General features: G+C 40.6%; 1 protein-coding gene across 1 annotated transcript; it reads right to left on the bottom strand.

Moving 5' to 3' along the window:
- Window positions 1-49,686: 49,686 nt before the first annotated feature.
- On the bottom strand, window positions 49,687-114,403 carry LOC150013353 (phospholipid-transporting ATPase FetA-like). The gene is made up of 27 exons (XM_090275241.1): window positions 114,019-114,403; window positions 112,450-112,508; window positions 108,171-108,284; window positions 107,259-107,357; window positions 105,083-105,144; window positions 100,868-100,940; window positions 100,452-100,522; window positions 99,302-99,384; window positions 98,379-98,537; window positions 94,160-94,248; window positions 82,058-82,254; window positions 79,712-79,920; window positions 77,711-77,754; window positions 71,675-71,840; window positions 69,670-69,858; window positions 68,858-68,973; window positions 61,884-62,048; window positions 59,516-59,627; window positions 58,188-58,293; window positions 57,650-57,797; window positions 56,945-57,128; window positions 55,322-55,545; window positions 53,291-53,374; window positions 51,711-51,956; window positions 51,408-51,546; window positions 50,528-50,658; window positions 49,687-50,428 (listed from the first exon to the last, which is right to left on the bottom strand). Exons 1-27 carry the CDS (start codon window positions 114,401-114,403, stop codon window positions 50,240-50,242), a joined length of 3,843 nt encoding a protein of 1,280 aa, XP_090131367.1. The 3' UTR covers window positions 49,687-50,239.
- Between the last annotated feature and the right edge of the window lie 2,773 nt (window positions 114,404-117,176).

Genomic DNA, 117,176 nt, shown 5'->3' with positions numbered 1-117,176 from the left:
GTCCAATTCAGATCCCTGGATCTTCAGAGGGTCTGCTAATGCAATTGGAGTAGAACCTTCCGTTCTTGCCTATGTCAGTTAAAAAAGTTTTTATTTATTTATTAATTTTTTTAGAGAGAGGGGAAGGGAGAGAGGAAGAGAAGGAGAGAGACATGGGTTGCCTCTTACATGCTCCCAACTGGGGACCTGGTGCAACCCAGGCATGTGCCCTAATCAGGAATCAAATCAGTGACCTTTCAGTTGGCAAGCTGGTGCTCAACCCACTGAGCCACACCAGCCAGGGGTCAATATCAGTTTTTGGATAGTGCTGCGTAGGGTCTGTAGGGAGGCAGAATCCATTTGGGCAGGCCCAGGGAGTGGGAGGACTTTTCTAGGGAAGGGAAGGCTAAGGAAAGGAAAGCTAGACCAGAAAAAACAAATCTGTTCTGCCTGTAGACCTACAGAACCCTCCACCCCATCCCTGCTTCACCCTCTTCAGGTCCTGGGCTAGTTTTGCGGGAATCAGTAAACAGCGGAGAAGCCACAGCCAGAGCCAATTGCACAGTAAGTAGCAGCATGTCTCTGTCCACTTCATGCCAATGCCTACTGCAGCCACCCTCGAACACAGAGATGGTCTCAAGCCGGGCATGGCCCCTAAGCACTAGCCCTGCCTAAGGCTCCTCTCAGTGTTGACTGCTATCTGGACTCCAAAGCTAAGCCCTTTGATTTCAGGTCCCTAGAAAGAAGGCTTGGGTCCACTGGCCAGGAACATAGCAGCCACAACCGCACAGGATCCAGAAGAAATAGTTTCTTTCCCTTTATTGCTTCTCCTGTTCCCTATGAGACTCACATGCCCACTGATGCCACACTGAAATGAGCAGAATTATAGAGAGAAGAACAGAAGTGGCTAAGATGCCAAATCTATCTCCAACTTTGACTTGTTTGTGGAGCCATGAACCCTTGATCCTACAAAACAGGAAACAACGAGGAAGGGAAGGAGAGAGGGAAGTTGCTTTTCATAAAACTAATCATTAGTGATCCTCGCAGGGAAAGTAAAGGAGCAGAAATGGCGTCACTGTACTTCCTTCTCCCCTAGTTCATAAAGACCTCAAGGGGTTTGGATAAGCGGCTGTAGATTAGGGCAAAGCCAATTTCCATGACCAAGTGCTTGGGGTGCTAGCTTCTTATTGTAAGAGCTCGGGGCCCAGGGTCTTTGTCCCTGAAATTTCTGTGAGGCTAAGCCATGCATTGCCCTGGGGAGCCACTACTTATGAAATGTTTTCAGTTCCTTATATGGAAGGTGGCAGCTCTCGTGTTTCCAGTGCTTGGCTTACTTCACTGCATCATAGGCCAGACCCTCACCGACTTCCCAGCCACTACTGCCCAAGAGCTAATTTGATGAAAGATCAAATTATTTCCTGGCTAGAAACCAAATACAAATACTGTCATGTTATAAACTTCAGCTACCTCTTAACTGGTCTTCTCACCCGCATTTTACCTTCTAGTACTACCAGATACATCTCCCTAAAGCACCTTCTTTCTTCAATACAGTATGTTACTCCTCCTGCCCTTTTAATGGCTTCTCATTACCCAGAGAATCAAGTTCAAACTCCTCGTTTTGGCTTTCAAGGTCCTCCATCTCGGTTCTCTACTCCCTCTCTACCCAAACTTACATCCCACCCTCCATTATGTAGTGCTTCAAACCTGTTTCATGAGCTCACTTCCACTCTGCTGCCTTTGTTCAGATTCTCCTGCCTGTTATACTTGGCTATACTCAGAATTATCCAAAACCTGCAAGGCTCAGATCAACTCCTCTATCAAATCTTCACTGATCACCCCAGAGCCAGAAATTATCTGTCTTGTGAACCCAAGGCTGCAGGTTGTTGATTTTACAGACAAGAAAAAAATCCCACAAAACCCAGGGGGTCAATACAGAATTGCCAACTTCTTATATTGCCCAGTAGCATCATTAAAAAAAAAACAAACCCACCTTACATCACCTATCAACATTTCATAAAAGAAACCAGACTGTCATTTTTCTCATTTCATTGTATTCTGATGCAAACCTCATCAGAAACTAACATCAGTCCCTGATAGGTTTAAGGATTAAGTAAATCATTTCTCACTCAACATGGTTATTGTTCTTTTTTGCATATCCGCCTTAATGTCTCTTCTAGACTGCACATTCTGAGTTCATTCACCTTTGTATCCCAAATATTCAGTGCACAGCACAGTATAATTTTCATTTTGTGTTTCCCATAAAACCTAGCACAGTGTTTGGCATATATAAGGTGGTTTGGTCAGAGCCTGGTTCAATACGAGCAGTCCAAAATGAGTGTAAATGAGTGAGTGGTGGGCAGATCTGACTCAAAAGGCTTGGAAGAGAAGACACCTGCTGTTCATATAAAAAAAAAAAAAGGTCTATTAAAAGGTAACTTAGAGGAAAAAAAGAATAACTTTTCATGACCTTGAGTTAGGCAATGCATTCTTAGACATGATACCAAAAGTACAAGTGACAAAATAAAAAATAGGTAAGATGAACTTCAAAAAAATTTTCAAGTTTTATGCTTCAATGGACACAATCAAGATAGTGAAAAGATAACCCACAGAATGGAAGGAAATATTTGCAAATCACAAATCTGATAAGGAACTTCTATCTAGAATATATAAAAAACTCTTATAACTCATCAATAAAAAGACATAGAACCCAATTAAAATATGGGCAAAGGATTTTTAATAGGCATTTCTCCAAAGAAAACACACAAATGGTCAACAGCACATTAAAAGAATCTCAGTATCATTAGTTACTAGGGAAGTGCAAATCAAAACTAAAATGAGGTACCACCTTACCTTACTCAACCAGCTAAAATAAAAAAGACAATAACAAGTGTAGATGGTGACGCAGAGAAACTGGAACCCTCATACATTGCTGGGAGGATTTCAAAATGGTGCAATCACTTTGTCTTTTATCTTAGCCATCACTGGCCTCTCAACCCAGGGACCTCAGACAATTCCCCCTTTCTTTCTTTCTTTTCTTTCTTTCTTTATTTTCTTTTCTTCTTTCTTTTCTTTTCTCCTTCCTTCCTTCCTTCCTTCCTTCCTTCCTTCCTTCCTTCCTTCCTTCCTTCCTTCCTTTCTCTTTCTTTCTTTCTCTTCCTTCCTTCCTTCCTTCCTTTCCTCCTTCTTTCTTTCTTTTTTCAACACCAAAATTCTTAAAAGAATGAACTATGTTAACTCTTCTTTTACCAACACCATTTCTGAAGTACCAGAAGTCTGTCTTCTTGTAATACCCGAACTGTCTGAAGTAGTTATAATTCTTAAACTTATAATATTTAAATTGACACTTAGCCATCCTCTCCTATTGAAACCGTTTTTCCCCACTTTGGCTTTGCCAATATCATCCTCCTAGTTCTACTACTTAGATCATTCTTTCTTCATTGTTTAATAAAACAATTCCTGGCCTATGTTTAAATGTAGATTTACAACAAAGCTCAGAAGTGAGTCTTCAATCTGAGAAGTGTTTAGCCCTCCCCATTATGCTGTTGATTTCCAAATCTTACATTCTTCCTGAATCAAATCTCCAATAGCCTATTAGATACTTCTTAATATTACCTCAAATTCAACACATCTTAAAGTCAACTTGATTTTTCCATTTGAAATCAACTTTCTTAAGACTATTAGTAACGCAAGCTTGAAAATGTTAAGAGTCATCTGAAGTCTTCACATTCAGACAATCACCAAGTCATGCTGAGTCTTCCTTCCAATGTTGTAGGCACTGATCTAATAATTTATTGTGCTTTTACTATATTCCAGCTATTAGGCTAAGCACTTACTTACATTATCTCATATAATCCATATAGAGCCACTCTCCAAGCTAAGTATTATCTCTTATCTTATGGATGAGAAATCTAAGGCTCAGTGATATCAAATAATCTTTCTAAGGTAACTCAGTCAGTAAATGTTTGATCTAGGATTCAGATACACATCTGTCTGATTCCAAAGTCAGTGTTCTTAACCCTTGTTATATTACCTTTCAAGTTCCCATCACTAATTCCTATCATCCTAATTCAGACCTGCATTACCTCTCTGAATTGTTATATAGTTTTCTAATTAGTTTTCTTGCTTTCCTTCTGAATCTTTCCTCTCAGCTATCCCATGTACTGATAAGAGATTAATTTCCCAAAATATGGCCTTCAATATGTCACCTGGCTACTAAAAAGCTTCCAGTGGTTCCCAACTGCCTACAGGATAATCCAAGTTCCTTAATGTGGTGTTCAAAGTTCCGTCCTACTTATCCAACTATGTTCCATTGCAAGCCAAATTTATTTATTTTTTCAAATAGTTTATTTTTTATTGTATTTTTTTCCATTACTATTTATTCCCCTTATACCTTCTTCCACCTTCACCTACTACCCTCCCTCCCACAATCACCACACTGTTTGTCCATGTCCATGAGTTCTTTCTCTTTTTTTGCCAAATCGATTTCTAATTCTGTTATCGTGGAAGTCTTCCTTCTGACCTTCTTCAATACCAATTGTCTGTATAGCTCATTTGGTACCAAGCCTTGGCCATTTTATTTTGTTATTTAGCTCCTGATGACAGCACACTTTTGGAGTGTGGGATTGTGTCTTATATTTTGATAAGTAATTCTGGACACAGAGCCTTGGTACTTAGTAGGGCAACACCCATGTTTGTTTGATAAAGCTACTGGATGACAAGCTCAGCAGGGCTAGCTGAACCTGAGTCAGTTTTCAGAAGGTTAGTTTTGCCTGAGAATAGCATATTTGATGAGAAGGAGGAGAGGAAGAAAACCAAAAACCAAAAAGCTGAGCCTTAGCAAAGTGTTTAGGAAATAAATCTTCAATGCTGAGATAAATTCTTTTCCCTCACTTGTCTCTATTTTCATACTGAGGATGGAAGGATGACTGAATGGCCGTGTCTTCGGTCACTACTTCCCTGTCATTTATTCTCTTAGTCATACATACGAAAAAGGTTGCAAAGTAACAGTCTGGCAATCACATATTGTGTGTCAATAGGTTTTATGTAGCTTGAATAAAATGCCACCATAAAAATTTGAATATTTCTAAAACATAATCTGAATTTCCAGGATGTCTTGCTTGAAAAATGAGAGGAGTTGACCATACTAGGCCTCCATTCCTAGATGGTAACGATCACCTCGATTCGAGAAGTGGTTACCTGCATAAAATGGGCACGTGCACTTCAGTTTGACATATTCCCATCACTGTCTATGGTCTTTTACACCTAGCCAGCTTCACTGGTTCACTTTACTCATTTGCATTATTTGCCTGGATTTTATAAAGCATTTGACTTTACAACCCTTACCCAGAGAAACAGCTATGCTTTTTCTTTATATCCACCCCCACCCCAATTTACCTCACATTACCATAATAATGTTCACTGCGGTATTGCTTGCAATGGCAAAAAATTGAAAATATTCTAAATATCCAACAGAAAAATGGACAATTACACAGTGGTCTAGCAATGCAATAGAATATAATGGAACCATAGAGGCACCGATAAACAGCTTGGATGGTGTTATTGTGTAGCTTAGCAAAGAAAAAGATCTGCATTTCCCATAATCAAGACACTGAGTAGTTTTGAAAACCATGCAGGCTAACTTTTAGTGAAAGCAAGCAGTACTAAAAAATACATAATACTACATGATCTTAGTTGACCTCTGACCCTAGTCTTTCCTAATAATCACTCTGCTTACCTTTCACCTCAGGACATTCTTTGGAAGTCAACAGGAAGTACTTTTGCTCAGTGTTGACCTAGTCAGGTATTCTCTACACCAACAACAACCTATGTTAGGTAACTCCTTTTAGCCACGTTTTCAACTCAGACTGCATGATTGACTCCAACAGGAAAAGTCAGAAGTGCTCAAATCATAACAAATCAAAATAAACTATGATACACTATATACTCTTCTCTGATCTAGAAGCATCCCACACCATTGATTACAATCATCTCAGGAGTCAATCAATCAGCCAAATATGCAATCAAGCCACAGCATCCACTGTCCTACTGTGTATAAAGCAAATGATGGATATTCACAGTTAAGTGCCCAACTTGAGTGGCATAAAATTTTGTTAAAATCATTGCCAACATGCCTCTGGAGAGGGCTAGGGCAACAAGAAAGGTGTTTCCAGATGTGAGATAAGGGTTAGTGCGGTGGTTTCAAACGTTTTCAGCCCCAGTACATAAAATAGAACTACTCTGGTTGAAGCAGGGGAGACCTAAAGGCTCATATACTCCAACTCTCTCTCTCCTCTCTCCACTTTGGGCGCTCAAAGTCACCTCCAGGGGACCCTAGGGCTCAGAGGACAAATTTCTGAAAACCTCTGGGCAAAGGCAAGACTGAGCATGGTTTGTTGGGGCTGAAAGAATTAGGACTGAAACAAATGATTAACTGATAAAAAGCATCTCTTCTCTTCCTGGCTTTCAAATCAAGTATGTTTGGAAAATGATGTTGATTAATTGCACTAATAACAGTGTTACTTCTGAGCACAGAAATGAACTGGACTGAGCTGCAAGGAGAGAATAAACAAGCTGTTAGATGCCTGAGAGCACCTGACTACGGCATCAGGAGTCTGGTTCTACAAATGGAATAGCAGCCAACCTCCAGGAGTTCATCTGTCTTTCCTCTGGGTTGTGTGTAGCTGCTCCTAGCTAAGGAGGCCACTGTTTTGAACCGGTGTTGTTATTTTGTACTCCAATGAGGCCAGCCAGAGTGCTGGGAGTGTGTGGAGGAGACCTAGCCTGAAGCGCTGTCCAGACACACCCAGCTGCTTCCTTATCAGGTCTCTCTAATACAGAGTCCTCTTTCCAAGCACAGAGCTTGCTTTGCTCTTGGCTTCTCAACAATGTAACAGAAAAGTTCAGCTAAAAGTCCACTGCTAAAGGTCAAATAAAAACACTCTAGAAGAGGTCTGGCTTTAAAGTAGAATGGGTTCTTTTCCCCAAGTCTATCTCCTCCCTTATGAACTGGAAATTTGCAAGCACCTTTAATGTAATGAAAACCACCAACAGAGCCCTGGCTGGGTCGCTCAGTTGCCTGGGGTGTCATCCTGTGGACCAAAAGGTTCCAAGTTTGATCCCTGGTCAGGGCACATACCTAGTTTGCAGGTTCAATTTCCGCTCTAGGCACATGCGACAGGCAACCAATGAATGTTTCTATCACATCGATGTCTCTCTCTCTCTCTCCCTCAAATCAATAAAAATATCCACAGGTGAGGACTTTTTTTAAAAAAACCACCAACGAATATCCTGGGGAGAAACCCCAAACAGGTTCCAAGCCTCTCATCTCTCAGGCTCAGCTGTACCTGAAGCTCGGAAGGCCCCAACTCAATGAGTGGAGACTGAAGCACTGGGAACTGTACCCAGGGAAAGAAAAAGCTAGAAGCCACTGACCCTCACTGAGTTGTAAAGGGTTGCTTTGCTTTATTCCATAAGAACCTGATAATAAACTCATCTTTGTCCAAGGGCCTCTCTCTGCTCAAAAGGGATTATACCTGGAAAAAACTTCTTCTCTTCCACTGATCTAGCCAGCAACTGTATGTATGCCTTTCCCCATTAGGTCAACCATTTGACTTCCTCCTTAGTTCAACACACAGTACCTGTTTGGAGGCAGAAGGCTTAATCAGATGACCTCCTAAGGTCCCTTTAAACTCTAATTACAAACCAAGCCAGGTTAAAACCTGCAGCCCAAGGGAAGGTTCTTATGCAGGGTGCTAATAAATGTTCTCCCTCTCACCCGCCTGCCTTTCAACATAAATACATAACACACACACACACCTATATTTCCAGGTGCTTGGCTTCTAACTGCTACAGTTGTAAGTCTCTAGAGATGGAGAATTTGCTGTAAATCCTATCTCTTTTAGGATGTAGGTTAGGAAGACCGAGGAAGACTATAGAGACTTAGGAAAGATTTAGTTCCTACCTTGACAGCTCTTCAAATGAGAAGATGGAGGAAGCAGCAGTGAATGAGGCCCATGGGATAAAGAGATGGAGAGATAAAGCCTCCTAATGCTAGGTGTAGTGAGCAGCAAGAGAGCAGGAAAACCAAGACCAGAGATAATTACCAGGAGTAGGGGCGGAAAGGCCCACGGTTGGCTGCTGTGCTTGGATGTAGCTCTCAAGTGTGAATTTGCAGGAGCAAGGTAGCTGGGACAAAAAAGGCCCTTAGGCTTCTCCTTGATTGTTCAGAGTGGTCAGCCCCCTGCTTTTCCTTTGGTTATTCCTTTTGGTTCCAGGGCTCCAGGAAGCAAGGCCAGAGTGTTCTTTGCTTCCCCTACCCCTGGCACTGGCCTGAGGCGTGCAGATTGGTAAGCTGCTATCCAATCAGCCTGTCAAAAGCTGTAAATAAAAGGCCACATATGCACAGTGAAGTAGGGTATGAGAAGAGTCTAGATTGAATTACACATGCCAGTTGTGGAGATAGGGTGGGGGAGGTAGGAGAAAGAAGAGCAAAGCCTAGCTGCCCTTCAAGGAAATTTTTTCATTCAAGCACACTCCTCTTGCAGCGGAATCACTAGAAACCACCAGAGCCTGGCTCCCCTAGGTTCCTGTCTGGACTTTTTCTCAGCAGAAGTGTCATAGTCCCTGAGACTCCTCAGAGTCAAAACCTTTCCCAGAGGTGACTTATTTTCCAATAGACTTTAGACGACAGTCTTCACGTCCCGTTCACTGCACTTGGTAAGAGAACTGGGACTACTTCACTAGCAGGAGGCAGCAAAGACCATTCCTGTGTACGAGTTATTTGATATTTACCTTAGTTATAGGACTAAGGTAAGAGTAAACTGATGTTTACTTAAGCAGAGAAATTTTAAAGCATGTGGCTGGAGTCTGGCGTGGGTCCTGAGTATTCAGGAACCTGGGTTCTGTATGATTTTGAGCATGTATTTTGGTGTGGACAGATCTGGGTTCAAATTTTACACACTGCTTGTCAGCAGTGGACTCTGGGAAGTTACTCAACTTCACTAAACTTCCGCTTCCTCGCTTGTAAAACTGTCATGGTATTTCCCCCCAAAGCTTGAAATATAGTTAAATAAGATATTGTATGTAAAGTGCCTGACATAAGGTAAGTGCTCAGATATGGTCACTATTATTATTATATCTTTGGCAGAGAACAAATGGAGTTCTTTCCTTTCTGCTTTCTCAATTTCCCAGAAAACATAAAGGCTTTGGGTCCAGGGAACCAGCAGGCACAAAATCTCTTTAAAAGAGCCAAAGGAAATGGGAAGAGTCATGTTGCTTTTTTCCCTTCCCAGCACCAGGACTGAATTAGTCATCCTGTGTCAATTATACTCTGGACTGGCAGGCTGGCTCTGGGAACCTAAGGCTCTCCCACACGAAGATACTAATTCATCTCTAGTATCCCTGTTGTGGGGCATGCTCCCAGACTGATGTTGCTTTGCCAGGGGCCGCAGATCAGATCCCAGTAGGTGTAGGAAAGAAACAGTCTGATCCCAAGCTGGCAGGATAGCTCTGTCCAAGCTGTTGTCTGCCCATCACAGCTGCCTATGAGGCCTATGGGTTAATAATAGCAACTCTGATGCCAATGGATTAAGACAGCACTGTAGGAGGTGTTTATTTTTACACTCCGGCGTCAGTATCAAGTTCTACTGGTTACTGCCCAAATCTAGGGCAGCTTCCTGCTATAGGAGTGGCCTCAGGTGTCTTCAGGATGCTAAGTCGGACTCTGGAGGAAGCAAGCCTTGCTGAGTACAGTTCACTATTAACAGGGACAGGGAAAGGGAACGGAGCTGTCATATGTCCAGCTATCTGGTCCCAAGGAACCAGGTGGACCTCAAATGAGAGCTGTTGTTTATAGCATTCTCCTGAGTTAGGTAGGCCCTGGAGAAGAAACCTAATACATTGTTTTGGGATGGTGTGCACACACATGCACACACGCACACAAGCACATACATTGGGCTGCAGGGAAATTATGTGAATAAAATCAAGGGAAGACTGTCACTCAATCTTCCAGAAGCTCAGCCTTGTCAATCGCAAGTCCCAGATTAGTGCAGTGAATGCTGACATTATTAAGAAAAAGAAAAAACACTCACCTGGGAGGGTTTTATAAGATATTTAAAATAAAGGAAGGTTAGGCTGATCTTCAACTGATTTGTATAGTTTTTACCAGGTATATATAAAAGCCCTTGAAAATTTATTTGGCCAGAGCCTCTTTCATAGACATGACACAATAGGATAGAAACACCAAAAAGCTAGGTCCCATCTGGTCAGGAGCCAGTGCCCAGAAACTTTTTCTCAAGAGCCTCTTTATCCCAAGTCCTAGAGACTGGGGTCCCAGGGAAGTTACACTCTGATCACAGCATCTGGAACTCTGTGAATATCCCGCTCATCCCTGAAAGGCAGCCCCTGACAGATTTCATCTCGTCCCATTAGGCAGACGGGTGTAAGGAGGCTGACAGCTGGACAGCTGATGTAAATAGATGTAGACTGGCCTGCTGAGGCGCCATGTGCACAGCAGACTGCTACGGAATGACAAAAATGTACCACACACCAGGTAGGAATGCTGAAGTACAAAGAAAGCAGCCACGCAGCCGAGGGCACAGTACCAATGACTCCATCATCTTCCTGCCTGTGGCTGATTCATAACCATTGGCGATGGCACACATATACATTTCTTGAGGAGCCAGGGTGCTGGCAGGAAGGTAGGCTGGTGAACCACTCATTCAATACATTCTTCTCCTGTCATTCAAGGCTTATCCACCCAGTCATCAGGACAACAATACAGCTTCAGAAACAACCAGATTTGATCACTAGAGATAAGGGGTTTGATCTCAGCTCTCTTTGGAAGCTACCCATGCCTAGGATAGTGGCAGGATGCCCAAGGATAGGAACACTGCTTTCATTCTTGGCTTTTTCTCTGACTCGCTAGGTCATCTGGGGGCAGGTACTTGTCCTCTCAAAGCTCTAAGTTTACCATCAGAAAAGGGGCTAATTGTATCGACTTTCTGGTATTGTGGCAAGGAAAAAAACTGAACAATTAAAATAACAGGTAGCAAGAAATGTAAATGCTGCAAATTCTTTGGACCAAAGTATTTCAGAAATATGACGGTTATTCATGCATATAGGTAGATAGCCAGTGGCCTTCAGAGTTTTTCCTTCTAGGCCACACGGGTCATGCTGGGAAGTGAACCTGGTCTGTACCTGGAGGTGCAGTTCCTGTCTTTCAGGGCTATAATTCCCGCCTATAGTCTGAGGAACAGTTGAAACAGTTAGGAATCTGCTTCCCTAGATATAAGGTGTTAATTTCCACTAATGTGTAATGGAGAACGTAGAAATATGCAAACAAAAAGAAACACCTCTACTCACACACTTACTACATTTACAAAATGAATTCTCCTCTATGACAGGGATCGGAGGCTTGTATCCCATTGATATAGCATTCAGCAGCATATTTACAAACTGGTCTTAGCCTAAAGGCCAGAGAAAGCAACATTAATGAAAGGATGCATTCCACTGCTCATTAAAACAAAGGCAATACTGTATTCTAAACCCAACAAAAGCCTTCACTCTTTCTAGCCCAGCAATCCCTCAGTATGGGGTTGGTTTGCCAGGTCTCCAAAGCTCTTGGGAAGGAGGAATAGTAATCTATTCTTTGTTGATGCTGATGCCTCTTTTTCTACAAGGGCCTACCTGGGATTCAAAACAGATGTTCTGACATCCTGCAGCCTCTGGTGAGACCCACCTCCTTTCAGGAAACTTTACTTGTAATGGGCTAGATAGTAAATATGTAAATGGACAGGTAGTGAATATTGAATCTTTGTGGGCCACATAGTTCTGCCATATACATATAATATATAATATAAATATAAAAAATATATGTAAACAACTCTTTAAAAAATGTAAGAACTATTCTCCGTTTGTGGGCTGTATAAAAATCACCGTGGCATGGGTCGTAACTGACTGACCTCCACACTACAGCTTAAAGGCCTATCTATTCAAAGTCTACAACTCAAAATTCTGACTCTGCTGAGCCTGCCTAGAGATCTCTTTCCTCTTCCTGAAGGGCTGATGCATGTATTTCAGAGGCAGCTCCCCTCTAAGGAGCCACTGAGGAATGTGAAGGAGGAGTTCTGAAGTTATTTGTATTGGAGCTGACAGACTGGCTAATTCCCCTCACATAAAGCGCTTCAAAAACATCTGTGGAATTTAGTTTATTGCATTAGCATTCTGGAGTGCAGACTGAGCCATAAACAGTCTTTATTTTTCCTATTTCTGCTTAATAACATTATCTCCTGTCTCTACCAGTCCCCCCCTTTTTTCCCAAAACCCACGGTTGAATTGGCTCTGGTCCCAAATCCATCTCTCCTCCCCACCCCTCCCACTTCTATATGTGGTATTGTTGGGGATAGCAAGGGAAACTGTCAACAGTCAGATGGGTTTGGACACAGTAAACAGAGATGAAAGACCTGAGGGTAGGGGTGAGCTCATTTTGAGCAAAGGCTTAGGGCTGACTGTGAATGTAGAATTTATCACAGTTACAGGCCTTGTAAACAGGAATCAAACTGCTATAGAAGCAACCTAAGAACATTTGTGCAAAGGGTCAGGAATTGCTGTAGTTATACCTCCCCACACACCACAAACTAGAAGGAAATACAGGAGTCCCTCACTTATCGAGGGTATTACGTTCTAGACGCTCCCCCCTGCGATAGGTGAAAATCCGCGAAGTGGGAACCTTACATTTATTTTAGTATTTACACATATTTTAAGGCTTTACAAACCCTTCCCACACACTTATAAACCATTCCCAGTCCCTTATTAACCTTTCCCATTCCCTCACTAACCTTTTCCACACTTTTATAAACACTACTTATGTTCTTAAACATATTCTACTCTTAAACCTATGTAACTTTAACAACATATGTATACAGTCCCGCAAAATCCCACGATATAGCGAAAAACCCGCGATAAATGATTAAATATAATATTTTTAAAAATCGCACGATACAGTGAGGCCGCAATAAGTGAACCGCGATATAGAGGGACTGCTGTACTGTAAATGACTTACAGCTAAAGACTACTACTTATGATAATAATAACAGCTATTGCTTATTATCTACTATGCTACCCACTGTGTTACATGTTTGTTATAAATGCATTTCTACACAATAACCCTGCAAAATAGATACTATTATCCCTATTTCGCAATTGAGGAAAATGAGGACCTTGCAGAGGTGACCTGATCCAAGATCACAGAGCTAGAAAGTAAGGGAGTTGGGCTTGTCTGACCCACTCCAAAGCCCTTGCTGTTTCCACAATAATATACTGCTAATATCTGTGGTGGAGAAGAACAACAAGCAAATGCCTTAATTTAGGTCCTATTTAAACTTTGTCCTAAATAGTAACAATCTTTGGGTCTTCTCTTTTCTATGGTCTGAATACTAATGAATGACAAGGTGCTTAAAATCATAAGCACGACAATTTTGCATGATAGTGATTCAGATCAAATCAATACAGCTACCTGTACATTTAAGCTGGGGCCTTTTTTGAGCTAACACTTGTTTATTCTTTACAACAACAATAAATAGAAATTTAATATGCTAAATCTTTGCCTAGTAGCCAAAAAGTCTCTTTTCAATAGAAGTACATGTAATTTTTGTGTAATCAATGTTATCTTGTAAACAATTTGGCTGAATTGTATTTTCCCAGGCCCCAGATTGTTAGTTGCCAAATATCCATTCTCTTTCAATTGAATAGAACTCTGATATTCAGCTGGATACAATGATGCATAACTAAAATTCTGAACTTCTTGGAGGTAGGTGTGGCCATTTGACTAAGTTATGGCAGAAGTGACACTTCTGGGTAATTTCTCTAAGATAAACAGGTTGCATCCTTCTTCCTCTGTCCTGATGCTAGGAAGGCAGGTGTCATGGCTAGAGCTGCAGTAGCCATCTTGGACTGGAGAGATGGCCCAGGTATAACAGTGCAAAAAACTGGAAAGGGCCAGGGTTTCTAATGACCGTGGAGCGGCCATTCCAGCCCAGGACTGTCTGCCTCTGGAGTTTTGTTAGGAAAGAAATCAGTTTTGATGTATTATAGAAATATACACCTGAAACCTATATAATTTTACTAACCAGTGTCACCCCAATGAAGTCGATTAAGACAAAAGAAAGAAATAAATTTCCATCTTATTTAAGTTACCAGTTTTGGGTTTCTTTTACTTATATTTATTTCCACTTCATACATCCTACCACATCCCAATAACCACAGTCTTATTAATTCTGTCTGCCCTTCTCCATCCCCAATACTATTATCCAAGACCAAATTATCCTTACCACCTGTCTGAACTACATCAGCCTCTAACCTCATCTCCCTTCCCAGAGCCATCCTTTCAAAATGAAAGGGTTTAAAAACCCTTCAAAGTCTTTCTATAAAATCCAAACTCCTTAAAGGTGTACTCTGCCCTTCATACCCTCTCTAATCTTTTGCCACTCCTATCTTGCCCTACAGTCACACCATCACGTCTATGCCGACTGGAACATGGCCCCAACATTCGTCTAATCCTTTTTTAAGTTAGAAAACCACTTTACTTTTATTCTTTATTTTATTTATTTTTAAAACATTTTTACTGAAATTATTGGGGTGACATTGGTTAATAAAATTATATAGGTTTCAGGTTGTCTGACTAATTCTTAATCACTCTTCAGGTTTTAAGCTAAAACTCCCAGGTTCAATGGCTCTTCCTAGACCATGGCCACATTATATGCCCTGGTTATATGCTCCCAAAGCACCTTGCATTTCCCTGTAACTTGTTTTATAATTGTTTGTTTAGTTCTAATGCTGGAAAGCAAGCTCCATGGGGCAGGAACGCTATCTATCATTATTTACTATTATATCCCCAGAACCTAGCACAATGTCTGGTATGCATAGTAGATTAATATTTTTGAATGAATGAAACTTTCAAGAAGGCAGCAATGCAATATGTATCGGTATTTGAAATAAATATACTCTTTCTTTAGTCTACTTCTAGGAAATATGTTTAAAAGAAAGAACATGATAAAAGTACACAAAGATACATATATAAAAATATTCACTAAGTACCATTTATAAAAGCAAAAATTAGATTACCGTACATCAAGTGCAAAGGACTATAAAGCAAGGAAATGTATTAAAATCATTTATATACATTTTCTCTTCCTTCCTCGGTTCCATGTTAAGGATAGAGACTGTCTTGTTCATCTTTGAGGTCGTTTAACCTAGCCTAGAGCCTGCACATAGCTTAAAATGTTCAATGAGTTGAACTAAGGAGAAAATGAATCTTCATCAAATTAAACTGGAAAAATTTCTTTCTCCAGAGCATAATATGACTCATTATAGCTGTGGACATGCTTACATACACTTAGTTGCAGTCCTCCTTATCAGGGTGCTGAAAGGATAAATGGTTGGCTTCTGGAAGGTGCAGGGCAAGTGTGTGCCCAGGTACAACTACTCTCCTGGAGTTCCCTTCACTCCCTCTACTGCTACTGGGAGCCACAGCATGAGAATCAGAACAGCACGTTCCAGCCAGAATGACAGACGTCCTCTCTCCCTCTTTGTTTACGTCTCCCCCCTTAACGTCACCAGTCTTCAACTCTGCCCTGTTAGCTGCTTCCAGTGAAGTATCTAGGAAAGAATGCAGGATGTCTCCCAAAAGTCCAGCCCTCGCTCAGAAACAGTTTGTTCTTTTCCTAAAGTTACATAAGACTCAGCTCTCCTCACTGGGAGCTTTTCCAACTCCAGCTGGAGATTCCTCAAGCTGCTTAGAGTTTCAGGAAAAGGGTTTGGAATTTCCTGATTAGCGAACCTCTATTGGAGCATCTCTGGGTAGATTCCAGCAGAGAAAGCAGTAACTCTGTGCTCCCATTGCCCCCTCAGTTGTGGCCCCACTGGGCTCCCCTGAGGACAGGAAATAGCATGATCTATTTATCTTTAAAATCTCAGAACAAGGACAAGCCCCCCTGCCCAAACCAAAGCCATCTAAAGTAGGCACGATTTGGGGAATCTAAAAGCCCAACCTAGAAGCACACCAACAGGGGTCTGGAAGGGCATCCTTCCCTGCTTAGGCACATGTATGGAGGAATTAGTGGCCCTGAGAACATCAGATACCAATGTCTTGCCCAAGGACTAGATGAACCAGTCAACAAACATTAACTGAGCACCTACAAAGTGCTAGGCACTGCACTATGTGAACAAAACAGAACTGGCGCCTGCCTTTGTGGAGATTACAGTTCACCTGGGGAGACTAAACAATTAACTGATTATACAAACTATAAAGTAGGCTTTGAAATGGGCTGCATTCAAAGGAAAGAGAGTTAACTCATAAAAGCCAGCTCTGTCCAGAGAGGCTAGTTAGCATATTTATTAATCAGGGACCAGCTTATACTGAATTGGCACCTGAAATTATCTGTATTTGAACTGACCCTTGGAGTCCCTAGAATCTATCAGTTAATTCCCTGGCTCTCAGTTGAGTCCCATTTTTATTCTCATTCATTTTGCTGGAGTTCTGTCCCTATCCACATTGTACTCTTTCAGTTAAGGCACTGAAATTCACTTCAGCTAACAAATTACTGTCCATTATTATACAACGAAGAAATAGAACCCTGATTTGCTCTTCCCAGTTTCAGGCCATTCACTGTTGTTTCTTTCTGGCCAACAGAAAGGGCTAAGAAAAGGTTGGTATATAGCTCTGCTCTTAAGGAGTAATTCTGTAGTGTTGGGCAAGTTATTTGATCCCCCTGAGCCTGGGCTTCTTCAGCTGTAAAATGGGGATAATACTACCTCTTTTACAGGGTGGTGGTGGGAGTTAGATGACCAAGAAAACATTTAGTACACTGACTAGTGTTCGCTGATGCCTCAGTAAATGGAAACTATATAATAAATATGAAACAGGAATTTCTTCTTTTCTTGAACTCCTCTTGCCTTTTTGAGACTGCACTACTGTTCAATTTACCAATTTACAACAGGAAATCTTGTCACTGTCACACCCAGTGCTTTTTTATTTTTCAATAAGTATACCACTTCAGATTCTTTAACCTTCATAGCTCTGTTCTTTGTCCTCCTATAAATTGTAAAGTGCTTTATCCCTGGCTGGTTTGGCTCAGTGGATTGAGCGTCGGCCTGCGAGCTAAGTGTCGCTGGTTCGATCTTCCAGTCAGGGCACATCAGAGAAGGAAAACTCTGACTCCAAAAAACCTCCGCTGCCTTGCGGCATACCTCTTCAGGGGAAAGGCTAAGAGAGTAAACCCCGACAGAAAATCCGGAGCCGGAGTCCCTAAGGCGGTTTGACGTTGTAGTCAACACCGGCAACTCCTGCGGCGCACCTGAAGCCAAGCTGTATTGACTCCGTCTTTCCCTTGGACCCTTCAGCTGCGAAGAGAGGGGGGGTCTGCTGCATGGGCAACAGCAGACCCTCCATATCACCCTGCCCAGGCTCTGTAGCTTCAGCTTCACTGGAGAGGACACTCCAGCGTCATCGCAAGATGTCGATTCAACACGGGAGGAGACAGATACCGTGTCACTCCCGAGTCGGACTGCACAGCCATTCTCGGCGGTGCAGATAGACTCTTAAGAAGCTACACCATCGTCTCTCGAGACAGACGGCTGCCAACGAGTTATCCCAGGAAAATTCCCAAGGGAATACATAAAAAGGTCAGAGAAAACTTGCAAGTTATCTAGGAATCAAGAATTTCCCACCCAGTGAACACAGTGAATTAAGGTACACAACTACCTGAACGGCTCACTGGCTGCAGAACACACTGAAAGTGAGTCCTCCCCATAAACATTCTCCTTAAAAGGCCTCATAAGATGGAGAAACAAGATGGCGGAGGAGTAAGTGGAAGCTACACTAACTTCCTCCCAGAACTAGTCTGGATTTACAACGTAATTTTGGAGAAATCATCTGGAATAACCAACCGAACACCAGCTGGAGAGAAGTCTTATAACCACGGAGAGACAGAAAAGGCCGCTACATCACAACGTGACCGGTAGGGAGTGCGGAGACGCGGAAGGGCTGGCTGGGCTCACACGGGTGGCAGCTGAAGGGACTGAGAAACAGCTCAGCAGCCGGGGATTCCCCCTGAGAAGCGCAGGGTCCATACCCCCAGCTGAGCTTCCCAGCCTACAGCAACAGGGTGGAAAGTAAAATAGTATCAGCTGAGAAAAGTGAAAAGCCACAGGGTTTCTTGCTAGCCGGAGAGAAACAGCTGGAGAAAAAGAGCTCTTAAGCGGATCACATATGAAAATATTCTGCCCCCACTTACCCTGGGCACAAGCAGAGGGAAGACAGAGAGGACTGGGGACGCTTGGGGAGAGTTTGGTGTGGTGGCTTTGAGGGGAGAGCTGGGGAAGCGGCCGGCTGGGTCCCAGTGCTGACTCATCCCCACACTGCAGGCAGACCATTCACGGTCAAGTGGCATCAGCCTGAGGGGAAGCAAAAGCCCTGCCTACAGGAATTAAGCTGCCATATCCACGGTCCTTAAGCCTGACGGCTAATCACAGATTGAATAGATTAACAACTAAAGGAGTCAGACAAAGGCAATAGATCCCTGAAAGTCTCCAATGGGCTGCCTAGGCCCAGACTGGTACAGGATCTGACGCCACCAGAGGCAGATCCAGGAAGTGCAGATCATTCTAAGAAGCACCAACAAACAATAGGAGTCACAAAAATGGGGAGACAGAGAAACAACCCCCCATCAAAAGGAAAGGTAGAGTCCCCAGAAAGAGTGCTAAATGAAATAGAGGGGAGCAAACTATCAGATATGGAACTGAAAGCATGGATTATGGAGAAGTTCAATGAGCTCAGCGGAAACTACAAAGAACTCTAGAAAAACTACAGTGAACTCCAGAAGAACTATAAGGAACTTACTGAGAATTATACCAGCATCAAAAAGGACATGGAAGCTTTCAATAAGAGCCAGGAGGAAATGAAGAATACGATCTCTGAATTGAAGAACACAGTAGAAGGAATTAAAAACAGGCTAGAGGAAGCAGAAGATCGGATCAGCGAGCTGGAGGACAATGTAGACAAAAACTCACAGACAGTGCAACGAAACGAAAAAAGACTGAACAAGACAGAAGAGGTTCTAAGAGCTGCAGGACAACATGAAACGTAATAATATCCGTATCATAGGAATTCCAGAAGGAGAAGAAGAAGAGCAAGGAATAGAAAACCTCTTTGAAAAACTAATGACAGAAAACTTCCCTAACATGAGGAGAGAAAGAATCATGCAAGTCCAGGAAGCACAGAGGGTCCCAATGAAGATGAACCCCAACAGGCCCACTTCAAGACACATCATAATTAAAATGCCAACATTCAAAGACAAAGAGAGAATCCTAAAAGCAGCAAGAGAGAAACAACTAATAACATACAAGGGAGCTCCAATAAGGCTATCATCAGATTTCTCAGCAGAAACATTACAAGCCAGAAGGGAATGGCAAAATATATTCCAAGTAATGAAAAACAAAGGCCTACAACCAAGAATACTCTACCCAGCAAGGCTCTCATTCAAAATGGAAGGTGAAATGAGTTTCCAAGACAAAAGAAGGTTAAAAGAATACATCTCCACCAAACCAGCATTGCAAGAGATGCTAAAGGATCTGCTTTAAGAAGATGAAGAAACAGAGACAGAGAGGAACACGAGTACAAAGGGGGAAAATGACAATGAATAAGTACTGAAAGAAAGAAGGAACTTCTACCATTTGCAACAACATGATTGGAACTAGAGAGAATTATGCTTAGCGAAATAAGCCAGGCAACAAAAGAAAATTACCTTATGCTATCACCTGTTACAGGAAAGTAATGAACAACACAAACAAATGAGCAAAATTGAACCAGAGGTATGTAAACAAGGAATAAACTAACAGTAACAAAGGGGGAGATGGGAGGGAGAGAAAGGGTAAGAAGGGGAAGGGTCTAGTCAAAGAACATGTATAAATGACCCATGGACATGGACAACTGGGTGGGGACTGAATGTGGAAGAAGGGTGGGGGCAGGGTGCAGGGAAGCAAGAGGGGGAAAAAAGTGAGACAACTGTAATGGAAAAACAAACAAACAGAAAAATTTTTAGTGGGGGGAAAAAAATAAAAATATAAAGAATAGAAATGCAAGTTCAGTGAATATTAGAAGGACAAGGATTTTCCTTCACACTGTATATTTTTCTCCCTATCTGATCCTTCCAGAATTTGGCATTCTAAAGAAGTTAGTAATGACCTAAGTTTCTTTGCATAAAACTAATAAGACCAGTTGTTAATAGAGGTTTTGTTTTTTTTTTTTCTTTTTTAACTAAGACTTTGAATAGAATGTCATGCCTAAAGGAGACATGCTTGGGCTTTGGTTGTTACCAAAAAGCCCTGAGCAACTGGGACTGACTTTCAAAGGTAATAAAAGTCCATGAGATAAAAGGCCTAGTACCTTGGATGGATAAGTGGTCCATAGCAATCTTTCCAGGGAAGGAATGAAGGTTGTTTTCCTGAAAGATGGCTAGAAGGGACCTTAAGGCACAATGGAAAACCAGGAGGACCTGGAAAAGACAGGTGTGTACAGGCAAGGCTGAATGCCAGGTATGTGGATCTGCTTCTGTGCCTTGAAGGGGAGACTGAAGGTCACCCTAAATGTTCCTTGCGTAAGTTCCAGCAAAGCAGAACTAAAGATCATAAGTGATCATTTGCTGCTCTTGTTGTGTTTATGCAAATGAACAGGATAAATTAAAAATGGACTTAATGCAGTCCCTTTAATGACAAGGAGGGTAATCTTAGGGAGAAAAATGACGATTCAAGGAAGATCACAATGCCCAGTGGTAGACTATAAAGTAGTGTAGCTAACCGTCTTTAAAGTTTCTTTTCATTTAAAATTTGTTTTCATTTGAAAGTTAAACTATGTCTGGCATTATCAAAGATGTTTAATTTACAGGCAAGAAGAATGTCAAATGCCTTGCAACTGGATGTCTTTCCGATAAGACAGTCCTACAGATTTAGAGACTTGTATGTGGGTTATGTTACATAAATTAACATGTGTTTTCTGTTTTCAAAGGGCATAAGCCTACGATCTCATTACCTGAGTGATTGTCTGTACGTATAGGCCTCACTTAATCCTGTCTGCATTGCTGCCTCCTGAGACTCAATGGTTTGGCTGAACTAAGTGGCTGGGTTGGTGAAGAACGGGGTGGTCTGTGGGCTTCACTTTAAAACTGGTTTCTCTTTTCTATCCTAATGGCTTGGACAGAAAGAGCCCAGAGGCCTGAGAGGGGGGAAACCTAAAATATTTCCCTCAGTCCAAACTAAGTATAATGGGCAAAAGGGTTTTGGACAGGTGAGATGTACCTGGCATACCTTCCTCCAAAGAAGCCCTTCTTTTCCCTAATGTGGGACATTGAAAAATTAATACCTGTCTTTTGTCATCTAGTGGTTACGGATTGAATGATGTCCTTTAACCCTGTTGCCCCCAGAATACAACAAGGATGCCAGCATATTAAACCAAGCATGCCGTTGTCCAGAGACAGCCAACCAACCTGGAGTCTGCACGATCCTTCCCCATGTGGGAAGGCCACCCTCCCCTCCACACCCCCACTATTATTAGGGTTTTCTTGACCCAAGGGTAGGTAGGACAACGACCATGCCCAGCTTGAAGCAGCTAGAGGAGCTTGAGACCTTCATCCATTGTCCTTTATAAGATTGTAAAGGGTCTTAAGTCTGAGAGGGAGGGATTGTTATTCTTTATTGTTAAAATATTTAACTAACTAATTATTTTTTTAAAAAAGAAGAAGAATATATGAAAGGGTGAGAAAGGAGAGCTTGTATGTACGACCCATGGGCATGGACTTGGGGAGGGGATTGTTGGGGAAGGGGGTGCTGGGCGGAGGGGAGCAAAAGGGAAAAAATTGGAACTATTGTAACAATATAATCAATAAAATATACTTAAAAAAAAAGAAAAAGAAAAAAAAAGGCCTCATAAAATTCTCCTTAAAACGTCTAATAATTTCCAGACATGTGCACCATGTGCCCCTCCCCAAGTTCATAGCCTCTGCTTTTGAAAAGTCTTTCTAGTCTATCTTTTCTTCTAATTTCTACACTCAGTGCTCTAATTCCAGGCCCTCCTTCAGCACCTCTTTCAAGGGCTATCAATTCAATCTTTAGGTAAAGATTTCTATGGGCTGGAAACTGAGACTATTGCTAGGATTCCAGTAGTGAACAAAATAGATGTTATCCCTTCCCTCATGGAGTTTACAATCTAGCAGAGGAAGGAGATAATCACACAACGAAAAATATAATTACAAAGTTTGATAAATACCATGAAAAAAAAAAAAAGTACAGGGTATTGAGAGGACCTAATTAAGACTGATTAAGGACTTGATTAAGAGGTCAGGGAAGTCCTCTTTTGGTAAAATGTTTAAATTGAGCCTTGAAAGGCAATTTGAAAGGAAGTTAAACAGGTGAAGAGTGGGGAAAACAGTCTAGGCAAAGGGAAGGACATGTTTGAAAGTCCTGAAGCAGGAAAGTAGTTGGTATCTTAGAGAAACTAAAAGAAAGTCAGTGTGGCACTGGCTGGTGTGGCTCCATGGGTTGAGTGCCAGCCTGAGAACCAAAAGGTTGCCGGTTTGATTCCTGGTTAGGGCAGAGCCTGTGTTGTGGGCCAGGTCCCCAACTGGGGGCATGTGGGAGGCAACAGGTTGATGTTTCTTACATCAATGTTTCTCTTCCTTTCTTTCTCCCTCCCTTCCCATCTCTCTAAAATAAATACAAAATCTTAAAAACAAATAAGAAAGTCAGCGTGGCTGAAAGTGGCTATCATATTTGACAACTGGGAGTTCATTGGTGATCCTGACATAAGCGATTTCAGGGGAGTGGTAGGAAATGAAGTTAGACAGGAGAGTATACAAAAGTGAATGTTGACTTGAATAGACAGCATGGTGGCCAGTGAAGGCTGGCTGTTAGAATAGAGAAATGTGACAGCACATAGAGGTTGATATAGTGTCAGGGGACTTATATTTAACTTAATATTCACTTTATCAAATTAATATGTGCATGTAGTTACAAAGTTAAATAGTACTATAAAGTTTATGATGAAAAATAACAATCCCCAGTTCCATCCCTTTCCACCTGTGTTGTTCTCCAGAGACCATTACATTCAAATCTTTTACCTGTCTCATCTGGCACTTAATGTCCATGATTATAAATAATATGCTTATTTAATTATTTATTGACTTTAAACATTCTTTTGACTTCCTAATATGGAAGACAGAAAATTAGCATTTTTACACCTACCTTCTACAATTTCTGATAGAAGTAATATCCAGTTTTTACTATGGTTTGGTAGTCTGCAGATCTTTATTATTACTATATAATTTATAATACAATTTTTAATACTTGGCTCTCTTTTGGTTTGTTTAGTTTTCTATGTATTTGTCCCAGTTCCTCCCAAATTCTCTAGCAGAACTATAAAAATCCCTCTCATTATAATTTTCCAAATGGTCAAACAGTTCCTCCCCCTCCAAGCCCTTCATCCGCAAAAGATCTTCTTGCTAGAACTTTCTGTTCCCCTGATACATTCTGAACTCACTACTCCTCTCTTGGCTTACAATACTACTAACATGCTGGAATTCTCTTTATCATCAGCTTAGGAATTTCCTTTGCTTTTTAAAAAAGTGTATTTTATTGATTATGCTGTTACAGTTGTACCAATATCTTTTCTCTTTGCTCCCCTTCCCTCCAGCAATCCCACCCCCCCTTAGTTCATGACCATGGTTTGTGCAAGTTAAGTTCTTTGGCTTTACCCTTTCCTGTACTATTCTTAACTTCCTCTTGTCTATTTTGTACCTACCAATTATGCTTCTTAATCCCTGTACTATTTCCCAATTTCTCTCCCTTTCCCCTCCCAGCTGATACTCCTCCAAATAATCCCCATACCTATGATTCTGTTCCTATTCTGGTTGTTTGCTTAGTTTGTTTTGTTTTTATTTTTTATATTCAGTTGTTGATAGTTGTGAGTTTGTTGTCATTTTTGTGTTTAGAGTGTTGATCCTTTTTTCTTAAATAAGTCCCTTTAACATTTCATATAATTACGTCTTGGTGATGATGAACTCCTTTAGCTTTACCTTGTCTGGAAAGCACTTAATCTGCCCTTCCATTCTAAATGATAGCTTTGCTGGATAGAGTAATCTTGGTTGTAGGTCCTTGCTTTTCATCACTTTGAATACTTCTTGCCAGTCCCTTCTTGCCTGCAAAGTTTCTATTGAGAAATCAGCTGATAGTCTTATAGGGACCCCTTTGTAGGTAACTCTCTTCTTTTTCTTTTTTTAAAAAATATATTTTTATTTACTTATTTATAGAGAGAGGGGAAGGGAGGGAGATAGAGATGGAGAGAAACATCAGTGTGTGAGAGATACACTGATCAGTTGCCTCTTGCATGTCCCCAACTGGGGACCTGGCCTACAACCCAGGCATGTGCCCTGACTGGAAATTGAAACTGTGACCTTTTGGTTTGGTTTATAGGCAAGTGTTCAATCCACTGAGGCACACCAGCCAGAGCAACTCTCTTCTTTTCTCTTGCTGCTTTTAATATTCTCTATCTTTATCCTTTGGTTTTTTAATTATGATGTGTCTTGGTGTGGTCCTCTTTGGGTCTAGCTTGTTTGGGACTCTCTGTGCTTCCTGTACTTGTATGTCTCTTTCCTTCACCAAATTTGGGAAGTTTTCCTTCATTATTTTTCTTTACGTAAGTTTCCAATTTCTTGTTCCTCCTCTTCTCCTTCTGGCAACCCTATGATCCAGATGTTGGCACGTTTAAAGTTGTCCCAGAAGTTCCTAAGCTACTCATTTTTTTTGAATTCTTGTTTCCTCCTTCTGTACTGGTTGACTGTTTATTTCATCCTTATGTTCCAATTCGTTGATTTGAATCCTGGTTTCCTTCCCTTCACCACTGGTTTTGTGTGGGTTTTCCTTTGTTTTACTTAGTATAGCCTTCATTTCTTCCCTTAGGTACTTAATCTTGTTTGTCAAGTCTGTGAGCGTCATTATCACCAATGTTTTGAACTCTTCATCTGTTAGGTTGCCTGTTTCCTTGTCACTCAGTTCTTGCATTGGAACCTTGATCTGCCCTCCTTTTTGAGCGATACTTCTGTCTCCTCAACTTGACAACTTTCTGTGTTTGCCTCTGTGTCTTAGGTAGAGCTATTGCACCTGTTATGTTGTAAAAGGCAGAGCCTTAGGTATTCATCAGTGTGGTGCTTTATGTGGGGGAGGAATATGAGAGGGAACAATGACACTTGTCCAGCACTTACACCGGTTCCAGGAACTCCTCTAGCTGTTGTTTGGTGATGTTTCCTAAAGTGGGTGGGTTTATGGATGTGCTAGGACAAGGGGGCCCTCTAAACAAGCTGACTCTGCTGAGAGACTGGCAGTTTATTCCTATGCCCCAACCCCCACTGGTATTCACAGTCAGAAGCAATGTGGCTTTATTTTCCCCGGTGCTGGAAGTGTGTGCTGTGCAATCTGGTCTGGAACTGGGATGGCTTCCCAGGTTTCCCTCCCTACTTTAAAAATGTATGACTGTGTTTTCTGCCATGGCCACAGCCACTACTGTGCTGCTGCCGCCGCCACACCATCCCTTCTACCTGCCTGGATGAGTATTTCTTCTTTATTTCTGTGTTTGTTGGACTCTCATGCAGTTTGATTTTCTGGAACTTCTGGGTTTTTTTTTTTTTTTTTAGTTTTGAGATAGTTGTAATACCTTCTTAGTTGTGAGAGAGATGCAGCATGTTTATCTATGCCTCTACCTTGTCTGGAAGTCTAGAATTTCCTTTGCTTTTCTCCTGTATTAGATGCTTTGGTCCTAGATCCCATGATTTCTTTTTGTTTACTCTCTCATTTTGCTGGAGCATATCCCATAGTAGCTTCTTAAGAAAGGATACACAAAAAGAACAATTTTTAAATGAATGTCTGAAAATATATTTAAAATTTTTCCACAGTAGATAATTTGGCTGTGTATAAAATCATAGGCTAGAGATTAATTCCTTTCAGAAATTTGAAAGCATTGCTGATTAATTAGATTCCATTATTGTTAAGTCCAATGCCGTTCTGGTTCCTGATATTTATATATAACTTTATTTATTTTAACAAGAATTTTGAAATTTCTCCATATCTACTGTTTCAATTTCCATGATGAGTTACCTTGGGGTAGGTTATTTTTATTTGTTGTACTTGGCCTTTTCAATTTGGAGATTTGTGTTCTTTGGTTCTGGAAAATGAACTTGTATTCCTTCTTTCTTTGATAATTGCCCCAATGATGTTGAAGATTTAGAAAAGAGAGAGATTAAATGATGGAGCAACATCACTGAGAAATAGTAGTGGCTCCAGAATTTCTATATAGGTTGAACCTAGAATCAGCAAACAGATCAAAAGGCATGGGTAAGAGTTGGGTGGCATCAGGGAATTATCTTGAAATTTCATTTCTATAGCAATCACAGTGTTTTTACTCAGAATATAGATTTATTTGGGGTATCTTTAAAGTGTATCAGTTAGGTAGATGCTTTGCTGTATGGACATAAAAAACAACCTCAAAACAGTTTAAATAACAGAGGAAATGTATTAGTCATACATAACAAAAAGACCAGAGGTGAGGTTACTGCAGGGTTAGTTAATTCTGAGGCTCAACATGTCATTCAGATTTTCTATCCTCTGGTGACAGGATGGCTGTTATAATCTCAACCATTACATCCAGATATGTTAACATTCAAAGGCTAGTGGGGAGGAAGGTGGATACCTAAATAAACTCTGTTCTGTTTCAATGGGGAAATAGTTGTGGGGTAGGCAACCAATTGTGTATATTTTAGGCCACTACCATGGCTGAAAAGATTAAGTAGAAAGGTATGCAATCCAGCGTACCAAGAAGGGATTAGCCTTTTTTGGGAGCTAGCACTAACGAAGAGAGAATGGGTATATTTCTGGGTGCTCTATTCTGTTCCATTGATCTATGTGTCTGTTTTTATGCTAGTACCATGCTGTTTTGTTTACTATGGCCTTGTAGTATAGTTTGATATCAGGTATTGTGAATCCTCCAAATTATTCTTCTTTCGTAAGATTGTTGTGACTATTCAGGGTCTTTTGTGATTCCATATAAATTTTTGGAATATTTATTCTAGTTCTGTGAAATACGCCATTGGTATCTTGATAGGAATTGTATTGCATCTATAGATTGCTTTGGGTAGTATGGACATTTTAATGATAATGATTCTTCCTATCCATGAACATGGTATATGTTTTCCACTTATTTGTATTTTCTTTAATTTCTTTCTTTAGTGTCTTATAATTTTCTAAGTTTAGGTCTTTTACACCATTGGTGCATGATCTTTTTAATGTGTTGCTAGATCTAGTTGCTAATATTCTGTTGAGGATTTTAGCATCTATGTTTACCAGGAATAATTATCGCTATAATTATCTTTTTTCATAGTTTCTTTATCTGGTTTTAGAATTAGAATAATGCTGACCTCACAAAATGAGCTTGGGAGTCTTTCCTCCACTTGAATTTTTTGTAGCAATTTGAGAAGGACAGGTGTTAGTTCTTCTTTGAATGTTTTGTAAAATTTACCTATGAAGTCATCTGGTCCAGGCCTTTTGTTTGTCAGGAGTTTTTGATTACTGCTTCAATATAATTATTTGTAATTGGTCTATTCAGATTTTCTGATTCTTTTAGATTCAGGTTTGGAAGATTGTATGTTTCTAGAAATTTATTCATTTCATCCAGATTGTCCAATTTGTTAGCATATAGTTGTTTGTAATATTTTCATACAATCCCTTCTATTTCTATGGAGTCAGTTGTCACTTCTCTTTCATTTATGATTTTATTTATTTGGGTCCTCTCTCTTTTTTCTTGATAAGTAAAGTTAAAGGTTTGTTAATCCTATGTATCTTTTCAAAAACCAGCTCTTGGTTTCATAGATATTTTGTATTTTTTTAGACTCTATTTTGTTTATTTCTGCTCTAATCTTTATTATTTCCTTTCTTCTATTCACTTTGGGCTTTGTTTGTTGTTCTTTTCTAGGTTCTTTAAGTTTAAAGTTAGATTGTTTATTTTTTATTTTAAAAAATATTTTATTTTCTTATTTTTAGAGAAAGGGGAAGGGAGGGAGAAACAGAGAGGGAGAGAAGCATCAATATGAGACAGAAACATCAATCAGTTGCCTACTGTAGGTGTCCCATCCAGGGACGTAAGTGCCCTGTCCAGGGACTGAACCTGCAACCCTGGCATGTGATTTCACTGGGAATTGAACTGGCAACCTTTTGTTTTGGGGGACAATGCCCAACCAACTGAGCCACACAGGTCGGGGCTGGATTGTTTATATGAAATTTTTTTGTTTTGGGGGTAGGCCTGTAATGTTATGAATTTGCATCTTAAGACTGCTTTCACTATGTTACATAATTTTGAGTTGTTGTGTTCTCATTTTCATTTGTTTCAAGGTATCCTTTGATTTCTTCCTTGATCTCATTGTTAACCCATTCACACGTAAGTAACACGTTATTTAGCTTCCATGTCTTTGTGTGTTGTTTTTTTTCTTGTGATATCTAATTTCATATTATTGTGGTCAGAGAAGATGCTTGATATAATTTCAATCTTCTTAAATTTATTGAGACTTGTTTTGTGTCTTAATATGGTCTATTCTAAAAAATGTTCCATGCGCACTTGAAAAGAATGCATTTTCTGCTGCTTTGGAGTGAAATGCTCTAAAGGTATCAATTAAATCCATTTGATCTAGTGTTTCATTTAAGGTTTCCATTTCCTTGTTGATTTTCTGCCTGGAAGATCTATCCACTAATGTCAATGGGTGTTAAAATCCCCTACTTATGACTGTATTGTTGTTGATCTCTTCCTTTATGTCAATCAAGATTTGCTTTATATATTTAGGTGCTCCTGTGTTGGGTGCATCAATGTTTACAAGGGTTATAGCCTCTTGTTGGATTGCTCCCTTTATCATTATGTAGTGTCCTTTGTCTATTATAGTCTTTGTTTTAAAGTCTATTTTCCCAGAATTTTTTTGCCGTTTCCATTTGCATGAAATATCTTTTTCTATCCCTTTATGTTTAGTCTGTGTGTATCTTTCATTCTGAGGTGGGTCTCTTGTAGACAGCACATATATGGGTCTTGTTTTCTTATTCATTCAGTTACCCTATGTCTTTTGATTGAGCATTTAAGCCATTTCCATTTAAAATGATTATTGATAGGCATGTATTTATTGCCATTTTATATTTTATAACTATGTCCTCTTTCTTTTCTTCTTTTTAAAGAAAACACTTTAACATTTCTTGTAATACTGGTTTGGTAGTAATGAACTCCTTTAGCTTTTTCTTAGCTGGGAAGCTCTTTACTTCTCCTTCAATTTTAAATGATAGCCTTGCTGGGTAAAGTAGTCTTGGTTGTAGGTCTTTTGATCACTTTGCTTTTTATCACTTTGAATATTTCATGCCGATCCCTTCTGGCTTGAAATGTTTCTGTTGAGAAATCACCTGACAGTCAAGGGGAGCTCCCTTGTAGGTAACTAACTGTCTCTCTCTTGTAGCTTTTAAGATTCTCTCTTTATCTTTAACCTTTGCCATTTTAATGATGATGTCTGTAGGTGTGGGTCTCTTTGAATTCATCTTGTTTTGGACTCTCTGTGCTTCTTGGAGTTGTGTGTCCTTTTCCTTTACCAGGTTGGAGAAGTTTTCAATCATTTGTTCTTCAAATAAGTTCTGAATCCCTTTCTCTTTCTCTTCTTCTGGTACCCCTATGATGTGGATGCTGTTATGCTTCATATTGTCCCTAAGGTCCCTTAAACTATCCTCATTTTTTAAGATTCCTTTTCTTTTTGCTGCTCTGACTGGGTGGTTTCTGCTACCTTGTCTTCCAAATCACTGATTCAGTCCTCTGCTTCATCCAATCTACTGTTTATTCCTTCTAGTGTATTCTTCATTTCAGATATTGTATTCTTCATTTCTGACTGGTTCTCTTTTTATGGTTTTTGTGTCCTTTATTCATGCTGTTGTAGTTTTCACCAAGTTCTTTGAAAGTCTCACTAAGTTCGTTGAGCATCCTTATAACCATCTTTTTGAACTCTATATGTGGTAAATTTCTTGCCTCTTTTTCTGAATATTTCTCCTGTTCTTTCATTTGGGGCATGTTGCTTTGTCTCCCTATTCTGACTGCCACTTTGTGTTTGTTTCTATGTATTAGGTAGATATGCTATATCTCTCAGTCTTGGTAGGGTGGCTTTATTTATTTACTTGTTTTAAATTTTATTTATTCATTTTATTTTACTTTTAAAAATATATGTTTATTGGTCTCAGAGAGAGAGAGAATGAGAGCAAGAGCATGAAAGAGAGAGGAGGGAGGAGAGGGAGAGAGAGAGAGAGAGAGAGAGAGAGAGAGAGAGAGAGAGAGAGAGAGAGAGAGACATAGATCGGCTTCCTTCCCACACGCACCCCAACTGGGGATTGAATCTATAACCTAGGCATATGTCCTGATTGGAAATTGAACCTGTCACGTTTTGATCCATGGGATGACACTCCAACCAACTGAGCCCCACTGGCCAGGGCTTATCTATTGGTTTTAGAGAGAGAGAAGAAAGGAGTGAGAAAGGGAAACATCAATTTGTTTTTCCACTTACTTATGCATTCATCGGTTGCTTCTTGTATGTGCCCTGACTGGACATTGAACCTGCAACCTTGGCATATTGGGATGATGCTCTAACCAACTGAGCTTCCTGGCCAGGGCTGGTAGGGTGGCTTTATGAAGCAAGTGTTCTGGGGGATTCCGTGGCGCAGTCTCCTTGATCACCAGAGCTGGGTCCTCCAGGAATGTCCCTTTGTAGGATATGTGAGCTGTCCTGTTGCAATTAAGTCTTGATTGCTATTGGCCCATTCATGTGTGGGGTCAGTCCTCAGGCTGGCTGATTGTGAGGATTGACCCCAACCACAGTGTATGGGCTTCTGTGCAGGTGCTGACCATAAGAAGTGGAATTTGCCACAGCTGTGCCTGGTGCCTGCCAAGATCTCCCTTTGGATATGCTGCTTGCGAAGCTAATTGGATCCTTCTCTGAAGCTGGCCACTGGGTGTGTCTGTTCTGGGGCCTCTTGGGAGGGACTCTGGTGCAGTTCAATGTCAGACACTGCCTGTCACTGGCTGTGGGCAACCTGTTTGGAGCTACAAAATGATCCACAGTTTGTGGCTGCCTCTTCTGGGCCTGGGTGTACATGGAAAGGTCCAAGCTGTGCAATAAGACTGGTGTCCACCAGCACCGAGCCCAGGGGCAGGACAGCAAAAGGCCCACAGCACCCTGCGATCCTCTTCTGCCTGCCTCTGCTTGCTGGCTGACAGTTAGGCTAACCAAAAGAGTCTCTGTTGGTACTCAAATTGCATGAGGTAGATTCTCTCTGAGTCACCAGGTAGGGGCACATGGTGTTCACCAGATTGATACAGGTTCACATGCGCAGCCAGTGCTGTGTCTGCGGACACTCAGTAAAAGTCCCAGCATATACCAAGTCTAGCTACTGCCTGTAGGGTGCCCACAGACTTGTGGTGGGGCGGAATCTCAGGGAGTCATCAGGGTAAAGCTAGCAGAGTTTATCAGGCCCAAAAGACAAGATTTGGCCATGTGAAGGGAAAGCTCTGCACTGGTTAGGCGTGCAAGGGACATATGGCTCCTGGGCACACAGCTCAGTCAGTCCCAGATTCCTCTGGGAGTTTGAACTCAGCAGGGCGGGGCTTCCAGGAGCCCCGAGGGTAGGGTTAATGAATCTCCCATAGCTGGGGGAGGTACCACCATTCAGGTTCACACAACTTAGTCACTGACATCCCTTGAGTCTACCCGGAGCTCTCCACCCTGGCCCAGGCAGCTGACTACTCAGCAGGGCACCCGCTCTGCAGGGTTGGGGGACAGGGAATCCAGAGGGTGGTGTTATTGCATTCATCTAGACTGCTGCCATGTGAAGGTGAGTGCTCTACCCATGAAGGATGGCGTCTGTGGTGTGGGAGAAGGACTGAGCACAGGGATCCTGGCAGCTGTCCCTTCAGCTCTCTCCCCAGAACCATAAACGCCAGTATTTCCTCATACAAGTCTAGTCTGCTCCACCCTCACTCTGCTGGAGCCCAGGGTGAGTGACTGCAAATGAGATTTTGTGTGCTGGCCCTTTAAGAGGGCACCTATGTCTCTAGCAGATTCCTGTCTGTCTCTGGTGTACAGGCAGAATCCCCGCTACTTTTCAGAGCCAGATGTTATGTGGGTACCTCTTTCTCGCTCTGGGTGCTCTGGGATGGGAAGCCCAGCATGGGATTGAGACCCCTCACTCCTCAGGGGGAACCTTTGCAGCTGAGCTATCCCTCTGGAATCTCAGTTGTCACCCGTGGGAGCGGGGCCAGCCCTTTTCACATCTCCATGTTTTAGTTGTAATTCCAGATTGGTCTTGGGAGGAGGTGAGTGTAACTTCCACCTACTCCACTACCATCTCGGATCCCCAGTAAAGACAGTCATTTTTGTATTAAAACAAATTAATTTGTTAATGTAAATATCTAAAATATATGAAAATTATTACAATCGAGCTTTCAATTTCAATAATGTAGGTTACTGTGTTGAATGTCAGGCAAAGCACATTATGTAACTCAGCCTATAAATGGAAATAGTCACTACACTATCTAAAAAATAAACTATAGCTCTAAGTATTAAGAAAAGAGTATAATATTTTAAAGAAGTGGAATAGCTCTTGCACAACCAAATAAGAGACAGCCTCCAAAGTAGGGACCTTGGGAAACTTAATTTATTCCAATAGTGCTCCTATTCAAAATATTTCTAGACCTCTTTTGGAACTGCAAAAAAACCCACCTACCCAACTCACAAAACTGTAAGACATAATTAATCATTATTTTAAGTCACTAAGTTTTAGGGTGGTTTATTATACAGTAATGTATGTATATGTGAGACAGAAATGTTTAAATCACTATATTTTGAGGGATATTTAAAAGGAAATGATCAGCCTTACAGAACAACTCTAGCTATGCAGAACCCTCAGAGACTAAGTTAGTCTGGATAACAAAGTTTGGCTATATACCTAAATAAATCAAAAAATAAGGAAAGAATACTTGGGAAGAGAATAACTCCGAGATGAATGGGATCAGCCGTAGGTTCCCAACTTTCTCCACTTGAGCTTTTGCTTTTTGTTGTGTGGTCATCTATCTATACCCTATCTATACTAACTTTAGAAATATACTGCTCTCCTTTATCTGAGCATGAATAAAAATAACTTTCCACTTTTCCCTAAGTACAGTAAATATAAGGCTGTATTTTCTTTTTTAAAAGAATTGTATAAGAAAAGAAAGAAAGTACAAAAGTAAAAAATCAAATAAGTTAAATATAGATTTTAGGATACTAAGATAAACAAGTAAAGTATAAACTTTGGGTCCTAAGATAACTAAATCCTAGTCAGAAGTTGGCTGGCCATGTTTTTCTACCTAGTTATTAAGTCATTGTTCTTGCCTGCAGGACCTCACACAAAAAGTAAAAAACACAGCAGACATTTCAGAGCTCACTGTCTTACCTTCCTGGAGAAGATAAAAGACTATTTTATTAAACCAAGAATCATAGAGAATAGAGGTTTTCTTCTTTAATTAAAAAAAATAATTTTAAAAACTTTAGGTATTTTGGTAAACCTCTTTTAAAATGTACACTTTTGTTTATATCCTTTGTTTATATATACTTTTTACATACTTTTGTTTTATATATAATATATAGACTATCACAACTTTTTCTTGATGACTCACTACATGGTACGGCAAAAGTAGGTTTACAGTTGTGAATATGTGAAACAGTTTATTCTTGTATTATTACTTATTAATTATTGTATTATTTTCCACATGGACAACTGTAAATGGACTTATGCCCTACCCTGAATGAAAACTAATTAATATACGAGGCTAAAATACAGTTTTATTATCAATGTCTATTAAAGACTTACATACCAAATCTTTAAACCCATAAGACTGTGGTAAGAAGAAAAATGATTCACTATTGCTATTTCTATTCAACAAAGTACTGGAAGTCCTACCTACAGCAATTAGTCAAGTAAAAGAAATAAAATGCATCTGTATCTCTGTTTCAAATGACATGATCTTATAAGTAGAAAACTCTAAAAGTTCTCCCCCAAACTGTTAGGACTAATAAATGAATCTGGTAAAGTAACCAGACATGAAAATCAACTCATAAAAATCAATTGTGCCTCTATACACTAGCAATAAACAATCTGAAAAGAAAATTAAGAAAACAATTCCATTTACAATAACATTAAAAAGAATAAAATACTTAGGAATAAACTCAACCAAGAAAGTGAAAGACATACACTAAAAAACTACAAAATGTTGATGGAAAAATTAAAGAAGATACAAATAAATGGAAAGATAACTTGTATTCATGGATTGATTGTAAGACTTAATATTATTAAGATGTCTATGCAAAAACAGATGGACATTATGCTAGGTGAAATAAGCTAATCTCAGAAAGACAAATACTGCCTGATTCCATTTATATGAGGTATCTAAAATAGTCAAATTCATGAATCAAAGAGTGGAATGGTGGTTGCCAGGGAGAGAGAAGTAAGGAGTTGCTGTTCAACAAGTATAAAGTTTTATCAAGCAAAATGAATAAACTCTACAGATCTGCTGTATAGCAATGTAATTATGGTCAACAATATATTATACACTTAAAAATTCATTGATGGTAGATCTCATTATGTGTTCTTTTCACAGTAATAATTTTAAAAGATGCTAATGCTATCCAAAGCAATCTATGGATTTTATGCAATCCCTTTCAAAATCCTAATGACTTATTTTTTTTCCAGAAACAGAAAAATCCAACCCTTAAATTTATATGGAATGTCAAGGGATCCTAAATAGCCAAAACAACCTTGAAAAAGAAAACCAAAGTTGGAGGACTCACATTTCCTTATTTCTAATTTTTCTACAAAACTACACTAATCAAAAGTGTGTGGTACTGGCATGAAGACAGACATACAAGCCAATGGAAAACAACAGAAAGCCCAGAAATAAACTCTGACATATCTAGTTAAATGATTCTCAAGAAGAATGCCAGGTTTAGGCCCTGACTCGTGTGGCTCAGTTGGTTGGGCATCTCGCAGAGCAAAAGGTCATTGGTTCAATTCTCGGCCAGGGTACATGCCTGGGTTGTGGGTAGGGTCCCTAGATGGGTTGTAAGGAGAGGCAATGGATAGATGTTTCTCTCTCTCTTTTTCTCCCTCCATTTCCCTCTCCCTAACAAAAAATAAATAAATGAAAATCTTAAAAAAAAAAAAAAAAAAAGAGAATGCCAAGTTTATTTAATGGGAGAGGACAACCTTTTCAATGGTGTTGGGAAAACTGGTACCCACATGCAAAAGAATGAAGTTGGACCTTTATCCTATACTACATGTACAAATTAACTCAAAGTGGATCAAAGACCTAAGCAAAAGAGATAAAACAAACAAAAAACTTAGAAGAAAAGTAGAAAGAAAACTTCATGACACTAAATTTGGCAATGATTTCTTGGATAAAACACAAAAGCACAAGTAATAAAATTAAGAAATAGGTACATTTGACTTCATCAAAATTTAAAACTTTTGTGCATCAAAAGACTATCAAAAGAGTGAAAAGGCAACCCATGGAATGGAAGAACATATTTGCAAATCACGTATCTGAAAAACTTCTATCCAGAATATATAAAGAACTCTTACAACTCAACAATAGAAAGACATGCATGATCCAATTTAAAAATGTGCGAAGGACTTCAATAGACTTTCCTCCAAAGAATAAAAAAAAAAAAAAAGGCCAATAAGCACATGAAAATATGTTCAACATCACGAGTCACTAGAGAAATGCAAGTCAAAACCATAAGGAGATACCACTTCATAGCCATTAAGATGAGTATTGTTTAAAAAAGAAAAAGAAAATAAGTGTTGGCAAGGATGCAGAAAAATTGGAACATTTTACATTGTTAAGGAAATGTAAAATGGTACAGCCACTATAAAAAGTGGTATGGTAGTTTCTCAAAAAAGTAAATGTAGAATTACCATACAATCCAGCAATTCCATTTCTAGGTATATACCCAAAAGAACTGAAAGCAGGACTCAAACAGATATTTGCATACCCATGTTTATAGCAGCATTATTCACAATAGCTAAAAAGTGGAAGCAACACAAGTCTCCATGGATGGATGAATGGATACACAGAAGGTAGTATATATTATACATATGGTAAGTATTATTCAGCCTTAAAAAGGAAGGAAATTTGGATACAAGCTACAACATGGGAGAACCCTGAAGACATATTAACTGAAATAGGCCAGTCATAAAAAGACAAATATTGTATAATTTGACTTATGTGAAGTACCTAGGGTAGTCAAATTCATGGAGAAAGAAAGGAGCATAAATGATGGCTGCAGGGGCTTAGTGGGAGAGGGAATGAGGAATTATTGTTTAATGGGTATGGAGTTTCAGTTTGAGAAGATGAAAATGTTCTGGACTTCCAGTCAAGATGGAGCGGTAGGTAGGCATTCTGTGTCTCCCTCCACCACTAAGAAGGAATACAACTACTTCAAAACTAAAGACAACCAGAAGTTCCAGAAAATCGATCTGCATGGAAGTCCAACAAACAAAGATATGAAGAAGAAATACTCATCTAGACAGCTAGAAGCGGTGGAGCCGGGGTGGAACCAGGGTGGAGAGGATATGGTGTGGTGGCAGCGGTGGTATTGCAGCAGCAGCATAGCAGCAGCAGCAGCAGTAGTGGCTGTGACAGGCCAGCGGAAAGCGCAGTAACCCATTAAAAAAAGTAGGGAGGGACATCTGGGGAGCATTCCCAGCACCAGACCAGACTGTGCAGCTCATGGTTCCAGCACCGGGGAAAATAAAACCACACTACTACTGACTGTGAAAACCAGTGGGGGTTGGGGCAGAGGAAGAAACTGCCAGCCCCTCAGCAGAGTCCGTTTGTTTAGAGGGTCCCCATGGTCCTAGAATGTCCGCAGACCCACTCACTCTGGGAACCATGACCAGAGCAACAGCTAGAGAGGCACCAGTCCCATACGAGAAGTGGGGGACATGCCTGAAAAGGGGGTGAGTGGTGAGCAAGTGGCATTGTTCCTTCTCAGACTCCACCCCTACATACAGCACAACAACATGGTGAAACAGGTCACCCGTAGTGATGAATACCTAGGGCTCCACCCCTTATAATGTAACAGGTTGGACAGCTCTACCTAAGACACAGAGGCAAACAAACACAGGAGCCTATCAAGATGAGGAGACAGAGAAGTATGGTCCAAAACAAGGAATAGATCAAGGTTCCAGTGGGAGAACTAAGCAATGAGGAGATAGCCAACCTAACAAACGAGGAAGTAGCCAACCTAACAGACGCAGAGTTCAAAACACTGGTGATAAAGATGCTCACAGACTTGACAGATATGCTTAAGTATATCAAACACATAAGGGAAGAAGTGAACACTATGCGAAGTGAAATGAAGGAAAACCCACACAAAACCAGTGTTGAAGGGAAAGAAACCAGGATTCAAGTCAATGAATTGAAACACAGGATGAAATAAACAGTCAACCAGTACAAAAGGAGAAAACAAGAATTCAGAAAAAATGAGGAGAGGCTTAGGAACCTCTGGGACAGCTTTAAACATGCCAACATCCGAATCATAAAGGTCTCAGAAGAAGAGGAAGAGCAAGAAATTGAAAACTTATGTGAAAAAATAATGAAGGAAAACTTCCCAAGTTTGGCAAAGGAAATAGACTTGTATGCCCAGGAAGCACAGAGAGTCCTAAACAAGCTAGACCCAAAGAGGACCACACCAAGACACCCCATAATTAAAACTCCAGAGGTTCAAGATAAAGATAGAATCTTAAAAGCAGCAAGAGACAAGAAAAGTTACCTACAAAGGGGTCCCTTTAAGACTATCAGCTTATTTCTCAATAGAAACTCTGCAGGCAAGAAGGGACTGGCAAGAAGTATTCAAAGTGACGAAAAGCATGGGCCTAAAACCAAAATTGCTATCCAGCAAGGCTATAATTTAGAATGGAAGGGCAGATAAAGTGCTTCCCAGAGAAGGTAAAGCTAAATAAAGGAGTTCATCATCACCAAGCCATTATTATATGAAATGTTAAAGGGACTTATTTAGGAAAAATAAGGAACATTATACTGACAACAAACTCACATTATAATGACAACAAACTCACAACTATCAATAACACATCTAAAAAATAAAAACAAAAACAAACTAAGCAAATAATCAGAATAGGAACAGAATCATAGGTATGGGGATCCTTTGGAGGGTTATCGGATGGGAGGAGGAAGGGGGAGAAATGGTGCAGGGATTAAGAAGCATAATCGGTTTGTACAAAATAGACAGGGGGAAGTTAAGAATAATATAGGAAAAGGTGTAGCCAAAGAACTTACATGCATGACCCATGGACATGACCTAAGAGGGGTGGGATTGCTGGAGGGAAGGTGGGTACTGGGCAGAGGGGAGCAAAAAGAAAAGAAATTGGGACTAACGTAACAGCATAATCAATAAAATATACTTTAAAAAAAGAAATAAAATGGTCTGGATATGGACAATGGTGATGGACAATAATGTGAATGTACCAATGCCACTTAACTATACACTTGAGAATGATAAAAATTGTAAATTTTGTTATGTATATTTTACTATGCACACAAAAGTGTAAATGAAAGAGTCTGCTATAAGTTATACTTTTTCTTTAGAATCTACCTCTCATCCCACTCTGACCTACGGTTGTCTCTCTCAGAACAATGTTGGTATCTGACCACTCAAAATATGCTCATTTTGCATGACGAACTCATTTGACAGGAACTACAATATCATATGCCAATCTCTGTGTGGGTGTTTTCTGGATAGCCTCAACACAGACCAATCAAACTATCTCTACAGAGCCTGCCCTTAACCTAACATGGAGTGAGCCATCTCAGTCAAGTGACTTTTGATAGGGTGCTCAGTCACTATGTGTGAGTAAACAGGAGAAAAGGGTGAGTTATTGTCCTAAATTTGTAGAAAGAAATTAGAATACAAGCCTCCTCATGAACCAGGGTTGTCAGATTTAGAGATAAAATACAGGACACCCTGTTGTTTATCTGAAATTCAAATTTAACTTGGCACCCTGTGTTTTATCTGGCAATGCTTGTAAGTATTGAAGTTGAAGAGAAAATAAAGAAAATAGTCCAGAGTATTCTGGGGTTACCGAGGTCTTAACAGGGAGCCTAGACAGGAAAAAGTAGAAAAGCTCATTAAATATGTATTGATTGCCAAAAGAAAAGAAAAAAGGCATTGGTTTCCAGACACTGAGGCCATGCTTAATCCAGCTCAGGAGCCCCTCACTGCTTTGGGTTTCAATGATCCAAACCTTATAAAGATAGGTCAGAGGTGAGAGAAAGAGATAGTGAAGAGTGATAAATCAAAGCTACAAATGGGTGAGAACATATCCAGACTCCTGTTAGGCAGGTCTGCCCTCAGAAAGGGACCTTAAACACGTAACATAAAAATGAGAGGAAATCTGCCAGAGCCTGCCTGCCTTCTGTGTCCCTGAGGGTGTATTAATTTCCTTAACCCCAATAAAATCTTGCCATCACTTTTAAACTTAAAAAACAAACAAACAAACAAAAAACAGAGGACATCAGATTTTGAATTTGGCTCAAAGCAGAAGAGAAACAATGGTAATAAGGACCCTATGGCCATACAGCAGGAGGGGCACATGTAACAGAATAGCAGGGATAGTGGTGGGATCTTCCTTCCCGTAAGCCATACCACTGCCTCCTAAGAACTCCAATCAATATTTTTACCTACTAACTCTGAGCCCTAGTAATAATACCATTACTAGTCAGGCAACTATTTCTTAGCTTATTAGCTCCTACAACTTTCCAGGCATTGTTTCATCACTCAGCAATATTATCTACTTCCCCCATGGAACCTGAGCCCAAACTTAGGTGTCTGAATCCTGTCTTACCTCCCAGGAATCAATAAAAACAGGTTCCAGGCTGTCTGTTCTTGGAGAATTCCATCTTTAAAAGGCCCATGTTCTTGTTTATTACTGACCCTGTTCACATAGTGGTAATCCCTGTCTGACTCTGGTCTGCTGAGATATAAATGGCCCACATGGCCTGATTATGCGTCAGTAGTATTTAGGAGTCTTTGATATCTCTCTCTCATACTAGGCCTGCCTGGGATGTCTCTACTCTTCCAGTCTCTGAGGGGTGGGGGTGGGGTGGGGGTGCAGTTTGGGTATCCAGGAGCTAAAGGGTAAAATAACTGAGGTTCTTCTTTCCTCCAACCTGTCAAGAAGCAGGGCTGACCAGCTACACTGAGTCAGCTTTATAGGCTGGGGCTAGCCTCCAGAATTCTTCCCCAGAGGGAGGCTCTAGGCAAGAGGAGCAGTTCACCTGGGCACAGCTCTTCCAAGATTATTTCAGTAGCCTCTAAGGCACTCACTAATAAAAATTTCTGCAGCCCCAGCCCCAACTTTATTTTATTTTTGATAAACATAAGTGGGAAACAACTGATACATAGAAGCTCATATGTAAATAAAATTAGATGCATGAATTGAAAGACTGAATATATTCCGTTTTATGCTCCCAACATGAGCACCACAAGTAACCCCACCACCACCACCACCATGCTCTTCCTTTTTCACCCTTTCATGGACCTAGTGACACCTTTCCCACTAAAGTACTCTTCCTCACAGCCTCTGCATTGGGCTCATTCATTCATTCATCTACTCATCAAATATTTACGGAGAGTTACCAGGTGTCAGACACGGTCCGGGGCGCTGCGGATACAAATGGATAGTGTATGGTCTTTGCCTCCAGGGCAGTCCATCGAGCCAGGCTGGAGGTCCCAAGCCAGCCCCGGGCAACAGGATTACGGTGCCCTTCGAAGCAGGTAAGGGCAGCGGCAGGGGACTGGCAAACTGCCAGGCCAAAGGTTTGCTCAAGGTAAAACTGGATGCGCGCGAGAGATCCCAACCCGGCTCGGGTAGATACCCACTTGGGAAGCAGGCACCAAGGGGTGGAGGGCGCAGAGGACCCAGACTGGCTTTACTGCCGCAGTCGCGGTGCTGGATGCTTAGCCTCCGCGCTCCCCCAGGGCCGTCACAAGAGATGTGGGTACAACGATGACTAATGGACGCGAGTCAGCTGAGCGGGTGTCTCCGAAGGGACAGTTTGAGGAGACGGTCGGGGTGGATCGGGGGTGACGCCCAAAGGGATTGGTGATCACGGGTGTCTGCAGGTTCAGTGGAGGGTAAGAGTTGAAGGGTCAGGAGGAGGACTGAGGATGAGTCGGGTCCAGAGGGTCGGAGAGGATCGGGAATATGGGGCTGAGGGAACGACGGGAAGAGCTGAGGGGAAGGGCGAGGTGCTGAAGGCTGGGTAAGTGGGCAGACAGAGGGTCTTCTCCTAAGAGATCATTCGGAACGTGAGGGCAAAGGGTTTCCCGGACCCCGCTGGGCCGCGAAGAGGCGTCCCTACCTGGTCTCTCGCCTCAGCGTGTTCGGCCCTACAGCGGCGGCGGCTGCGGCGGCGTCTCGCGCCCTCCAGGGGCCGCGATGCAGCGGGAACAGGCCGGCGCCCCCCTCCTCTCCAGACGGGTTGGTAACGTCCAGTCCCCCCTGCAGCCTCAAGACCGATGGTCCAATCTGGGTTGCCCTCAAGCCGCCCCTCCGGACGGCGCGTTGGTTCGGCCCGCTGGGCTCGCCGGGCTCGCCCACCTCTCCGGTGCTGGTTGCGATGGGCGCAGCGAGTCACGCGTAGTGCTTTCCCGGGAGGGGAGAGGCGAGGCTGCGGCCGTGTCCCGCCTTCTGCGGCCCGCGCCCCGCCCCTTCGGGGTGGTGTCCGCGGAATCGCGGCTTGGGTGCGCTGGAACCTAGAACCCTGCGGTGCAGGCCTATTGGTTTCGAAGGCGGGTGTACTTGCTCACCCACCTCCGCGTCAGGTGGCGATGATCAGCCTTTACACCCCAGTAGAACCTCTTGGGCAAAACAGAAAAACAGCAAAACTAAGGCCTGGTCTCAGCCGACACTGACTGAATCGGAGACTCACTGGGGTGGTTCCCAGCCTCTGATATTTTTAAAGGCACCCCATGCATAACCAGGGTTAAGAAGCCCCGGTAAAATCCGGAGCTGACAAAGACTCTCTCTCCTTTGACCAAAACGTTAGTCAGGCTCCTTTGAGTCTTCTACTGACCTTGGGCTTCCTCTCTGGCTTTATAGAATCCATTTTGAGCAAGAATCCTAGTTAAGTCAGTTTAGTGAAAATTCCCCATCCTTGGTATTTGACCACCTTGGATATCTTATCACCCTGGGCTGGCGTCAGCAAGAATTCTATTGAGTCAGTCTAGCAAGACTCCCCCTTACTCCTGATGTTTCCTTAGTAATTGCCATGGTCTGATTGCTATGGTCTGTGTGAATACTATAGACCAAGTGCTATGATCCAAGAGTCATATGTCAAAATCCTAACATCCAAATGTGTTAGTATGGGTTGGCCAAAAAGTTCGTTTGGTTTTCCCCCCTAAGGTGGCTCTAGTACCTCTAAGTTGTCTTTGACTTTATTTGAAACAATTTTGTTAATTGTATTGTGACAGCTGTTAAATCAGCAGTGCGTTAACAACAACAAAAAATCAGAATTGGTGAATTTTTGTGTAGCCATTTTAACTTTGAAGATGGAAGAAAATATGTAACATTTTCAGCATATTATGCTTTGTTATTTCAAGAAAGATAAAACTGCAACCGAAACTCAAAAAAAGATTTGTGCAGTATATAGAGAAGGTGCTGTGACTGATCAAAAGTGTCAAAAGTTGTTTGCCAAGTGTCGTGCTGGACATTTCTCGCTGGATGATGCTCCATGTTCAGGTAGACCAGTTGAAGTTGATAGCGATCAAATTGAGACAGTAATTGAGAACAATCAATGTTATATCATGGGGGAGATAGCCGACATATTAAAAATATCCATTATCTATAAAGTTACTGGTGAAAATGAAAAATGTGTCTTTTATTTAACAAAATAACCCATATGGACCTTTGGCAGGTGATTAGTTATGAAGGTGGAGCTTGCATGAATAGGATTAGTGTCCAAGATCTTATAGAACTCCCTAGTCCAATCCTCCAGGTAAGGATACAAGAACTCTGCAACCCCGAAAAAAAAAATGCCCTACTCAGCACCCTGATTTTGGTCTTCCAGCTTCCAAAACTGAGAAATTTCTGTTGCTTATAAGCTACCCGGTCTGTGGGATTATAGCAGCCTGAACAGACTAAGACATGTAATTTTCCATCCACTGATCCTACTCCTGTTCCTTGGCTATAAACCCCAACTTGTCCTTGGGGTTTGAGCTGAGTTCAATCTCTCCCCCACTGCAAGACTTAAGTGGTCCTAAACTTATCATGGTAATCCCCCTTAAATAAAGTCTGCCTTACCATCTTTAACTAATGTCCTGAATAATATCTTCTTTAACAGACCTCTTGTGCTTCCCACTCCTTATGACAGGGTGTGTGTGAGACACTGAGGCCCTATTGTCTACTTCTAGCCAAAGCGGGTGGCAGTGGGGGCAGGTGGTCATTCAGCAAATAGTTATTAGAAGCCCACTAGAGTTCATGCTCCATGAGAGAGTTAGAGACTGAGACTTCTGCTCTAGCCATTCACAGGTTTCTTGGGTCACAGTCAAGGAAGCAGATAAATGTCACTTTGTGTAATGCATCTTCAGGCCTCACAGAAGTAGTGTGACCTGAGTTTTGAAGAATGAGTGGGAGATAAAGGATGTGGGAGAATCAGCATGTGCAAAAGAACAGAGGAGCAAAATAATTGATATGGTGGAGGTGCGGGATGCAATGAAGAGAGCACAGCAGAAATGGTCAGGGGTGCCTGGCTGGTGTGGCTCAATTGGTTGGAGCATTGTGCCATTACAGAAAGGTTGTGGGTTTGATCCCCTATCCAGGCATGTACAGGAGAGCAACCAAATCAATGCTTCTTTCTCATTCACATTGATATTTCTTTCTTTCCCTTCCTCTCTCTCGGAAAGCAATGGAAAAAAAAAAAAAAAAAGTCCTCGGGTGAGGATTAAAAAAGAAAAAAGTCCCTTCTGCAATCTGACTTCAATCTTTAAAAATATAAAAAAGAAATGCTCAGGGGTGAGATGATGAAGAGCCTCCTGTGGCATATTAAAGAGTTGAGACTCACCTGTAAGCAGTGCAGAAATGCTAAAGGGCTTTATGCCAATTATGGCAAATCAGGTACAAATTTTAGAAATAAAATTCTGAGAATGAAGCGGAGAGGGCTTGGATTACCAGCAAGACCAATGAAAAGTTACGTTTGTAAATTTAAATGATCCAGGGTAGGGACTTATCTCAAAGTAGGCCAGTTAGAATTCCTTCCCTGAGAATTTGAAATTAGGGGACAGAAAACTACACCCTTATTCATGGTTATACTTATAATGGAAACTTGAAAACAGTGAGTGACTTGCCAAATAACCTGAGTAGCAAAGAAAAGCAATTTGCTGAGAAGAATCAATCTGTTGCATAGAGAGGAACCCACTCTAGACAAAAAGAGATGAGTCCACAGGTTCTTGGGGCCTTCCAGCAGCTGGTTCTACTTCTTACTAAGGCCCAGCTTGATTCTTGTCCTGGGTTAATAACACATATTCTTCTATCCAGTCATACAGCCTCATTCAGCAAGTGTGGGTTACTGCCTGGTATTTGTGTTAAGGGATAACTTCCAAAAAGGTAAAATCATGAGTCGTATACAAATATAAGAACATATTAAACTCACTAATTAATGAGGGAACCAGTAAGACACTAAAACCAGTTCAAATGAGAATTTGACTTTCAGAAATATATGTTCTCTACCAGACAAAATTTATTTGCATAGTTGGGAACAGGAATCATTTGCATTGTTATGGGCAGAAACATTTGCATTATTACCGGTATTTGAACAGATTTGCACTTTGGAAATCTCAGTCTAGTTGGAGCATGAATATTGAATTAGAGGGGAAGGTAAAAAGATCAGTTAGGAGAATCTGTGGTAATTATGATCAGAAGTGAGAGGGTCTGAATTAGGGCAGTGGCTGAGGGGTTACATAAGAGGAGATAAAGTCAAGAGAGATGAGACTTTAATTAAATGTGTCATTGGGGGCAGGTTGAAGGGGTAGAGTAGAGTGAATAGTCTAGGATGAATCCCAGGATCCTCCAAATGCCAAGCCTTCTCCAAAAGTCTTTGCACATATCTTAGAAGATTTGAGGTTAGAATTGCAGGGAAATGTTGGGGCGAGGATACTGCTCCTTTGTTTCCCTGTTTCCCCCAGAAAAGTACTTAAAGAAAAAGGTACAGATGAACCAGATGGTCCTGTGACCTCTCCCTGTTCCTGAGAGGCTGTAGATGAGGAACAGATGTAAACCCAGCCTATGTAAACTGAAATTGCCTCTGTGTTTTTGCTACTGGCAGCTATTCAATCTAGCTCAAGTAAAAAGATTTCCTCACCCAACCCAACCTCAGAAAACCCTTCAGGACCTGTCTCCTGGAATAAAACTTCATTAACATGTCCAGACTAATAAAATAATTTTTAAATTTCAGACTTTAAAATTAAGGCTTTTCCTATTTCTCAGCTTGGCCCTATTGCAAATGGCCGTGTTCAGTGGGAAATGGGGGTGGCGCTTAGATGTCTATCTTTTCCCACTTCTCTTCTGTCTCCAGCTTGCTAACCCTCTTTCTCAAGGGTTTGAGCGTGGTGGAGGGAGAAGAGATGAGGATGGTTCTTAGTCAGCTAACACTATCACAAAATAATTTCAGTGCTTGGCAGCTATGTAAAGCTGACTTTCTCAAGGAGTCCTTTTGGAGGTTTTTCAGAGATTCCTTCCCTGTTGGTGGAGATTTCTCCTAAACCTAGTTACTTTAATGTGGGTGAATTTGTTTCCTTTAGTTGGTCACCTAGAACTCCTTTAGAAATATCCAGGCATTTAAAAAAATCAATTTTATTAAAACATAATTAACATACAATAAAATGCACAGATTTTAAGTGTATAGTTTGATAAGTTTTGACAAATGTATACACCCATGTAACCACCTTGTGCCCCCTCACAGGCAATCAATTCCACCCTCAGGCAATCTTACACCTAATTAGAAATCTGTAGGAATTTAACAGCATATCTCATGTTTCCTTCTGCTGAGGTCTCCTCAACCTCAGATAGTATCTCTGACAATATAAAGAAACCCTACTAGGTCCCTTACATGGCCCATATCTGGTCTATGGGGAGGATCCCTTGTCCTGAAAAACAATGAGAGCATAGTCCAGTCTCAGCACAGCCACCTTGTCTTGCTCTGCCAGAGAACAGATAGTTAATTGTTCTCTTGCTTTTTAGATTTTCCAGTTATAAGTCAGGCATGAGTTCTCAGTGTACCCCAATCACATTAATCAGATCAGTCTCTCTAAGTAATTTCTTTAAAACCCTCTCAATTTGAATTGAATTGGGGCAGGAACAGGGAGACTCAAAGTCTGCTAGCAATTTGGTCTATAGATCTTTTTCCAGTGTCTGAATTTCTGTCCCTTTTCTCAATGTTAGTGAGGTGATTAAGAGTTGCAAACTTGCTTTTCGTACCCTCTTTTTGTAAGTCTTGCACAGTCATCTCACACCTTGCTTTGGAATGGAGCATCTGCTGTCTTGGATTCTCAGCAAAGACTGAGATCAGATCTCCTGAGATGCATATAAACCATTAGGAGAGGATGCCAATTGTTTCGTGGGTTTGAGGGGATATTATTTGTCCAAATTGTATTTTCACAAATTCCTTAGATGGGAGACCATGAGTGAACATGTTATATAAAAAGAGGCCCCTAAAATAAAACTGGAAACTAGATACCAAAGGATAAGATTCATTTTGAAAAAACACGGTAGGAGACAAGTGTAGGGCAAATAAGAGGTGGTAGATTGATTCATTTACTGTACTCATTTATTGAAAAACATCAATAATCTAAGTGCTAGCAGTCTCCTGGGTGATAGGAATACAAAAAAATGACACAAAGTCCTTGTACTCAAAGAGATCATTATGGCCTAGCAGAGAAGACAGAGAAGTAAATCATAATTAAAATAGGCATGTGAGTGAAAATACGTTCAACTCTTGGGAACTAAAAATAAGAGAAATGTACAAGGTGGTCTATGCAAGGAAGAGGCACCCAACTCAAGAATAGGAGCTTTGGTGTCAGTGAAGTCTCCCAAAGGAGGCAACCAAAGTTGTGAGTGAAGGGCAGATAGACAGTTTAGCTAGATGAAGGAGGGAAGTCTATTTTAAGAGGACAAAACTGAAAGAGTGAAGGCATAAAGTCTTCTGAAGATAGTGAAGAATTTGAGGAACTGCTGATAGTTTGGTATGGCAGAAATGAAGGTATGAAGATGGAGAGGTAGGCAGCACCAAAGTATGGGAAGCTATGGTGAGTCACTAAATGATTTTCCACTGGCAAATGACATTATCTTTTTTTTTTTTTTTTTTTTTAATGATTTTATTTAAGGGAGGGAGAAAGAGAGGGAGAGAAACATCAATGTGTTGTTGCCTCTCATGCCCTTCCAAATGGGGACCTGGCCTGCAACCTAGGCATGTGCCCTGACTGGGAATCGAACCAGTGACCCTTTGGTTCGTAGGTCGGTACTCAATTCACTGAGGCACACCAGCCAGGGCGCAAATGACATGATCTTATTTGTACTTTTTTGAAAGATCGTTCTCTGTGGTGTGGAAAATGAATTGGAAAGAAGCAGGATCAGGGGCAGGGAAAACAAGAGAGGCAGATGTTACCATGATCTAGTCAAGAAATGATGACAGCAATGGGACTGGGGATGAATAAGAGGGAAATATTTAAAGACCTTTTTAAGAGGAAATGGAACTTAGTTAACAGAATGGATTGGATTAGAGGAACGGAAGGGAGGAGTCCAGAAAGAATTCCAGGTTTCTGCTTTGAGGTATTTATTGGGTGGTGATGCTCTTTAGGAAAACAAGAAAAATAGGTAGAGAAGCAGATTTCAGTTCTTTCATTTCATTTGTACATTCAACAGACATTATTAAAGGCCCATTATATGCTATGAATAGACAAGTAAATCAATGATTAAAATGCCCTATGAAAAGTGTCACTGTTAGAGGTATGCACAGGGGAACAATTGAATAAATATGACAGGTATATAAGTCACATTCAGGAATTAGGGGAAGCTCTTGAAGGAGACAATGCCTAATCTGAGTTTCTTTTAAAACAAAATCAAGGTAAAATTCACATACCATATAATTAACCATTTTACAGTATATAATTCAGTGGCATTTAGTACATACAAAGTATTGTTCAACTACCACCTCTATCTAGTTCCAACTATTCTGAGTTTCGAAGGGTGACTTGGATGAAGAAGGGGTGAGGGAAAGCATTTTGGGATATGAGAACAGCATGTTTGATGGCATGAAGACAAGAAATAACATGATTAGGGTGAATGAAGAAGGGGGAGTAGTGAAAGACAAGGCTAGAGAGGGCCCAATAATAAAATGTCCAAATTTTAACTTGATCCAGGAGACATGGGAAGCCCTTAAAGGATCCAAAGCTGGGGCCTGACATGATCAAGTTTGCCTTTCAGACAGATTATTCTGGTGATGCTTTGGATAGGAGGAAACTAAGAAGGTAAATTGGGAAATTTTGTGCAGTAATCCAGATGAGAGATGATCAAAGTCTAAACAAGGACAATGGTAGTAATAATGGAGGGAACTGAAAACAAGACATAGTAAAGATGCAGAATTTACATTACTTGATGACTTATTAGACATCAGACTAGAGGAAGACTATACGATGATTCCCACTATTCTGCCTTGGGTGACTGGGATGATGGCAGTCCATCCTGGGATGAAAATTTGTCGGAAAATGATAATTGCAGGTTGGTGGGTTGAGTGTGAGTTTCCTGAGATTCAACTAGTGAAGGTTCTCAGAGTCAGTTTAATAAATAGATATGAATTTCAGAAGAGAGATATTTGATAGAGCATTGAGAACTTTTTGTTGGTAAATCAAGTCATGAGCTTGGATGAAGTCACTCAGGAAAACTGTACAGAAAAGGATGAGCAGAGAACTTAGTACTGATCTTTCAGAATCAATATTTAAGGTGTGCTAAGAGGACAGAGCTATACTATTAAAAGATGTGGTCATATGGAGGTCAAATAGAGTTTAGCAGCAGGGGCAGAAAAGTTGCATGGAGTTTAAAAAGGAGACAAAAAGCAAGTAAGGGAAATACTGGTTTAATTTGAAGGGGGACGATGGGGGGTTCTGTGGTTCAATGATATTGCTTGGACTCTGCTATTGTCCCTGGGGCCCCAACATACCATACAAATCTCCACTCCAAAATAAGCAGTTTATTACTCCATCAACTTCTTACAATTTCCCAAGTACATACAATTTCTTCTCAAAATAATTTCATGGAATAAACGCAAATGTTCACCAATTATAGCTATGTCCCCTCAAGAAAAGATTTAACTCCCTGCAGTCTCCCCCTCTGAGTTTGGAGGCCTGAAAAGGTATCAGTTTTGGGGTCAAAGCCATCAAAGTGAGGGGAAAGAAGGCAAAATCTTTAGCTATCTTTAAGGCAAGAACCACCTCCTTATTATTATTATTATATTTTGTACAGAAACTCTCCTTCAGCTTCTTGTGACCAACTTTTCACAGATGTCTCCTCCTTTTGCTACCCAAGGCCAGCAAGACTCATTCTTAATCCTCCAGATAAACCCAAGAAGAGTGCCTGAATGGGACTATGTTTGTGTGGGGCCCTGGTGAGGTCAACGGTCGCTCTGGGTATGAAAACAGAGCCCAGAGTAAGGTCCTTCGGTTCTATTTTTTTTTCCTTTCTGCACACTGCCCCTCCTCACCCACTGCTTCCACAGTTGCTTGTCTGGACTAAAACTTGGAAGGGCTGGGAGAAGGGAGGCCTAAAGTTACTTTTTCTTGAAATGTTGCCATTCTTTCAGATAGCTGGGACCTCTTTTTATACTTTTCCTCACCTTACCTGGGCATAGCCTTCTAGGGAATGAAGAGGCTGAGCCCTGGAGTGAGAGTGAGAGAGCAGGTTTATGCTGCTTTCCCGGGACTCTAAGCCTTCCTTACTAAGTTAGATAAATACAAGGGAGGAAACACAATGACTGATTCTTTTGGGGTCTCCCTAAAGGCCTCTACTTTTTAAAAAGAGAGCTGGCTTTTTTTGCTCGTGTGTACTTCATAAACTTGCCAGAAGTGATGAGGGGCCCAAAGCCCTGTTTGTGGGAGAATGCATAAGCAGAACGTTGAGGGCTTGTATGTCTCTGTTTACTTCGGACTGAGCGTGGCGGCGGATGTCTCATGTGATGAATTCCATCAATAACCTATAGCCCAGAGCATAGGGAACAGGGTTTTTATCCACAGAGGCAAAGGCAAAGAAGGTAATGAATTATATATCTAGGTAGCTTCCCTGTTCCACTCACCTTATCCACACTGAAGGGCCATAATCGTGGTTTGAGAAACTGGTACCCAATGGCAGGCAGCATGCAGAGGACCATGCTGAGGACAATGCTCAGCCACAGTTGCAGCATGCTCAGAGTGTTCTTGGCCACGCCTGTAAACAATGAGCCAGGAGGGAAAAGGCTAAACTAGAGCCTAGAGGAAGGGGGCTGTCAGCCAGAACTTAGATACCTCTGCAGTCCAAAGAAGAAAGTATTGATTTGGAGACAGGTTAGTCTTCTGAGAAATAATATAAACGAAGAAGAATTGCAGTGAAGTCCTTTGCACAGCCAAAGTCACTGTGAATTCACATGCCTTTGCTTCCCTCTAAAGGCCGGGCAAGGCAAGAGAGGTGGGGGTAGATATTTCCTAGAACCTTGGCTTGGACCCAAAAATGGGATAGCGGACTTAGGAAGGAAAAAAATAAATGGCTTGATGAGAGGAGGGGGCCAGCTACATCTGCATATCTACTCTCTCTATATTTTGTCCTCATCAGAGTGGAGATGAGAGAGGGAAATTAATATGGGAGACAGTAAGGCAGAATGCCACAGTGGAAAGAATATTGAACTGGGAACCAGGAGACCTAGATTTATTTAAAATGGTGCTAATAATTCTTGCCCTGACTACCTCAGATGCTTGTAAAGATCAAATTAGTAAGAAATTAAAAAAAACATATCTTAAAACTCTATAAGGTAAAGTATTTCCCCTAGCTAGATTTTGAGTCCTTTTAGGGCAAAGACTACGTCTTATTTCTATCTATATCCTCAGAGCCTAGCAAATAGTAATATTTATTAAGCCAATATATTGGTTTACACTCCCCACCCCTACTTCCCACACCCTGCCACACACCGGGCAGAGCCTTACCTAGGAATTGGAAGACATTGGGGAACATTAGGCACAAGCCATCGCTGTACAGGAAGAATAATATGCAAAAGTAGAAACCCAGGCTACCCCAGGTGAACAAGTGGTTTATCATCGTCCAGTAGGTTGTCTCCAGGGCAATCTGAAAAACACCCTCTTATATGCAATATTCTATAAGCCACCTCCCTTCTCCAATTCTGTAATGGAGGATTCTCCCTTCCTACCTTCCCCTCTTCCTTCCCTCCCTCTCTTCCAGACAGTCTCCCCATCCAAACTCCTTACCCTCTCACCCCCCACTGTCCACACCTGCATTGTGACCACGCAAAGCAAGGATGTCTGCACTATCAGGGAGAAGGACTGGTAGTCGGAGATTTCCTTCCCATCACTACGCACTGAGTTGAAAACGGTCCCCATGGGAATAAAGAACAGCACGGAGGAACTGTAGATCCCATGAACTAAACACTTCACAAATTCCTTCTTGTTGAAATAGAGGTTGTGCTGGCCTGGCTCATACAGCTCTGGGAAGCGTAGGCTCCATGTTTCACTCACATCCTGGAAGCACCAGAAGATAAGGAGGAAGGTTCAAGAAGGTGCCGTCTCCATCATACTAGAGGCTTCTCTGCACACTGAGTCTGCTGTCAGGCTACTTAGCAACTTCCTCATGGATTACATGAGAAGTGGGACCAGAGAACAGAGCAGTGACCAGAGACACTCCCAGAAGTCCTGCTCTCTAGGCAAGGATCTAGGTAGTAGAAGAAAGCTAGGAGATGGTCAAGATGGTGGGAAGGACCTAGAGGCAGTTAGAAAGGGGGCAATTAGGACTGCCGTAGCTGGAAGGGAGGACCAGTTCTTGGCGTGAGGGAGACAGCTGGGATATGAGTCCCCAGTTTAAGTGTTCCTTTAGTTGAATAGTCAAAAGCCAGTGGGAGGAGAGAGGGGAGCCAACGGGTACCAGTGAGTCCCTGGGAGGTATCTGTGTTCTGTGATACACCTCCCATTCCCATAGCTACTGGTGAACACAGGAAAGAGGATTCTCTGTGTGGGTGACATTGGATCATCCTCATCTCCTAATCTGAAACTCTGGATAACAAAGCTTGGGGCTTGTTTTGAGAGGTTGTGCATCCCTGGAATTGGACCGCTGAAGCTTGTTAGTGTAGTTGAATGACAATTCATCCCTAGTGCTGCTCTGGGGCTGGCAGCTACTTCATGAAGGATTTTCCTTCCTACCCTGATGGAGATCAGGAACCATGATCCCATGATGCCCTCTTTCAGCTACTTTACTCCTCTTTGGAGACTCCTTTTCTATTCCATGAGCCCAGGACTGGAGGTAGGGGTAGAAGAGGAGGGAAAGGTAGGGCACCAGGACCCCAATGCCCAGGAAATTGCTGACAGGGACAGACTGCTCCCCGAGGCTGACTCCATATAATTCAAAAGTATCAAATTCACACTCCTGTGCTTGGCCTTTATGGAGCCTCACCCAGGTCTCCCCGCATTGGCTGCTCTCGTTATCTCTGTATGGTCTCTCTTCTCTTGAAGCCCCTGGCTTTACCTAGTCCTGCCCCAATGACTATTTCCTTTCACTACTTTTATATGTATTCAATTTACTGTACAGCACAATTTCCAGTCTTCTTTTTACAAAGATAAAAGGGACATGAGAAAACTTGGATTTCTAAGACTGATGATTATTCTGTGTGGAGGAGGACTTTATCTTTATCCTGCGATACCTCTCCAGGTGATGAGCTCCCTTCCTTGTTCTAGAAATTATTCCATTTACACTCAACTCTGTAGAACCCAGCTCTTTCTGTCCTCTTCACTCTTGAGAATACTTGCCAAGGGCCCAGGGGCTTCGCTTCAGCCATTACTAAGAGGCTTGCTGCTAGTCTTACCTGATCAAATAGACTCAAGCCCAGGACAGGGAGGGAGGTGTAGACCAGGTTGTAGAAAGTGATAAACCAGGTATCATAAACTGTCTGGAAAAATACCAAGGAGATTTCTTAGATTCTGCTCTTCTCCAAAGTCTCAGCTCCACCTCCCGGGTCCAAGAGACCCCCGTTGCCCCCCACCTACCCATCACCACACTAACTTAGAACAGGATTTGAATTTTAGAAATCTAAGGCTGACTCAACTCTATTTGGTCTTACTCTGTTTAGAACTCTGGCTACCAGGCTGAGGCAGGGCTATATTAAGCTTATTTGTGGCCAGCCTCACAAGGTTGATTTGGACCGACCCTAATATGACCTACACTGCCTCTCCCTGCACAGAAAGGACCCAGAGTGGCTGCTAGGGAATGTAGCTATACCCCTGCACTCTCAGGCCTGTAAGCCTCTGGGCTGTTTGTTTGTATTTTTTAATCTGCTTTACGTCATTCAGTAGCTTCTATAACATTGGCAAGCAGAATAGACCTAATATCTCCTCCCTAGCTAGGTGCTCCATCCTGGGCCTAGAGAGGGCTCCTTTCCTTACTAACCACAAGAGGTCAGCAGCAACACACACACACACACACACACACACACACACACACACACACACACACCCCTTCACCTCCCATAAATCAGACTGGCTTTGTAAGACACTGTGGGTATACAAGTCTACTACTCTCTGCTGACTGGTCGGTTTCTCCTGGAGCCTAAGACAACAGATGTAGTAGGGATCTCCCAAGAGAATTTTTTCCTGAGGTTGTTTCTCTTGGAAATCTTTGAAAGACTCCTGAGAATCTTCTCATAGGAAAAGGGACTTCTTGTGGAACATGGAAATCCAGGTGTCACCTCTCCCCACTATGTGGGGGAGATTTCATATTCAAATGTGGAGTTAATTAATTAGAGCAGACCTAGATGCACAAGAACAATAGATAGGGCTTGCTTAAAAACCTTCCACTAAAAAAGTTATGGGTCTGGTATGTGACTACCCACCATGACCTCCCCAGTTAGAAATTTATGATTTATTAAAGCATTACTTTTTCTCTTTTTCTTTTTTAAAATAAATATGTATTTTTTAGAGAGAGGGGAAGGGAGGGAGAAGGAAAGAAACATTGATGTGAGAGAGAAACATTGATTGGCCACCTCCTCGTATGTGCCCTGGGGACCTAACCTGCAATGCAGGCATGTGCCCTGATGGGAATTGAACTGGTGATCTCTTGCCTCACAGGATGACACCCAACCAACTGAGCCGCAGGGTCAGGGCTAGCACCCCCTTTCCATCTCCAGAACTGTAGTAGTCAGTTAGATAGGCATGAGCAGAGTAGGAATGCTAGGCCAGGTGCAGAGGGTCACCTGGGTGGGGAGCCCCTGGTGCCTAGCAAGTGAGTTTTCCTTACTCTTTCTTCCTCCTAAGCTCCAAGGACCCTTATTTTGCCTCTGTAACTTGTTTCCTGAGCCCATTTCTTCTATAGCTCACTTCCTCTACCTCTGTGACTTTCTAAATAAACCTTCTCTTATAATTAAAAAAAAATTAATTAGAGCAACAGTGGTGTTTTTTGGGGGGGTGGCGGGGGTAAAGGTAGGGAAGGAGAAATAAAGGGAAGCCCCCTGAGGCTTAGCCTGTTCCATGAAGACTACTTAGGATGATTTAAAAAAAAGTAGAAGGAAAGAAAAACTCCCAGATCCAGGCATTCCTCCCATTACATATGTTTGGAATCTCTACATCTCTACATCAGGGAAAAGGTGAAAATATCTTATGGGAGAGTCTGAAGGTAGGAATCAAGGCCAAGTCAGAGCCAGGCCAGATAAGTCAGGGTTTGGAAATCTAAGGTTAAATGTAGGGTTAGGAGATGGGATAAGCCTAAGTGAGGAGCTTTACGAATGTATGGCAGCATGTCATAAATTTGGCCTCTACAGGAGAAAAAGTCTGAGCTGGCTGCAGTAGGGGTAACTAGAGAAGACCCAGTTGACCAAAGTGGGAAATGCCAACTGGCCTCCTACCTGTGCGGAGAACCCATTGTAGAAGGAATACCAGAAGTGCACCAGAGTGAAGGCAAAGTTTTTGTAAAAGAAGTAGCTGAGAAACTTGCACATGCGATTATAGGACCAACGGCCATGGACAAAGAGTAGACGCTGAAGATAGTGGAACTGGGAGAAGGAGAAGTCACTGTTGAGCACGGCCTGCGTTCCTTCCTGGCCACTGATGCCGACCCCAATGTGGGCAGCTGCAAAAGAAACCCCAGAAGCTTCTCAGCCACAGATCTTGTTCGCTGGGCTCCCAGCCTGGAAAGTGTAAAAGGAACGCTGAGCTCATGATGTACAAATCCCTTATTTTACATCTGCAAAACACTGTTAGGCCCGGCTCAAAATGGCACGTTTCTTAGTAGAGCCTTTTCTCCTTAGTGGGTTGTCCCTCCCCCACAAGTCAGGAAACAGCTCCTTCAATCTGCACTTTGTTTTGGGTGCTGCTGCTCAAGAATGCTTGGCATGTCTAGTTCCAGAAAGCTGTCCTAGGTGATTTTTGCACCTACTATAGCCATCTGGGCTCTGTCCTATGTCCAGATGCTGAGGTAAAAATTTCTTGATATCTCTTGAAGCCACTTAAACCAATTAAAAACGCAGGATGAATGCCAATCTCACACAATATTTCATTACCTGAGTATCTAAGGAGCTAAAATCCAACTGTTGGGAGGAATAAGAGATGTATATACTTTGTTAGTGTTCTCCAGGAGGCCTAAGGTGACTTCTTTTCTGGATAAAGCAAGGATTATACTTGATGAAAGATTGAAGTTCCTAAAACTTTTAATTAGTCTGTTGTAGTGTAGGCCAAATTCATTGATTTTTCTGGCACATACCAACTGCATTGCTTAGTGGAATAATTGAAATCTTTAAGGTCCTAAAGACCAGAGACGTTCTAGAAACTGGGGAAGAGAGAAAGGACACTTCTTAGTACTGAAGTGGAATATCTGCTAGTGTTTTCTGCAGGGAGAGAGGTTGGACTGGAGGATCTCTAAAATGTTCATATCAGCTGCTGGAGGCTAACAACATTCAGAAATTAAAGCCAGTTTCAGCCATTTGCTTCTATTGGTCTGAAGCATCAGTAAGTCTGCTCTTCTCTTCCAGCCATGGGAGTCAGGGCAAGCTCTCCGGAACAGTGCCTTAGGGAGAAAAAGATCTCTGCATTGGGCCTCACAATTAATTCTCTGGTTGGGTGGCCCTGTCTTCAGCCTAACTTTGCTCAGGCCCACAGCCTTCAACAATGAGAACAGATTATGACTCCTGCCCAGGGGTCCTTTGTGTGGGCTTTGATGCCATCTCAGAAAGATAGCGTTCATGGGTTCTTATGGGAGCTGTGTGTATCTATATGTGTATGGGTGTTAAGTGAATGAATCTAAATGCGCATGCGTAACTGTGGATATGGATTGATGTATGCATGTGTAAAAAATGGGAATGCAGGTATAGAGCATGAATGAAGTTGAAAACAGTATCGATATATAATATATTGTACATTGAGATGCAGGAGTATGTGTCTGTAACACAGTGTCACCCAGATCAGTTCTGCCCATAGAGGAAGGAAAGGGCAAGTCCATGCTTAGGGGCTACAGTCCCCCACCCCTTACTTGCCTTTGATCATGCCGACGTCATTGGCCCCATCCCCGATGGCCAGTGTCACCCCCTTCGTGTACCTCTTCACCAACTCTACCACCTGGGCCTTCTGAAGGGGTGTCATTCGGCAGCAGATCACCCCTTTGCACATGCATGCTGTTCGCAGCAGTTCCAATTTCAGGTTCCCTTCTAGAGCATAGGCCTGTAGCACCAGGACACATCCACATTTCAGGGTGACCTGTCTAGGCCCCTCCCCTCCCCTCCATATACTCCTGTACAACAGAGGTCAGGCATAGCTGTTCCCAAGGTGCTTTACCCCCAAGGGAGGCCAAGCTCCCACATCAGTTCTAAGCATCTTCACATCTGATCCAGCTTCTAGTGGGAAATTGATCAGGGTTGCTCACTGGGTCTAATGAGTCGACTGGACTATAAGGCCAAGTTTCTTTCTGGAAGACCTGCTTCTGCTCACTTCCCCCCTTCCTCTGAGTGATAGGTCACATCAGTAGTGAAGTTTTTGGATAAGGAAGGAATATGCCCTTGGCTTCTCTTTCCTCATTATTCCTGCCTAGAGAAGGCTCGGGAAAGGTGTTTGTCAGTCAAGGGCACCAGAAAGGAAGGGGAATAGGGTGACTCATGGGTCTTGAAATTTCCCTGAAGTGGGCTGGATCTAGTAAAAAAGTTCCTTGGAAGAAGAGAACAGAGTTGTAGCTCTGTGTTGCCCACCAGACTGTAGCCATTGATGATCAAGCCATAGTTGCCATTGGGCACCTCCTTGGGTATTCTGATGAACATTTTGGGCTTCGTGGAGAAGTAATTGTTTATTGGGTCTGATTCCAGTAGAGGCTCGGGTTTCATCTTGTTAAGCGCTGACCTGAAAAGTCAAGAGTAGTGGTTATTGTCTGACTTGAAGCCCCAGAACTTAGGAAGGAAAATGTGCCCCAGAGTAAAGTGGGTGAGGCCGACATAGAGCCTCTGCAAAGCACCAGCCAGGGCCTCAGACTTGACTGCCTCCTGAGACCAGTCACGGTCTTAGGTCCCTGACCATCCACGCACCACACTTCTTTATCTCCCCTACCCCTACTCCAACATCTGGAGCCCTGATGCTTTTTCACAAAATCCTCTCAAATACTTTAGGTTTTCTTGTTTCCTCCTCCTCCATTTCTCCTCTATTCCTTCTGGTAGTGTGGGACCATGTTGCGTGAAGAGATGGGTGGGACATCTTGTGTCCAGGGACGGGCTGTGGCAGCTCTCTCATCTGTACCTGAGTTCTTCCTGAACAGTTTCATCATCCTTGCCTTCTACGATAAACATCCCATCCATTTCATTCATAAATATGTTACAGGCATAGGCAATGTTCACAGCAGTCTCTGCAGGGAAGGGGGAACACACATTGCATTTTGGCCAGAATAGGGTGTTTTCATAGCATACAATTACATAGACCCTAATGGTGGGCTGCAGAGCCCTTGGTCCACCTTTGCCATGGATGCAGTGAAAGTATATTTTTCATGAGTCAATGGAAACTATATTCAAACATCCACAGGTAACTGTCTACTTGGTACAGAGTTGCAAGTTATTTATCAATAATTAGGATCATTCTGGCTTAGACTTCTCTACAAAGCCTTCTCCTGTTTCTTAAAGCAATTCTAGTTTGTGTCCACTTCTCCAGGCAATTAGGATGTATTTCCTTGAAAGAACTGTGCACATTTCTATGCTAGATTTTCTGGGAGACCGAGATATGTTTAATTTGTAGTCTTTCCTTTACATCAAAAAACTGAAATTCAGAATAAATTCATACTAAAGGAAAAAAAATTAAAAATTAACTCCTGAACCTTGGGTGCAAGTGGTATTAATATTCGGAGAGAAGTTGCAATTGTCATTAAAACTTTCTTGGAGAAATGCCTTGAGGATGAGTAAGACTTGTTTAGGGGAAGAAAAACATTTCAAATGGGGAAAGAACCCAGAGGCCAAAGAGCAGGAATTAGTTTATTGTGGGACACACTGAAAATAATGGTCACATTAAAATGGAGATAAGGATGTATAGGCAGCGACAGATTATCAAGGTCTTGAAGGCCAGATATAGTGGACTTGAACTACCTACCACATAGAGTTGCTGTAGGTACCAGAGCAGAGGAGTAACATCATAAAAGTAGAAAGTTTTAGAAAGATTAAACTGACGATTGTTCGTAGGCTATACTGAAGTTAATAAGGGCAAGAGACAGCGATCAGTTCAGAAGTTTTTGCAGAAGTTCAGCCAATAGGGGACAAAGGCTGAACTAGGGTGGTAATACAGCCAAGAGGATCTTTCAGAGGAATTGATGGGGCATAGTGAGAGAATGAATAGTCAAGAACAACTGTAAAATTTTTAGATTTTAAGCTCCTGGATGACAGACATCTTTGTCCTCAATACCTAATACAGCATCCAACATGAAGTTAGAAAATTGTATGTAAGACTGGGAATGGAGTTGTCCTGGAAGGACTTGACTTGGATTATAAGGTGTTTTTCAAGTAAATGGATAAGAAAAAAGAAAAAGAAGAAATGGCTAAGGTAGATAGGGAAGAGGATTGGTCAGGTGAGGAACTCGCCTTTACCTTGCTTATCTCCAGTTAAAACCCATATTTTAATTTTGGCTTTGTTCAGCATTTTGATTGTCTGAGGTACTCCATCCTGCAGCTTATCTTCTATGGCTGTGGCCCCTAACAGCTTCAAACAGAGATATCAATGAGTGAGGACAAAGGAGAGTAACAGCATATAGTGCCACCCAACAATTCAACTGGCACTTCCTTAGTAAGCTGGCTCTGTCCTGGTATGAATACCCCAATGGTAAAAAACTCAGCACACGCTACCTTTCAACAGATGCAGCGTTCAACCACATGCTGAAATCTAATTTGGAAACACAGATCATTAGGGACCAAAGAAGGAAGAGACTTGCCCAAGTCATACATGATGCTGTGTCCCACTTTTAAATCATCTGTTTCTCTCAACACACCTTCACTTCTGCCTTGCTTCATAGCATGTGTCCTGGCTTTAGTCTCCAAAAGGAGTTGGTTCCAGACAAGAGATCCCCTACATCTCATTCTAATTTTTCTTTTGGCCCCACAAGAGCTTGAGTGAACCTCTTTTGTCGGTACCTACTATGGCCCCTAAGGTTTTCAAGGCCTTTTCCCATGAAAAGGGAAATAACTAGATCAAAAGCATCTCAGTCCAACACCATGCCTTCTCTCTATGATACCGCAACAGTGCCGACCACAGGGATGGGCACTAGGACTGAGTGTGAGGAACTGACAGACAAACTACTAACTAATTTCTGCCAGGCCTCTAGAAGGACAATCTAGAAATACTAACCACAGAGCTAACTATGGAAGGAGATTTGTGACCTTTGGGATCTCTAAATTTTCCCATTTGGTATCAGTAATTTCTTTTTTTCATAGCAGAGCCAGCTTGTGTTAGTCTTGTCAAAAACATTGGGGTCATCCTTAACTTCTCCTTTTCTTATATCCTATAATCTAATCCATCAGCAAATTCTGTTGGCTCTACCTTTAAGAAATGTACAGAATTTGACCATTCCTCACAACTTCCACTACTTCTAGCTGGTTCAAGTCATTATCATCTCACAACTGTCCTACTGCAACTACCTTCTAATTGGTCTTGCTGGGTCTGTGCTTGCTTCCCTACAATATAACCTCAACATGGCAGCCAGAGAGACCATTTTAAAAGCTATCACATCACTTCTCTGGTTGAACTCTTCAATGGTTTGCCATATTTCACTATAAGTTCTTATGTTGGCCTATCAGAATCCTCTACTACTTCTCTGTCTCATGTCCTTTCATTCTCTCCTCCTTACGTTCAGTGTGCCTTGCTAGCTAGCTTGCCTTGCTATTCAGTTAATAAGTTAGACTGCTCCTATTTCAGGGCCTTTGTTCTTGCCATTCCTTTTGTCAAGCTAATCCCCCATGGATCTGCTTGGCTTGCCACTTTCTTGAGGCCTCTGCCCAGAAGTGTCCTTCACAGTGAAAACTATACAACTATGCTTTGCCCTCTTCAACACACACACACGCACACACACGCACACACACACAAGCTGATACTCCCTAGCTTTCTTCCTGGCTTTATTTTCTCCAATAGCACTTTCACCATCTAACATAATATGTATGTCACTTTTTTTAGCTTGTTTTATCTACTGCTATGTACTCAGGACTTAAAATAGTGCCTGGCATGTAGGAAGCCCTTAATAAATATATCAAATGAATGACTGAATGTTTTTTGTGACACCTTTCTTGCCTGTAAATTAAGCATCATTGATGATGTCACAGACCTAGTTTAACTTTCAAATGAAAACAAACTTTAAATGAAAATAAACTTTAAAGACAGTTAGCTGCACTACTTTGTAGTCTACCACTGAGCATTGTGATTTTCCTTGAATCGCAATTTTTCTTCTTACGATTATCCTCCTTGTCATGAAGGGGCTGCATTAAGTCCAGTTTTAATTTATCCTGTTCGTTTGTATAAACACAACAAGAGCAGCAAATGATCACATATGACCTTTTCGTCTGCTTTGCTGGAACTTACACAAGGAACCTTTAGGGTGACTTTCAGTCTGCCCTTCAGGGCACTGAATGAGTGAATATTTTTGTTTTGAGTATTCCATCAATTAATTCTGGATTATCTAATCTGTGCGTTATTCAGATCCTGATTTCTCCCAGATTACTTAGTTTCTGTGAACAGCTTTGGGATAGGAAACACTCCCAGAAAGATATTTATAACCAGTACATTATTCATTATTTATGGCTCTCAAAGACCCAGGATATCCTGTATTAGCTTGGATTCCAGTACCCAGTACTCAGAGAGAGAGTCTGAACCTGTTGATCTGCTGGAAGCCACTCTCAGAGCCCTTGCTCAGTCTGCTGAACACCATCCCCCCTTGGACCCCCAGTCTGTCCCTGGCTTTCTCACACTAACCATCAAGTCTTTTTCGATCTCCTCATAGACTGTGGATAATTTATTTTCCCGATTCTCCAAAGACAAGCAGGCTTCACTGTGCTTCTTGCTCCAGTCATGAAAGAATGAATCATCCAATTCTCTGTAGGCCACAATAAGGGTGCGAAGACCTTCATTGGCAAATTCCTGAAAGACATGTATGTGCACTGAGTGGACCTGGGCTAAATGAGGGCTGAGTTAAGAGAGTGGCAGACTGACCCCACAGGCCTCATCTGCCTGCAAAATAGGGTTTAATGATTAGTACCATGGGGTTAGTACCTACCTCACCAGAAAACAACTATTGAACTTTCCCAGCAAAAGGTCCTATGGATTAGGCCAGCATAGCTGGAGGTAAAGTTTGAGAATACTTCTAACAGATAGAAGGTTTTAGTTTCTACCTGTAGTTAGATAATTTGCTGTGTGACCCTGGGACAAACCAAGCCTTCTAGATTTCTTTCTTGTAAAACTGGAATAATAATTCACCTCCTATAGAGAGGATAATGATGTCTATAATATGACAATGAAAGGAGGAATAAAGTAAAAAAAAGAGAATTGTTATAAAAAATAATCAAAGGTATTACTATTTTTTGAGTATATTTTATTATGTTGTTACAGTAGTTCCAATTTTTTTCCCCCTTTGCTCCCCTCTGCCCAGTATTCCCCTTCCCTCCAGCAATCCCACCCCTCTTAGTTCATGTCCATGGGTCGTGCATATAAGTTCTTCAGCTTCACCCTTTTCTATATTATTCTTAACTTCCCCCTGTCTATTTTTTTTAATATGCTTTATTTGTTTATGCCATTACAGTTGTCCCAATTTACTTTCCCTTTGTTCCCCTCCACCCAGTGACCTCCCACCCTCAAGCTGTCCCCCCGCTTAGTCCATGTCCATTGATTGTGCATATAGTTCTCAGCATCTTCCTATCTATGCCACTCCCTCCTGCTATGCTTCTTAATTCCTGTACCATCTCCCTCCCTTTCCCCCCTTCCCCCTACCCACTGACCTCCCCCCCAAATGTTCCCCATACCTATAATTCTTTTCCCACTCTCATTGCCTACATAGTCTGCCTTTGTTTCAATCCCCTAGCTTCTGTTGTTGGTTGTTGTGATATAGTTTTCCTTTTAATGTTCATAGTTTTGATGCTCCTTCTCCTAAACAAGTCCCTTTAACATTTCATGTAACAGTGGTTTGGATCTGATGAACTCCTTCAGATTTACTTTGTCCTGGAAGCACTTTCTCTGCCCTTCTATTCTGAATAACAGCTTCACTGGATAGAGTAATCGTGGTTGTAGGTTTTTGCTTTTCATTACTTTGAATATTTCTTGTCAGTCCCTTCTTGCCTGCAGAGTTTCTTTTGAGAAATCAGCTGATAGTCTTATTGGGACCCCTTTGTATGTAATTCTCTTCTTCTCTCTTGCTGCTTTTAAGATTCTCTTTTTATCCTTAATTTTTGACATTTTGATTATAATGTAACTTGGTGTGGTTCTCCCTGGGTCCAGTTTTTTTGGAACTCTCTGTGCTTCCTGGACCTGTAAGTCTATTTCCTTCCCCAAGTTAGGGAGGTTCTGCTTCATTATCTTTTCACATAATTTTTCAATTTCTAGTTCTTCTTCTTCACCTTCTGGCAACCCTATGATTCGGATGTTGGCCCGCTTCTAGCTGTCTGATAAGTTTCTGAGCCTCTCCTCATTTTCCTCACTTCTCATTTCCTCTTTCTGCACTTGTTGACTGTTTGTTCCCCTGTGTTCCAATTTGTTGATTTGATCCCTGGTTTTCTTTCCCTCACCACTAGTTTTACATGCGTCTTTGTTCATTTCATCAGGACTAACTTTCATTCCTTCCCCATCTTGTTTAAGATCTGCTGTTAGGTCTGTAAGCATTTTTATAAGCAAAGCTCTGAACTAAGTCTCAGAAAGATTTCCTATCTGCTGCTTTGTTAGATTAGATATTTGCTGGCTGGTCAGCTGTGTCACTGGGATCTCTATCATGATCTGTGCCATCCTGACCGTTTTGTGTTTACCTTTGCTTCCTGGGCAGGGCTATCACATCTCCTAATCTATAGGGGGCAGAGCCTTGTGCACTCGTCACAGGTGAGCGACCTGTCTCACCATGCTGTGGCGTTTTCTGCGGGGGTGGGGGTCCAAGATGGTTTCCTGCTGTTCACTCTCCGCTGAGAGACCGGGCGGGAGCCTCCTCCTCCATCCCCACCTCCTCCGGGCCTCACAGTCCAAGGCAATGGAGGTCTGCCTTCCCCGGCTTTGGAATCGCAAGCTGAAGGGTCTGGTCTGCAGCCAAGGGTGCTCCCCAGGCACTTCTCACCTCACCCTAAATATGGGTGTCTGCTTACCGCTGTCCTGCTGCTGTTGCTGCTGCTGCCGCGGACAGCACAGCTTGAACTCTTCTCCCTGGCTTCGCCCCTCCTACCTCTCCAGACGAGCACCACTTCTTTATAACTTCGTATTCTGGACTTCCATTTATTTTCTGGAACTTCTGGTTATTTATGGTTTTGCAGTAGTTGTATTCCTTCTTAGTTGTGGAGGGAAATGGAGCGTGTCAGTCTAGGCCTCCATCTTGGCCAGAAGTCCCCCCTGTCTATTTTGTACCAACCGATTATGCTTCTGAATCCCTGCACCATTTCCCCATTTCTCCCCCTTCTCCCTCCCAGCTGATAACTCTCCAAATGATCCCCATACCTATGATTCTGTTCCTCTTCTGGTTTGCTTAGTTGGATTTTGTTTTTATTTTTTAGATTCAGTTGTTGATAGTTGTGAGTTTGTTGTCATTTTAGTGTTCATAGTTTTGATCTTTTTCTTAAGTAAGTTTCTTTGACATTTCATATAGCTTGGTGATGATAAACTCCTTTAGCTTCACCTTGTCTGGGAAGCACTTCATTTGCCCTTCCATTCCAAATGATAGTTTTGCTGGATAGAGTAATCCTGGTTGCAGGTTGCCTTTTATCACATTGATTACTGCTTGCCAGTCCCTTCCTGCCTGCAAAGTGTCCTCTGAGAAATCAGCTGATAGTCCTATAGGCACCCCCCTGTAGGCAATTCTCCTCCTCTCTCTTGCTGCCCCCAGGATTCTCTCTTTATCTTCCCCCTTTGGCATCTCAATCATGATGCATCCTGGTGTGGTCCCCTCTGGGTCCAGCTCGCCCAGGATCCTCCATGCCTCCCAGACCTGTATGTCCATCTCCTTCACAAAATTTGGGAAGTTTTCCTCATTTTTTTCAATTCTTGATTCCTCATTCTGCATTGGTTGACTGCTTTTTTCTTCCCTATGTTCCAAATCATTGATTTGAACTCCAGTTTCCTTCCTTCACCATTGGTTTTGTATGGATTTTCCTTTGTTTCACTTAGTGTAGCCTTCACTTCTTCTCTTATGCATTTGCCATACTTAAGCATATCTGTCAAACCTGTGAACATCTTTATCAGCAGTGTTTTGAATTCTGCGTCTGTTAGGTTATCTATCTCATCTGTTAGGTTGGCTATCTCCTTGTTGCTTAATTCTCCCACTGGAGCCTCGATCCGTTCCCCCTTTTGGGCCATACTTCTCTGTCACCTCATTCTGACAGGCTCCTGTGTTTGTTTGCCTCCGCGTCCCAGGTAGAGCTGTCACTCCTGTTACGTTGTAAGGGGTAGAGCTTTAGGGATTCATCAGTACAGGGAGACCTGTTTCACCATGTTGTGGCGCTGTATGTGGTGGTGGGTCCAAGAGCGAACAATGTCGCCTTTCCAGCGCTCAACCCTTTTCCAGGCATCTCTCTCAATTCCGCACTGGACTGGCATCCCTCTAGCTGCTTTCCTGGCTGTCATTCCCAGATTGGGTGGGTCTGCGGATGTTGTAGGACTGTGGGAGCCCTTTAAACAAGAGGACTCTGCTGATATCTGCAGTTTCTGCCTCCACCCCAACCTCCATTGATCTGCACAGTCAGAAGCAATGAGGCTTGATTTTCCCTGGCGTTAGGACCCTGAGCTGCAAGGTCCGGGGAGGAGCTGGGAATACTCCCCAGGTGTTCCTCCTGACTTTTTAAAATGTGTGACTGCGCTTTCTGCTGGCCTGCTGCTGCCGCCATCGCACCACATCCTCTCCGCCCCGGCTCTGCCTAGATGAGTATTTCTTCTTTATATCTTTGTTTGCTGGACTTCCATGCAGTTTGATTTCCTGGAACTTCTGGTTGTTTCTAGTTTTGAGGTAGTTGTATTCCTTCTTAGTTGTGGAGGGAGATGCAGCGTGTCTGTCTACACCTCCATCTTGGCCGGAAGTCTGGTATTACTATTTTTTACAAGCATACATTCATTTTATTTTCTTCTGTCTCTGTTTTTCTTCATCAAGTATTCAATGGACATTTCAAATAGCACACATATTGTGTATTTGTCTATAGCTGGTTGACTCAACAGTGTTAGTGAAGCCACTGCTGAAATGCTTTCTGGGTGAACTAGCATCTTTCTTTTCCTTGTCCACCAAGATATCATAGCTAGCTATCTTGCAGAAGTGTACTCTTGGTCACAAGGAGGGCTGGGTGAGTATGTAGGTGGTTTAGGACAGAACTTGTAACTAACTGAGGGTGGGTTAGAAGCAGATTTTGCACACAAATAACAGTTCTACATGACCACTGTTATAGTGAGCTTCAAAATAATTCACTTTGGCATTATAAGAACAAAGGGAAACAGAAGTTATTATCTTAATATTTTGCTCTTAGTTCCCCGTGTAACTCCTGAGTGTCTGATGTTAGCTGTCAGGTGAAATGAACATAAGGAAGTATATGTAGGGAATGCCATACAGCTAACATCAAACACTCAGGGATTAGAGAGAAAAACCTTTGTACTGTTGGCAGGTAAAGCTTTGAAATAGAAGCCTGAGAGTTCTTAGAGACTTCTTGGTTTTGCATAGGATACTGATAACAGGAGTTGGCAAGCTTAACAATACACTGACAAATTCTTAATCCTTCAACAAGTAATTCAGCAGCCTGTGTTAACAGTATTTCTTACTTATCCCTTCTGTTTTTCTTTCCTCTTCTGGTTGGCAAACTAGGACCCTGGGGCCAAATCCTGACTGCCACTTGTTTTTGATGGCCTGTTTGCTGATCCTCGTTTTAGACATCCTTGAGTTATGCTTCTATATGAGTGGGTTTTTGGAGTTTGATTCATAGGTTTATCACCAGTGGTCAATTGTAGTATAGTCAGGCTCCACTATGGGTTTCTGTTAAGGTTGGTAGTAGGAAGCAGGTTGAAAGATCTGAAACACTTTTATGACCCCCTCTGAAGCCAGTCTGTGGAAATGCTCTCTGAGAAGATAACCTAATTCATGTGTTCTGGAAAATTAAAAGATAAGAGTTTTCAGATTAACCCATTAAAAAATGCTATGGCCTCTGGGAAGACTTAAGAACCATCATGTGTGGGACACAACCAACTTTTAAAAACACTTGAGATATAATGTAGATACCATAAAATTCAGTCTTTTAAAGTACACAATTCAGTGTTTTTAAACAATTTATCCATAAAGTTGTGGAACCATCATTACTATGTACTTACAGAACATTTTCATCACCCCATAAAAGAAAACCCATACCCATTATCAGTCATTCCCATTCCCTTTTCTCCAGCCCCTGGTAACCATTATTCCGCCTTCTGTTTCTATAGATTTGCCTATTCTGGACATTTTTTATAAATGAAATCATACAGTATGTGGCCTTTTGTGACTGGCTTCTTTCACTTAGCACAGTGTTTTCAGGATTCATCCACACTGTAGCATGTATCAGTACATTAGCTCTTTTGTGACTAAATATTCATTGTATGGATATACCACATTTTATTTATCCATTCATCCATTGACGGGCACTTGGGTTGTTTCTACTTTTTTGCTATTGTGAATAGTGCTGCTATGAATATTCATGTACACATTTCTGTGTGGATGTATATTTCATTTCTCTTGGGAATATGCCTAGGAGTGGAATTGCTGGGTCATATAATAACTGCATGCCTAACTTTTCCAGGAACTGCCAGATTGTTTTCCAAAATGGCTGCATCATTTTACATTCCCATCAGCAATGTAAGAAGGTTAAGATTTCTCTGTATCCTTACCAACACTTATTACTGTTTGGTCACCTTTGTTATTTTAGCTATCCTAATGATTTGAAGCAGTATCTATGGTTTTCATTTGCATTTCTCTGATGGCTAATGACACTAAAGCATCTCTTATGTGCTTATTAGCTATATGTTCTTTGACTTCTATGTGATAATATAGAGTCAAGCCAAAATGGTCTAATAGCATTTTCTCTAATTTATTTCCTCTTTAAAATACTTTTCTGATCTGCCCTTTCCTCATCACATTTCCTGTCCTCTTCCCCCAACCCTCTATATCCAGATATAAGGGTGGAAACTCCAGAGAATATGTACCTACTTTTCCTTTCTAGTGCCAGCAGACTGGAGCCACTCTCTCTTTCTGATATATCTCAAATCCTAGAGGGTGGAAGTGGAGTGGGGTAGGTAGCAGGAAGGTACCCTTGGGGATTTGAATTCTGTAGATAACAGATAACAGTCCCCTAAACAGCTCAGGCCTAGAGATTTCTGCTCCATACCCTAAAAACAATCTGTTCTTATCATGGCTGGTGGGGTGGGGGCCTCCCACACCAACAGGTCCTATTCTGAAGAAAATTCTAGATCTGACCATGGGACCTCCAGAGCAAGGAATTGAAGAGAGAACTATTCTGATGGTACTAAGGGCTACCACAGACACACTCTTTGGCATGCCCCCGGGATCCTGTGCCATCCAACTCCTTGACAATGTGGTCAATGAGAATCCCACAAAATGAGGTAGTTTTTATTCTTCCATCAATTAAGGAGAAACAGACAGCAAATCCCATATGGAAATACATCGAAAAAGGGACATATGTGGACAAATATACAGATACACAGAACCACTCACAGCCTCCCTCCCCTACAACCTAAACACTTACATCTAAATGTTCCATGGTCACATCTCTGAGGGATATACAGGATGGATGAAGCAGCTGACAAAGGATGGTGTCTGCTCCCTTGCAGAACAACATTACCCGATCTTCAGGTGTCCTCACTAAGGATAAGCAAAATCAAGCAAAGTAACTATATAGGCCCATTGTTACAAGAACTTGTCTAGGCCACTGAGAGATGGCAGGAGGCTGTTTCCATGACATTTTTTTCTGATACATTTGGGGGATAAACACTCAATGAGTGGCCACACAGGATAAGTGATATGGTCAAGGCTGGTAAGAATGAGAGAGGACCTTATGGAACCAGTTCTTCATGGGTTCGATGTCACCTGTGGGAGACTCTGATGCAGAATCACATTTGGCTTCTCAAGTCCAAGTGGTATAATGAGACTTACACCTAGTAAGGACCAAGGATGAAGAATGACCTCAACTAATTGGGAAAAAGATAGTATAAATTTCCCTTTATATTTCTGCCCTCATCTCTTACTTTAAGTTCAGGCTTTATGCATTTATTTTCTGTTCTTACCTTAGCTTTAGGGTTCTTACAAGCCACTACTCAGGAACACTAAAGAAGGGTCTTAGCATTTGGTAGCAAGCACCCACTTGTGTATATATAGAAGATAATATAAAGATATATGACAGAGAAAAAGTGGGAATGGCTCTGTGTTTGTATTTGAGGCATAGTACCTGTGAGAAGGCATGAGGATGGGAGAAAACATTGGTGTGTAGATTAATAAGAAAGTCACTGTATAAAAGTATATACAAATAAGGAGAGAGGACCTACTAGGAGGGGCACTCACCAATAACAGACATCCTCTTGCGCACATTGCTGAAGTCCAAAATAGCCAGCAGTTGGTAGACTTTGGTTTTTCCCATTTCGACTATTGTGATTGTGTCAGACTTACGGGAGCGCAACACAAAACCAAAGTTCCTGGCAGCAGTGACGAGGGCACCTTCGTCTGGGGACTGGGCCTGGTATACCAGCTCACCTGGAAGGAGAGAATTGGGCAACCAGAGCCCATAGTGATCTGCAGCTGAAGTCTGCCCAGAAGTGACACTGTCTTCCAAATGGCTTAAATAAAAATGGAGCCCAAGAGGGGACATATTTCTTTAAAAATTCCTCATAGGTTAGCCCTAAAAGGCCAGGTTGTGCAGAACAAGTCAGTTGTTTTTCTCCCCAATGTTTTCAACTCATTTCACAGACCTGAGTTAATATTACAGAGGAACATGGTACATGCAATGTATACAGATGAACAAAACGCAGGCAGTTACTCGCCAACATTAGTGGGTAAAGATGGCCCAGGGGGCTTGTTAAAATGCAGATTCCTTGGCCTTACCCGAGGTTACTGAATCCAGAATCACAGAATCTGGGAGGAGGGCCCAAGAAATAGAATTTTTAACAAATCTCCGGAGTGGGTCTCATGCAGGTGGTCCTGCATAAAGTGCTTCTGTATAAGACTTGCCAAACTTTAAATAGACACCACTAAAAGATAATAATATTGATGGTTTTAATAAACAACTTAAGTACATATATGAATGAGTATTGTCACCCTTGAAACTCTCACCTTGGGAAGCTAAATGACTCACTTTGTTGAACCAGTCTTTCAATCTGATGTTACGCAAGACATTTCTTGAGCTCCTATTTTAGAGCAGCACCACAACCTGGGGTATCTTTTGGATTATTTCTCTTCTGAAGGACAATTTAATTTTTAAAAACAGTTATTCATAAGCTATATCTATGGGACAAAAGACTTTTCTAGTGTGTTTCCTACCTTGTCACTCAAGGTAGTAAACAAAGACATGTCCAAATATGCTTTGAGTAATAGCAACTTGTTGGAATGTCAGGCCTGGAAGGACCTGTGGTTGGGTGGGAGCTCATGGGGTCAGGAAATGTGAAATTTGGGTTCTTATCTCATCTCTGCCATTCTTTCTTATAGGATTTAGGCAAGTCATTTAATCTCTTTTAGCTTCAGTTTCCTTCAAAACTGGGATAATTTTTCTTGTTCTGCTTACTTAAGAGGGCTGTTATGAAGATTATGGGAGATAATATAAATGAAAGCAATTTATAAAACTAAAGTAATATACAAACATGAGATGTTACTAATAGTTGTATTATATAAAGAGTACATTAACTTTAAATGATGTGATTTATTTGGTTGCCTAAATTATTGTTTGTTAAGAAAAAAGTCTTCTTAACTCACAATTAGTCATTTCTCATTGTCTAAAAAAGGTTTGGATAAATTCATGGATGATATAGTTATACAGATGGGGCAAAAGTGGGTTTAGAATGTTTGTATGGAAAAAAATAAGATAGTAGATAATAATACAAGAATAAACTCTTGGGTTTCTTGTATTCACAACTGTAAACCTACTGTTGCCCCACCCTGTATTTAGTTACTAAAGAAACTAGTATATGTGGGGATACCTTATTTTCAAATAACAAAAAGACAACTCCATTCATCCTTCAGGAAGTCTTGTCAGAGACAGTGGGGCTGATCTTGGGGATAATTCAGATGGGCTCTATGACAGAACATCATAGCGTCTCAAGATCAGAAGTTCCCTAGGTAGCACCAAGTTTGACCCCTATCCAATGACTGAATCTTTTTAAGACCAAGAGATTGCTTTCTAGTTGAATGTCTCCATTGACTAGGAGCTCTTACTTGACTTTGCTGGAGAACACTTCCTATTAGAAAGTCTTAATTTTTAAGTTAAGTCAGTACAAATGATACCAAACTGCCCCAACCTCCAACCAGCCTCGACTCTATGACATAGTCTCAGTCCACAAGACCTCAGGTCCCTTCTCACCTTCCACTTTCTCCTCTGACATGACAGTGTGACACAATGAGAGTGAGAGGAAAAACAAGTGCACCCAGTGATCACCCATTTTCACTGCTTCCACCAAAGTCTTGTCGTAAAACGAAAACTTAGGATCAGCCAGTTTGTTGTAGGAGAAGTTGACCCCTTCTGTTTTCTGGAACATATAAGCCAGAACAAACTTCTCAGCAGCAGCTTGACACTTTGTAGTAAAAGGTCAATTTGAGAGCAATTTCTGTAATGTGGTAAGAACTCTTAGGAAGATGGGAAGAGAAAATCAAGATAAATGGAGGAGACCCTGTGCTGCTTTCGAAGGCATTTTTAGCTCTGACCTGGACCATCCATTCATTTAGGCAGAAAAGATCCATCCTATAGGAGACAAACTGAGCATTGCTTTGCAGACCCTGCTTACTCCTTTTCTCCCCAAGCTATCCTGAATGATTAATGGCTAGCTTCAGTCTCTACTTTTTCAAGTCCCAAACCCATGATGATCAGACCCAAGGATATGAAGGGGTGACTGCTCCCTGTTAGTAAATGGTATCTGGAAAAAGTCTTTGTTTCTGGCTGTCCTCTGCCTGATTCAGGGAGCTGGGAATCAAACTGAGTCCTGATATCACTGTGATATCAGGTGAGTAGTATCACTGTTACACTATTCCTTTTTAGACCACAAGGCGGCTAGAAAGGAATACTGCAAGAAAGAGGCAAGGCTGCATTATAAGGAATCTTCAGTACATAGCACTTGCTCCAGATTTCATTTTGAACCATTTAACTGGACCTGTCAACATGATTCTCTGTCTCTAACCTGCATGGTCCTTGACTTTGCCTCAATCTTTGGACCTAATATTTACTACCACTTTCCTGGCTATGATGTAGATGTGACTCTCATTCTCCATTTCAGGTAGGCTACTGGAAGCCACCTTGGGTAAACTTTTTTTTTTTCTGGTTTAATTTGGCACTGAGGCTCTCTCAGTGCCACCCTAGAGTGTGATATTAACAGATTTCTCCAGCCCAAACCAGAATTCTCATGGATATTTCTCCAGTTCTTTGTAGTTGTGGTACTACTTGGGCTGGGCCTGAATATGTTAAGTACAGACATAATTGTTCTGCTGGTGTTATTTTGGGGTAAGGGAAGTTTGTAGTGAGTTATATGGGCTCTTTTCTATATCCCATATAGAAGGAGTTTTGTCATAGCAGCGAGGAAGTGTGGTCAGGTCCAGAGCCAAGCCCTAGACCTGGCTGACCACAGAGCTGTGAATTCTGAGGTTTGTGGGTTGAGTAATTTAAGATAAATCATTATATTGCATCCCCTGAGGCTTTTCTAGAATTGGGCTCTTGTACTGGCACTGGCACGTTCTTTAAAACTGGAAGCTGGTGAGTGATGAGCAATAAACTAAGAGGCAGGCATGAAGTTGAGCCTGCATTAGCATCTTATATGCAGTAGGGAGTCACAGCAATTTTCTGCTGAAAGTGACATAACTGGATTTGTTTCAGAGAAAGTCCTCTGGTAGCAGCATGGAAAGAATATTGGAACTAGCAAGATGAGAAGCAGGGAGACTGGTTAGGAGGCCATTCAGTAATCCACAAAATAAATGATAAAGTAGTGATAATAAATATCAAATTAAGGGGATGGTTTGAAAACATAGGGAGCTAGAATTGATAATAATGTGGATATGAGAAGTGAAAGAGGGGAAGAATTAAGAATAATGTTATAGTTCCTAGTTGGGCCCCTGCTATGGTCGATCAGTAGTGGAAGGAGGAGGAAGGGGAAAGAGAAACAATTTACTCCCTAGAGCTATAACTTTGTTTATATAGCCAAGGTCATTAGCCATCATTCTGGAAGAGGATTTAAGGCAAAACAATAATTTCCTTTCCCTTTACCAATCTCTTTGATGGATATAGGGCAGCAATTTTCAACCTTTTTTCATCTCATGGCACACATAAACTAATTACTAAAATTCTGTGGTACACAAAAATTGTATTTTCTTGCCAATCTGACAAAAAGAGGTATAATTTTGATGATTTACAAAAAAATAATAATAGTAATTACCTACCCTTTTTGCTCCAAAAAGGGACTTTTTAAAATATCAGGTGACTACACTTATATATAAGGATTTCTGGTACCAAGAATTAACCAATCAGATGCAACCTTATCATGTGATGTGACCAATAAGCTGCAACTCTATTTATATGACATATATGTATATGGTTCAAGATAGGGTATTCACACTGGATGCCTTTTGTTGTGTTGGTTGTTGTCTTTTTTTTTTTTAAGTACATTTTCTTGATTATGCTGTTACAGTTGTCCCAATTTCTTTTCACTTTGCTCTCCTCTGCCCAACACCCCCCTTAGTTCATGTCTATGGGTCGTGCATATATAAGTTCTTTAGCTTCACCCTCTTCTATATTATTATTAACTTCCTCCTATTTTGTACCTACCAATTATACTTCTTAATCCCTGAATCATTTTTGCCATTTTTCCCCTTCTCCCCTCCCAGCTGATAACCCTCAAAGGATCCCCATACCTATGATTCTGTTCCTCTTCTGTTTGTTTGCTTAGTTTGTTTTTTATTTTATTTTTTTTAGGGTCTGTTGTTGATAGTTGTGAGTTTAGTGTCATTTTAATGTTCATAGTTTTGATCTTCTTTTTCCTAAATAAGTCCCTTTTCCATTTCATATAAGAAGGGCTTGGTGATGATGAACTCCTTTAGCTTTATCTTATCTGGGAAGCACTTTATCTGCCCTTCCATTCTAAATGATAGCATTGCTGGATAGAATAATCTTGGTTGCAGATCCTTGCTTTTCATCACTTTGAATACTTCTTGCCAGTCCTTTCTTGCCTGCAAAGTTTCTATTGAGAAATCAGCTGGTAGTTTATAGGCACCCCCTTGTAGGTAACTCTTCTTTTCTCTTGCTGCTTTTAAGATTCTCTATTTTTAACCTTTGTCATTTTAATTATGATGTGTCTTGGTGTGGTCCTCTTTGGGTCTAACTTGCTTGGGACTCTCTGTGCTTCCTGAATTAGTATGTCTACTTTCTTTGGCAAGTTAGGGAAGTTTTCCTTCATTATTTTTTCATGTAAGTTTTCAATTTCTTGCTCATCCTCTTCTGGCACCCCTGTGATTAGAATGTTGGCACGTTTAAAATTTTCCCAGAGGTTCCTAAGCCTCTCCTCATTTTTTTCAATTCTTGTTTCCTCAGTCTGTACTCACTGACCACTTATTTCTTATGTTCCAAATCATTGATTTGAACCCCAGTTTCCTTCTCTTCACCATTGGTTTCATGTAGATTTTCCTTCGTTTCACTTAGTATAGCTTTCCCTTCTTCCCTTCTGTGTTTGCCATACTTAAGCATATCTTTCAGGTCTGTAAGCATCTTTATTACTAGTGTTTTGAACTCTGCATCTGTTAGGTTGGTTATCTCCTTTCACTTAGTTCTCCCACTGGAACGTTGATCTGTTCCCTTTTTGGACCATACTTCTCTGTCTCCTCATCTTGACAGGCTCCTGTGTTTATTTGCCTTGGTGTCTTAGGTAAAGCTGTTGCACCTGTTACATTGTAAGGGGTGGAGCCTTAGGTATTCATCAGTACAGGACAACCCATTTCACCATGTGTGGTGCTCTATGTGGGGGAGGGGACTGAGAGGGAACAATGCCGCTTGCTCAGTATTTTCCCCCTTTGCAGGCATTTCTTCTACTTCCTATATGGGACTGGCACCTCTCTAGCTATTGCTCTGGTTGTGGCTCCCAGAGTGAGTGAGTCTACTCATGTTCTAGGACTGTGGGCACCCTCTAAACAAACAGACTCTGCTGAGTGACCAGCAGTTTCTTTCTCTGTCCCAACCCCCACTGGTTTTCACAGTCAGAAGCAATGAGGCTTTATTTTCTGTGGTGGTGGAACTGTGAGCTGTGCAGTCTGGTCTTGTGCTGGGAATCGCTCCCTAGGTATCTCTCTCTACTTTTTTAAATGTATGACTGCACTTTCTGCAGGCTGGCCACAGCCACTGTTGCTGCCATAACCGCCTCCGTACCGTGTCCTCTCCTCCCCGGCTCTGCCCCTCCTACCTGTCTGAATGAGTATTTCTTCTTTATATCTCTGTTTGTTGGGCTTCTATGCAGCTTGATTTTCTGGAACTTCTGGTTTTCTTCAGCTTTGAGGTAGTTGTATTCCTTCTTAGTTATGGAGGGAGATGCAGTGTGTCTATCTATGCCTCCATCTTGGCTGGAAGTTAGTTGTTGTCATTTTTTAATTTGACAATCTAAGGGAAAAGATGTCAGTGACCCTGACTAAATAGTCAGGTATTGCACGTTTAAAGCTTTTTTGCAGCACACTGGCTGAAAATCACTGATATAGAGGTGAGGCAGGAGTTGAGAGCTTAGTTAGCTGATTGCTACTTAAATCAAGTGGTTAAGGTTTTGGAATTGTTTCCAGTAGGAAAGGGATATGGTGAGGAGTATCCATAACAGAGGAAGCCCTATGAAGGGATACTTAAAATCATATTCATGAACAAAAGCTGAGATCGATCCAACACTGGAGAAAATAGTGAAAATGACCAGCTAGGAAGAATAAATAGGATAAATGAATAGGAAGATATTTTTATAATTGTGTAGGTTAGGGTTATTGAGCATGTCCCAAATCCTGAACTTATAAAGAAAAAAGACAGATAGAGTTGATTACATAAATTAAATTTTTTACACAGAAAAAAATAAAAAAGACAAAAATTGGAAAAATAAGTGTAATACAGCAGACAAAGGAAGAGTTGTTATTTTTACTATATAAAAAATACTTTTAATTAAGAAAAAAAGGGCAAAGGCTATGAACAGGCAGCTCACAAAATAACTATAAATGGGTAATAAAGTGATTGGGAAGGGGAAGAAAAATAAACATATAAAAATAACTCAACCTGATTAGTAATCAAAGCAAGATAAATTAAATGAGATATTATTTTTCACCAATTAAATTTCTAAAGATTAAAATATTGTTAACACCCAGTACTGACAAAGATATGGGAAAACAGGAATTCTCATATATTTCTGGTGGGATTATACATTGATGTACTCTTTCTGAAGAGCAATATGGTAATATAATATTAGATGCATTAAAAATGTGGCTAACCTTGGACCAACCAATTTCACTTCAAAGACTTTATTCTAAGGAAATAATTATCAGAAGAGGAAATAAAAATGTATGTACCAGGGTGCTTACCACATGCTATTTATAAAAGCAAAAGAAAATGGAATAAAAATAGGGCTCAGTTAAATTAAGGTATATTAATACAATTGAATACAATACTCATTCAAAATGATGATGCAGACTTTAATTTACTGACATGGAAAGAGGACTACAATATAGTGTCAGGCGAATAAAAAGAGGCTGAAAATAGCGTATATGCTATGATTCTTTCCTCCTTCCCTTTCTTTCTTCTTATCTATCAATCAATCAATCAATCATATCCAGATGTATATGCATGTGTATACAAACATATGAAAAACATATTTTACATTAGGTATCTAAATGGGTTTCTATATTTGGATTTTTTTATAGTGAGCATAGGTGATGATGATGATGATGATTATAATCCGCAACTGAGGATATGTTATTGATTTTTACAGGGAAGAGAAAGGGAGAGAGAGAAAGAGGGAGAGAAACATGTATGAGAGAGAAACATCAATTGGTTGCCTCCTGTATGCACCCCAACCAAGGATTAGACACTCGACTTATGTATGTGCCCTGACCAGGAATCAAACCTGCTACCTTTTGGTACATGGGACGATGCTCCAACCAACTGAACCATGCAGACATGGCAGATTATTTTTTAAATAGAAAAAAATAATAAAGCTATTTTCATTTTAAAACATAAACCCAACTCTCCTCAAATAAACATAGGTCATTTATATAATGCTTTCTGATATTATGGGGCCAGTAAAAGCTTTAATATTTCAGGAATTAAGGGAGTTCCAACTTGTGTTAAAGATTCTGCTGTGCAGCATGACCTTACTCAGCTCCCCACAAAGGAGCTGTAATCACTCACCTCAGAGACTTCCACCCTCTGTCCATTCTTGTCATAGATAGCACCTGTTGGTAAGTAAACAGAGCAGAGACTTACTTGACAAGTGTTTTAAAGAAAGGTTTAACATTTTTTTATTGTGGTAAAATATATATAACATAAAATTTGCCATTTTAAACATTTTTAGTGTACAATTAAGTATATTCACAATGTTGTGCAATAATCACCATTGTATTTCCAAGACTTCTTCAGCATCCTCCCTATTGTTCCCTATTGCCAGCATCTGGTAACCTCTCATGTACTTTCTGTCTGTATCAAGTTGCCTATTCTAGATATTGCATATAAATAGAATAACAGAATATTTCCTTTTATGTCTCGCTTCTTTCTTTCTTTCTTTCTTTCTTTCTTTCTTTCTTTTTTACAACATAAAATTTTTAATATTTAGAATTAGCCAGCTGGACTCATTTTTTTTTGGCGACATCAAAAGCATCATAGTCTGGAGCCAGTTGAACACCTGCCTTCTTCTCTCCATCAGGCCTGATCAGGGTATTGACCTTGGTCATGTCAATATCATAGAGCTTCTTCACAGACTGTTTGATCTGGTGCTTGTTGGCCTTGACATCCACAATGGTATGAGGATCTTCTTTTCTTTTGTGGCTGTGGAAGCCTTTTAGCACTGCTTTCTTTGCCTTCACAGCCTTTGCTTTGGCTTTGGGAAGGGCAGGAGCTTCATTTTTTGCTTTGGGCTTATTTTATTTAGCATAATGTTTTCAAGATCATCCATGTTGTAGCATGTGTCAGAACTTCATTACTTTTTATGACTGAATATATTCCATTGTATCAATATACCACAATTTGTTTATCCATTCATCTGTTGATACACACATGGGTTATTTCTATTATGGGGCTATTGCACATAGTACTGCAATAAACACTAGCATGTATCTATGATTTGAATCCTGTTTTCAATTTTTTTTGTGTGTGTATACTTAGGAATGGAATTACTGGGCAATATGGTAATTAAAGGAGGGTTTTTAAAAGCTTATTTCTTTTGATTCTATCATGCTAGGCCAGTGGATAGTACAGACAGAATGGGGATGGAAGACAGTCTGAGGCCAAGCATAGAAATACTCATGACCCTTTTCAACCTTACCCAGTATATGGTAAGGTCTAACAATAAGCCAGAGAATAAGACCCTCACTCAAGTCAATTCATCAAAAAATAAGTTTTCAGAGTTTATACTTATGAAATCTTGTTTGGCAGGGGTAATAAGAAATATTACAGTGCTCTGGCTTTTCTTTTTAATTAAAAAATTTAAATTATTTTTTAATTGAGGTGAAATTCACATAACATACAATTAACCATTATATAGTATACAATTCAGGGGCATTTCGTGCATACACAATGCTGCGCAACTACCACATCTCCCTAGTTTCAAAGCTTTTTCATCATCCCAGAAGAACATCCCGCGTGCTCTAGCTTTTTAGATGTGATTGCCTTCCTCTGCTAGTTAGTGCATTAGACATGAATGCTCACACACATTAGGACACTATCACAAAAACAAGCTTATGATTAAGGCATGAAATAAATGAGGAATTGGGCATGAGAGACACTGAGCAAACTCTTGACTACACTTTGATGGCTTCTCTCAGGACTGTTTATTGGTCTGAGGGAGAATCAGGAAATTAGCAGCTTCAGTAATATGCTGGTTGCTCTAGCTGATTTAATATGAGAGTGAATTTACATTCTGAAGACATTAGAAATTCCTTGAGGACAGAGATTAAGTTTGTATATCTTGGTATGTCCAATGTCTAACACAATACATTACATCTACAAGGTAGTAAATAAATACTTTTGAATAGAACTGAATGGGCTAAGTGATCTTTGCTTAGTGAACAGAGGAAGCTATGGGAATAAGAGGCAAATATGAATTACAGAGGCATATAGACTTAGAGCTTGATTAGCCTTGAAAACAACCTGCAAAGCAGTTCTCAGGACTCAGGAAAAGCAGGAAGACATGCATACCATATAATGTTCCATTAATAGAACACTTGTTGAAAATCATGATGTTCTGAGTCAGGGTTCCTGTTTTGTCCGAGAACACGTATTTGACTTGGCCAAGCTCCTCATTAAGGGTGGTGTTGCGAGCCTGTGCTGGTGTGTTATTTAGGGCATAAAACATCTTCTGATCCCAGTTGATATAGCAACTGTTGCCCAATCTTATTATCTCAACACTAAGGAGAAAGCAAGAAAAGAAGGATCCTGGGTCAGAGCAGGGCAAACAAATACATTACCCTGGTTTTCTTACCAGTCCTGTGGTAGGTCAGGGCCGGCATCTGAAAATCACACTAGAGCATCTTCCTTGGATCATAGGAACCCCACCATCAGCCAACCCACTGTAATTCTGACTTTGTCCATTATTACAAAAGGCATTACCATCTGGATCCAGATATATTTGATTACCTTTCCCCTTTTACTCTTTCTTCTTCCAAATCATATCTAGGAAAAGTCACAAATTTTGAACTTCTGCAGAAATGCAAGGCCTGATAGAATTAAGAGCTAACTAATAAAAGGCTACCTAGGCTTAATTAGATAATTATTGCTGCTATAATGTAAATCCATTGGTGGAGGTGCTCAGGCCCACATTTTTGACTTTTCTTATTTGTTGTGACATCCCTTCCTTCTCCATACCAGCCACAATAGCAATCTCTCTAAACAGAAACATTTAATCACATTATTTATTTTCTTAGAAAGATCTTCATTGCTTTCAGGATAAAATCCAAACTCCTTGGCTTTACAGTAGTCCCTCTCTATATCGCAGTTCACTTATCGCAGCCTTACTGTATCGCGGGATTTAAAAAAATATATTTAATCATTTATCGCGGATTTTTCGCTATATCGTGGGATTTTGCGGTACTGTATACGTATGTTGTTAAAGTTACGTAGGTTTAAGTGTAGAATATGTTTAAGAACATAAGTAGTGTTTATAAAAGTGTGGAAAAGGCTAATAAAGGAGTGGGAAAGGTTAATAAGGGACTGGGAACGGTTTATAAATGTGTGGGAAGGGTTTATAAAGCCTTAAAATGTATATAAATACTAAAATAAATGTAAGGTTCCTATTTTGTGGATTTTCACCTATCGTGGAGTGGGCGGGGTGGTCGTGGTGGTCTAGAACGTAATACCTGCGATAAATGAGGGAATACTGTACATTTAAGGCTCTCCTGGATCTGATTCTGAACTACCATGCAACACCCAAGTCTAGATTATTCACTGTTCTATGTCCAGATAAAGCTTTAAAAACATCTCCAAACCTCTGCACATGCTGATCTTTCTAATGCAATATTCTTTTCCTATTTTATGCTTGGTGAATTCTACTCTTTTCTCAATTATGAGTTTGACTATTACCTTTTCCTCTAAACACTTAAGCCTTTCCAGGCAGAATTAATCCATTCATTTTCAAGGCTCTCACAGTATCACATATATATTTCTATTACATATTTTTTATATTGTACTATAATTATTTATTTAAGTATCCTTTCCCATGGCTATGTTGTAAGCTTATTTAGAGAGAGACTGTCTTATTCATGTTTCTTTCTCTAGTACCTAATACAGTGCTTGCAACATAGTAAGTGCTCAAGAAATATTTTTAAAATTTATAAGATTTAATTATATAGGGTGCTTTTCAGAGTGGAATGCCACAATTCAGGGTTTAGGAAATCTGGAAAGAAGGATGCAAAAATGGGTTTGGGGTGTGTGTATGTGAGAAGGAATGTTGTTGAAAGAGATAAAGGAGATCAGAGTAAAGACTTATTTTATTTATTTCAATATTTGTTTTATTTATTTCAATATTTGTCTAAGGTGCTCATGAAAAGCAAAGAGTAAATACTGTTTTTCTTTTCTCCAACTTTTAGGAACCAGAACTTAGGTCACAATTACACCTATCTACCATTTTCTACATGGTTCCTATAGGAAAATGCCGTTCTGATTTACAAATGCATGGTTGCACTCTATTCATTGATAAACTAGGTGCTGCCTGGCTTTAGCATCATGAAAAGTGTATTTTTTCTAATTACTTCATGTGCTTGTGTGTCTTATTTAGTCACTTACATTACAAAATATTTGAGAGCAGGGACAATTTTCTTTTTGTATAATCCATATAGTATCTTAACACAGTATTCTGGATATGGAAAACATTCATGATATCTATAGATATTTCTCAGAGTGTTTAGTATACCAGGCTCTGTGGGAAGTAGTAGGTTAAAGAGCACACAGTCTATGCTTTCTAAAAGTTCATTCTCTAGTTGGGGAGTTAGTCATGAATTATGAAGTTTGCTCTTCTATCTGTAACCCGAAGTGATCAAAGAAACCTACCTGACATAGAATGAAATAGGCACCATGGTGTTGAGAATAATGAAGTAGGACCAGAATATGAGGATGGCGGAGACAACTGATGAAGAGACATATTCTTTCCATGGCAGAAAATTCTGTAAGTAGTAGCCTTTCTTGTGCTCCCAAATGCTATTCCCAATTGCTAGGATAAAGCACATGCTGCCTAAAAACAGAAAAATCTAGGGAAAAAAAAAAAGAATTAACATCCAAGGCATACACTACTTCAGTCTGCCTTTTGAAGCCTTCTCTCTCAAAAAGCTTCTCTCTCTCCTTGATGGGCGAGGGGGCCTGGAAGTGCTGTAATTTATAGGCTCTAGGCCGTAGTACAGAGAACAGAAAAGAAAGCTCAGTGGGAGGTATTCGTGGGATTTTAAAATATATTAAATATTAACTAAGTGCCAGGAACTGTGCTAAGTACTTTGTGTATATTATTTAATTTAATATTTGTAATACCCCTCTTTGAATAACAGATAAAGAACTTGATATTAAGAGTGGAAAAGTATTTTTCCTGAAGTCATTTAGTTACTAACTAGGAGAGACAAGTTTGAACCAGTTCCAGAACTTAGCCTCTTCATCACTCCATTATTAAAGTGAGGTGCTGCTTTAACAAGAGTCTAAAATATGTGTCATTGGCTTAGCAACTGGGGATGGGTGGGGGGTAAGAAACTGATACTAAAGGCTGAAAATATGACAATCACATTAACAGTAAAGAATTTGATAAAACTTGAAGACAGATCACATGCCTACTGAGCCTATATAGCTCTAAGGGAGGTGGTTAGAAAGAATAAAATATTTGTGTTGACTGCCTTTCACAAGGTATTAAAAGAAAGAGTTGAACTAGGAAGATAGTTGGCCAATTTATAAGCAGAAATGAAAAGGAACAGGGAGAAATTTGGGTTATCAAAGGACTGAAGAAACATATTTACTTTTAGAAACAAAAAAAGGAAGAGACATGATTAAGATCTTAAGCATACAAGTCCCAGTAATTCTTTCCAACTGAATTTTGCCTGGACACAAAATTGAGATTAAAGATGATACCTTCTTACCCAAGACTATTGTTTTAGATGATTACAATTTTCTTGCCGTTGAGTTGAAAGAGAAAGCATGGAGGGGCAAGGAAGCAAAGAAATAAGACAAATTTGAGAACTATATTTAGAGAATAACTTTGAGGGAGAGGAGATAACACTCTGGAACTCCTTTTACAAGGCCAGCATTATCCTGGTACCAAACCTAGACAAGAAAAGAAAACTACAGGCCAATATTCCTGGTGAACATCGACACAAAACTTCTCAACAAAATAGTAGCAAACCAAATTCAACAGCACATTAAAAGAATCATACACCATGATCAAGTGGGATTTAGACATGATGAAAGAAGTCAAAGAAAATACAAATAAATGGAAAGATATCCCATGTTCATGGATTGGAAGAGTTAACATTGTTAAAAATGTCCATACTACCCAAAGAAATCTATAGATTCAATGCAATCCCTATCAAGATTCCACTGACATTTTTTACAGAAATAGAGAAATAATCCTAAAATTTGTATAGAACCACGAAATACCCAAAATAGCCAAAGCAATCTTGACAAAGAACAGAGCTGGATGCATAATAACCTCCTGACTTCAAACTATATTACAAAACTATAGTAATCAAAACAGTATGGTACTGGCATAAAAACAGCAACTCCACTTTAGAGTAAATATCTCTTCAAAAGATATTTACACCCCCATGTTCATTGCAGCATTATTTACACTAGCCAAGACATGCAAACAACCTAAATGTCTATCAACAGATGTACAGATAAGGAAAATTGGTATTTTATATATATATATATAATGGAATATTATTCAGTCATAAAAGAAGGAAATTCTGCCATTCGTGACAACATGGATGAAGCTTGAGGGCATTATGCTAAGTGAAATAAGACAGAAAAAGACAAATATTACATAATTTCACTTACATATGGAATCTAAAAAAATACAAATTCATAAAAAGAGAGAGAGAATTGGTGGTTTCCAGAGGCCAGGGGTTGTTGAGGGAGAATGGGTAAAGGTGGTCAAAGAGTACAAACTTCCAGTTATAAGTTTTGGGGACATAATGTACAGTATGGTGACTATAGTTAACAATCACTGTATATTTGAAAGTTGCTAAAAGAGCAGGTCTTTTTTTTAATTTTTTTATTTTTTTTCTCAAAACATTTTTATTTTTTTATTTTTTGGTTTTTCAATTACAGTTGTCCCATTTTTCCCCCATTTCGCTCCCCCACCCAGCCCACCCCTTCTCCCACAATCATATCCCTCCCCGTTGTCCATGTCCATGAGTCATTTATACATGTTCTTTAACTAAACCCTTCCCTTACTTATCCCCCTTCTCTCCCTCCCCCCTATTGACTGCTATTCTGCTCTTTGTTCTGTTTAGTTCTTTTGCTTGTGTTGTTCTTTAGTTTCCTGTATTAGGTGATATCATATGGTATTTTGCTTTCTTTGCCTGGCTTATTTCACTACGCATAATTCTCTCTAGTTCCATCCATGTTGTTGCAAATGGCAGGAGTTCCTTCTTTCTTTCTGCTACATAGTATTCCATTGGGTAAATGTATCACAGTTTTTTGATCCACTCATCTACAGATGGGCATTTAGGCTGTTTCCAGCACTTAGCTATTGTAAACAGTGCTGCTATGAACATAGGGGTGCATAAGTTCTTTTGAATTACTGTTTTAGGATTTTTCGGGTATAATCCTGGTAGTGGAATCGCTGGTTCAAAAGGCAGTTCTATTTTTAGTTTTTTGAGGTAATTCCATACTGTTTTCCATAGTGGCTGCACTAGTCTGCATTCCCACCAACAGTGCAGTAGGGTTCCCGTTTCTCCACATCCTCGCCAGCACTTGCTGTTTGTTGATTTGTTGATGATGGCCATTCTGACTGGTGTAAAGTGGTATCTCATTGTGGTTTTTATTTGCATCTCTCTGATGGCTAGTGACATTGAGCATTTTTTCATGTGTCTATGAACCTTCTGTATGTCCTCTTTGGAGAAGTGTTTGTTCATTCAGGTCCTTTGCCCATTTTTTAATTGGGTTGTTTGTTTTCTTGATGTTGAGTCATATAAGCTCTTTATATATTTTGGAAATCAGTCCCCTGTCTGTGATGTCATTGGCAAATATGTTTTCCCATATGGTTGGTTTCCTTTTCATCTTGCTGATGTTTTCTTCTGCTGAGCAGAAACTCTTTGGTTTGATGTAATCCCATTTGTTTATTTTTTCCTTTATTTCTCTTGCCTTAGGAGATGTATCCATGAAGATATTGCTACATGGGATATCTGAAATTTTCCTGCCTATGTTTTCCTCTAGGACGTTTATGGTGTCATGGCTTACATTTAAGTCTTTGATCCATCTTGAGTTTATTCTTGTGTGTGGTGTAACCTCTGACCTGCCACATTAGACCAGCTGGGGATGCAGAAAGAGAGAACAGATCTTAAAAGTTCTTACCACAAAAAATTATAACTTTGTGAGGTGATTGATGTGTTAACTAATCTTATTATGGTAATCATTTCACAATATATACATTTCAAATCATTATGTGCTATACCTTAAGCTTACACAATGTTACAGGTTAATTATACATTAGTAAAGTTGGAAATTTTTTTTTTAATTATGTAATTAAAATAATATAGTATATACTCTTTTCTTTGGTCTGGCTTCTTTCACACAGCATAATTATCTTGGGATTCACCCATGTTTTTTCATCTACCAATTGCTCATTTCCTTTTATTGCTAAATAGTATTCTGTCATATGGATACCACACAATTTGTTTACTAATATATTTTTTATTGAACATTTGGGTTGTTTCCCGCTTTTGAGTATTACAAACAAAGCTGCACTGAATATTTGTGTATAAGACTGCATGGATGTATGTTTTTATTTCCTTTGTAAATATCTAGGAGTAAAATTGCTGGGTCCTCCAGTAAATTTATATTTAACTTTTTAAGAGACTACTAAATGAATGTAAATACAGACTTCTGGCCAAGATGGAGGCGTAGACAGACATGCTGTGTCTCCCTCCACAACTAAGAAGGAATACAACTACTTCAAAATTAGAAACAACCAGAAATTCCAGAAAATCAAACTGCATGGAAGTACAGCAAACAAAGATATAAAGAATAAATACTCATCCAGACATGTAGGAGGGGTGGAGCCAGGATGGAGAGGATGCGGTGTGGTGGAAGCAGCAGCGGCAGCAGTGGTAGGCCAGCAGAAAGCACAGTCACTCGTTTTAAAAAGTCAGGAGGGACACCTGGGGAGCGTTCGCAGCTCCTCACCGGACTTTGCAGGTCACAGCCCCAGCACTGGGGAAAATTAAGCCTCATTGCTTCTGACTGTGCAGACCAGTGGGGGTTGGGGTGGAGGCAGAAACTGCAGGTCTCAGCAGAGTCGCTTGTTTAAAAGGCCCCCATGGTCCTAGAACGTTCGCAGATGCACCCACTCTGGGAATGACGGCCAGGGCAGCAACTAGAGGACTGCCAGTCTAGTGCAGAAGTGGGAGAAGTGCCTGGAAAAGGGGCGAGTGCTGAGAAGGTGGCATTGTTCCCTCTCAGACCCGTCTCCCACAGTACAGGTCGCCCTGTACTGACGAATCCCTAAAGCTCTGCCCCTTACAATGTAAGGAGAGCGACAGCTCTACCTGGGATGTGGAGGCAAACAAACACAGGAGCCTGTCAGAATGAGGAGACAGAGAAGTATGGCCTAAAAGGGGGAATGGATCAAGGTTCCAGTGGGAGAACTAAGTGACAAGGAGTTAGCCAACCTAACAGAAGAGGAGATAGACAGCCTAACAGATGCAGAATTCAAAACACTGGTAATAAAGATGCTCACAGGCTTGACGGATATGCTTGAGTATGGCAAATGCATAAGAGAAGAAGTGAAGGCTACACTAAGTGAAACGAAGGAAAATCCATACAAAACCAATGGTGAAGGAAGGAAACTGGGGTTCAAATCAATGATTTGGAACATAGGGAAGAAAAAAGGAGTCAACCAGTGCTGAATGAGGAATCAAGAATTGAAAAAAACGAGGAAAACTTCCCAAATTTTGTGAAGGAGATGGACATACAGGTCATAGAAGCACGGAGGGTCCCGGGCAAGCTGGATGCAGAGGAGACTACACTAGGATGCATCATGATTGAGATGCCAAAGGGGAAAGATAAAGACAGAGTCCTGGGGGCAGCAAGAGAGAGGCAGAGAGTTGCCTACAGGAGGGTGCCTATAGGACTATCAGCTGATTTTTCGGAGGACACTTTGCAGGCAGGAAGGGACTGGCAAGCAGCATTCAATGTGATGAAAAGCAACCTACAACCAAGATTACTCTATCCAGCAAAGCTATCATTTGGAATGGAAGGGCAGATGAAGTGCTTCCCAGACAAGGTGAAGCTAAAGGAGTTCATCATCACCAAGCCATTATTATATGAAATGTCAAAGTGAGTTAAGAAAAAGATCAAAACTATGAACACTGAAATGACAACAAGCTCATAACTATCAACAACTGAATCTAAAAAATAAAAATAAAATCCAACTAAGCAAACCAGAATAGAAACAGAATCATAGGTATGGGGATCATTTGGAGGGTTATCAGCTGGGAGGGGGGAAGGGGAGAAATGGGCAAATGGTGCAGGGACTAAGAAGCATAATCAGTTGGTACAAAATAGACAGAAGATAGTTAAGAATAATATAGGAAAGGGTGATGCCAAAGAACTTATATGCATGACCCATGGACATGAACTAAGTGGAGTGGGATTGCTGGAGGGAAGGGGGATACTGGGCAGAGGGGAACAAAGGGGAAAAAAACTGGAACTACTGTAACAACATAATCAATAAAATATACTTAAAATAAAAAATAAAAATAAAAATAAAAAACTACTAAATCGGCCCTGGCCAGCTAGCTCAGTTGGTTAGTGCACCGTTCCTGATATTGCAAGGTTTCAGGTTTGATTTCCAGTCATGGCACAATGAGGAAGCAACCAAAGAATGCATAAACAAGTAGAACAACAAACTGATGTCTCTCTTTCTCTCAAATAAATAAATAACCAAATGTTTTCCAAAGTAGTTATACAATTTTATATTCTACCAGCAGTATACAATCTCGTGCCACTGCAGAATATATGTATGATAGTATTGTGAACCACCTCTCAGTCTACTGAATGATCTTCAAAGCTGTGTCCTTTGTCACAAAGTGTGACTACCTGAAAACAACCCATCCCCATTGCTAGATGATTGGAGGTCTCATCTTGAATCACTGATGGAAAAGTATTTGAAGACGAGAGTAGAAAGGCAGGAGGAGTAGGTTTAATTAGGAACATTTTCAGAAAATGAAATTTTAATAAACTTTTTATTATGAAAAATTTCAAACACATATTAAGGTATGTGTACAATGAACCCAGCTTCAACAATGATCAATTTATGGTCAGTCTTATGTCATCCAAACCTGCTCTTCTCCTGACCTCCTTTTTGTTTTAAGCAAATTTCTCACATTATATAATTTTATCTGTAAACAGTTTAATATATATCTTTAAAAGATCTTATTTAAAAACATAACAACAATACTTTTATCTCTTAAAAATTCACAATAAATTCTTGAAATCATTTAGTATATGAGATTTGGGAGTTGGGTGATGGATGGGGGAGAGCAAAGCAGAGGAGGATTGAGATAAAACAGAATAAAATCTGCTTTTACTCCTAGCCTAATACAGATTCATATTGAGCAGTTCAGTTCTTTGAGATAAAGTCCTCAATCTTACTCCCATTTCCTCATCCTTCCTTCAATGAGTCATTTGAAAGCAAAGCTTTCTTCATGGTGCAGATAAACCTCAGTGATGAGTTCCACTGGTTTTGTCTTCTTTTTTGGATAGTCTATGTGGGCAGTATTAAATTTAAGACTATATTCCTCTACCTGCCACTTCTCTAGGCCCTACTTTATCAGCTCCATTGGGAAAAAACGGGGAAGGTAAACTGATTAGAATAAATTATTATTATGCTTATAAATATAAATTTATTCACAACTTAGTTATTATATATTACTAGAATAAATAATCTGAAACCCTCCAAAGCTGTGGGAGAAGATTACAGAGTGACTTTCAACAACACCGCTCCAACTCTACTGCCTGAATAACAGAGTTACCTGTGGTTTCCAGTGATGTGCCCTGCCTTCATTGTTAGACTGTAAGTCTCCCAGAAGCAGACCTTTCTGCTCACATTGAGCCACTAGAGAGGGAAATCACCACTATCAGACCAAGCCCCAGAGGACAGGGCTTCCCCATCAGCATGAGGCCTGCAGGGGTAGGACAAAATGTGCTCTTTCCTCATTCCTAGAGCTTTTCCTGCCATCTTGAAGCTTTCTAAGCCCTTGCAGATGCTCTGTGTTTCTTATTATTGTGATGGAATTTATTAGTACTTAGTCTCTTAAAGTTTCACTTTGCTTCTTTTCTATAGGGAGAAGTAAGGAATTAGTGTTGCTACAAACCCCAGAGGTTCTTTGTTTATTACCAGAGCCAGTCAGACCCCAGAAGAACAGATAGCCTCTCATTTAGCAAACAGTGGTTCCATTCAAGACTGAAATGATACTCAATTTTGTCACTCTTGACAAAAATGACCAAGAACTAAGGCCATCACTGTCACAGTGGGGAGGACAGGCTATAAAAAGAAAGCACTCCTTGTTCCTTTGGCCCCTCACATCTACGCTTTTCATTGTGCCTCATCCCAGAAGTATTTCCTGGATTTCTGGCATCATTCCAATTTCAAGCACACTCTCTCTCCTTTGCCCCACAAATACATTCCTAGGACTTAACAGACTAGTGTTCAGACAGCATTGTCACTGTGAGCTTTGGTCAGTGAGGAGAGGGAGAGCGATTCAACTCTAGTTCAGCTGTGGGCTCACCAGGAAGCTGCTTTGCTAAACATGCTTCCGGTGTCTCTGCCAGATGTTCCCCTAAGAAACATTTCCAAAAATGGGAAAAGGTGTTTAAATCAGGAAGGATTTCTGCTTCAGCTTCATGAAATGAGACTACATTACATCTAACTACATTAACAATGTCCTGGCAAAAATACCACATGAAACTGCTGAGCTGATAAGAACCTAGCTAATTCAAGAACATTTCTTCATTTAATAACCATTCAAAGGTATTTCCTCAGCACTACTTTGTGCAAGGCATTTCCATGAATATGGAGATGGATATGACAAAAGTTCTACCTTAGAGGCTCATTAATTTGGTAGCTCAGATATTCACTATTTCTAATAACTCAACAAATAATAATGAAGTTCCTGTTATGTGTCAGGCATAGTTCTAGGGACAGAGAATACAGTGGTGAAAAAGACAATGTTCTTACTCTCAGAGAGTTTACAATCCTGTGGAGATGGGTGGGCAACAACAGAGAAGTTAAGAAATAGAAAAATACAATTTAATTAGTGGTTAAGTGCTATGAGAAAAATAAAAGAGGTTAATAGAGTAAAGATCTTGGTAGAAAAAGCTACCTTATTTTTTTATTTCATGAAAAATTTATTTTTGGAGCTTATAAATGGACAAATTCCAAAATAGTAGCAATACAGAATATTTAAAAACATTTTCATATTTCTTTCTACTCGACATTCCACCTTTGTTTTGCTTTCTATAAACAAATATACTGAATTAAAGCAACAATACTCTTAACACCAAATTCAATGCTGAGTACTTTCAATTATCTATTTTGAGCACATAATAAAGCAGAGGCAATTAATTTTCTTGAACATGTTATTTCCATTCAGAGCTTAGCAATTACTTTAGCTTCACATTATTCTGTCACAAATGAGATAACCAAATGGCCTAAGTAGGTAAAATCATAAAACTATTTTAAGCCAAGTCGATAATATGTATAAAGTTAATATAAAATAACAATTATACTGGTACACATTTGCTTTGTACCCTACTAGAAATTTGTCAAAATAACAGGCTTTATTAAAGAATGAGGTCCTTGGGCAAAAGGGAAAGAGGAGTCATATCATCAAAAATTTTAAGAAAAATTGTAGACAAAAAGAAATCTGCTGCAGTTTAACCAAATAAAGGAGGAAAGAGGAGTACAATATTAGGGTTGATGTCAGTTCAGGAAAATACATTTACCATTCCATTACAAACTTGTTCTCTACCTCAAGAGCTCAGCATATGACTCTCCAGGCACTCCCACTAAGTTTCTTTACATGGAACATAAACCTATGTTTATGGTAACAATAGAATATTATGCTGCTATTTAAGCTGACAGCAAACAATAGGAAAATAATTGTTAGGGCCAGACTGACTTCTGGCCATCTCAGTAACCCTGAAAATAGGGCAAAACTGAACCATTGACAAATGTTATCTCTCTATGATATTCCTGGTAGATAAACTGGAGGCACCTGGTTTGGCCTGCCACTAAAACAGTATTTAGATCAGATAGTCTATCTTTGTCTTTTTGTCTTATGGTCTAGGAGAGCTTTTTGACTCTTTATTTCAGCCTTTTCACTGGCTTTTTAATTTCAGAAATTTTTACTTTCCAAAACTCTTTTTTGTTATTTTTGTAAGTTATTTTATTTATGCATTGCTTCTTCTAAGAAGAGTAATAAAAATGATTTGAATGTTCTTTTCTTTTCTCTTCCCTAAATTACAGTCTGTTTATTCTGGGGTCATTTATTCTATTTGTTTATCCTTATCCTCCTCTTGTGCTCCTGATTTCCCTCTAGTCCACTTAAAAATATGAATAAAAGAGTAATTTGTTTCTTTGGTTGGTTTTGTTTCCTTTGGTTAATTTTGTTTCCCCAACAGGCTACTGCCCTGATGCGAAGATGGAATCACGAGTTCTGTGTAGGTAGGCAGTATGTGCTGTTTGACAGCTACAGGGAAACAACAGTAGAGTGGATGTAGCTGAGAATCAAATCAATGATTTGGAACATAAGGAAGCAAAAAACAACCAATTTGAACAAGAAGAAAAAAAGAATCCAAAAAAATTAGTATAGTATAAGCAACCTCTGAGACAACTTCAAGAGGTCCAACATTCACATTATAGGGGTGTCAGAAGGAAAAGAGGAAGAGCAATAAATTGGAAGTCTATTTGAAAAAATAATGAATGAAAACTTCCCTAACTTGATGAAGGAAATAGACATGCAAGTCCAGGAAGCACAGAGAGTCCCAAACAAGATGGATGCAAAGAGGCCCACTCTAAGACATATCACAATTAAAATGCCAAAAGTTAAGATAAAGAGAGAATCTTAAAAGCAGCAAGAGAAAAGTAATTAGTTTCCTACAGGGAAGTTCCTATAAGAGTGTCAGGTGATTTCTCAAAAGGAACTTTGCAGGCTAGAAGGGATTGGCAGGGAGAAAACAAGTATAGCAGAAAGAGCATTGACTCTGAAAAGTTACATCTAGATAGATGGATACAATTATTACATAATTTTATGTATGTAAAGTATCTGGCACATATCAATGCCCTATCCTCCAAAAGTGAACTTAAATACTTGAGACTGGGACCCAGGTCTTATACATCCTTATGATTCTCCCCACATCTGGCACATATTGGGTATATAATAGATTCTCAGTAAACATGATTTGATGACTTGATGAGTCATAGATCTGTCTGTACCATTATTTTTCTGTGGTAATTTACTTAGGATATTTGTCTTTACTGTGTCTCACTTTGTATGTTTGTCAAATAGGTAAAATACTTTCTCATTTGCTTATTGTTCATGTACGTAGTGAGGCTACGATTAGTGAGTAATGCGAAAATATTCTAAAAAATTAAAGTCCTTCTACAGATAGCAAGTATTATCACTACCCTTAAGATAGGTAAACAGGTAGTTGAACCTTCCTAGGTGTATGGGAGACATCCTGTTTTGAAGACAAGCCTAAGCTAAATGACCTAGCTCAATGTCTAATGATATATGTTCTTAATATTATCAAAGGCATATTAGTCAATGTTGCCTTTCTAAGTTCTCAACTATGACTGTCCTCCTCATTAAGACACCAGGAAATGTCACTTTGTTTCAACTGCTGAAAGCTATACAAACAGCAGTAGAAAGAGAAAGACAGTGGATATGAGTTTTTTGGTCTCAAAGCTGAATAAACCTTCCTAACTTTCTAAAACCCATTTACTAAATCCAAAGAGTTTAGAAAAATAATAAATAATGGAGAATACACAGTTTATAAGTCAGATATTTATGAGAAATGTACAGAAAGAAGGGGCATTTTTGAATTTTCAGAATCTAAGCAATGGAGTAAAAAGAAAAATGAAAAGTCATGTAATTAAGTATAAACAGCAATGTAATTGCTTGGTTATGCAAAGAAGTTGTATAAGTGAAGAAATTAATCTGTCTGTATATAACAAGAATAAAGACAACATGTATATGATTGGAAATAAAGTAAATGATTAATTAGTCTTCAATTTAAACTTCTATTATAAAGGCTGATTATTTTCTATTGTAGTGCTTTCCTAATTTAATTACTTAGCAGCAGAATCCTCTATTTTCTATTTGAAGTATTATAAAACAGATAAATGTGAAGCTGCTCTTTTTGAAGCAGGAGCTTCAGAATGAGGAAGCCAGAACAAAATTCAATAGATTGCTTCTCTTCTCCCTACAGCAGCTCTTAGACTCCTCTAAGGAAATAGAGCTTGCAAATCATTATTAGTTCAAGTAAGGTGATCTATTAGCTAAGTAAGTTTTTATTTAAGTGGTCATTATATAGCTGGTTATGAGAAATAAAAATATGTCTTAATTTCTAAAGCAGGGTCTTTGAGGAGGAGAGGGGTATAAGGGGACTAAACAGTAATGGAAAAAAATACAATAAAAAAAATAAAGCAGGGTCCTTGATTCATTCTGAAAAATTATGACTATCCTCCACAAACAGAGGTATAAATTAGAGAATCCCTTATCAATCGGCTCTGTTCTTTTCTGCTTCAGACATTAATTAGTATGTGGGGTTCTAAAGACTTCTTGAGACTTTGAAACAACTAAATACCATGTTGGAAATACTAGCTACTCCCAAGGAAGGAAGGGAAGTATGTCTATTCATAAAGACATAGAAGAAAAGTCTTTAACTTACCCAGAGCACAAGGACATTCATGAGATGGTCTATATGTGTCCGTTTAAAGGAGAACTTTCCACTGTTCTGCATTAATTTGGTGTCTGGTCCTAAGTGAAACAGGGAGACATCAGCTCTTAGAATCATTGAATATACCCAAAGGCTTGAAATTGGATTGGATGTACCTTTATGATCACATAATCACACTTCTTTCCAGTGCCAGGGGATAAAGCCCTGGAGAAAGGCTCATAAAAAGCCCTGGAGTAACTCAAAGAATAGAAAATTTGTTTCTAAGCATAATTCCAACCACTTCTGCAAAGTGTGGCAACACTGGCCTCTCTTAGTGCAGCACCTTAGATGTGTAGTCTTTCACAGATGAGTTAGCGACAATAGGAGTCACAGTCTTCTCTCTTATTACCACCTGGTTTATTTAGCTTAGAAAGGGGATCTTCTGATAGTTTGCCACCTTTTTTTGGGGGTGGGGTGGGGTGGGGGACAACCCAGTGTTGGACCAGGTTCTACTTAAAGTTTCTAATTGGGAAAGAGAGAAAAGGAAAGGCAATGGTAGTGATTTCTTCTAAGAGGGAAGTTGGGGATCTGAGATTTCTCTGGGGCTGAGACAGAGACTCCGTATTTCTTCCTGATAGGGCAGATACTAAGTAGAGGTAAAAAGCTTTTAATGGCCACAGGGACTAGAGTTGGAAATTACTGACTAGAGATACAGGTGCAGAGAAAAGTTTTTAATTTAATTTTAGTTAATTTTTATTTATTGATTTTTTTTTGAGAGAGATAGAAACATTGACTTGTTCTTCCACTCATTTATACATTCAATGGTTGCTTCTTATATGTGCCCTGACCAGGGATCAAACTCCACAACTTTTGCATATTGGGATGACACTCTAACCAACTGAGCTACCCGACCACGGTTTTGCAGAGAAAAGTTTAGAAGTCTAAGTAGCAATTTCTCTGGCCTTTTACCATCTGATTATTATTTTTACATGTAGTCTAATGAAGGAATTTCATCAGTGTTTATGGGGAGCTGGAACTTCCCCAGTATGTGGACAAACATCAAGAATGCAGTGCAGGGACTTCCGGCCAAGATGGAGGCTTAGACAGACACGCTCGGTCTCCTTCTACAACTAGAGAGGAATACAACTACTTCAAAACAAAAGATAACTAGAAATTCCAGAAAATAAAGCTACACGGAAGCCCAACGTATGAAGTTATAAAGCAGCGGCGCCCTTTGGGCAGGTAAGAAGAGCGAAAGGGGGCGGGGCTGTTTGCGGTAGCACCAGGGACAGCGGCAGGGAGAGCAATCTCAGTTGCAGTCTAACCCTGGCAGCTTGCGACCCCAACGCTGGGAAAAGCAGCCACCCGCATCTCCCCGAACAGTGAGGCCCAGCGGAATAACTGCAGGAATCCATCTTGGACACCTGCCCCCACACAAAGTGCCACAGCGCTGTGAAATAGGTTGCTGGACCACCGCCGGTGGCTGGGTTGTGACGACAAAGGGCCACAGCGCGGCGAAAAAGGTTGCGGATCACCGCAGGTCACTGGGTTGTGAGGAGTACACAGGCACTGCCCCCTATATCCGGCCCAAGAAAACAAAACGCATCTGTCAAAATGAGGCAGACAACTATAGAAATCCCGGTGGCGCAGCTCACCAGGCAACAGATGAAGAACCTGACAGATGAACAAATAAGAAACCTGTCAGAGGCTCAGTTCAGGGCCATTGTTATCAGGTGGCTTAAAGAATTAACAAAAGATCTGGAAAAAGATGAGAAAGAATTGAAAAACACTCATACTGAAAGGAACAAAACCACATACGAGACAGATGGTGAGGAAATAAAATCCAGAGTTCAAATCAACAAACCAGAACATAGAGAAGGAACAGTCAACGAGTGCAGAGAGAGGAAACGGGAAGCAAGGAAAATGATGAGAGGATCAGAAACCTCTGGGACAGCTATAAGAGACCCAACATACGGATGATCGGATTGTCAGAGGGCAAAGAAGAACTAGAAATGGAAAAATTAAGTGAAAATATAATAAAGCAGAACTTCCCAAACTTGGGGAAGGAAATAGACTTACAGGTACAGGAAGCACAGAGAGTTCCAAAACAACTGGACCCAGGCAGAACCACTCCAAGACACATTATAATCAAAATGTCAAAAGTTAAAGATAAAGAGAGAATCTTAAAAGCAGCAAGAGAGAAGAAAAGAATCATGTACAAAGGGGTCCCAATTAGACTATCAGCTGACTTCTCAAGGGAGACCCTGCAGGCAAGAAGGGACTGGCAAGAAATATTCAAAGTAATGAAAATCCAAAACCTACAACCACGAATACTTTATCCAGCGAAGCTGTCATTCAGAATAGAAGGGCAGAGAAAGTGTTTCCAGGACAAAATAAAACTGAAGGAGTTCATTAGATCCAAACCACTGTTATATGAGATGTTAAAAGGACTGGTTTAGAAAAAGGAGGATCAAAACTATGAACACTAAAATGAAAACTGCATCACAAGAAGCAGCAACAGAAGCTAGGGAATTGAAACAAAGGCAAACTAAATAGGCAATGAGAGTGGAAAAGAACTATAGGTATGGGGAGCATATTGGGGGGAGGTCAGCAGGGAGGGGGAAAGGGAGAGGGAGGGAGATGGTATAGGAATTAAGAAACATCGTAGGAGGGAATGGAATAGACAGAGAGAGGTTGAGAAGAACTGTATGCACAACCAATGGACATGGACAGAAAGGGGGGGACAAGGGGAGGGAGGGGGGCCACCGGGTGGAGGGGAGCAGAGGGAAGGGAAATTGGAACAAATGTAACACTGTAATCAATAAAACACATTTAAAAAAAAAGAATGCAGTGCATAAGCTATGCCATTCTTTCCTCTTAAACACTCCTTGAAGGGCTTGAACTAATGAGAAGTTTGGCTGAGAGCCTAGAGCTACAAGGGACAGTATCTCCTAGGGGTTCATTGAAAGACTGTCCCTACCCCAGGTTTCAAGAAAAATGTGGAGATCACAGTAGAACTTACACATCTTGTAGCAGGAAAAACTATCAGTTCTGCACTGCATACCTTGAGATTCTCTTAGGCAGCATCAGTTCTCTGTTTTGAGCTTCCTAAAGCCCCCAGAGATTTTTCATTGCCATGTAACCAACAAAGAGTCAGAGGGAAACCTTAACTAGATTTGTGCTGGTTGGCAACCCGACTGCTGTTGCTTTAGGGAAAAATATCTTGCTGAAAAATGAGCTTTTTATGAGTGGCAAAGTGTATGGGTAGCTGCTTAAGTACAATGGGGGAAAAAAAAGTCTACTTCAAATTTTTGTGTTTGGGACTAGCAGCCTAGACGCTGCCACTTGTAGGTCAAGAATCAATGAAGAAAGTTCTACCAACACCTCCATGGATTCTTAAGCTTTCCCCTAGGGCTTGGATCCCATTATTTTCCACAGAAGTGAGGTATCTAGGATCACCATGTCTAAGGAGTAAATCCTCTAGAAGAGGAGCTTGCATTGAGTAGAATTCACTGTGGTAAATCTTCCTTGATGCTATCTTCAGAATCCCCGTCTTCTTATTGTGGTTGTTGTCAACAATGCCCACTGTAACCGAGGGCATAGGGTAGCACAGAAGGTTCCTCCATTCTCCTGAGCCACATCATAACCCAAGAAAATAACTCACTAAGCATAAGGGATTATGGTTCTAAATGACATCTCAAGAGGGGCCAATGGCTAATGTCCCACATGTACTTTTTCTCTGGTATGAAGTCTTCACATTATATTTTATATTCTTATCTATAATGAGCACTGTGTTTATTCTCTCCTCATGGGAGTAATCCACATATACTCTCCCTGTTCACAAGTTCCCCTTTCACACACCAATCTATGTGTACTTGTGTATGTATGACTTCTCTTGTGTCCAGATGTGATTGGAAAGACTCATGAATGTCCTGTGGTCTTGGAACACAAAGCCTTCCTCTAACAATGGCAGTGCTGATGTGTTGGCAGCTCATTGCTTGGGAAAAAAGGAATTTTTTTTCCTAAGAAAAAAAGTTTTTTTTTCCCCTAAATCATCCATCCATCCATCTATGCATCCATCCACCCAACCCCCTTTCTATCTGTCTCAAAGCCATAGTGTTCTGAAATATAGCTGAGCACTATCTACATCTTGAAACCTAAGTACCCACAACTTGGCCATTAATTGAATCCAGCAGCCTGGGGGTCTAACTGTGGCTCCAGGGAGACGTACCAGTATAAATCACTAAGCCATAGCACCAATCTGTATTCCTGATGACGCATCCTCGGAGCAGCAGCTTGTCATGGTCCAGGATGTAGTTTTTTCCCTTATAGGTCAGTATGCCTGCGAATCTGTCCAACTTGTTATTGGGAGACTCACACCTCACTTCTCCTGAAAAAAAAAAAAAAAAAAGGAAGAAGAAGAGCCCTATCTCTGTAATCTTATGCCTTTCCTAACAGGATAGAAGAGGAAGAGGAAGACATCTCTCTTTCAAAATACATACGCATCTTTTTCCTATCCTCTCTCAGATGCTGCCCATTTCTCACCCGCTCCATTTAGAAAGGCAGACAAAGGTTTCTGGGCATCAAAAAAGAGTAATTCTATTTGTGACATGGATTATCCAGAGAGCACACATACATGGATGAGAAAAACCCACGTAATAACTTATCACTATCAGTACTACCAGGTCATATGAACTCTAAATCTGAATAAATTTAAAAACTACTTAAAGAAAACCTAGTATTTTTTCAAAATAAAAATAATCTGACTTTTTCCTGATTAGTAAAGCAAAATATGCCCTTTGTAAATATGTACACAATATTAAGAGGAGAAAGAAGTTAAATTCACCCATGGCCTAGAGATAAGTGCTATTAATACCTTTTGAAGTACATCATTCCAAGTTTTTCTATACATGTACTCATAACCACATATATATTTCAAAAAATAAGTTTATGGTATATATACTAAGCAGAGTCTTGTGTAACATTTTTCTACTTATTAATATGTTGCAAATATTTTTCCCATGTCAATAAATATCAATTTGAACATTGCTCTTAAACAGTTACAGAGAATTCACTGTATGAATATACCATATTTTATTTAACCAGTCCTCTACTGATAAAAATTTGGGTGGGCAAACCTATGTGCTAACTCACCATCAAAGGCAGACAGCAGCTTCAAGTTATCTTCCATTTTACTGGTAATGGAGATGGCCTGTTTCACTTTCAGGTTGGTTTCACTAGAGTAAAGGACATAGTCACCAGCATACAGGACACAACCACCAGTATACAGGACACATACACAACAGCACCACAGGTCCAGGTTCTCCTACTTCTTTGTGGAGTTTTAGAAGATAGATGTTGCCAACAGAACTTGGGCTATAGGTTTGAGCTGTATGAGTCACTCCCACTATTCTCTCTCAAGGACATTGTTGAGGTGGGATGGCTCTACAAGGACACTAGTGTTAGCACACTGACTCCCCTCTTTCACTGCAACACATCACCATTCTTTTAACCAGTCCATGAGATCTTGCCAGACAGATGCTCTAGAGAGCTGAAGAGACATCACCAAACAATGTGGATGAGGCACCAGCTCCCTTCAAGAATAAGGAGCATGTCCTGATAAAAACCTGCAACACACCTTCAAGTAAACATACTCTTTATTCATAAATATTTATAGAACTTATGAAGGGATCCCAGTTAACCATTTGCTGATATAAGAATGCACTGAGATAGAAGCAAAGATAGAAGCCACATTTCAAAAAGCTTGTGGGCACCAAGAGGAATAGTTGTAAGAAAGCAGATCCATACAAAACTCTATAGGACAAGCTTTCTGAAGATGGTCTCTATCCTCCTAAGACCTTAGCTTTTGTATGCTATTGAATTTCTACCTTAAATTCTTTATAGAACATGGTATTTTATCAGTAAATAATTACCTCCATACTCATTTTTCACCCCTGGAAACTTTGGAACTGTGTTCTGAAATTTTACAGTTCTGTTAACCTCTTTCCTGTCACTCAGCATTAATAAATACAGCCATACAAAGTGTCTCCAGTTTAGATGCAGAATATGGAGTTCATTTGCCCAGATACTTCACCTAGTGAATGCTCAATTATTGCTGTCAAAAGCTCAGCCTTAGACTTGAGTTCCCAAGAATCTGGCCTCCTATCTTATCTGGTATTTCTAGCCTCTTCGGTACTTTGATCTGAGAATAAAATTCATTCTCTGCATCACGTTCTCCCTTGGTGAAAAATCACTCTAAGCTGGCTCAGCCACCTTCATGGACCATTAAGGAGGAGACACTTACCCATCCAGTTCTGCTGTTTCTATATACGTCATACTGTAGGGCTCACTGCTAGAGAGCAATAGTATATCAGCCTGTGGTCAGAAAAGTCAGAGAAGATAAGGAAAGCAGGAAGGCAGACTTTTAACATTACAGCGTGACAAGAGCAGTTACCTCAGGAATAGATGTTCATTCTAAAAATTTTATAGACGTTTGGTTTACTTCCTTTGTCTAGGACCCATCACTGCTACACTACACCCCTTTCATTAACAAGCCTCACATTACCTGTCGCTATAGTGAGAGGTGGACAAGAACAAGCTTATCTCTGGATGAAAAATGAGGCAGATGAAAGTCACCAAAACCAATGGTAGTGGAAGTGCTAAAAGGGTTCCCTTGTATTCACTCAAGCCGAAAAAGCCACAGCCCAAAGAGGTACTCACCGTAACAGACTGATTATTTTCTAATTTTATTATATCTCCCACTTGGATATTCATCCATTTTTTCTTCTCCATCCTGTAAGAAAATAACCCTTGAAAGCCTCCTCTGATAATTCACCCAAAGTCCTGTTTTAACAAGAAAGAAAGAAAGGAAGGAAGGAAGGAAGGAAGGAAGGAAGGAAGGAAGGAAGGAAGCTGAGATGAAGTCAAGGCTCTGAGGAGGACCAAACCAGTTTGTGAGGCATTGTTGCTAAAATCAAGAATGGGGTCCATTAGTTTTTCAAATTCTAGCATTATATTTCTTCAAATCTTAATTACAAATTCAATTTTCTTTAAATGTTATAATGTAAACATAAGTTATTGTTGCAAAATCACTATTTATATATCCTTGAACTTCTTTTCTTTGGTTTCAGGTACCATCTCTGAGCAGATAATTCTCAATATATTTACTTATTTTGTTTCTAATTTTCAAATCTCGGTGATAGTACTAAAGAATAGTAGCTATAAGCTTTGGAGAAAAACATCTAAGTGTTTTATTTTGTCTTGATTTGCAAACTATTATGACTTCATTCCTAGACATTATAACAACTGTGTGTCCCAGGTTAAGAAGAGGGGGAGATAGTTCCTACTGATTTAAAATATTCAATCCTGTTGTGCCATAAGTACATTTTTAATTCACATTCATATCATTCTACCTTTTGTTTATAAAATTTGGTCATATAGCTAGAGAAGGCATGGCTTTGACTCCAGAGGAAATCATTCATATTATATTCTCTGTTTTATGTGAATGGTACCTCCTGGAGTTCTGTAACACTCTGGTACTTTTTCTAATACAAATACTTAGAAATACTAGATAAAATAAAGCCAACACTTTTATAAGCAAGGCTACATTTAACATAAAGTAAGGAGCCAGGAAGAAAGACAGGACTGAAATCCAGAACACAAGCATGTTCTGAAGCTGTTCTTGCCCTGAGTGAGGGAGGGGCATTGCCACTCTTAATATTGGGTTGGCCAAAAAGTCTGTATGGTTTTTTTCAGTAAAAGACACATTTTTCATTTTCACTAATAACTTTATTGATATGGATATTTTGAATATGTTGGGTATTTCCCATGTGGTATAACATTGGTTGTTCTCAATTAATGTCTTGATTTGATCGCTATCAACTTCAACTGGTCTACCTGATCATGGAGCATCATACAGCAAGAAACCTCCAGAACGAAATTTCACAAACCACTTTTGACACGTTTGATCCATCACAGCACCTTCTCCATATGCTGCACAAATATTTGTATTGCATTTCAGTTGCATTTTTATCTTTCTTGAAATAATGAAGCATAATATGCTGAAAATGTTGCTTATTTTCTTCCATTGTCAATATTAAAATGGCTACACAAAAATTCACCAATTTTGATTTTTGTTAAAATGCACACTGATGACAGCTGTCACAATACAATCTAACAAAATTGTTTTGAATGAACTTAAAGATAACTAAGCTACAAGAGCCATCTTATGGAAAAACACCAAATGAACTTTTTGGCCAACCCATAATTTGTAACTTGAGCTTTCCTTTAGCCCACCAAAGAGACAAGAGATTAAGCTTTAGGATCTTGAGAGGCAATGAGTTGGAACCAAGAACCCCTCTTAAAGCCAGGACTCTGCAAGGGCAATACCATTAGGAAAAAGGTGGTCTAAAAAAAAATAATCAACTCACTGGCAAGAAAGTTTGTCCATCTTCCCCTGGAGGGTTGGGGGTGAGGGAATGGAGGACTCCCTTGAGAATTTGTAACCTAATGAGGTACAGGAGTAGTTGATGCCCTTGAGTTACTTGGTAGAAGCAAACAGAAAATCCCTTGGGAGGAATACAACCTGAACTCAGGCCACTTAGAATCCCCATAAAGAAAGTTCCAATAGTGTCTTGCCAGATAGCTCAATTGGTTAGAGCATTATCTTAATATGCCAAGATTGTGGGTTCAATCCCCAGTCAGGGCACAATCAAGAAACAACCAATTAATGCCTAAATAAGTGGAACAACAAATATATATATTTCTCTCTCCCTTCTTCTTTCTCTCCTTTTCTCTCTTTAGAAAAAGATTCCACTAAAGATGCATTTATAACCAAAATTCTTGAGAAATGAAAATGACAGAAGTCACAACTTGCAAAGCAAAATATTTCAGTAGCAGCTTTGCTCAGACCCATGTGTTCTAGAAAAAGAAAGCAACTTTCTAGAATGTAGACTGTTTCAACAACCAGCCCCACCTCAAGTGTTCTATTAATCAGATCCTCACTGGGTTACAAAGTCTAATCAGTGCCCTGATTTTGAACTCCAACCATAAAACCACTTTATGACAAGTTCTTCTCCAATAATCTTATAAAACCCAAGTGCTCAAGTTACTTGGGGAGTTCATTTAATGAAAATCATTTGATCAGTAACTCCCTAGCCTTGAAAATTTCCCAAACTTTTGTCTTTTTAATTTCTATTTATTTATTTTATTTTTTACTTTCCTTTTTAAAAAAAATATTTTTAATTTATTTTTAGAGAGAGGGGAAGAGAGGAAGAAAGAGGAGAGAAACATCGATCTGAGAAACAATAATTGGTTGCTTGTTGTACGTGCCCGACCTGGGACTGAAACTGCAACCCAGGCATATGCCCTGACCAGGGATCAAAACGTTGACCTTTCACTTTGCAAGATGATGCCCAACCAACTGAGCCACACCGGTCAGGGCTATTTTTCTTTTTAATCACAATTGCCTTTTTTGCTGGTACTTATGAGAGGCTTCAACAGATCAAAACTCTTGAGGAAATAATCTACCATGAGTGAGAATCAGCAACATAATAAATAAAAGGATTAGCTGTCCAAGAACTTCACATAATAGAATTATACAATTAAAACTATAGCTACTGGGTCTTCTATAAGGCACCATGAAAAAAAGACTGGACCTCACCCATGAGTTCCTTCAGGTTTGTACTTCTTTGCAATCATACTCTGTACACACTGGTTACTTTTTCTTTCATATAATCTCTATTTGTTGAATTCTTCCCCATCTCTTAAGGCCTAGTCAAATATCACCTCCTCCAGAGAGTCTTCTTTGATTCCTTTAACCAACTCTGATTGCTCATTTTTATTAATTCTTATAATAATTTTTTTACTTCTTGTAACAGTCTTTATATTTTACCTTAAATAGGAATTATGCTTGTTTCTCTCCATTCCTGCCAAGTTGAATTGTTCAAATTTCGCAGGACTCCACCAAATGTAAACATTTGCCTAACACTTTAGATAGCTATGACCAAACACCATAGCAATGGGGTCAATGTTAATACTTTCTTAGGTTTTTAACAAAAAGGTGACCTGGCCAAAGGCTATAGAAGAATAGACAATAAGCCATGTCAGAATCCGTTGATGTTCTAAACTGAACTAACAAGGAAAATAGGGACAGACTCATAGATGGAGAGCAGATGACAGAGAGTGGGCAGGGGGGTTAGGGGATGGAGAGATTGAGCAAAAAGGAAAAAGGACTCATGGTCATGGACAACAGCATGGTGATTGCTAGGGGGAGGGGAGTATAAGAGCACTAAATGGTAATGGAAAAGAATATATAATAAGGAGTTAATTCATCAAAAAAACCCATTGATGTTCTAGACCAGTGGTTCTCAACCTTCCTAATGCCACGACCCTTTAACAGAGTTCCTCATGTTGTGGTGACCACCAACAACCCCCAACCATAACTAAAGCATAGTGATTAATCACAAAAACAATATGTAATTATATATGTGTTTTCCGATGGCCTTAGGCAACCACTGTGAAAGGGTTGTTCGATCCCCAAAGGGGTCGCGACCCACAGGTTGAGAACTGCTGTTCTAGACATTGATGTCTCCGTGCTGACCACTGCACTAATAATAATCACTTGCATATTAATACCATGTTAATTTATTAATTGCTTTAATATATGTTATTTCAGTTTTATTTTTATGTGTAATCTAAGGTAGAGAATATGATCTTTACTTTGTAAATAAGAAACATGAGGTCCAGACAGGTCTGAGGTCAGATGGTGCATTCATAGTATGCTATATCTAGAAACAAATTTTTCTTATGTCCAATCTGCTCTTCTCACTGTCCTGAACTACCTTTTCAAAAGCCCCCCAGCACATTAAGTGTTCACAAGGACAACTCTCACTGAGAGCAGGTCCTACCTAAACTGGCTTCCCTAGAAGGACTTACCTGCCATTCATCAGGACCAGAACAGATCGGTTGTTGACCTGATTGTCATTTTGGTGCCTCCTCTAAAATTATACAAGAAAATGTTCAGGAAATAGAATTGAGCAAACTGCATGTAGAAAGTTAATATTTTGAAATATCACCCAATGTAGTTCACCCTCTTTATAATTTTCCTCTACCCTTCAAAGTCCTTCTACCATTAAAACCAGGCCAAGAGGCTGATTATCTCTGAGAAGCTGAAAAGGGAGGTCTGAAAAAGAACCAAGGGAGAAGAAACAGAGAAAACCTTGGCTTTAAAGATCAAAAGCCAAAGCCTAGTGGATGAGAACAAACAACTAAATCAAAGGCCACACAGTTGAGGTGGCAGGATAAGGGTCTCATACTCCTTGGTAGGTGCAGGGAAAGCTAAGTACCTTCCAGCACACTTCCACCCCACCCCCAACAATGGTCCACATACAGAAGCCTACAGTGGATACAATGAGAACTCCCACAAACTTTTTCAAAAGCAACTTTGCTCAGTCATCTATTCAATGATCAAATTAGAAGGGGGACAGATACAGCGTATGTCCTGATGTTGGAACTCAGGTGAATCCCTTCCTTCCAGTTGAGATTACTCCCTGGGAGAAGGGTAGGACTGGGAAGGAGGCAGAAAAATCCTGAACTTGTTAGAATAGTTATCCTAAAGAGACCGAGTTCCAAACCAGAAGTAACTGGGTTATTGTGAATTCGCAAATTAACTTTTTGGCTGGTGCAGCTCAGTGGATTGAATGCAGGCCTGCAAACCAAAGGGTCGCTGGTTCAATTCCCAGTCACGGCACATGCCTGGCCTGCAGGCCAGGTCCCCAGTTGGGGGCATGCAAGAGGCAACCACACTTTGATGTTTCTCTCCCTCTCTTTCTACCTCCCTTCTCCTCACTCTAAAAATAAACAAATAAAATCTTAAAATAAAAAAGAGTGGGGATGGTGGAGAGGTTGTTATGAGCTATACTGAGTTTAGTTACAGGGAAATAAAGTTACATTTTTGCATTGTGACTTCAGTCACAATTTAGCTATGACTAAAATTTAAACCATGTTCTAATTCTGATTTTAAAGAGTTACAAAGTTAAAGGGCTAGAAAAACATCCTTCTGTCAAACATTAGTCTAAAAATCTATTCTGGCAAAATCAGGACTTTCTTATGGAAAATATAAGCAGGACAATAGAACTAGCTTCCCAAATCCCACTAGTAGGCATGGTACTGGGTCCTCACCCTTATCCATCTATGCAGGCGGACTGTAAGGAGCAAAGAGGGAGCCATATAGCACTCACTGGGAGACAGTTTCTCCACCAAGGCCAGGAAAAGAGTCAGCCTCTGCTTAAGCATGTCATAAGGCTTTCTTAAAATCAGAGGGTTCCTAGCTATGCATACGTAATAGAATTGAAAGTTGGAAAGGCAAATAGGGAGAGTTGGAGAGGAGAAATGAAATGTGCAAAAGGAAGATAGGAACAGGAAAGAAGGAGGAGGAAACAGAGGGATGAAAGGAAGATGGATATAAAAATGAGAGATGAGTGAATGGAGAAATAAGGATGAGAGCAAAACCAGAGAAAGGTAAGAGGGGAGTAAAGGAAAAGGTGGATTATTAAAAAAGAGATGGGCCCTTAATGATGTGACTCAGTGGGTTGGGCATTGTCCTGAAGACCAACATGTCACCAGTTTGATTCTGGGTCAGGGCACAGGCCTGGGTTGTGGGCCAGGTCCCTGGTTGGAGGCGTGTGAGAGGCAATCCATCAATGTTTCTCTCACACATCAATGTTTCTCTCCCTTTCTTTCTCCCTCCTTCTCCCTCTCTCTAAAACTAACTAAATAAAATATTTAAGAGAGACAGAGAGACAGAGAGAGAGAGAAAGACAGGGAGAGAGAGAGAGAGAGAGATGCAAGAAAGCCTGGAAAAGTGGCCAAGAGTGGTGGTAGTAGGAAGAGAGAGAATGGCTTTGCATTGCCCCTTTCTGGCTATGCACAGACCACTAATCTGGGGCCTTCAAAAAGCAATATTCATCTGGGATAGATAAAGAAACAAAAAAAGGAAACATCTCTTTCCAATCAGTGCTTTTTCCTAGAACTAGGTAGTTCTGGGAAGTCCTTCTTGTCCCCAGCCTGACTAGGTGCAGTGAGGAACTAAAGGCCCAGAAAGCCAGGTTACCAGGTCATCCATGGCATCTTTCACTGCTGTTATGGACAGCACCACCATCAGAGGTATCACAGTTGTGTACCATGCCAAGGCAGAAATCTGGGGAATCAGCTGTGAGAAGGGGAGAGAAACTGAGGTCATAAGCTTAAAAGACAATATATTTCCCCCTACCCCAATGCCATTTTCACCTCCACAGGTTCATAATAAATCCAACTCTCCTAGTTGCTTTTCCACTGTTTGTAGCCTTCATATAACCCTCCAAATATAAGTAAACATCTCTTAAGAAAGAAGAGACTGTAAATTGCTACCTGTCCTGAACTCTATCTACTACATTTGTCTTGATGGCAAAGGGCCATTCCTCCTGTGATAACGAAGGTGCTGGAGGTAGGGGGTAGGAGTGGACATGGGAAAACCACATACCCTACCACACGTCTTCGGCACAAGGGAAATGAGATGATCTGTCCCTCTCTCCTAATTTGGGCCTACCCAGCCCTGCTTCCTCACTCCGTGCTGGTTCTGTTGTGTTCTAGACTGCTCTCCTTCCTCAGCACTCCTGCATTTTAACTTGCAGTCAGGTAGACTGGGACAAGAAGGAGGAATGGGATTGTAAGTGTGGTTGGGGTGAAGACTCTATAGCCTCCTATGGTCAAGCTGGACAGTGCCCATGCAGCCATATTGAGGGGGCCCCCCTTCCTTGGGATCCAGAAACCTTGTCTCCTTTCTCTTGCAGAGGCTTCTTTCATCCTGGCTAATCCTGACCATAGCTACTCTAGAGGACTTGCCTGAGATCCCAGCCATCCATTTGCCCGTTATCTAATGAGAGAAGGCATTTCTCAGTTCAGGGACGAGAAGAACTGATTATACAACTTGCCCACAGAGAGGCTGATAAAAATGTTCTATGGAAAAGGCCCCAAAAGGCAATACCTGTAGAATTAGCAAAATGAGAAAATATGCATTGGCGAGTCTCTGGAACTGTTCAAATAGATTCAGGGGCAAGAAGTTAAAGACATTATATTTTGAGGTCTTGATGGTATTGTTCTGTGAGTAGAAGAAAACAAGCACAATCAGAGGAACAAAAGACTCCTACCTCCTACTCTTAACAAAAATGACCAAGGCCACTCTGTGAAATGGTAAAAAGCAACAGTTCCTCCACCAAAGGAAGGGAAGTATTTGTTCCCCTCCCTCCATATTTTCTTTGAGGCCTAGAGAGGTCTAGAGGATGCAAAGATGTCAAGGTTGATCAATATGGGGCTTTTTTGGGAGGCAGAATGTATTTCTGCCCTGGATAGAATTCTTTGTTTATTGATACGATTGATAATGATAACAAAATTAAGAACAATAAAAACTTACACTTATTAAGTATGTATTACATGCAAGACATTATTCTAATCATCTTATATGTAGCAACTTATTTAATCCTCAAAACAACTCTATGAAAAAGTACCGTATATTCACTTTTTGAGGATGAGTAAATTGAGGCAATGAAGTTATTTGCTCAAGACCATACAGTTAGTTGCAGAGTTGGGATTGTGCTGTCTCCTGAGACTCATTCCACTTGTGTAGCCATCCAAATACTTTCCTTTCTTAGAATCATAAATCCTTCAGTTTCATCTTACCCTCTGGCCCCTGAGGTCCTCCTCAGTCCTAAAAAGGCAAGTCTTCCATTTGTGTTAGCTCCACTCCAGAGTTTAATGAAGCTTTTCTCAGTTTGGCAAACTCATTTCAGTGTGCTTTTACATACATGTTTCATTGCTGAAGGATGTCAGATGCAAATTACTGTTCTCTAACCTTAGCCCACTAAAGGTTCCTACACTGGGTGCTGTCAGCAGTGGAAAATCACCCACCCCTTAACTGTCCTGAGAGAGTTTGACTAGTTTGGCCTACATCTAAGCTATTATTTTACTAAGTGAAAAAGGGAACTTAGTACCCCTTCAGTCCTGATCTCAATGTTGACAGGATCACCTTACTTTCTATCTTTGGGTCTTCAATTATTTGACGTAAGATATCAGAGCTTGAATTTGAGAGTCTGAGAAAAGCAGAAGAATGAGACCAGATAATTCCTTAAGAACAGAGCTTCTCCCCCATCTCCTCCATCTGGAAGGCCTAAACAGAAGAATAAACCCACCTATGGAACTGGAATACAGATACTGCTCAAGTATGAAGAATCTTGCTGGGCCCTGCCTTGGGCAGGCATCAGAATCCTCTTGGAGAACCCAAATCATCCAGTCCTAAGGCTAAAACTTGCCCAGGAAGGCTAGTAGGCTACCTAGCCAAGACTTGCCCATGTCTATTTCCCAAGGGAAGAGAAAATGGTCAAACAGCTTAGTGCTTAAAAGTTTAGAGATCCAAGCCAAAACTCAGATTTCCTTGGTATTCCTCCATTATTTTCTCCATAATTTTTCCAATTAACAATCAACTGAACAATATCCATTTCTCAAGCCTTGCTCTGTTCACAGCCCTATGTTGGGCTATCCTAGTAGAGGCTGAAAAAGAATTAAACAAGATCTATCCCAGAGAAGCTCACAGGTTTGCCTTGAATGGAGTTCTAATTAAATGATCTATAAGGCCCTTCTAGCCCTGAGAGTATGCTATTCTAATATAGAAATATTTTTCTTTGATCATAAGATACCCTTATTTCTTGGTGTTTAAGTTCAGATGGCCCAGATACTTGGACCCAAAGATCTTTTGATCTTTTGCCTTACTGAAGCAGATGGCCATCACTATTGATTTTCCATTTCATTTTTATAGCTAATTAATGTAGTATTTCATGTTTCTATTCACTTGGGTAGCATTTGTTTAGCAAATGAAGACAAAGTCATGCTGATTCTGCCTCAAGATAAAAGTATCAGTACTTTTTAAAAACGAATTTGGCAACTAATATTTTGTTCTACCCTTAAATGTCAAACCAGAAGTAATATCTCAAGAATATAGAACATCTGCTTAACTATGAACTTCCTCACTGTTAAGTTATTTTGGCACATGTGATAACATTTAAGCATGATAGAAGTGGGGGATTTTAGTTTGGTCTATTTATTTATTCAGGCACTGCATTTGATTGATGGCTAAATGAAGAAATAGAGGAAAACAGAAGGCTACAAATATAATGGTAATCAGTATTTATGCGTTGGGAAAAGGAAAAGGAGTAGGAATGGAAGAAATTAGAGAAACTGGAAGAAAATAAACAATGGGTAGAGCCAGGGAAATGAAATCATTGATAAATATATAATAATCAGTCAAATCTGTTTGTTTATTCATTAACTATTCAACATACATTTGTTGAATGCCATTTATGTGCCAAACATTGTGATAAGAATTGTGGATACAGACTGAATGAGACTTGTTCCCCTTTTTCAAGGGGTAACAGTCTCTAGGAGAAAGTAAACCAACATTTTTCACAAGTATACTTAACTCCTACAACTACCATGTAAGGAGGTTAACATCATTATGCCTTTTTTATAGATGAGCAAGCTGTAAATTAGAGAAGTTAACATACCTAAGAATGCAAAGTTAGTAAGGAGTAGAGCTGTTTTCAAACTCTGATCTGTCTGAGGCCACAACCTAGTTTTACTGCACCACAGTGCTGTTTATGCAGGTCTAGAAGACAGAGAGAAAACCTGCCCCCATGGTTATACCCTAACATTGTTATTTTCGGGAACTCTGTAACTCAAAAATCATAAACTAATATCCTACAGAGATTGTAAGTATATGTGGCTATACATTTCTATATATTTATAGCTATATGACAGCAAACCCTCACTTAACATTATTGATAGTTTCTGCAATTTTAACTGAAAGAAATATAATGAAACCAATTTTACCATAGAATAATTAATATAACAAGAGTTAAGTTCCTATGGCATCATCTCATCAATGTTATAATGAAATAATGTTATTTGAGGACCTGCTGTATATGAGTATATATATAGATACATAGCTGCATGTGCATGAAATAACGTATCTATAAAAGCATTGCTTATAATCATTAAAGATTGGAAACAACCTAGATATAGATTTGTAAGGAACTGGTTACATAAACTATGCTAAATCTGCATAGGAAATACCATGCAGCTGAAAAAAGAAAGGAAAAAGCTATATGAAATTCTGATTATGAAAACATCTCTAGGACATATTATTAAGGTTCACAATATTGTAAGAAAGTGGGAAAATAAGAATATATATTTGTATTTGCTCTATTTGTACAAAAAGCACTAATGACTACCCAAGAAACTAATAAAAGGATTCCCTATAGGAAGCAGATGTGGGCAAGCATGAGCCATTGAAGCATAACTTTTCAATAGATATCTTTTTATGAGTTACTTATTCATAAATAAATAAATAAATAAGTGAAAAATGAACAATTCAACAGGAAGTTAGAAAAGATCAATAGGCAGTTTCCAGAAAACGAAATACAAAACACTAATTAACATGAAAAAATTAATGATCTCACTCAAAATTAAGGAAAGATAGAAAACAAAATGTCATTTTTCATCTAAGAGCGTGGCAAAGATGAAAAGGATTGGCAATACCCAGTTTGGCAGGAATATGGAAAAGTGAGCAATCTCTACTATAGGTAGAAACACAAATGGATATAGTCTTTTTAGAGGGCAGTCTGGCAATATGTATCAACATTTTTAATGTGTTTTCCTTTTGACCCCGCCAATTCACTTCTAGAAAACTCTCAGAAGATATACTCACACTAAATGTGCCAAAAATATGTATAAGGGTTCAATCAGGATGATTTATCACAGCAAAACACTGCAGACATATTTTTTTGGAGGGGGTATAAATGAAGACATTTTAAATGTTCATAAAACATTTAAATTAAGGTATATCAATATAATGGAAAACGATGCTGCTATTAAATGAATTAGGTAGATCTATATGTTTGTGATAAATAAACATGTAAATAAAAAAAAGAAAATCGTGGAACTATGTTTTTATTTATGCGAGAAAAAGTATTTCTTTTTGAGGAGTTATATATAAAACCCAAATTCTGAGATATATTGTTCCCTGAGCCTAGGTCACTGGATTAATTTGGGTTCTGAGCCCTCACTCACCAGCTCTCATTGTACAGCAGTGTGAAAGAAAGAGAACCTGAGTTATAGGATCTACACTACAGTGAAGTTCCTGCCCCACCAATAAAGGAGAATATTGGAGGAGAATTTCAGCCTCCTTCTGAAATAGCCAGAGACCTGATACTCACTGGATATCCAAAAATAGTGTTGAATTCTTTGTTGTTGGCTTGCAGATATCTCTCTTGTTCTAAGAAAGAGGAGAGAAACTATGAGAAGGATGCCCCTCTGCAGATTAGCCTGGGATGCTGGCTGCTAGTGAAGACTTTACTAGGTCCTCACACTTTCTCACTGAGGACATCTGTCTAAAATGGGATTTTGTCTCTTTATTCAAGGAATCAAGAAAAACAATATAAATGAAAATCCTCACGTGTTTATGCTTTCTGAGTTCTCCTCCATTAATGTTTCCAGTAAGTCCTAGATTATGTCTCCACAGACAACATGATGGCCAGCTGGTGCAACATTACTGCCAAATGCAAAAATCCAGCCCTCCCTCATAGGTCAATTCCACTACCTTAACTTGCTTCACTAAATTGAAATTAATAAGTCATTACTGAGCACCTATTGCACAGAAGCCAGTGTACTAAGTGCTGTGGGGGAATAAAAAGATGAGTAAGACAGAGTATCTGGCTTCAAGGGAACTGTAGTTCAGTAGGAGTAAGCCTAACTGTAACACATGACAAAATCATCACATCAAAACACATATGTGTTATGAACTATTATACATAGTGAGCCCATTATCATGTTATGAAAAGTCTTTAAAATATGTATTGTCAACATATCTTTCTGTCCTGAATGAAATACTGTAGTCTCTTCAGTTCTCCATTGGCTCAACAAACATTTACTGAGTTCTTGACAGGTGTCAGGTCCTGTGCTAGGTGTTAGGGTTACATTATCTCTGACCACCTTGGTACCCCAGATCTCAGTGGGAAAGACAAACATAAAAATTTTCAATCTAATATAAGGGCAGTGATACAGGCAAGAACAGGGTGATAAGAATGCACAGAAGAGGGGATGGAGGTAAGGAAAAGTCAGATATGAAAGTGTTTCTGGAGGAGAAGATGCCTGAATTATTTGGATGATATGGTCTGGATAGTACATACACCAAGCAACCTAGAATTTGGTCTGGGTAAAACAGTCAGGTGTGGGAAACTACAATGCAGTTTTCAGGAGGCTAAAATCATAGACTTTTGAAAGATAGCAGAGGAGAGTCAATGTTAAGACAGGGACCTTTATTGTTCTTCATATAATTTCTTCCATCCCTCCTCTAGTTGTCAGCAAAATTCCTAAACATCACGAAGCCAGAACATGAGTAAATTTCTTATAGAAAGTACCTAAGGGGCCGAAGTCTGCACATTGGGCAGTATAAAAATAGAATCATGAGGAAGTTCGGGGATTTGTACAAATCGTGGGACAAGTGAAACTGAGATGTTTGGCTACTTTTACCCAAGGATTTGAGAGTATAGAGATTTAGATTACACAGGTTAATTTGGATAGAGTTGACATTTCTGCACTATTAGAACCCAGGAACGGAACACAAGGGGACCACGTGGCCCTCTCTGGCATCTGCAGAACACTCCTCCTGACTCTTAGGCATAGGACCTGGGTTCTGGGAATCCAGGCCTGGTGTTAGCAAGCCCCCCATAAATCTGCTGCTCCTGGCACCAGTGACGGATTACATCCTTCAAAGGTGTCCTCACCTGCAGACAGGAATTCAGCAGCCTCTCTGTTCCCAGCATCAGCCCCGCTCCCCCATCCGAGCCACCTGCAGAACGCCCCTTCCACTCCCCCGGCCCCTGGCTGCCCCAGACGCAAGCCACCGTCAGGAGGTGACAACTGCCCAGCCACCGACCTGCTGGCTGTGCAGGGGGCAGTGCAGCCCACGTGGTGCCGCTTCCGCACCCCAGTCTCAGGGCGCCTTACACACGTGCTCCACCCCGACCCTCGCCGCTGGCATCTGCCCCGACCCCAGCCCGCCGCGTCGCTTACTCGGTAACCGCCTTGTTCAGCATCTGTGTACTGGCCTCCTCTACTTCCGCTGACCCCCCAAAACCTAACACAGACAACAGCAGATCTGTTTGGCATGTTTCTAATTTAAAATGTAGCAGATGTTTTTCAAACTACCTGGTATTTTTGCAAACAAGGAAGACAGCCTTTTTTTCTTTGATTAGCGACTTCCCTCTGTCAACACAACTTCCTGTTCCACATACTCAAGAAAGGGGAGCCTAGGACGGTGACAGCACAGAGCCTGGGACTCGGGACCCCAGTGGCGTTCATTCAGGGCACCTCAAAGCTGGTGGCCTCCCCAGGGCCAGGCTGCAGGTGACGTGCCTCCTGCAGATCCAGCCCCGAGTCCCGCTTTCAACCTGTGCCACGGCCCTGCATCAGGAGTGGTCTGGGGGGCTCGTGCACTTCCTGTGTGCCCCAGTAACAGAGAGGGGCAGGGGTCCCCAGAGTCCCCACCGCTCTTGGTTTTGGAGATGGGGAAGGAGATAATACAGCTTTTAAGGTACTTCGCATGTCCATGGCAAGCTGAGCGAGATGAGAGGTGTGCTGCAGCCCAGGGCAAAAGGGCGGGTGATAGGCTTCAGGTGCTTTTCATAACAAGGATGTACGGTGCTAAGGGGTGGGGGGTCAGTCAGCATTTAAAATTAGGGAGAGCCATGGGGAGAGAGAAGCCACAAGGTCTGAAAGGGGGTGGACAGTCCACTAGGAGGTCTGGTATGTAAGGGGGAAGCCATGTGGTTTGGAGAGAGTTCGCCACGAGGTCTGGAGTAAGAAGGAGGTGACCCACTGGGACACCTGCCTGGAGAACACGGCAGCTCGGCTGATGAGGCTGGAATGGTGGGGCCCTGCCTAACCAAGCATGGATGAATTAGTGGGAAATACCTGAAATGCTGAACTGTGGGAATACTGAGCCGTGGACTTCTGCTTTTCTGAAAGACGGTAGCTCCGACTGGCGACTGGCGTATTCTGAAACTGGCCTGGTTTGGGAGGGGGAGGCAGTACTAAGTGGTTTTGGGTATTTTAAAGGAAGTAGTACATAATTGGCCCTTGGCTGGTTTGGCTCAGTGGATTGAGCGTCGGCCTGCGAGCTAAGTGTCGCTGGTTCGATCTTCCAGTCAGGGCACATCAGAGAAGGAAAACTCTGACTCCAAAAAACCTCCGCTGCCTTGCGGCATACCTCTTCAGGGGAAAGGCTAGGGGAGTAAACCCCAACAGAAAATCCGGAGCCGGAGTCCCTAAGGCGGTTTGACGTTGTAGTCAACACCGGCAACTCCTGCGGCGCACCCGAAGCCAAGCTGTATTGACTCCGTCTTTCCCTTGGACCCTTCAGCTGCGAAGAGAGGGGGGGTCTGCTGCATGGGCAACAGCAGACCCTCCAGATCACCCTGCCCAGGCTCTGTAGCTTCAGCGTCATCGCAAGATGTCGATTCAACACGGGAGGAGACAGATACCGTGTCACTCCTGAGTCGGACTGCACAGCCATTCTCGGCGGTGCAGATAGACTCTTAAGAAGCTACACCATCGTCTCTCGAGACGGACGGCTGCCGACGAGTCCCCCTCCCACCAGAAACACACTATATCCCTGTGAGGGAGATAGAGAGAGACTTGTTGATATGTGCACCCTATGAAGCCACTCCTATGTGTATTATGAGGTCTGTATAATCACCTTGTCAGCAATACATAAACAAGGAGCTATGAGTCTTCCTTAAATTAGGTATACCATCCAGCTATGAAGCCTGTAGTTTATTCTTCTGCACTAGTACATTTCTTTTTTATTGTTTCCTTCTTGTGATTACTAGCATAATCTGAATAAAGATGAGGGAAATGATGGGGCTGGGTGAAAAAGGTGAAGGGATTAAACAAAAGAAAAAAAACCCTCACAGACACAAACAACAGTATGGTGATTACCAGAGGGAAAAGGGGGTGGGGGAGGTGGTATAAGGTAAGAGGGATAAATGTTGATGGAAGAAGACTTGACTTGGGGTGGTGAACACACAATACAATATACAGATGATGTATTATAGAATTGTACACCTGAAACCTATAAATTTTATTAACTAATGTTACAGAACAGGGTCCCAAAAATCCCCAGAGCCTGCGGTTTGGGAATGGGGAAAGGAGGCAGCTTTCAAGATGCCTTTGCATATCTATGGCTGATAACTAGTGTCTTAGTTATGCAAATGGTTTTGGTTCTCCAAGCCCCCAAGGAAATGGGAGGGGTTTGACTATGGAATGGTGAGGAAAGAGCTTATGGGCCCTCACAGGGTTCACCCTGTGAGGGCCCTTGCAAAGTTCTGTGTATGGTCAGAACTGGTTATCCTGCCAACGGTGTCACAGGCCGAGGTCAGGGATTTAAAAATAAGGTGGCAGCCATTTGCAGAGAGGGAATTCCACATTGTTTGCAAGGAGGTAGAAAAAGAGCACCATGTGGTTTTAGAAGGAAAGAGAGATCCATGCAGCTTTGAAAGGGAAAAAAGAACCACGCATGATCCAATGCAACACTGCACATGTTTTGCTGGACTGTTACACAGAGGCTGATGACATCGTACCCCAGATCCTGAAGAAGACAGCTGATGGATAAGGGATGGGGAACATCTGGGCAAGTTTTTGGCTTCTAGCCTTTTGGGAAGCAAGGGAAGTCCTGGGTCCTGTGGGAGAACAGGGCTCTGAGCTGAAGTACTCACTGCCCTCCCCAGCTTGGAATATTGTAAATAAAGACCTGTTTTCCTCAACACTTGTTGTTGGGTTTTACACCAAGGTGCCACATGAAAGAACCCCCTTTCACTCTGTAACAGTGTCACTCCAATAAATTCAATAAAAAAGTTAAAAACAAACAACAACAACAAAAGAT

The sequence above is a fragment of the Furipterus horrens genome, unplaced genomic scaffold (genome assembly GCF_987537825.1).
Source record: "Furipterus horrens unplaced genomic scaffold, mFurHor1.1.pri manual_scaffold_4, whole genome shotgun sequence".
NCBI classification, from domain to species: Eukaryota; Metazoa; Chordata; class Mammalia; order Chiroptera; family Furipteridae; genus Furipterus; species Furipterus horrens.
This window is presented reverse-complemented; position numbering and strand designations above follow the sequence as displayed.

Bases quoted from the DNA above. Each gene is read 5' to 3' on its own strand.
- LOC150013353 (XM_090275241.1), bottom strand. From the start codon at position 114,403: ATGCCAAACAGATCTGCTGTTGTCTGTGTTAGGTTTTGGGGGGTCAGC. The intron at 94,249-98,378 runs GTACGTCTCCCT...TGTTTCACTTAG, and splicing joins TGGCTTAGTGATTTATACTG to GACCAGACACCAAATTAATG. The intron at 55,546-56,944 runs GCAAGTAAGGGG...TTTCTTTTGCAG, and splicing joins TGACGTCGGCATGATCAAAG to CTGCCCACATTGGGGTCGGC.